Here is a 121,896-nt window from a genome sequence, read left to right as displayed (position 1 = left end):
CCTCCAGTTACCTGATGTTCCTGTTGCCTTCCACCAAGGCAAGCTCAACCCACCAATGCCCACCAACAGAAAATGGCCCCCACAAGACTGGTCTTTGCTTAAAGGAGGAGCTGGTTCTGAACTAGAGTACTCATTTTACCCACCTACATTTCTAGCTTTTAAAGTAATCAAACCTTAAATTTCACAACTGTTTTCATGTAAGATTCATGGATATTTGCAGTATTATTTTTTTAAAAAAACCATTTGACCACAAGGGGGCAAGGAGAAATTTCTCTCAGCCATTCTCAGTACATAATTATTCTCTTAAAGGTTTTTTTCCCTTGCCATTAAGATGAAATATGGGGCAAGTTAAAATCATGAGGAGAACCTTTATACCAACAACTTATCTCCTACCACTGTGCCTTCAGTTCTAATGTGCAGTTGATATTGTCTTATTTTGTTGTCAGCTGCCTTGCAAGTTTTGACAAATTGAAGGGCAACCTACAAATGTCTTAAATAGACCCTAGGAGTAAACCCCATTGAACATACTGGGGTTTCCTTCAGAGCTAATATACAATTGGATTGTCTTGAAAATTATGTTAAGGATTAGAAACTGTGGTCCTCAAGGCATTTTGCACTTATCCCAGTGAGGTGTGTGTGTCATTTCAGAAATGTTCTAGGCTAGAAAAGCCGACTAGAGAAATATGAAATACAACAGGGATAATAAAAAGAAGATACTGCATCAGGAAGTCAATTTTTTCCTGATTCTTGGTTGATCACAAGAAGCATGATCAGTGATAATGCTTCAAAGAAAGAAAATCTGATGTGGAACATTTGATTCTGAATGAAAGCATCTAAAATTCTACTAGCAGCGTGTGTTAACTTCCAATATCCTTTTGCTCCTACCATTATTCATTTCAAGTGCCTTGCTCTCATTTTGTCCAATATGTTACCATAAAATAACATTGCATTGGATGTAGCACCATAGTGACTAAACCATAGTTTAGTGTTACATACAGAAGCCTGCCCTCCTCCCTCCTCTGGCTGCAGATTAGAAGCATCTGTTTCCATTTTAATCTAGTCACACTCAATCGTTTCATCCAAACTAGGAAATGTAGTTAGTTTTAAATATAGTATATATTCAAGCAAGTTAAGATCAGAAACTACAGTTTGAACTTGGCTTGTTTAGACAAACCATCATTTAAACTTACTATAGTTTGTTCCATTTTGGATGAAATAACAAATTGCAGTTAATTTAAACTGGAAGCAAATGTTTCCAGTAATCTCCTCACAGCTATTTCAGATACATAAGCCTGTATCTCATTCATGTAACACTATGGTTTAGTGTTACATCAAAATACATCAATTCGTTTTCCTCCTCCCACAAACCAACTTTCTGTTTCTTTGTGCAGGGTAGATGACTTCTAAGGTCCTTCCATCTCTATGGTTTTATCACTTGCCCGACAGTTCAGTGTGATAGAGAGAATATCTGTCATTATCAAAAAACATACAGTAATAGGGAAATGAAGGAGAAGCTGTCCTACAGACTGCAGCGACTTGCTGGGTATATATAGCATAAGGAATCAGGCCATCTCTCAAGTACACTGATCCTGGGCTGTATAGGATCTCATATGTTAGTAGTAACCACTTCAAACTTGACCCAGTAGCAGATTGCCAGTGCAAATCACACAAGCAAAGTGTTATATACTGTCAGTAGCTTGCCCCCATAGGGAACCTGCTGACTGTGTTCTGCACCACCTACAACCTCCAGACCAGCCTCAAACATAACCCCACATGGAGTGCATTGCAGTCATCCGATGTGAAATTACCAATGCATGGACAATTGTGGTCAAGCAATACCACTGAAACAACTAAAAATAACATTCATAACATAGGATTGTCCTATCTCCCCAAACCTGTGCCAATGGTTTTTGTGTGCTGGTTTTGTGCAACAAACCTTAACTTCATGCCACTACAAAGGAAATTCTGTTAACAGGAGAGTTTTGCTTTGCTGTTTAGGCAGTAAACAAAGATTGTAACTGCAGCACTAATTGTACATTTTGCTCTAATTACAGTCAAGGAACAGTTATGGAAGCAGTTATGGAAAACTCTTGCACTGGCAATCATTCCTGGCAGCTTTGCACTGCAAGAGCCCTTTCTCTCCCCATGAGCCAAAGCCAGGCAGAAGCCATGCCATGCATGATATCATCACATATTGTTAATGTTGTACTTGTCACAAAGCACGTTTTGTCGCTAACGCAAGTTGTACCATGAGTAGCATATGGCACGACAGAAGGATCAATAGCAAAGTGTCAGGCATTGGATAAAATAATTCAGCCAGGATATCACCACTATGGGCCTTTTAGATACAAATTAGGTTACCCATTTGTGAGGTAATGAAAACATCCTAATCTGAGTGAACTAGTAAAAAAAAAAAAAATTGTCTTCCAGGTCTCCCTGTTCAAAACATTATTATAAAACATCGCATAATGTAGACCTCATAATAAATTGTTAGAACCTAACGTTTCAAAATAATTACCTAGACAGGAATGCTGTAGAAAGCCATGAAGATAGTTAAAGGTAAAGGGACCCCTGACCATTAGGTCCAGTCGTGGCCGACTCTGGGGTTGCGGCACTCATCTCGCTTTATTGGCCGAGGGAGCCGGCGTACAGCTTCCAGGTCGTGTGTCCAGTCGTGTGTCCAGCATTACTAAGCTGCTTCTGGTGAACCAGAGCAGCACACAGAAACGCCGTTTACCTTCCCACCAGAATTGTACCTATTTATCTACTTGCACTTTGACGTGCTTTCGAACTGCTAGGTTGGCAGGAACAGGGACCGAGCAATGGGAGCTCACCCTGTTGCAGGGACTCGACCTTCTGATCGGCAAGTCCTAGGCTCTGTGGACCCACAGCGCCACCCACGTCCCATCATGAAGATAGTTACACCGTCAATATACTGCTACACTGTGCTATGCAGATATTCTTACTGTTTCGGCATTTAAGATTCCAATCTGATCAAAATAACTAATGGCACTGGTTATTTAGTTCTCTTATTTTGTTGGTTTTCTCTAAAAAGCAATGCAGGGGATTTTTTTAAAGGGTTCTCACTGTCTTTCCTGTTTATGAGAATCAAGTTATTAATCAACACCTTGTAAACATTGTTCAGATAGAATGTCAACTGGTGGGCCAATACATATACAGTATATGAAAAGGGATCTGCAATTAGGAAAATGGAGGAAATAGGGGAGACACCATTGTATCCACATCTCATAACTTGATGTCCCTAGGGGACAGACAGAAAACCTGTGGACCTCCAGATGCTGTTGCACTCCAGGGCTCTCCCCAGGAAGGCTCACCTGGTGCCATCATGACAGGCCTTTATGCACCAGGCAAAAACATTTCTTTTTCACCAGGCCTCTGAGCTACGTGCTTACAATACTACAGAATTTAGTCCTACAGCTGTCTTACAACACCTTCTTGTTCAGGACTGCAAGGATACATACATCAGTATTTTTGGTAGCTGCGCCTCTCAACTATGGCATTCCTGCAAAACTAACAAAAGCCCAATCTTTTGGCCAAACTACACATTACATACAAGTGTGTGTCTCTGTTGTATTTGTTTTTAAATTAAAAGCAGCCTCAGAGGACTGAAGCAAAGGAATGAGGGTGCTGGCATCCTAAAAATCTTTGCTCTCCTAGTGCACATTTAGTATTTAGAATGCCGACACCAACTACCCAAGGGTAAATTTACAGGGATGAAAACACACCTGTAAATTCGCTGGGGGTGGGAGCATCTTGAGGAAACAAAAAGAGACAAAAAAAACCTTTAAAACGGCAGCTTCCTGATGTGACTTTTTATTTAATTTTTTAAAAACTATTTTGATTTCATTACACACGTTTGCATTAAACTGTGTTTATTTTGCAGTTTTATATCATGCCTTCCTTGTTTGTTTTTTATTTTGAGCTGTACTCCCAATATGTTTTCACCTAAAAGTGTAAGGTGCGAATGTGACAAAGATTAATGTTTTCACACACTTGCATCAAATAAGCAAACCCACTGGGGGACCAGAATTAGCCACAGTTCCCCGCTGAGTGTACACTAGGAGGTAAATCCAGGTTTATGCTGCATAATGTATGAAATAGCGCTCAAATCTTATCTACCACCTTATCTCCTAATCAATAGCACTGATTGCACTGAAACCATGATCATATGTGAAAGCTGAAGCAATTCTGAATTAAGGGCAACACTGTACAATAGAATATGTTTGAAACAAATAATAAAATTCCAAACATATCAATCAGATTGGTCAGGTGTAGGGATGGTGGAGAAATTAAATACAGTTCACATTTAAAGGCAAACCACCCTAATTTAACGCTTTCCAAAGTGATATGCAACAGAAAGACAGATAACATTCAAAATTAACATTTATCTTAATTTTGCAATGCAGTCACTTCAGTCAAGTAAAGTATCCCTCTATTAGTGAAAATTATACACACATACAAACATATGCATATATAAAATATGTTGTATATATTGTAGCTCACTCTATGATCTTTGGATGAAGGGAGATATATAAATTTAACACACACAAAACACTCTAAAATTATTAGAGTAACTTGCTTTTAAAATGTATATATTTTCAAAACAACATGCAAAAATGTGTCTGCTAGGAGAAATTCACAGCAAAATGCTGGTGAATTTCCATGAAGATCTTTTTATTATTATTGCTAATTGCCACAGCATGGAGAACTGAATTTAAGACTGGGGGTGGAATCAGGAACTGGGAGAACCAAACCCGACAGATTCGTCCATCCCTAGTCAGCTGTAAATTCTCCCGCACTCTCCCAGCTGCCTTAAGCCATCCTTCACTCTCATTCTCTCTCTGTCTTGTCACTCACTTTTTCAATCCTGAGCTATTAATCACCCTGAAATGCTCCATAGCATGTTTCAAGCCTGCTTATTTTTGCACTTTTAACAATGTTTCATTTGGAATTATTACACTATACACAAGGTATGCTAAAATAATATTTTCAGAGGGAAAGAGCTTCTCGCATAACTATTTTTATATTTCCTGTTCAGTGTTTCTTTAAGTGGTTAGTAAAAACTTCTGTTATTCGGAGAGGCAAAAAAAGCAAACCAGCTCTACTTTGGAGTTTGCCGCATCTCCCTTTGATGGCATTTTGTTCTAGCTTTTACAGTGAAACATAGTGATGGGCAGTCCTAGTAGTTACAGCTGCTGCTGCTGCTGTTCTTTTAGAAAGAGAGTAGTATTTCAAAACAGCCCTCTAATTACTTGTTTTAATTCCAAGAAGATAGCTGTTTTCAGTTAAGACAAATAGTCTCCATTTTGGAACTTGAAAGCAGAATGTTTGGTGCATTGTTTTGAAAGAAAGTTGCCATTCACTAACCTGCTACCCTCCAGATGTTTCTGGACTGCAGCTGCCATTAGCCCCACTGAGCAGAGCATGCTGGGAGTTGGAGTCCAAAGCATTTGTAAGGGACCCTAGATGCTGAAGGCTGCAAGGGAGCACCCACCTGATTGCTGAATGGCTTGCATTTATGGGTGGACTATGGGTCTGGGACGTGGGTGGCGCTGTGGGTAAAACCTCAGCGCCTAGGACTTGCCGATCGTATGGTCGGCGGTTCGAATCCCCGCGGCGGGGTGAGCTCCCGTCGTTCGGTCCCAGCTCCTGCCCACCTAGCAGTTCGAAAGCACGTCAAAGTGCAAGTAGATAAATAGGGACCGCTTATAGCGGGAAGGTAAACGGCGTTTCCGTGTGCTGCGCTGGTGCTGGCTCGCCAGCTGCAGCTTCGTCACGCTGGCCACATGACCCGGAAGTGTCTTCGGACGGCGCCGGCTCACGGCCTCTAGAGCGAGATGAGCACGCAACCCTAGAGTCGGACACGACTGGCCCGTACGGGCAGGGGTACCTTTACCTTATGGGTCATTTTAGAGTAATTGTTTATTTGAAAAGATCAATACCATAGGGCAGGGCTGAGAAGCTTTCTGTAGTAATGGAAGTTGTAGTTCAGCAACATCTGAGAGGCTGGAGCCTCTCCATCCTGGCCATGGGCAGTGATCCAATCAACCAAATTTGATTTCATCAATCCCACCTGTAACCTAAGATTGCTGCTCCAGGCTTAGCAACCTAGCCCTCCAGCCAATGCAGTTGCCGACCAACAGATCTGAAGAATGAAACAACTGTGGTTTGACCATATTCCAAATGCAAAAAGGCTGGAAAGAAGATTCGTGGAAATTACCACATTGAGAGAACTTGGTCTCTGAGGAACTTTTCGTCACTCAGAATGGTAATGGTATCTGTAATGTGCTCAACACTTTTCACTTAATCCCTCCCCCCTTTTTTGGTGCTATTTTACTTTTCATGGGACTCGAGCTACATGCTGTTTCCTGATAATGCTCATCAAATGCATTAGCACAGAGACACTCATCCTCCCTTCCTCCCTTAAGGGGTTTCTTCAGTCTGTTTCACTCCCTTACTTTGTCCTGTGCTGTTTTATACAAAAGCTTTGAAATTACCCTTCACGACAAAGCGATCTTAGACAGATTAATTTTTGTTCTTCCATAAAATGAAATCACCACCACACTTTGGGCCTGATTGGAATCTGAGTATTGCACAAACATCAGCCATGTTTTGTGGGCAGCAGTACTCGCAGATTTCCCTTCCTTCCTTTTACGAAATAAATATCAGTTTCAGCTGAAGTCCATCTAAGGGCGAGATCTTCAATTGTGCAAAGTTTCGTCTCACAGTTGGTTATATAACTTGTTCCGGGGACATGACCCAAGTGTCAAAATTGTCCATCGCTTCATCTAAAAACTACCCAAGTAAATTGACCAAGTATGTTGATGACTGCAGTCCCATAGGGATCCCTGTACCTTAGAAGGCAGAGGCAAACATTTGTGAGCTATGCGCTGCCCTCGGCATGACTTTGACACAGACATTCAGTAGAGATAAATGAAAGTACTTCTTCACACAGCGCATAGAAAACTATGGAACTTGCTCTCACATAAGGCAGCCTTGGCCATCAGCTTGAATGGCTTTAAAAGAGGATTAGACAAATTCATGGAGGATAAGGCTACCAAAGGCTGTGGCCTGCCTTCACAGCCAGAGGCAGCAATGTAGTTGCTGGAAACCACAGGTAGAGTGAGTGCTCTCATGCTCAAGTCCTGCTTGCAGGTTTCCCACAGGCATCTGGGTGACTATTGTGGCCTAGATAGGCCATTGGCCTGATCTAGCAAGGGCTTCTTCTGTGAACATGGTTCTTCTGTGAACACGCTTGGCCCACCCATGAGGCAAAGTAAGCTTGCCCCAGGGGGGCAGCAGTTCCAGCCGCCAAGGAATGCATCGCTTTCTGCCATCTCCATGACCACAGTAGCAATGATGGCCACAGCACATCCCTCAGAGGCCAGATCTGCTGCCTCCTTGGCAGCTCCCTCATGCCGCCTCTACAGTGGCCTCTCGGCATATAGAAAGTGCTGCTGGTTTCCTCCCATTCCTGAGGAGGACATGGTAATCTCTGGGGTCTCTTGGACTCTGCACCCACCTAGTGTCATTCACAGCACACCCACCCACACCTTTGATTCCCACTTCAACTGTTGGGTAAGGTGTGATTTGATTCTCCTCCCCCTTTTCCCCAATGTAGGTATTTATTCCTTTGTTCCCAATGTAGATCTTCATTCACCCCCTCTTCCCTGGCAGGGGAAGCTCCATTTTGTGGTTTGCCTGAGGTGCCAAAATGTCTTGGGCCAGCCCTGGGTGCAACTGTGGCCTCAGTCTGCTGCCCAAGTGCTAACTGTTGATAAGCAACTTCAGGGCTGCTCCTCCTGCTGCTGCTTAGGGAACTTTTATCTTTCAACTGGACTTGGACCAGGCAGACTTGCAAACAGAGGAGTGTCCTCTTCAAAACTGAACCACTTCTAGGAGGGGTGCATTTTACATCTGAAGCACTGTGGCTCAGTGCTTCTAAAATGCTGTCCAAGTATCAGAATTTTTTCCCCTTACTCTCCTTCAGGCCAAACTAAAATTGAGGCCCGCTTGGCTGTGACATAAACAGTGGCCTGGAGCCAATGAAAAGCAGCATGCACTCAGGCTGCAATATGAGCTGGGTTCCTGGGAGACTGGAAAAGACTTGAGTAACAGCTGTCTCGTTTTAATTGCTTACTATTTCCAGAGTTCTTATAACAACCTCAGTTTCAGTTTCTATCAAAGACCCCAATAAACAATATAAATCTCTCCCTCTCTCTTTGTCAAAACGCTGTACAAATGGTTTTAAGTACTAGTTTTGTAATCACGGAGAACCGTCTGCAAAGTGAAAGCATCTTTTCGATCGCCCTGCTTCCTTTTCGTCTTCCTGATTCCCCTTGCATTCACCCTCCCCCAATCCAGCTTCCTTGCCAAAACACAAAAGGCTGTACACAGCGCAATGCTAGGCTTGCTGCACTCCAAATAAAGTTAAGGAGTTGTGGGTGGCCCCTTTGTCCATGTCAGCCAGCTGGGCACCCTCCAGTGTTTAATCTGTAAACTCAGATGTGCCAAGATTAAAACACAGGTGGAAGCTGTACCTTTGCCCCAGGAGGCTCTGGCCCCATCAAACCACAGGAAGAAGGGATATTCAACTTGGATATATTTTTCTTTGCTCTAGGCAAGTGCCGGGAAAATAATCCCAATTAACCCTTCACATAAGGAGATGCCACCACTAGCTTGGGAAATATGTTCCCAGGGACACTACAGCAGAGGGACCTGATTCACAATCAATGTTTGGGCTGTATAACGTCTTTCTTACTCATACTACACAGGATTTACGTAAGAGACAGATTCAAATAACGAATAGTGGGTGTCCGGTGTGTACCTTCTACACCAGCCTCTCCTTCTCCATCCCCAGTCACACCTACACCCAGGATCTTCTTCCACCTCCCCGTTGTACTGCCAGTTCATGACATCAAGGATATTTTGTTTGTTTGCAAACAAAGTGCTATTTTTCTAGGGGAAAAAGATGCTGGAACTCACCATGTTCTCTTATAATGACAATGGTACCCAACTGAGTTCCAGTGAGTTCCAGCTGGGAAAAAAGCCCTGCAAATACCTATACAGTATATTCAAAGTAATTTCAAAACTTACAATAAACAAGCACCTTTTAGAAAGATCTAAAGGGTCACAATGGTTTACTCCAACCCAATAATGAATAGTAAGATCCTATGCATGTCTACTCAGCCACAAACCCCCTTGGAACTTATTTCTAAAGAGTGTTGTGCATAGCATATTTAGGATTGCTGTCTAAATGTTTCAGCCTCAATTATCATTTGCATTGTTTAAATAGGCTATGGCCAGTAGCCATGCATAGTCATCCTACAAGACAGCAGTTCCACTAATGGCAACCACTGAGATACTGAAGCTGGAATTGATAATTCTAGAAGAAAATGTATGTACGCAGCCTTAGCATCCATACCAATGCTGGCAGGCAGCTTCATGGGGAAAGCACCGGTCACAATGGCAGAACATCCTTCCTATACTGCTAGCTACAATTTCCCCCGAACATATAATAGGTAGTGTCTGAACCTCTTTGATTATGTCCTTGGAAAGGACTGCCCTTGAGGATGATACAATATACCACAATGGCTTCCTTGAAATACAATTGGGATGAGAAATGGCAGTTCCAGTCCCACAGAGCTCAGTGTTGGAAACTCAAAGCGTTCTGCTTATGGATGCTCTGCAATTAAAGTAACGTGCGAACTGTCTTTGAGATGGTGGAAGGCAGGGAAGGGGAGAAAGAAGAAAGAAGAATATACGTGCTTGGTTCCCTTCCCACCAGCCACTTTAAAACTAGTGGTGTAGTTAGACTAAAAAGAGCTTCCTACGTCTGTTCTACAGGCTTCTATTATCCCAGCGGTCTTGGGGGGGAAATATTCAGAGGCTGGAACGAACAAGACTCCTGCTCACTTAGACCTCCAGTGATCTGGAAGCTCCATGACAAGGAGAAGCACACAGTGAGATTCACATAATAAAGGGGTTCCTCTCAGAGTATGGCTGGTGTTAACTGTGTATCTTTGTTAAAATGGTATATTCAGAATCATCTTCTACGTTATTTTGCCATGTGATTCAGGGACATCTTTTTTTTCTTATCCATCCTCTTCAAGAACCCTGTTTTCATTCATACAGTACTCCTCTTTACCTTCAGGACTTATTTTGGGTCTCTTAAGGACTGCTGCCTTTTTCTTCAAATTCCCAGGTATCAGACATCTATGGACCCCTTCTCTGAAAGCTAGGGAGAGCATGAGGGAAGAAAGAGGGGAGGTAGAGCAGTAGGGAGAGAAGGAACTGCCCTTTGCTGCCCACATAGCTATGATCAGTTCCATAGGTACAAACAGAAAATAGCAAATGCACGCAAAAAACTGCTGACCATTGCAATTCCAATTGTAGCTTATAGCAGAAAAGCAGTGATTTAGTACTAGGAGAATTCATTCTGGAATCGCCCACAGATTATCCTTTAGCATTCCATTGCCATTTTATTCCAGCTTTTCCATATTCATTTTATTTTGTGCCCCTACCCTCCTGACAATTGAGCATCACAAGCCATACAGTAGACGAAGCGGACTCTGGTCTACAAAAGCTTTTGCCATACTAAGATTTGCTAGTTTTCAAGGTGCCACAAGACTTTCTGAGGGCTTCCAGGCCTGTTCATTAAGCATTCATCTTGGCTTGCTTGCACTAAATTTGCAAGGCGGTTATGTGACATCAAGTGTTTACTTAGCATCCGTTCTGGGTTATTTGTGGGAAGATTATACAATGTCAAGCAACTGTTATCCCACACTTTCCAGTACATTTCCCCATCACTTTCCTTACTGCTGAAGTCTGGACTTTTTAATGAATCAAGTTTGTTACCAAAGAGTGCCAAATCCACTTTAATTGTGCAACCTGAATTTGCTGGTGAGCTGTTTAATCTCAACCCCCCCCCCCTCCCCATAGAAGCAGACTGGAAGTGTTGCATTTGTACTAGGAAGAATATAGCCCACAGTATATACTGAAGGCTACCAGTGAAACTCTAATGCAGACAAGTAAGAGATGTTGCACTCCACTTTTCCAGCCCTTTAATCTCTCCTTTTATTTACTCTTTAAGATAATTAGCAGAGGCCGTCCAACCAGTTACCCTCAGCCAAGCAAATGCATCTAACTCTGAGGGAGGAGGCAAGTTCAGTGTGATGAATGAAGCTCAGTGTAGCAGCAAATTCCATTCCAAAATAATTTTCAATTCAAAGGCTCCATTTAAGGGATAATGATGGGGGCTCAGGATTAATCAGTGGCTGGGGGAGATGATAGCCCAAGGCAAACCCACAGGCCATTAACCCTTGCGGGTCACATTATACCCACAGGAAATGCACCAGGTCAAGTTCATTGTTCCTATTATAAATTCTCATAGGAAAAGAAAAAGGTGAAACTGAAATGTTTATATATGTTTTCCGTCTTCAGCTCCAAGTGATGTTGGATGGCTTTTGGCAAACCCTGTGTATTTCACCTCAGACAGAGAAAGATTTTGTTAGTCTTGACACCAAAGGCAGCATAAGTGGAATATATATATATATATATATATTTGTTTTCGTAGATTTTCACGGGTACAGGAATGCAGGTTTTGGTGTCCTCGGGTGTCTTCCCGTGTAAAAGTTGGGGTGTCTAGGCGACGTTTCGACGAGGTCTCACTCGTCATCTTCAGGCTGGTGCTGAAGTAACAAGAAGCTGAAAGCACCAGCCTGAAGATGACGAGTGAGACCTCGTCGAAACGTCGCCTAGACACCCCAACTTTTACACGGGAAGACACCCGAGGACACCAAAACCTGCATATATATATATATATATATATATATATATATATATATATATATATATAAACACCTGGGAAGCATTTGAAGTTCTCAACAGTGGAGCGAACAATGCAACAAAGGAAATGGTTGTGCAGGAGATCAGAGAGGGCCATTCCACACTTGGATAAACCAGCTCACCTCTAGCGAAACCTGCATTGTTTTATTCACACAAACAACACCAACATGGATCAAGATGTTTGTTGCTGTTGAGATGCCATTTGAACAGTAGTGGGATTGGCACAAAGCAAGATTTGATCAGACAAAACACCTGGGTTTTTTTTGGGGGGGTTACAAATCATTGTGGTTACTAGCTAAGCAAAAATTAAAATTAAACAGCGTCAAAGGCCTTGGAGAAAACAACTAAGTGTCTGCTCCATCTCTGCTGGAAGAGTGTTGAAGAGCATTGGACCAGCGGTACAAAATGCCCAGCTTCTAGTGAAAGCCAGCTGGGCCTCTGTAACAGCTGATGACTGACAACTAAATATATGTTGTCCTCCCACAGCCATAGCAATTCGAAAATACAGAGTAAAAATAAATAAATTAGATAAAGTGTTTTATTTTATTCCATGAGAGCTGGTCTTTGCTCAGTAATATTGCAGTGCTGTGTATGCTTTCTTGGGATTCAGCTGAACTAATCGCTGCACATGATTGATTTTTTTTTTAGATTCAGGTAGGTAGCCATGTTGGTCTGACGTAGTCGAAATAAAAATTTAAAAAATTGTCCAGTAGCACCTTATGGACCAACTCAGTTTGTTCTGGTATAAGCTTTTGTGTGCATGCGCACTTCTTCAGATGGGTATCTGAAGTGTGCATGCACACGAAAGCTTCTACCCAGAACAAAGTGAGTTGGTCTCTAAGGTGCTACTGAACAATTATTTTTTAAATGTTTGTTTTGTCATACAGCTTCCTCTATGAGTTTAAGAGAAACAGCAGGCATGGTCCAAAGGCTTGCAATCACACCTGTAAATGCCGCAAGTTGCATCCAAGTCCATATATGCATGTGTGCGTGTTTATGATTATGCTTTCCCTTTCTGCTGTGATATAGCCTTCTGCTGCAAAGCTGAGCTCTCTATCCATGCACCCTCACAAACGCCCACCTCCAAAGTGAGGATCAAGAGTTGAGGGTCATCTTTTTATGGAACGGAGGAGGCAGCTGTGAAGTTTAGATTAGAAGCTGGCCTTGGTGGCCCTTGCAACCTGTTGGATCCCTGATTAGAAATATAAAGCAGATTCTCAGCTTTCATGTTAACAAAAACGTGTTTAACTTCCTTTTGAGGAAAGCCTTGGAGATGCAAAGCAGGCGCCAGGGATAAAAAGAACTAACAGCTGGGCCTGTCTTTCCAGATATGGTGGGAAGGGAGGGGGGTGCACTGCAGAGGGTGATCATCTCATTCCTTAAGCACCGTCCTGGGATTCAGAGGCCCCAACTTCCATTTCCAACATACAGAAATTCTGTATGATGGTAACCAAAGAAATAAATGTGTTTTGTCATCGCCTCAGTTCCACTTCCAATGAAATGGGATGCTACTAAGTCTACTAAGGGCTATTTCAAAGAAACTACAGTGGTACCTTGGGTTAAGTACTTAATTCGTTCCGGTGGTCCGTTCTTAACCTGAAACTGTTCTTAACCTGAAGCACCACTTTAGCTAATGGGGCCTCCTGCTGCCGCCGCGCTGCCGGAGCCCGATTTCTGTTCTTATCCTGAAGCAAAGTTCTTAACCTGAAGCACTATTTCTGGGTTAGCGGAGTGTGTAACCTGAAGCATATATACATACATAGCGTATGTAACCCGAGGTACCACTGTATACCTAAACCTTTGATAGGGGCATCTTCATTGCCCCAATGAATAGTTTGATTTTTTGTAAAGTCCCCAAATGACTGCCACAAAATGAAATTGGGAGGGTTGAGAGTCTTCCCCGGTTCTGAATAATGCTATTTTCATGTAAAAGGAACGACAGTAGAGTCAGAAGAACAAATGTCTGTACATTACAGATGCATAGCCCAGTAGATTTGTGTGCTGGGCCAATCTTCAGATTCTAAGGTTGTCGCCAGATTAACGAAATCTTAGCTGAGTATCACTCTTTCATTTTATGAGGGCCTTAAAAACCGATTTGTTTTCCTTGGCTTTTCCTGGAGTGGTTTGTTAGGGTTGTTTTATGACACTGCTGGTGGTTCTGAATTGTATATTCTGTTAGATTTGTGTAGTTTGGGCTGGAGGGGTGTTTTAAAAATAATTGCTGGTTTTTATTATGTACTAGGTATTTTGAAATGGTGATCATATTTTAACTCTTAAGTGGCCTTGCAAGGATTTGTCCTTAAAGGTGGCCTGAATTTGTTTATTTTAAATACATTTATGTGTTTTAGTTATGCAGTCCTATACATATTTATTCATGTATGTGTCGTACAACAAGGATCATCTCAATCATTGCCTCCTCTCTCACATACAAGGAGCAATTCTTTTTTAATCTACCAAGACATTTTAAATCATTGAACAAATCAATGGATGGCATGTTGTGGTTGTCAAAGTTTTCCAGTGGGGGGAAATTTAGAAAGCAGTACATCTATTACTTGCAGGGTTGTTTTGTTCCTCCCCCCCCCAAAAAAAAAACAGAGTCCTTTTTGCTGGGGATAATTCAGACTGAAATTCCCAGGCGTCAAAAAAAAATTGTTTATGTATGCCACTACTGCGGCCCGTGTTTTGTTAGCCCCAAATTGGAAAACGAGCAAGGTCCCAATCAAAGAAGAACGGCAACTTAAGTTGACAGACTATGCGCAGCTTTGCAGACTTAACTTCTAGAATAAGAGAACAAGAAAAACATACATTTGGAGAAGATTGGAAAATGGTTATTGAATATATGGGAAATAACTGTGTACAGCTGGAAACGTTGGCAGCATTAAGATAAATTCAACAGTGTGAAGATGTTTTGATGGACATAATAATGGAATACGGAATGGTAGAGTTTTTATAAAATATGCAGGGATTTATGATATGTAAAATGAACCATGGAAAGAGAAGAAGGGAAGTCATTGATATCTTAAGGATGTAAAAAGGAGTATTTCAAATTGTAAAAAAGAAAATTTAATAAAAAAAATTTACACACACACACACACCCCTGGCAACAACCTTAAGTGGCCTCTGAGAAAAAGTATGGAACCCAGTAAACATCCATGGAAAAACCTGTGTTTTTTGCTGTCAGGGCACAGGGGCTGTTGCATTCAAGGCCAGCATCAGCAGTTAGCTTTGCTGGCACCTGCTACTGAGCAGGACTCCCCAGTGCCTGATCATGAGAGCCTTGTTGCTGCTCCACTTGCCATTACTCCTTGCTTAGCAGCTCTCTCTCTCCCTCTGTCCTTAAGGGATAGCACAATGAATGATGGGAACCAGGCAAAGGGCACTCACTTGCCCTTTCCCCCTAGATAGCAGTGAGAATTGGGCCCAGCAAGAGGGAGAGAGATAAGATGATGGCGGACAGAGAGTGGAGGGAGGCTCCCATTGAAGGCATCTGACACAAGGGCCCCCCCAAAATCTGGAGCTGGCAGCCGTTGGGATCACTAAGAAACATACATGCCATATAAAGACACACAGAATGCATTTCCATTACTAAGAGGAATTAATTACCACTGCTAATTAGCTGCTTAGATTAGCACAGTTATTTCCATCAATGGAAGAGGGAAATAATTCTGTCCGTACATGTATAAACACATCTATAGAAAGCTTTCCAGTAGTGGTCACGAAAAAAATCCATTACATTCACCCATTACAGCAAACACAAAAAACAGTTTTGTTATGTCTTGAGGACTAACAAGATCTATTGTGGCATAAGGTTTCATGGAATAGCTCACTCTATTGGATACATGAAGTTTTGTCCTCAGTTGGAAAGGGTGGGTGGGGGTGGGGGTACACGCACACACATAGGGGTGCAGATAAAACAACAATAACAAGTGGGCCAAAAATTGTCTTGTGAACAACATGAACCATATCCAACCAGCAATTATTCTGCTATTGACTTTTAATCATTTCTGTATTTTTCTTGCTATACTGGGATTAGTGCAGATGAAAATGTATGAGCTGTTCAAAACCTTTCCCAGCAGAAATTCCCTTAGAAATACGTAAGAAAGACAATAAGCAAATATATATATATATATATATATAGTAAGTGAATATATCTGTAAGTGAAGAAAATTGGGCCTTATCATGGTACCCATTTAGTTACATATGTATATTCATTTGCACACAAACACAAACATACATATTTTAAACACACTGTACTAATGTACAAAATAAACATAATTACAGTAGCTCTTGCACGTAATGGAATGCTTTTTGTTCCACTGTTAATTGACTAAAAGGATTTGCAAATGCTGAATGGAAAACCTTTGGCATCAATATTTAATAAAGAACTGTAATAAGATGCTAATCATTTTATAAGATTAAGTAGCTAGATGGTGATAAGATGATTTAGGGCACAACTGCTGGTGCCTGGTGTGCTCTAATTAAATCCTGAACCAACGTTAAACCAAAGTTATGGACCAGGTTTAACCCAAAGGGGAAAACAGCATATAACTCTGGCTTGACCCTTTTTTCTTTATTCACGGTACCACGAGGACAGAAAGGGGGAAGGTTGAAGGACAGTCCTGGATTAACCAATTATGCTAAACAGTCTGTATGTGGCATTAAATCCCGGCACAGAAGAGAATGTTGCTGTGTACACACTTCAGCCTTTTAAGCGCTATGGTTTGGGGTTTTCAAAAAGCACTTCTTGTAGACATTGCTTTGCAAGTGTCCATACACGAACACTCTGCAGACAGCATGAGCAGGTGTTAAATCATTGCCACCTGTACACATGAAGGACATGTCCTCTGTGACCAGCATGCATTAGTTTCTTTGCTCCTTCCCCTTTCAATACCCACCACACTCCTTCTTTGTCCGCATACATTTACTGATACAGTGGTGCCTCGCAAGACGAAATTAATCCATTCCGCGAGTCTCTTCGTCTTGCGGTTTTTTCGTCTTGCGAAGCACGGCTATTAGCGGCTTAGCGGCTATTAACGGCTTAGCGGCTTTAAGAAAAAGGAAACAAACTCGCAAGAACTCGCAAGACGTTTCGTCTTGCGAAGCAAGCCCATAGGGAAATTCGTCTTGCGGAACGACTAAAAAAACGGAAAACTCTTTCGTCTAGCGAGTTTTTCGTCTTGTGAGGCATTCGTCTTGCGGGGCACCACTGTATACCGCAGGTCCAGTAGCACAGGCTGCTAAGGCTCACTTAGTAGGGCAGACCAACTTTTCATACCAAGTATTGTCTTATGATAGCAGCACATTCTAAGTTTATCTGCATGTACAGTTGTAATGGAGAGCACCGTATTTTTCGCTCTATAACACGCACCCGACCATAACACGCACATAGTTTTTAGAGGAGGAAAACAAGAAAAAAAATATTCTAAACGAAACAGTGGATGTATGATTTTTGTGGTTCATGCTGTGGCCACAGACATGTGATCTAACAGTGAGTTTGGAGCAGCCCAATGCAAAAATCCATGTGGATCCATGCTTTGTAACCACGTTTTTGCACCACTGCAGCCCCAGGCAACAGTGGGTGCTCTGATGGTGAATTTGGGGTGACCCAGTGCAAAAATCCAGAGGATCCATGTGCATCCGTGCTTTGTAACCACGTTTTAAGTGGGGAGGGAAGGAAAAGCACTCAAGGGACAAGGAGCACGTGTAGGGTGTGTGGAGAAGGATGCTGCTAATAATGCAGGCGAGGGGTTTAAGGGGAGAAGGAACACGCGTGGGCTGTGTGGAGAAGGATGCAGGAGAGGGGTTTAAGGGGAGAAGGAGCACGCGTGGGGTGGGTGGAGAAGCATGCTGCTAATAAAGAAGAGGGGTATAAGGGGAGAAGGCTCCTCTCCTCTCCCGCTTTGGTCCTTTAAAGCAAGCAGGCTCTGCTTTTCTCCCTCCTCCCCGCTCATCCCTGGCTTAGCGAGCTGAAAAACTTTGCTGCTATGTAGCGAGCTGAGTGGGGAGGAGAGAGGGACACAGAGCCTGCTTGCTTTAAAGGAACCAACCGGACAGGAGCTGCTTACACTCTGCTTACAGGAGCTTGCCACGGAGGAGGGAAGGAAGGGGAACCATGGATCCTCTGCTCACGACTGCAGCAGATCCCCCCCGCCACCCATAGGCATTTCCTCCATAACACGCACAGACATTTCCCCTTACTTTCTAGGAGGAAAAAAGTGAGTGTTGTGGTGCAAAAAAAAACGGTATATTGCAGTGCGCCTGGGCCTACTTTCATGCAGTTGGCAAGTAGGGGAGAAATTGGGCGGGGGGTGAGAGGGTGGAAGAGAGAGAGAAGACAGGTGGTAGAGAACGACCAAGACCAAGACCAAGAGAGAGAGAAGGGGGAGCCAACTCGCAACTCTGGCTTTGGCTTCATTCAACTCTGGCCACACCCACTGCAAGCAGGCAGCACTCGACACATTAGCCCCCTGATAAAATACATCACTTGACAGAAAAAAGGTCCATCTTCTCTGCCTTATAAGCTAGAGTAAGAGATGCGGCACCCTTCCCTTCCCTTCCTCCTGCCTGCCGCAGCATTCAGCTTGCACAATGGGGACTCACGCAGGAGCTAATTAAGCTCCAGGAAAAGGGTGAGGAAACCACTTGTCTGTTTTTCTCTCTTTCTCAGCAAGAGGGAGAAAGCTGCAGCCCCAGATCTTTTGTGAAAGCCCCCCATGCTCTCTCTTTAAAATAATAATAATAATAATAATAATAATAATAATAATAATAATTATTATTATTATTATTATTATTATTATTATTATTATTATTATTTTTCATCTGCTTGCAGGGCATCTGGGCACATTGCAAAGCATGGTGTTTGGGAGGCTCCTCCCACCCACCACCTCTGTTTGCCCAGAGGCATTTGTAAATTAGCATATGCAAATTTGTGTCATGGTTCTGTGCCCAAGTATATAGCAGTGCCCCAAAGGGAGAGGGTGACAGGAGAGGCAGGAGGGGGCCAGAAGGATGGGATTCAAGTCAGCTTTTCCACCAAGACTTCAGCAGGAATTGCTCCCAGTTTGAAACTGACAGGACTTTGCCATTGGATTCAACATCACTTTGAGCCCCGTGCAAACTGCCCTCTTTGCAGACTGGGTTGTTGCATGCACCACAGCACAAATAACCCAACCTTAAAAGATTAAAGGAAGTGGGGCCGACAGCACTGCGGCTCTTAGGACCAGCCCTACCATGACACAGAGTTAGGCAGCTGCCTCAGGCGGTAGATGCCCTGGGGGAGCGGCATCAAGGTGTTAGAGCACGTGGCCCTCCAGATGTTGTTGGGCCCTGACTCCCATCAGCCCCAGCCAGCACAGCCAATGGTCAGGAGGGATGTTGCAGTTCAGCAACATCTGGAGGGTGAGAGCTTGCCCACCCCAATGTTAGAGGACAGGTGTGTGTCTGTGTGTGTTAACTGGCCTGCTCTGTGCTGCCCTGAGCTAGCCTGCTGCTCTTGGTTGTGGTGAAGGACATTGCCTCATTGCCAGAGGTGAAATGAGATCCACCCGCCTGTCTCTAGTTGGCTTCTTCACATGGACTGAAGTGGGGTGCTCTCTTGTGCTTATCTGGTTGGTCCTAGCTTTCTTCTCCACTCAGGAACCCCACAGCAAGACTGCATGGCTTCTGATCATGGCTGGCCTCTGAATATTGCCTTTCAACCAGGACTGGGACCATCACCCAGACTAGAAATGCAGTAGAGCTGCACTTTGCATGGATCTCTGGAGAAGTCAATACATCTTTGAATAAGTGTTGCTAGAAATCGCAGGTAGGCAGAGTACTGTTGCCCTCACCCCCAGCTTTCAGCCTTCCCACTTGCATCTTGTCCGCCACGAGGATCCTGGTTCTTTTGGGTCTCGAAGTGTGCCTTCCATCAACAATGGACTGCCTGCGCCTGCACTTTCTGACACTGATTATCCCTGGCACAGAGGGGATCAACTTCTCCCTCCAATTGCACAGGTGAAGGAGCTGCTACAGTTTTATATCTGTATCCACTTTTTGATTGTAAACCACTTAGAAGCCATTTTGGCAAGTAAGTGGTATGTGCATCATCATCATCATCATCATCATCATCATCATCATCCAGATGAGCCAGGGTCCCTGCCGGTCCTCTGCTGCAGATGAGCCTTTTGTTGCTTCACCAGAGATGCTGGAGGTCTCCAAAGTAGCACTGGAGACAGGGGGCCCCCTTAAGATCTTCAGACTTTGTGTCACTGGGGTCTTCATTAGAGGTTGAGATACCCAGGGTGAAGGGCAGGTAGTAAATTAAAAAGAAATAAAGAAGGAGATCATCCCACATTCTCTTTTGAGTAGCCAGCCATGTGCACACTGTAGAACCCATAAGATCAGGTCTGCCACATGGACAACCAGGAGCCAGCATAGACCACCAGGAGTATCCTGCTGTCACTGGAAGCTGCAAGAGTGTTTCCGCAGTTTATACCACTTAGATGCCATCAGGAATATTCTGTCTCATAATCCTGAGAGCTCAACATCAAAAAAACGAAGATCATGGCCACTGGTCCCATCACCTCCTGGCAAATAGAAGGGGATGAAATGCAGACAGTGAGAGATTTTACTTTCTTGGGCTCCATGATCACTGCAGATGGTGACAGCAGCCACGAAATTAAAAGACGCCTGCTTCTTGGGAGAAAAGCAATGACAAACCTAGACAGCATCTTAAAAAGCAGAGACATCACCTTGCCAACAAAGGTCCGTATAGTTAAAGCTATGGTTTTCCTAGTAGTGATGTACGGAAGTGAGAGCTGGACCATAAAGAAGGCTGATCGCCAAAGAATTGATGCTTTTGAATTATGGTGCTGGAGGAGACTCTTGAGAGTCCCATGGACTGCAAGTAGATCAAACCTATCCATTCTGAAGGAAATCAGCCCTGAGTGCTCACTGGAAGGACAGATCCTGAAGCTGAGGCTCCAATCCTTTGGCCACCTCATGAGAAGAGAAGACTCCCTGGAAAAGACCCTGATGTTGGGAAAGATGGAGGGCACAAGGAGAAGGGGACGACAGAGGATGAGATGGTTGGACAGTGTTCTCGAAGCTACAAGCATGAGTTTGACTAAACTGCGGGAGGCAGTGGAAGACAGAAGTGCCTGGCGTGCTCTGGTCCATGGGGTCACGAAGAGTCGTACACAACTAAACAACAACAATCCTGAGAGAATTTTGAGTTGGAGATGAGTAATAAGAAATGCCCAGGGCAGCTCCATGGCCCCTTTGCTGTCATCTCCAGTGGTCTGTCTGGGTGTGTGCATGAATCAAAGTTAAGATTATGGAGCAATGGAGGATCTAACATGGTGCCGTCTAAATGTTTTGAACTGCAGCTGACATTAGTCCAAGCTACCATAGCCAATGGCCAGGAATGATGGGAGATGTAGTCCAACATCATATAGAAGACCACAGGTGGTGGAAGACTGGTCTAAGGAATTCAAGCATTCAGTGGAACTAAATAGACTTAAATCAAATAGCCTGACTCTCATGTAATTTATAGATTACTGACAGTAACCTCAGACCTAGCCACATTGCCTGTAAGTAAGTCACATTGATTTCAATGGGATTTTCAATTAGTGTGTTTAAGATCTAAGTGCCCATGTTTTAAAAGCATTCGTTAATGTCCAGTGTGACCTGAGTATACATTTTACCTACAAGAACAGCATAAAATCATTATGGAAAATTTAGCAATGTGTGATAGTATCGGGGCATTAATTTTAAATAGCTATTTGTAATACTGTGCTTGCAACATGCCTTGCTTGAGGCAATATGCTCCTATGCACTGCAAAATTATTAATTCTCATTAAACTGTAATGTTCCTCCTTGAAGTAGAGCTAATGATCTCTTCTTCTCCTAAATTAACGTTTAGCTGCTCACAATAAGTCCAGTTAATGCTCCTATATTGTTGAGACAAATAAAATTAAACTTTCTATATATATCAGTAGAATTTATTCTGCTTAACTAGTGCACAAACACTTAAGAATGTCTGAAAGGTTTAAAGATCTAAGATTAAAGATCCAAGCATGTGTTACTAAACACTGCAATCCCAACCACATTCTGTTGAAACAAGAGCCTGAGCAAATGACCCTGTTTGCATGTGGTCACTGTGCTTTTAGGTGCGTCATGTTTGTGCTGCCACATGTGGAGCCAGTTGTATGAATGCTGATGCCATATTCAGAAGCAAGCCAGAACAAGAAATTTTGGGAGAAGGATGAAGCATGTACAGAGCCATATGGCAGCCTCAACACAATTCACTTCAAATATACTTATTCTCCTCCAGGGTTAGGCCCTGGGGCAGCAGGAAGAAGGAAACATCAATTTCACAGCAGAAGCATGGCACTGATTGGCCAGCACCAGTGATGTCGCTAGGACACCTTCTCCAAAACCTTGAAAAAGTTTTGTACTTAAAAAACCCCAAACCCACTTTGTTAATAAAGTAGAAAAGCTATCATTGATTTATTATGCAGCTTAGGTCCAAGCTATCTGAAAGACTGTATTCCCTCATCCGAACCTACCTGGGTTTTGAGATCTCTGGGGGAGGCCCTTCTCTCAGTCCCACCAGCCTCACAGGCACGTTTTGTGGGGACATGGGTGAGGACCTTCTCAGTGGCTGCTCCCAGACTTCAGAACTCCCTCCCTAAAGAAGCTAGATTGGCTCTCTCTTTACTGTCTTTCTTGCTCTATAGGCCTTTGGGACTTGAATAGGATGGTGCCATGATATTCCTATTGTAATTATTGGTATGGTTTAAATAGATTTTATACATGTATATATTTTTAATTCTGTCAATGTCTAATTGTATTTTAATGCCTGATTTTTCTCTGTAGGTTGCCTTGAATCCCGTCAGGGGAAACATCAGGGTATAAATAAATATAGAATAATAATAATAATAAATTGCCTTATAAACCACCATCTCCATATAAATTTACATATAAGATAATTTAAAACAGTTAAAAGCAACAAATATGTTTAAAACAAAACAAAAACACTAACAAGTGGAGATTTGTGGTAAAGACACATTTATCTGGCTGGGAAAGCCTGTTGGAACAAAAATGTATTGGTTATTTCTGAAAAGTACAGATAGTGGGTGCCTGCTGCATTTTAAAAAAAAATTATTTATATATTTCAAAAGAATTTACAACATTTCCAGTTTACAATCACTTGGCTTTAGACTCCCCCCACCTCCATGGTTTCCCCAATTTACCAAATAATGCTGCACATTATGGTTATTCTATGCCTTATCTTCTCCACAATATTTTCAAATTTAAATTTTACTGCTGTTTTTACTCTAAGGCTACTTGCAATTATTTTTTAATAATCTACAAACATTTTCCAATTCTCCTTAAATTTTGCCTCAGCTTGATTTTTAATTTTACTTATTAAACTTGCCAATTTGGCATATTCCATTGATTTCAACTGCCAATCCTCTGGGTGCCTGTTGTACCTTGACAGGAATGTGATTCCACAGAACAGAGGCAGTCACAGGCTTCTGAGATTTTGGGAACTTGCAAGAGAAACTCTCCCGCAAACCAGAGTGATCTGGTCCTGGGCTGTATAGGGATTTATAGGCTAGTGCCGACTTGACCGGGTTGCAGATTTGCAGCCAGTGCAAATCCTGCAAGCAGAGGGTAAAACGCTGGTGGTAGTTTGCCCCCACAAGCAGACTAGCCTCCGCTCTCTGCACTAGCAATTCCCAGCAACTCTTAACTGTACCCAGAATTCTTAGAGGGAAAGAACGTGCTTTGAGTGTGCTCTAAAGGTATATAGTGTGTACACAGTTTAAATGATTCCAGTAGCAAACACAACACTTCATCTTGTTTGCGGTGATAGTTGCATGTGTTTAGCCAGCCACAAAGCAAATGTGCACAGGAAACTCCTTGCCAAACAGTTCAGTGAGGCACAGGGTAGAAAAAGAGGAAAGGGCAGAGGGGGGAAAGTCACGATCAGCTGCATTGTCCTCTACATAGCTGTGCTCTAAGGCAGGGAAAATGTGACAAGTTTGTTCTCTTCAAAGCAGATGTAAAAGCAAGAGGAGTTAGGCATAAAACTAGCCTCTAGAAACAAGTCCATTTGGGGTTCATAAAGAAGGTTACCATGTTGTAGGGGTTACAACTGAACTTCAAAAGTGCTCACCAAATCTATTTAGGTATTAAAGGCAAAGATCATACCACAGGATACTGTTATTCTGCTTTCTAGCCGTGAAAGCTATTTACAAAAGATGCTCAAAATAAAACTACACCCAAATCTAGCACAGGAACAGAAATTACAGGATCCATATATGTCCTTGTCCTTTACTAGTGACATATCAGTCAGCAGCTCCCACTGAGGTCCTCCAAGGATGGAGCTGGACAGCTGGATTTCTCTCGGCCCATGATGGAAACCAGTCTTCCTTTGCTGGCTGTTGCCACCAAGCTCCCACCAAGATCATCAGAGGCAAGGGAGTGGGGTTGAACAGCTGGATCTCACTCAGCCCAGAGTTGCCTGGTGTCACAAATGTGTGTATGGTTCAGCTAGGAGAATGAAGACTTGCTAATCCATGAAGCAGCCTATTAGCTCCCTTTTACAATGAACAAGTAGCTTTACGACACAGGTAGGCTACATCCTATAAAGGCTTGCTCCTTCAGCCTGTGAATTACAGTCAACTACTTGCTGTCCTGGGACGCGGGTGGTGCTGTGGGTTAAACCACAGAGCCTAAGACTTGCCAATCAGAAGGTCGCGGTTCGAATCCCTGTGATGGGATGAGCTCCTGTTGCTCGGTCCCTGCTCCTGCCCACCTAGCAGTTTGAAAGCACATCAAAGTGCAAGTAGATAAATGGGTACCACGCCGGTGGGAAGGTAAACGGCGTTTCCGTGCGCTGCTCTGGTTCGCCAGAAGCGGCTTAGTCATGCTGGCCACATGACCCGGAAGCTGTACGCTGGCTCCCTCGGCCAATAAAGCGAGATGAGCACCGCAACCCCAGAGTCGGCCATGACTGGACCTAATGGTCAAGGGTCCCTTTACCTTTACTTGCTGTCCTCGTGGTCCATACCTTTTAGGAGGAAGAGGGAGAGCTATAGGTAGGCTTAAACTGCCCCACAGATCATAAAGTTTGATTAGTTCAAATGCAATGTCAAGCTATGATTTTGCCCAAAGTATGGTTCGCAAACGAGATTTCAACAAGGTCTTAAATCCTGGCCTGATGGCAAATCATTATTTGTTGGAGGATGAGGTTGGTTCAGATGTTACAATGCATCGTGGGTTAGAACTGCATTACATCTGAAGACGCATCCCACTCTAGTCCTGCTCTGGCAGAGTCTGCATGAGGTTCTCAAATTTCCTCTGATGTGGACATGGCTTCAGTAGCCTTTAGACGTCATTCGTTTCATCCCCAGGAGGGGATGAAACACAAGCATAAAACACAACAAATCTCCCTTCTCTGTGACTAACAACGCAGCCTTTTCAAAATAAGCAAGGTAGGCTTAAGGATTCAGCAAGAATGGGCAACTTTGTGATGGGGCATGATTCCTGTGATTCAGCAGCCAAACTTGGTAGCTGCTTGGAAATCACTAAGGCTGTAAGTATTCCATTTCCTGACATGTTCTAGCAATAGGTGAAATTGCTTCAGCAGCTCTCAGCACCAAGGGGTTTTCAAACAAGCAAGACCAGCTGTGACATCAATTTGTCTCCAGTGGAAATAAACAAGTCTGCGGAGATAAACACACTGATTTAAATACCGAGTGAAAGTTGACAGCTAATTCTCACTCTCAGAAGATCAGGAGACAATGAAAGGAACACAAAAGAATTCATTTGGAGGCATAAAAGTTTAAATTCTCTCTCTTTCCCCCACAAACACACACATACACAGACGCACACTGCAAAATGTACTTGCGCTTCTTACGTTTCCATGCAATCATGAAACCGGAGAGTGCCAATTGACAAGCCTGTCCAATAAAAATGGGCAGTTCAATTCGCGGCCCAATTAAGCCAAAGAACTTGGATTTCGGCCAATGTAGCCCCATTGACTTGGATCAGACTGTAAATCAGACAACATACATCTGAAATATTTATGGCCTGAAAGTCCAATAAATTTAAAGACAACAGGAAAAAAATGAATAAATCTGTGGAAACTGTGGTGTAATGACAAATACTGCACAGGCAGAGAAACAGGCTATTGACATAAATGATTTCCAGATTATTCACTCGGCTCCATTATCAATGAGATCAAGCGGGACAGGGGCTTGGCAAGCCGAACTGCTGCTCCACCTCCATTCAAGAGCATTCATATATAAACAGTGCCCAATAAACCTTCAGTAGAATTTGCAAGAGTGAAGGCCTCTTCATAAGCAATTCTGCATGGGCAGGAGAAAGCATGCAGAATAAATGTGAATGGCTTTATATATTCTGCCGGCAGTTTTCCAGAACGTTCGTCATTACACATGCTGATGCCTGTCATATTCTTTTAGTACATTTTATAACCCACTTTTCCCTCCTCATGGAACTTCTGTGGTATCTAGTGACGGAGGAAGAAATCCAATTCCATTCACATTTAAAGGCAAACCTACCTATTTGGCACTTTCCAATATGATACAAAATACAAAACTGAAATGCAGCCATCCTTTGTGATTTGCACCTCTCCTAATTTTACAGTGCAGTTCTCCAGCCAAGCAATGTGTACAAAAATTACATATACTAGGGATAAGTATGGCTAAAAATACATATATTGGTGAAAATTACAAGAATGCACCATAATAGATTAAATTACTTTGCAAAAAAATGTGTGTATTAAGAGAAATTCACAATAAAATGCTGATGAATTTTCATGAAGACTTTTTTTAAAAAAATTGCAAACTGTTGTGGGAAACTGTGGAACTGAATTTAAGGATGGAAAAATGAGAATCTGAGAGAAATGGAAACGGACAGGTTTGCCTATCCCTAAGGGTCTGCAACTTGTACTACATATGATTTTAAGCAATGGTGCTTTTATTTATATAATCGTGGAGTACAATGGTACCTCTGGATATGAACGGGATCCATTCCGGAGCCCTGTTCGCATCCAGAAGCAAACGTAACTAGCGATGGCACTTCTATGCACGTTGCTTTTCGCCGCTTCTGCATGTGACATCATTTTGAGCGTCTGCGCATGCGCAAGAAGCGAAACCTGGAAGTAACGCACTCCGTTACTTCCGGGTTGCCGCGGAGCGCAACTCGAACGCGCTCAACCCGAGGTATGACTGTAAATGTAAATAGCACCAGGAATTAATGCACACAGAATCCAATCCTATGCATGATCATTCATAAGTAGGTTCCAGACTCTCCCAATATGTCAGCCATAGTTTTGGTTCCAACCCCTTGCACACTTACCTGGGAGTAAATCCCATTGGACTCAGTGGAACTTGCTTGTGAGCAAATATGCATGCCAGTTATATAAAACCTAATGATGTATCTGTATTACACACTGCCACAGAATAATGTACAGGCTTGACACTGTGTATGAATGTTTCCAAATTTGCTCTAGAAGAAAATGGGTGAAACCGAAAGCATAAGATACTATTATAGGTTTGGAGGGGGCAGATTCCCCTAAATTCCTGGGTGCCAGACTCCCCATAATTATTGGAATCAATAAAAGTTATAATTAATCAAGGTTTGATTAAACTGTGCCAAACACGGAAATTCCTGGGTTCAGCTTATGCTAAGAAGAGAGAGGCCTGTTTGAGTGTAAGTCATGAAGGAACAAAGCAAAGTAATGGCCCATCAAGGAAACTATCAGAAGGCAGGATTGCCAAGCAGGGGGGAGTGGGGTGCTAGTGGGAAGAAGCAAAGGCCACGTTTAGGGTTTCAACTTTGAATGATGTAGGCTGGGGGGGGGGAGGTCCTTGGAGTCGTTTGGGGAAGAACTCCATGTGAGATAGGGATGACAGGTGAAACTAAGAGTTGCAGAGGATAGTTTTTTGCTTCCCTTAAGGGCGAAGCCAGATCCTCATAGGATGTGTGAATGTTCTGCCATCCCTCCATCTAGGTGCAGGTTGTATATGTGTGTAAATAAAGCCATATATTATAAAGACGCCACAGTCTCTGCTGTGCCTAATTACTGAAGGAAACACAAACCCTGGGTAAGCACCTGAAACCCCAAGAATTTCACACTGCTTGGCTGTGGTCCTATATATACTTTCCTGGGAGAAACTAGCCCCACTGGGCCTTACTTCTGAGCAGTTACATATAGGTTGCAGTCCCATGCATACTTAAGTAAGACATACTGGGAGTAAGCTTCACTGAACATGGTGGGAGTTACTTCTGAAGAATCATAGGACTACAGTGTAAAAACTCAGCTTTCAAAACCTCCCATCTCTCGGTTTTTGTAGTGACTAATGAGCTTTGAGCCTTCGGCAGCTCTGAAAGAAGCAAACAAATATTCAGCATTTGCAATAGAAGACACACAGGTCTGTTATTAAGAGAATAATTTCTGGACCAGTATGACTCAGTGGATAAGAAATTATTCTCTAGGGAATGGTTCCATTGGTGTGTAAAAAAAGCAGCACAGAAGAGTTAAAGCACATTGCTACATAGAAATCACACTAGACTTTTGTGTGAAACCAGACAGGCAGCAGACACACTTCTCTCACTCAGAGCCACTTCCTGGAGACAGCCATCTTGCCTGTAATGTAACTGGCATTATCCACAAAAGCAACAGTATGGCTTCTGTCAGTCATTCATTCCCCAGAGGATCGTGCCATGTTCTACAATGTTCCAAAAAAAGATAATTTCATGCAGAATAAATTTTAAAAGTAAAACACACACACACATACACACCCAAATTCTTAACAGAAACCCTTCTGAAGCTGTTTTAGAGGTAATTAAAGACAGATTTCTGCTATGCAAATACTCTTTTGATGCAAAACAATGACCATAATCTGTTAGAGAGAAGGAAAAAGGTTGTCACAGCAACATCCAGTGTCTTTTTGTGGGAGTGAGAGGAGAGCCCAGTTCTGTGACAGAATGTCATTCACAGGACTTGGGTTTTTTTTGGCCTCTGCATGTAAATTTGAATAGGAGGATATGCATTTATGTGTTTCTTTCCAAACACTACACAGAAAGAGACCCTGCAAAATATTTCTTTTTCTGGGGGGACAGAACCTCAGTTTGCTATGTATTTTTTTACAAATATATATATTGGGGGGGGGGCAGCTGCCTGTCCCTGCCCCCCCCTTGGCCACGCCCATGCCCACTGTCAGACAAAGGGCTGGGGATCTGGAAAAGATTTTCCTACCACCACTGGGCAGTGTGGCAGGGTTTCTCTCCCTGGTAAAGGAGAGACTCCATAAGGGCTTCTGGGGGGGGGAGCCCTTATGGAGTCTCCTCACTCATTGTGGGGGCGGCAGAGGGATATTTCACCTCAGGTAGCAAAAAAACTCGGGTTGCCCCTGCTAACATCAATTTGTACGTTCACTGCACCAGGACTGATATCCGAAGTTGCAAGGGTTGCAGAATTTCATAATTCCTTTGGTTATTTTCTGTGTCCTAAATAATATTTACTTCCTCTCTTTCAGTAGCACAAACCTCAGATCCACCCTCACATTACAAGAGCAGGGCCCTTCTTAGACCACTTAGCTTGTACAGTGGTACCTCAGGTTACACACTGCGCTAACCCAGAAATAGCACCTCAGGTTAAGAACTTTGCTTCAGGATGAGAACAGAAATTGTGCTCTGGCGGTGCAACACCAGCAGGAGGCCCCATTAGCTAAAGTGGTGCTTCAGGTTAAGAACAGTTTCAGGTTAAGAATGGACCTCCGGAACGAATTAAGTACTTAACCAGAGGTACCACTGTATGCAAGAAGTCCCAGGTTCAGGTTCAGTCCCCAGCATCTCTACATTGGTTCACTTTAGACACTTGTCTAAAATCTGGCAGGACAGCCACTGCCAGTCAGCGTACTGTATACAATACTGAGCTAGGCAGGACCAATGGTCTGACTTGCCATAAGGCAGCATCTTATATTCCATAAAACAACAGCAAATTGCAGACATCTCTGCCATAAAGGAGCCCTGGAAGAATCCATTTGTACTACGGAAGGGAAAGTAACATACTCTCTGCATGTCTCAAATGGACTGCAGAAGCTGCAGCTGTCCCAATAAATCTCACATTATGGTCTGCCTATTTCATAAACGATGGCCATGTCCTCATCTCATCTAAATGAAGAGGTCAGAAACCCCTTTTTATTCAACTGTAAAACATTAACCTAAAGGGGAATGCATTTCACGGGCATAAGAGTTAATTATCCTGCACAGTCTCGAGAGCAAGCTGCAGTTCATATTAGTGTAACGGATCCATGTAAATCAACACACAGTTCACGTAAGAAACACCCCAAAATACATTAAATAATCATTCACATTGCCATAGCCTTCTGCCTGAACTGCTTGGCATGGGATCAGGCCAAAGAGATTGGAGGAACAGACAGATGAACAGCACAGAGCGGAACAGATGCACTACATTGATAAAAAAATGATGCCCAATTAACACACCACCTTTGAGAGTCTCAGCTCTCCGCACCTCACACAGAGAGGAATTATGCATGGGAGACTCCAGCTTAGGGCTTCCCTTCACATGATGCCTCTCCAAAATCTAAGGCAGAGCATCTTTCAGAAGCACTGTAAAGCTTACCTGTATGGGTTGCCTATGGGGAAACAGGTTAAGCTGGCAAAGAAGTAGGGTTTTCAATGCATTTGAAGTGTTATCTGGAATGGGCCAGAAACCTGTTAATTGGAAAATTTATTTATTTCTTGCTTCCCTATGACTGACTTTAAAAAAGAAGAAGAAGAAAAAAGCAGTCCAGTGCATAGTAAGAGCAAGCCCCATGCAACTCAGTTGAACATATTTGACTAAACAGGTATAAGGCAGTGCTGGAGACTGTCCACAGGGAAGCCGCAGAAAGAATGTAGCTGGTCAAGGGAGCTGTGGAATTATAGAATTGTGGGGTTGGGAGGGAACCTGAGGGTCATCTAGTCAAAGCCCCCGCAATGCAGGAAAATGCAGCTGTCCCAGATGGGGATCGAACCCGCAACCTTACCTGTATGGGTTGCCTTTGGGGAAACAGGTTAACGCACTACGCTCTAACCAACTACGCCCCAACCAACTGAGCTGACTCAAAAAGACTGAAAACCTCCAGTATAGTCCGCTCTCCATGGGTGAATCCTTTGCAGCCAAAATAGCAATGGCCACCCACATGAGGGACATACCAGCAGGCTTTGGGGGATCCTGAAGGTTTGCAGGTATACCAAAATATTTTGGGGGTGACTCTAAGGCAGGAATGTCCAAAGTCCATTTCGGGGGCCTAATCCAGCCAGTTGGTTTAATCCGGCCCCTATGGCAGTTTATTTCCTGGGGTAAAATCCTAAAAAAAACCTCAACAACTTCAATAAAAGGTCAACAACTTTGGTTGACCCTCCGGTTGACCCTCACGGCCCTTCACTTCCATCAAATCTTGCCTTCTTTGAAGAAAGTTTGGACACCACTGCTCTAAGGCAATGGTGTGGGGGGAATCCAAGGCAGAACAATGAAGACCAAGCATACTGTACTCTGTAACCACAAAATGCTGACTGAGTGGGGTAGAACAGAAAGCCGGAGGGGAAGAGTAATGGAATGGAGTCATCCAGGAAAGGGCTGACTAATATGATGAACGGGAGTAAGCTACACTGCAACATATAGTTGCAGGCTCCACTTGTATGTATCAGTGGAATATATAAAACAAAACCCCAAAAAGAACAGTTCGGTAAGAACAAAGAGAAGGATGGTACAGTGGTACCTCTGGTTACATATGCTTCAGGTTCCATACGCTTCAGGTTACAGACTCCACTAAACCAGAAATAGTACCTCGGGTTAAGAACTTTGCTTCAGGATGAGAACAGAAATTGTGCTCCGGCGGCGCAGCAGCAGCAGCAGGCCCCATTAGCTAGAGTGGTGCTTCAGGTTAAGAACAGTTTCAGGTTAAGTACAGACCTCCAGAATGAATTAAGTACTTAACCTGAGGTACCACTGTATAGGATACGATTCACTTTTTCCACAGGGGAGCCCTAGGATTGATGGGATTGGGCAAGGTCAACTCAACCAATACCTGCCTGGCAGGCTGGCAAACCAGAGGTATATTTTAACACTCAAGCAGCAGATTCTCAGGACTGTTCTGCCACCTGTGCAAGTTCCTTATACCTTGGAGGGATTTTAATCAAATACAAGAGGGCAATGTTAGTTTGGAAGAAGAGAAATGCTAGGGCTGAAGCCTATATGGAAATAATATATTCTGAACTAAGCCCTGTGGCTTTTAACCTCTGGTGTGTGGGACAAAGCTGCATTGTTCCTATTTATAAAGTGTATTCAACCCATGAGGGAACAATCCCTGCCCCAAGGAGTTTGCAATCTCCCAGCAGTAAACAAAAAGCACCTTACACATGTTCAGAGGCACTTCCCAGCCAGTTCGCAGGTACTGAGAAGAAATGTCCTGGTATATCCCAATGCCCAACATGGAATTTTAGGCTTGATAGAAAAATACACCAAGGAGTCAGTTTTTCAGAACTAAGCTAAGGTTGCTACTCTCCACCTCAGGATGTTTGCTGTCCTTTTATCAGTCTGATGCCAGGCAAACATTCAGCAGGTGCAGTTTCCCGTTGCCAAATCTTCAAGCTCCTACTGAATTGCTGCTTTCATATATCTGTTAGTGAGCAATGTTGGCAAGGGAGACATTCCGAAATGAAAGCCACATCTGCATTCTCTAGAGACCTAGACTTAACCAGGGACTCAACTTCCCAGAAAGATCCAGGTGATCTATGGCGCTGGATCAAGGTCAGAGTCTGCTGCCTGCAGACTAATATAGAACAAGTGGAAGGGATCATAGAAAGCCAGAATAAATAATCCGGGATATGCAATGGCGTCCTTATGACCAGGAATAATTTACTTAACAAGGACTGGCTAATTGTTCTGAGCAGACCAGGATAACGCATAGTGCAAAAAGTGTGCATGCACCACTGATTCCCTGTATTGTATTGTATTGTATTGTATTGTATTGTATTGTATTGTATTGTATTGTATTGTATTGTATTGTATTCTCTTTCTTTCTTAATTATCTCTAACATTCTGTTTGTCTTCCTGGCAAACTCCCTTGACTGCTGGCCAGGTTAGCTAGAGGGCAAGACCCTTGCTCTGACAGCATGCCACCCAGGGAGAGCCTGTGCCCTCAACAAACAGGGCAGTGCAACAACATCACAAGACAAGCAGCATCTCAGGTCCCTTTAGATTATCAGCCTAGGCAGACAGACAAGCACTGTCTCTACTATAGCTTATCTCCTAATAATAATAATTACTAATACTAATAATAATAATAGCTTATACTGTATTTGTCTACTGCTGGGCAGGGGGCATAAATGGGTTTACATCTGGAGTTCTACTGCAGATTTTAGCTAGATTCATGTTTTCATTCATTCTATCATTATTTCATTATATTGTTATCTGCATTTTATAATACATGCTGCTCTGGGTACTTTGAGCAGAGACTCAATTAATAAAATGAAAATCAGAATAATAATTTAGGCCAAATATATTAGAGAGGGAAGTTATTGCATTTTTCTCAAAATTTTCAGGATGCAGATATGCTATATTACACACATTGTGCTCAGCTGGGGATGAGCCACAGAAAGGGGCTGCTGGAATCGAGCAGCAGTCTGACAGGGAGGGAGCGAAGAAGCAAGAGAGGGGGCTGGAGGGGGAGAAGGGGCTTGTCTCAGGCTGGCAAGCTCTCCCTGTTGAATGCAGCTAGGGTGGTCAACTGTGCTGATTAACTCTGCTGGAGAGCTGCTGCCAATCAGAGATGGAAACACTAGGCTACATGGATCTCCATGGGTAGGCAAACTAAGGCCCGGGGGCCACATTCAGCCCAATCGCCTTCTAAATCCAGCCCACAGATGGTTTGGGAATCAGCGTGTTTTTACATGAGTAGAATGTGTCCTTTTATTTAAAATGCATCTCTGGGTTATTTGTGGGGCCTGCCTGGTGTTTTTACATGAGTAGAGTGTGTCCTTTTATTTAAAATGCATCTCTGGGTTAATTGTGGGGCATAGGAATTCATTCATTTCCCCCCCCCCAAAAAAATATAGTATGGCCCCCCACAAGGTCTGAGGGACAGTGGACCGGCCCCCTGCTGAAAAAGTTTGCTGAGGCTTCCTACAGAAAGTGTTATGGGACACAGGGCATGGCTTGAAAATAAAGGAGGCTGTCACCTTACTGAGCCTAAGCACCTAAGCAGGTCTAGGTCTGGTCTACCCCAGCATTGATTGGAGGGGACTTCTCTGGGGCCACATGTATGCCGTCTCGGGATCCTATGATGGAAGAAAAGTGGGGTACAAATGTAAGAAAATAAAAGAAGCATCAAGATTGATAATTTTGCTATGTACAGCCTTTTAGGTTTGGTTTTAATTTTAAGATGAAATGTCTGTTTCTCCTGATTCCTTTTTAAACAATCCACACACACAAAGGCAACGCTATGCAATGTTGTCTAGTGGAGTCTGTAAACAGAGAGAGTGAAACAATAGCTGTCCAAAGTGAGAACTTCCCCTATTCATGTTAATAGACTGTTAATTATGACCACTTAAATGCCCACAATGTTAACTATTTCACTGCTGACTCTCCTGCCAGAAACTGCCTGCATATTAGGACAATGTGGCTCATTAAACATTCCCATTATCTATAGATTATTTTAGCAGTACTGGTGTTTATTAATGTCCTTAATTAAAGATCAGTATAAAATCACCAAGTGCTGAATGTCATGTGGTTTGTGGTATGTGACAGGGCAGTGAAAGATTTTGTGGATTTACTAATAGATTCCCCCCCCCCCAGCAGTGGTGGAGGCAATAAAATTTAATTGCCTAATAAATATTATGTTTCTTACAGTGATATCTGGTATTAAATGGTAAGAGCCAACCTGGGATGAATAAAACAAACACAGAAAAGGGAGGAAATGCAGAATCTGCCCAGAGTTAAACTATAAAATACTTTTCCACATTTTCAGTCAGAAGGGATGCAGTGATGGGCATGAATCCTCAAATGGAGTACTTCCCGCATGTGCTTTGGTTGGGTGGTGTTCAGTGCTAGTCCTTACTCAGAGTAGACCTACTGAAGTTAATGGGCATTACTAAGAGGCTCATTAAGTTCAGTGGATAGACTCTGAATACAACCCTTTGAGCCGGGTTAAGAGGTAAGTGATATTTGAAATCCACCTCTGTCAAATTCACGGTGTGTCCATTTCACTTTAGTCATTGGTTATGGAAATTAATGCTCCAAATGAAATCTAATACACAAGGTCTCCACCTTCCTCTTTATAACAATTAATCTGGGAGAAATGGCAGTCCTGTGGTTTCATACACAAGATTGCTAAAGCAGATTATTATCCTCTCTGCACCCTTATGCATGTACTGTAAGGATTGCGGGGGACATATTAACCACCCTGCTTGTGTCAGGATGACAGGCTGTTCAAGGATTAATTAACCTGTACAACATGATCTTAAGAATGCAAAAAATATATTATTCTTCAAAGCCATATTTTCAGTCTCTTCACCCACAGAGTTGTCTCTTGGAAACAGACCAATGACACAGCATGGCTTACTAGGAAGGTACAGGCAATGTTTAGCAGGTTATGCATCTATTTATTTACTTATTGTAAGGAAACCGATCACTTATAAGCAGCAGCCAAGAAGATTAAAGCAGCAGTGAGAGCAGCTTCAAGTGCTAAGGTAGAACTGATTCACAGGTATTTTAAAAACTATAACTCAAACCACATTTCTGATGAAAAGGCATCCAAACCTCTTAAAGACTTAATCCCCCCACAAGCAATTTAGACTCTGAGCAATTTAGACTCGCTGCTGCTGCTGCTTGTTGCCGAAATATAAACACATGTTGTCCTTTGAATGCAGCCACTCTCTCTAGGATGATAGACGGATGGTACCTATTCGATATAATCCTTTTTTCTTTTTTTTTAAAGCTCTGCCCAGTGAAACACAATTCTGAAGGCAACATATCTTCTATCTGGGGGAAAAGATTTGCATATCACCACCCCTCCCCAAAACCTTGTGGGGGGTTTTCTACCATTAGTGTTCCTTAAAGGTATTGACACAAAGAATGAAAAATAGAACAGCTGTGGTTTTTTTAAAAGAGCGGCCAGGTGATCCGTATGGATGCTCTGCAATGTGAGGAGGGACAAAAATATCTGGGCCTAAGTGCTGGGTCTACACCGCCACTCTTGAGACACTCCCCGCCCCACACCACCACCACCCCTGAACAGTTACCATAGAGATTGTAGGAGCCACAAAGAGCTTTGGTCACATTACTGGCTGGGAGGGGGTCAATTTGTATGCATGAGCCCTGCTGGGAATGAAAGAATACAAAGGAGGGCAGGAGAGATAATAGAAAGGGGGGGAAGAGAGAGAGAAATGAAGAGAGATTATAAGGAGAAAAGAGGGAGAGGACTAAAGCAATTAAAAACAAAGGAGAGGTAGAGAGAGGCTGGTCGAGAAAGGAAGAGAAGAAAGGAGAGAGGGACTGAGAAAGAGAGAATGAATTCATCTTGTCAGATACAGCACCTCTTGTCACTCACTGACAGGAAATGCTGCCTCCCCAAGAGCTAATTCACAGGCAGTGGAAATGGGCAGAAACAGCAGGGGATGCCTCCATCACCTGACCTCACCAGAAAAACTGCATTGGGGAAGGGAAATGGCATGAAAGGGAGAGGCAGGGAAACTAATAAGAGAACCGGAAATGAAAGGGTGTCAATTGGTTTGCTATTAAGATGGTTTGGAGAGAATCAGGAAAATAATAGCATCCAGGGCCCTGTCAGGCTGGTTAACTAACACACACACACACACACACACTTTCAGCATTGGTTTTAGGGAATATGCAAGCTCAGAGCATGTATTAACCATTGTGTCATCTCTGGGTCTCTACAGCTAAGGACTGGGGTTAGTGTCCTACGGCGCTTGAAGATTGACCCAAATCCCAGAGGGATTTGAAACCGATCTATTCCTCATTATCATATTCATCAGCCCCCGTTACTCATTTGCAGAGTATAAATTGAATAAATCATCCTTTCGTTTCCAAGAAGTCATTACTATTTCATGGGAATAAATGCTATTAGCCCTTAGCATTTATATAGCACCTTTTAAATGTTCAAAGCGCTTTGCGTACATTATCACAGCAGCTTAATAAACTCCTGCAATTTGACATTATTTAAACTGCCTATTAAGCCAGCCAACACCATGGTTTGGGAGGTAGTTTGACTGCAGATAGGTTGGGTATAACCATTTTGCTTTGGCAATTAATATAATTACACAACAAAAACCAATTTAAAAATAGAGATGGGTACAACAGATAAAAACTGGCTGAACACGAGAGAAGAAACCACTAATATTTAATAACCAATTTTCTGACATATATTCTATATCAAATTAGATTAAGTTCTCCAGTGACCTGAACTATTCCAACCTCACACACGCAAATCAAGACTTACCAGAAACAAGCTGGTTGGATTTTCTTTTAACTTTTTGTCTTTGTGATCTAATTCTAACCACTTTTGCCAACCACCATTGGAAACTTGTTAGGAGCCTGGAATAATAATAAAAAAATCAGTATAAGAGGTTAAGAACATAAGCCATTAGCCAGTAAATCTTGGGCTCAAATTTGAGTTCTGCATGTGTTTACCGCATCTCCTTAAGCATGCTGTATCTCCCAAGCTCATAATCCTTCATTCATTCAATAGTTTGCCTAAGTGATGCAGAGAGCTGCACTGTAATGAATATAGCGCAAAACAAAATTATTTCTGGTTCCTTACAAAGCTATGAATCTTAATGTTGTTAAAAAGAAGATCAAATAAAGACTCACTGCTCACATAACTCAGTTTATTATATACAAGTGGTACTAATCAGCACAGGTAGTTGCATTATTCTGATAATTGTGCCCATTCTGCAAATATGAATAATAGCAGATATGGCTATTATATGTGGCTAACCATACCACTTACCTCCCTATCAATTAACAAAAGACCTTACAAACTCAGGTGTTGCACTGAGTCATGATAACCAAATGTGCATAGTCATTCTGAAAGAGCAGTGCCTAATACAGTGGTATCTTGGTTCTCAAACTTAATCCGTTCCGGAAGTCCATTCCAAAACCAAAGCGTTCCAGAACCAAGACGCGCTTTCCCATAGAAAGTAGTGCAAAATGGATTCATCCGTTCCAGACTTTTAAAAACAACCTCTAAAACAGCAATTTGACATGAATTTTACTATCTAACAAGACCATCGATCCATAAAATGAAAGCAATAAACAATGTACTGCAGTCACACAATCAATCAATCAGTAGCTGAATTGGGTTCCACGCAGTCACAAAAACAAAAAAAGAGCCACAAAAACGCAAAATAAACAGCAAAAGCAGACAGACTCAAAGCAGAAGTGTGGCACTCAAATCGGAAGTGTAACACTCAAAAAGGAGCGTGTTCGGCTTCTGAGAAAAGCTCACAGGCTGGAACACTTACTTCCAGGTTTGCAGTGTTTGGGTTTCAAGATGTTTGAGTACCAAGGCGTTTGAGAACCAAGGTATCACTGTATAGGCACCCTTGGTACCAATTTTGCAACCACTAAGCCACTATTCTTGCATGGATTTTTCATATCTTATACTATATATATATATATATATATATATATATATATATATATATATATATATTTGCTTTCGTAGATTTTCACGGGTACAGGAATGCAGGTTTTGGTGTCTTCGGGTGTCTTCCCGTGTAAGAGTTGGGGTGTCTAGGCGACGTTTCGACGAGGTCTCACTCGTCATCTTCAGGCTGGTGCTTTCGGCTTCTTGTTACTGGAACAGAGCAGGATCTCAGTGTTTGAGTTCCTATAAATACTGTTGAGGGGGTGTGGTGTATAGCCTCCAACGTTCTGGGCAGAGAGGAAGTTCCCAGGTTAGTGTGCCTTTTCTTCTTTTGTTCCTTAATTACTTGAGGGATATCTTGAGTGATTTCTTGAGTGATATTCTGAGTACCACTTAGGTGGGTCATTAAGTGTGGATTAGTTGCTAAAGCTTTCGTGTCTTGACCTCTTGAGCTTGTGAAGAGTTTTTCTGAGAAGATGGCTGTACTGCACTTAGTTGTGCTCTGGCTTGGCTTCGTGTATAGGGGCGAGCTGTGGTTTTGTGCCCTGTGCCAGCCAGATCTGTGTAGGGATTGCAGGGGGGTGCAGCATCCGGAGGTGCCACTATGGTTTGGCTACTGGATGGTGTCTGTAATTTATCTGTGGAGAGGGTCTGGGTTTGGGTCTGGTGTGGTTGATATCCCTCAAGTAATTAAGGAACAAAAGAAGAAAAGGCACACTAACCTGGGAACTTCCTCTCTGCCCAGAACGTTGGAGGCTATACACCACACCCCCTCAACAGTATTTATAGGAACTCAAACACTGAGATCCTGCTCTGTTCCAGTAACAAGAAGCCGAAAGCACCAGCCTGAAGATGACGAGTGAGACCTCGTCGAAACGTCGCCTAGACACCCCAACTCTTACACGGGAAGACACCCGAAGACACCAAAACCTGCATATATATATATATATATATATATATACACACACACACACACACACACACACACACACACACGATGTATCTCCTGGGGAGAGGGGAATAGGGGGATATGTTTGTGCTCTACACTACAGGAATCCCCTTCCCAAGGGGTTATGCAGGTGCTGTGTTCTACAGACTCCCTTTCCATAGTGCATTATCCTACCAAACTATGGCAGCCTGACAGGCTTCGAATGTCTATCTGTAGGGACTGGTGGCAGCAGTAAGTGACAAGGTCACTGGGGCAGCTGGGGCGGGGTCCCATGGTGTCATCTTGCGTTGTGTGTGTGTGGTGATGAAGGGGTGTGTTCCCGTCACCATCATGTCATTGTCTTCCTATATGTGGGGGGCATGTGGCCATCATCACTGGCCCAGTGCCCAACTGGTGGGCTTTGGTGATGTTTCTAGGGATGCTGTGGGCATGTCTGCTATGTTTACAACATTTTTGTTTCTTTTATTTGTTCATTTCCCCCTTCTGAGTTGACTATGTGTAAGGTACAGTGGCTATTCCACTGGTATAGAAATGGTGTATAAGGCTACCGATAACATTTATGCCTGGTGGACCAGATCTTTTTCTGTCCTCCCTGTCCCTGCAGAACAACTTTGACAAGTGTTTAGCTTGAGCTTTCTCACTAAAGTTAGTACATAGCTACATAGGCGCCGACTCCATGGGGCTTGAGGGGGCCCGAGCCCCCTCAAAAATTCGTTTGGGGGGGCTCAGCCCCCCCAATAATCTCGGGCGGCGGTGGGCGCGTCCGCGGCTTTTATAGGGCGCCCGGCGCGCACCAGCTCGATAACGGGCACCGGCGCGGCGGGGGGCGCCGGGCCGGGGGAGGGGGGCGGCCGGCCTGTCTCCTTGGCAACCCCATTGAGCAGCGCCGGCTCCCCCGGGAGGGCCATCCCCCCGCGCCGCCGATCGCCAACACCGCCGACGCTGTGGCTGCCCGAGCCCGAGCCTGAGCCTGAGCCCGACCCGGAGCCCGAGCCCGAGCCCGAGCCTGAGCCCGAGCCTGAGCCTGAGCCCGAGCCCGACCCGGAGCCCGAGCCCGAGCCCGAGCCCAAGCCCGTCAGTCAGTCAGTCAGGAAGGAAGGAGAAATGGGGAGGGAGACGAGGGAGGAAAATTGCGCGCAGGGTGAAGAAAGGAGAAGGGCGAACGAGACGAGCTTCCAACCCAAAAAAGGGCTGGAAGACTGGGAGGATGCAGGATCGGGAAAGAAAGCGACGCCTTCCCCGCCCGCGACGTCGCCCGCTTGTCATTGGCAGCGCAGCGGGCGCCCAGAGGGGCTGGGCACCGGCGCAGGGCCGCTCCGCAGCCACGGAGGACAGCTGCGCGGCTAGCAAGGTGTGCCGCGTAGAGCGCGGCCCTTGTGTGGCCCGGTGGCCAGGCAAGCTCGGGCGGGGACCCCCATGCGAATCTAAGACGGGAGAAGAGGGCAGAGCAAAGGGGGTCCCTTCCCCAACCTCCGGCTCTGAGACTTCCCTGAGCCCCAGAAAAGCGAAAGGATTTTCTCTTCTTCTTTTTTTATAAATATTTTATTAAGTTTTCAAATACAAAGTTAGAAACATACACTGAAGAAAAAAGTAAAAGAACAAGAAAAAGAAAAAAAGAAAAAGAAGAAAAGAAAACCAACCATTTAACACATTTTTTATATAACTAACTGGACTTCCTCGCATCTCTCTTACCCTGCATTCTTTATAATAAAGATATCAGCAAATTATTACCTTGTTTCGTACCTTATTTTGTACTTTTCAAATACTATACCTCTAAATTTAACATACTTTTCATCAGTTACTTATATCTTAAATTAAACATAGTATTACCTTAGATTTTGACCTTTTCTTACTTAAAATATAATTTCCTGTTTCCCAAATCTAATAGCTGAAGCTATAGTTTCCGAATCGTGTAAATTTTTAACATTCATACAACTTATATTGTTTTTGTAAATAGTCCTTAAATTTTTTCCAGTCCTCTTCCGTTGTTTCTTCTCCCAAATCTCGGATTCTGCCAGTCATTTCAGCCAGTTCCATGTAGTCCATCAATTGCGTCTGCCACTCTTCCAGTGTGGGCAAATCTTGTGTCTTCCAATATTTTGCGATAAGTCTTAGCTGCTGTAGTTGCATACATAAAGAAAGTTCTATCCTTCTTTAACACTTTCTGGCCAACAATGCCCAAGAGGAAGGCCTCTGGTTTCTTGGGAAAGGTATACTTAAATACCTTTTTAAACTCATTATAGATCATTTCCCAGAAGGCCTTCACTTTTGGACAAGTCCACCAGAGGTGAAAGAATGTCCCTTCAGCCTCCTTACATTTCCAACATTTATTATCAGACAGGTGATATATTTTTGCAAGCTTGACTGGGGTCATGTACCACCTATAAATCATTTTCATAATATTTTCCTTCAAGGCATTACATGCCGTGAATTTCATTCCGCTGGTCCATAACCTTTCCCAGTCCTCAAACACGATGTTATACCCAATATCCTGAGCCCATTTTATCATGGCTGATTTGACTGTCTCATCCTGAGTGATTTTCTCTTCAACCTGCCCTCCATCCTCTTGCAGAAAACTCTTTGCCTGCCCTGCCCGTATCTCGTTTTTGCTTTTTAATTCCACACACGCACCCTTCGGACTTCGTGGCAATCGGGCGCGCGGGTGCGTTTCCTAAGAGAGTGAGGATCCCCGCCTCCTCCCCACCTGCTCCCTCGCCAGCCAGCCAGCCGCGCGCCCTAGCCGGAGAGCCCCGGCCGTCCCCGTCGTGCAATCGGCTGGATCTCCCTTCAGCAGGCCGTGCTCACAACTCGGCCCAGGGACCCCCAGCAGCGGATCTCCGGCTCAGCTGAAGAATCCGGCAACAAGCCCCCTCCTCCCCAATCGCTCCGCCGAAATACGCTCCAAAACCCCCCAGATAGGCCGCCGGCCGCCAAGTCTAGTGGCGCCCTGAGCGAGGGTCTCTCCCCAACACCGCCACCTCGAACTGCGTTCTCCCGGCTACCCGAGCGAACCAGCGGCAGGACCCCGGTATGGGCCCCCCCAATATTTTTTATAAGTCGGCGCCCCTGCATAGCTAGTACCTTGATCTGCGAGAGCTCTCCTTTATAATATCCAGGTATAATATTCACTGTGTTAAAGGGCTGCCACAGAGGGGGATACATATAAACATATGTGGTGGGACTGCTCAAAGGCAGCTGAATTTTAGAATAAGGTATTCACTGAGATCTCTTTGCTCAAGAAACAAACTCTTACTCCACGTTTCCATCAGACACATTTGAACCATTATATAGAAACAGAATGGGATGTGAAAAACAAAGAACTTATTTCTCATCTCTTAGCAGCAGCCCAGGGTTCAGTTGCCAAATCCTGGAAAACCTTCCACCTTAATAATTTGGATTACTTAGTCTCCAGGGCTCGGTGAATTGCCCTCCTTGAAAAGATAGCTCATAAACTAAAAATATGTAAAGGTTAGAGCTCAAACGACCTTTTTTAACGTATGGCATGGTCTTATTTCTCATATGAATATTGAGGGATGTTGTTGCTCAGTGGTACCAGGTTACGCAAACCTTTGGCTCAGCTAAGACTTTGTAGAACCTTTGCTCTCAGTGATGATGGAACTCACAGATAGATAATACGTCTGTTTTTACATATCTGTGTTATTTGTAAAAGGAATATTTGTATGAGTTTGTCAGGGAACTGCCATCGGAGCTAGAGGCAGAGGGAAGGCTCCAGAGGGATGCCGGAGAGGGTCCCAGTAGGGAGAGAGGCAGCCCGTCCACTGAGGAAGGAAATCAGCGTAACACCAGGAGAGAAGGGGGGCAGATGGGGGAATCGGAGAGGAGGCTCCAAGACTCCTCGCCGGAGACCAGCGGAGAGAGTACGGGTCCTCCGCTGCCCACACCCTCCCTGCGCAGAAGGCTTCCGCGCAGGGAGACTAGGCGGAGACTAGGAGTCAAAGAGCTTTTGTGCTGGAAAAAGTTTAAGAAACGCCCACTGACGGATTCTGCCAGCGACTGAGACAGTCACGATGCTAGAGGCTGTTCAGTCAGAAAGGGTCCAACCAGGTAACCTAGCCAGGAGTGGCGGCAACTTACGCACGAGCAACCCCTAAACCCATTACAGAGTTAATACTTTTATTGCCCCTTTGGAGCTGTGCTGTATCTTTGTACTTTTGTCCTTATAGGTTTTGACGCTTTATGGTTTATATTTTTTATTCTTTGTTTCTTCCTTCTTTCTTCCTGCTATGCTTGCACTTCTTCTTTTTTGAAAAAAATCAATAAAACTTTAAATATAAAATATAAAAAACAGCCATCTACCTATCAATCATCTGGCATCATGATGACATCAGGTCATCCTTCTCATCAGGGCAGTTCCGCCCACTTGTCAGAGCTGATTCCTGGGTGTTTCACCAGCACATTCCCCACCAGGGTGATTCCTGCAGATTCTGGAGATTTGTTTGTTTGTTTATGTGTTGTTCCAGGCCTGTGGGCAGCAGGAGAGAACAGATAATCAATGGAAAACAAAGCAGGATAATTAAGAGAGCAGAAGACCTTTCGGTAGCCAAGCTGAAGAAAAGGAATAGCCCACTGAATTATCCCTAGATGAGTATACAGCACTACTTTCTTATGTAAAGCTAGATACTGCCTTGAACTTAGGCCTGAGTCCTCATCCTACTATAGTAATTTACAAAACACGTATTGATTTTAAGAACGCTGGATTGTCCTCTCAGCTATAAAGGGGAAAAAAACCTCTGTTTTAAAAAAATGTTCAGGCTGGGCTCAGCTGTTCAGGCAAAGCCTCTTCCTATGTCAACCTCTTAAAATGGCTGACATCCTCCTCAGAGCCCGCAGGGCTCCCTAGGCTGCGGATAGCAGCCTGCTGCCCGGAGCGCGCTGAAGCCGCGGCTGGAGGGGGGAATAATTTTTTTTTCTTTACCCCCCCCCCCAAAAAAACCTAGGTGCGTCCTATGGGCCAGTGCGTCCTATAGGGCAAAAAATGTGGTATTTAAAAATCTCATAATAAACATAATCAAAAAGGAAAACTCCTTCCTTCCCACCTCTCAAGTGCAGTCCCAGTATCATTCAAATACACACAAATGTATCTCATTCAAATAAAAGTACAGTATATTTACATATGTCCCCTTGAGTTGTTGGTCGGCTACAACCATATATATTTTTTGCTGTTGTGTCGGAAATAAAGCTCAACCAAGTTTTATAAAAAAAGGTCTGGTTTTGTGTGTTTCTTTGGTCTCAGGCTTTGTTAGGGTCAGTTTTTCCATTAATATCAAGTCACACCCCTACAGAAACGACATTTCAAACAAAGCATTTAGCAATTTTAAGACTCACTGCCATCGTAAGGCAAGTTATAAGATGAGATGGAAAGTAGTTGGTGTTGTTTTGATAGACTAGAATGCCTCCTACAGAACTCTTTACAGAAAGACTGATGTGATAGAGGGTCAATAATCTGTATTTCTTCACACTTACTCACAGAGACAACTTATACACACAATACATTTAAAATGCATTCAAAACACATGACTTCCCCCAAAGAATCCTGGGAACTATAGTTTGCCCCTCACAGAGCTACAATTCCCAGCGCCCTTAACAAATTACAGTTCTCAATATTCTTTGGGGAGAACTAATGTGCTTTAAATGTAAAGCCACAAACTGTATTTCAACTCCTACAGCTGTCTGAAAGCCCTGAGACACTTCATGAAAAAGATACAGGAATTGCCATCTGGCTGTGCTTGCTTGCCCTCTTCCAACTAAGGTTGTTGAAAAAATTACAGAGGCTATGAACCTATACTAGCCGGCTGCAGTTCCACATTTCTGACAAATTCTTCTAAAAATTTCCAAAGGCAGCCCAGCTGGCCTCACTGGGTTTCTATCCAGCTGTTATGTAACGTTCGCAGCTCCCTTAGCTCATGAAAACTGACCTACTTGTTATCTATCAGTAAAATTTTACTGCAGCAAACCTTATCTTCTTTCCAATTTAAATTCCTAATTACTACATTTTCAGCAGGCCTCAGTCAAATGTAAGATAATATTACCTTAACTACTTTGTGTCTTTTCATTTCTGGAACCAGAATGAGAAAAACATTCTGTCCCAAATTCCTAGCCTATGACGGACAAAAATAAGAAACTATGATTAGGGACTAAAATAATAAAATTCTGGTGAGACGTGAGAGTGGAATAGTATAAAAACATTCATGGTTTGGCTCTGCAGCATCAGCCTCAATAGAGAGACTTCGGGTGCAACTTTTCTCATGGAGGACTTTCAAAAAGCACAAGAAAACATATACCGTATTGGCCCGAATATAAGCCACATCCGAATATAAGCCACACCTTTAAAATGCTTGAGGGGGGGGGAGAGAGAAAAGACAATACCCAAATATAAGCTGCTCCCTTCGCTAGAACCACAGGTTTTCTTTGATCTTATGAGTTTCAATCAAATCGGAATCCAAAAGTGCACATAAAGTATGGTATAGTAAATAAGGAACAATACATAATTTACAATAAAATCTTGGTTATTTTTACACTTAACTGTTTGCTGAGCATGGTATACTGGTGCATTCTGTTATAAGCAAATTTACAATCAATTTCCATAGTAGCAGAGTTCACCTGCTGCTACTACTACAAGCAACAATCCATTTACCTTAGCGCAAATAACATTATGAATACTGTTTCCCAGGTTTATCTAGGTGGGCTAAATTATTTCTATTTAAATACTTAGGTTTATGGTTCTGTGATTGCACTGGAAGAGTGCAATTCTTCCTATGCATGTCTACTAAAAAATAAAGCAAAAAAAAGTAAGTCCCAGTGAGCTCAATGGAACTTCTCACGAGGTACGTGTGCAAGTGTTTAGAGGACTGCAACCTAAAATAAGGTAAATATAGGAAACTCTCAGTTGGTGGTTCATGAAAAAGAGGTCTGCCAACAGCTATCAATCACAATAGCTAAAGCAGAACCTCTCTGTTCAGAGGCACTCTACCTCTTGACTGAGATGTTCAAGGAATACTTACCTATTTCAGTGAAGCCCTGTTTTGTGTGCTTCCCAGGAGTATCTGGATGGCCACTGTTGAAAGAAGGGTACTAGGTTAGATAGATTGATATATCTGTGAAAAAGAAAATGACACAGGAAAATAATCTAAATAGGTGATATCCAACTAAATCATGCTCAGGGTAGACCCAATGAAATTAATAGGCCTACTCTAACATTATCACCCAATATATGGATTGCATGTTTTCATGTATTTATTTGGAAATTTGGCCTGGCCCACATGTACATAATCTACCCACATGTACGTAAATTAAATGGAAAGGATCTGGGCCACTGGACTGGCAAACATTTCGTTAGCCTTTCCAAAATGAAAATAAATGTTTATGAAGATGTAAAGGAAAGTACAGTATTCCTTTAGGCCTGTCTGCATGCCTTTGACCTGAAACATTTTGAACTTTAATTCCAAATTAGTAATTGATATAAATAAGATGCTACATTGGACTCAACACTCAGTGCCGTACTTCATCTCCACGTCTACCACAAGGAGTTTCTTGGAGCTACAATAACAAAGTCTGCCTCAATTTCACTGCCAGAACTTTAAGGCTGCAGTCCTCAAACCATTTACACAGATTAATGTCAATGGAGCTGCTTTTTGAATGGAGTATGGCAAGGAGAATACAATTTCTCCCTAAAGGCTGTGAATCTGCAGCTATTCAGCCCTTACACATGGAGGGGGAACAATAATTCATCTGCACGTATATAAAAGTGGGGCTAGTCTGGAATCTGGATCATAGTTTAAGTGCTTTCACATTTATTCCAAACCAGATGAACATTCCCTGAATTAAAATAGGATTTTTAAAAAATCATATTTTCCTTTACTGCTTGCCCATTGTGCTTCTCAGTCCTTCTTTTCCTGATTACTATATCATGAAAAGAATCTTTCACTAATCTTCCCACCCTGTAATGTTTGCTTCCTAAATACCTTGGACTCTCAGTTACAAACTATTAACTTGGAAACATTTAAAAATCCACGACCTTTGAGTTTCAAGGCCTTCCCCACTGAACCTTAAAGCATTCCTACAGCTCAGCCAAGTCCTCTCCCATCAACTTCATGTTCTCCAAATTACATCATAGGTTTGTTCTCAGTCTACAAAGCACTGCTTGTATCCTTAGAATGAAATGTCACATATCCCTGTAAGAGCAAGGAATCAGTGTTTTCTTTTGCAAATGATGCATTATAACCACCCAATTACTTTGTAGTTCCTGCTCACCCAATCTCATGGTCCATTTACCTAAAATCAAGTTCCACAACTGGTTTCTGAAAAAGCAACATGGTGACAGGATACAAAAACTTCCAGGTAGCACAGAATTCTTCATCAGAAAAAAACTGAATGGAAAAACAGCTGTCCTGCATAACTGGGAGGCTTGCATATACATTCACCAACAGACACTGGGCCTGTTTAAGTTTTTCAAGTTTGCAACGGCAGTATCAGTAACTGAAAGAATTACTGCAGTACTGGTGCACCATATCTAAGGCAGCCTCTAGTTATCTAGTACTGTCTCTTGAGGCTCTCATTTGGATTTTTCTTTAAGTCATTCTGCCAAGTTTATTCAAAGAGGGCACTGATCCAAGGAAAGTAAAACAGTAACTAGCAAAAAGTGGAAAGAATTTGCACTGAGCAAAGCCCTTCTGAGTAATGTAACCTGTGAGCTTGTTGTCTCGGCCCCCACGGAATACTCTGTTGTGGCTCCTATTTAAACAACCTTCCCCCCTACATAAAAGGCCTGTTCTCATATTCTAGATCAAGAGCCTTCAGAAACTATGAAACTCAACTCAACTTCACTTACTTCCTCATTTAATTAAATTCATCCAAACTGCTATTTTTCAGTACAGTGTTAACAGGGAAATAGAAACATTAAGTTTAATTCCAGCCAGGATTTATGTTTAACTGCCCTGGAAAGGGATGGATTAAAATATTCAAGATGGCTATTATCTGCACCCTTTTATTATAGCTGTTTCCCATGTTCCGAAACTTGCAGGCATATGAACCCACTCATATATCCTTATATTAACCTTATATAGCTGAGAGAATGAAATATATATGAGAATGAAAACAGCCAGTGGAGGAACAGTGTGGCTTGCTGGTGTTGGAAGCAGGACAGGTGGACCACCTTACAACTCTGCTTGTTAATACCACCGAATAACAGCAACACAAGCAATAAAAAAGCCATTTTAAAATGGCTGTTTACTGTAATAATTATTGTGATTATATTATTACTACTGATTATCATAAAGCTGAATTCTATCTGCCACACAACTTCTTGGCATGGAACAACGCGAAACTTAAAGAGTTCCTGGAAAGTTCTCCTTCCCCGACCACCAGTTTAACATATCAAAATGATGGAGATGTTGTTTCTTAATCAATTTACACTGCTATCCACCCTCAGCATATTATTCTGCATCTTTAATAGCACCTTTTAAAGGGTCCAAAAAACTTCCAGGCCAATGTGTCAGGAGAAAAGGAAACTCTACTTTCTTTTTTTCCTTTCAATTTTTTGGGGTGAAAAATTAGGGCGCCTTCGAGCAAAACCAAAACTATTTCGACCAGTGCTTTAAAAAAAAAAAGTTTAGGTGTACTTCATTTTGACTCAAGAAAACCACCATTTTACTGTAAAGTTTAAATTGAGGGAAATAATTACACTAAATGGACAAAGTACAAAACGTTTAGGGTGTGCGTACCCCTGCGTACCCCCATAAAGAAGCACTGATTTCGCCTAACCCGGATTTAAGACGAGGCCGGCGTGACCTCGTTACTTTGATCCTTGCTTCCCGCCCTTTTTCAACGGGCCTCGATTAAGAGAAGGAAAGAGACACCATCTTCGAACGGGCTTCTATAGCTCCCTTTCCAGCAGGGTGGGAAGAAGCACTTGCCCCTGCCATTGGCCCTTCCCCGGGCCACGCGGCGTATCCGATCCCTTCCCGGGCTGGTAGCAGCGAATCAACGCGCAGTCACGGGGTTTGCGGCACATAGAACTGCCGGCCTAGCAGAGGCGCTGCTTGGGCCCTGGGCCGCGCTCTTCTTTTTGCTGGCCGAGGGGCGCCACCTGGTCAAGAGGACTTATGGGGAGGCAGAAGACCAGCGCCCCACGCAGTCGGAACGAGCCAGAGAGGGCCCCACAGCGCAGAGACACATGACGCTTTAATAAAGCTACCCAGAGAAAAAATAAAAATAAAATTGGGATTTTCCAGGGACCCGATGACCACACCCAGTTCCTGTGTTCCCGTGCGCCTTTTTGGGTGCCTCCTGAGGGGCTGCCCCCCCCCCCGGAAGCCTGGCTCGCTCCTCGCTGTGTTGGGTCCCTGCACGCATCCCCAGCATATATATACCCATACACAGTCCTGATCGCACATGATCTCTTGCTCTCAATGAACAACACAGCCTTCTGGAGTCTCTTGACCCGAGGCTGAGATGTGGGGCTTGGGGGAGAGGGCTTTTTCCTCGGGGTGTTGCCCGATGTGCATGGGTTCAGTGGAGCCTGTGGGAATCATGACACCTCTGGAGGGCACCAGGTTGGGAGCGGCGGAGGGCGAAAGCTTCCTTCAGCGAATCCTCTCCCTACGAGTTTTCTTCGCGAGCGACTGCCATGCTGGTCCCTGGAAGCAGTTTGGGTTGCTGCTTGGCGATCCAGGACTTGCAAATGCCGTCTGCGTTTGCGGTGACAGCAGAAGATGACTTGCAGCAGGAGAATTCACAGATAACTGGAAGCTGCCGCGTGGGGATAGGATTCCTAGGCAGGTGAAAGAAGAAGGGAGGCGAGAGGGTGGGTGGGTGGGTGGAGGAAAACCACATGGAAGGTGGGTTGCAGTGGAAATGAATGGGGACCCTCGCATCCTGGTCAAATGTCAGGTGGAAAGATGGGCTTTCTTTTGTGTTTTACCTGAAACTTGCTTTTTAAATCACTTTACTTATATAGATATAGATATATCTCAACACCCTTTTCCCAAACGCAATTTTGACATACAGTACAGGTGGAGGGAAATGGCGATTTCATCTGCCAAGTCACAAGTCACACTGTGGTGAGGGAGGTCATATCCCTTTAAAATCCGACAGGCCAGGAGGGAACCGAGAAAGTGGAGATCCATAGCATTTTGCCTTGTAAATGCAATTTTTAAAAGGTTTTGATTAGCATTGAACATATCTGTATGTGTACACATACACACTGCAATGGCACATACATCTTCCATCAACTTGAAATAAACTATGGGCAGATCCTAAACGGAGGTCCACAGTGGTTCAGCGGCAAAATACTTGTTTTCTGTACCGAAGATTCCAGGTTCAAGCCCTGCTGTCTCCAGGTAGATCTGGAGAAAAGACTCTTCTAAAACCCTACAGAGCCAGTGCCGGTCAGTGTAGATAATACAGAATCTAGATGGACCCTGATTTGTATCTGCCTCGGTACAAATCAGTTTCCTGGGTCCCTATGATTCTAAGAAGCATGTTAAAAGTCCGGTTGAAATCAGCTGGATTTAAAACCGCTTATCCCATTATTTTTTATAATGCAGACAATGGGTGTAGAATTTTCCACTTCACAATACCAGCATTACACAGATATTTAAAATGTACTCTTGTTACTGAAGCAGTAAAAGAAAACCTCAAAGGTTTAGAATTTTCATTTTACATTCTTCATTGAGAGTAAAACCCCTTCCATCAAAATCGATGTTTTTATTTTAAAAAAAACCACATTTGATTTGAGAGGGGTGGGGGTTGGGAGATGGAGAATATCCATATGGAAAATAAATTGCTCCTCCGATGCAAGCTCCCAACTACTTTTCTACTCGTCACGAAGAGATTTAGAAGCTAGTTCTAGCTTTCTGTGTTGAGTAATGCACCATAATAACTAAACACGTTATATAATAAAGATACCTTTATTATGGTACTGCACAACTACAAAGGCAAGATCCTGCCAAAGTTCAGCACTTCACAACACAATCCTATACATGTTTACTCGGAAGTAAACCCCGTGTTCAATGAGACTTATTCCTATGTAACTTAATTACCCTTAAGCTACTCTTAAATCCAGCAGGTTTCAGTGGGAGAAGCAACCTATGCTAACATAGGAGTAAATCTCATTGAACACAGAGGTGCTTCGTTTGGGCTGGGTTAAGTCTCATGCGACCTTTATGCGGTGCCAAACACTTGCCCCATTGCTGAAATTAACACGTAAGCGTGATAGGGCGATCTAACTATTCAAAATCCAGAGCTACTCTGTTGCGCCACCAAAAGCCACGAAGAGTCTTGCGGGATCTGAAAGCCTAACCTATTTGTTATGGCATAAACTTCCTTGGACTATATACATTGCAGCTGTCTGTTGGTTAAGAAGACAGCCGTCCATGAAAGCTTGTGTCAAAACTATTCGGTGACTCTCTTGAAATATAAAATGTCTCTGACTGGATGCATGGGTTAATCATTATCCTTCCATTTACTTGGAATTTTATGAAAACAGACACTTTTAAAAACATTTTGTGCGCTGACAGTATAGCTCTTCTCCAAGGTGAAAAAGGCGTATAAAAAGGGAAGGAAGGAATAGAAACAAAACTAACCTCTGCTTTAAAAGGGGAGTTTCCCTTACAAAGACTGTTTTTAGAGAACAAATTTAATATAAAAAATAGGAAGTTGAAACTATGAGAGGTCGAGACTTTTTAAGGCTTGTAACTGTTGTCCTTTCGACTTCCTTTTCAGTGTTATTATTTTAAATAAAACAGGAAGAAAAGTAAAAGGAGGCTGGTAAAGGGAGAAAGTGGATTTGTATTGGGAATTCCGATAATTTTCTTAAATTATGCATTTTTTTCTGAGCGAAATAAGAGCCTTACTTTGCACAGGTTGAAGTTTGAAGAATAAAAACCCCTGGGCGTAAACGGGATGTTAAGCGAATGTGGAACTCAGTTCCGTCTTCATCCCCAGCCAAAAAAACAAAAACCTGGAGTGCAATTTTAAATTGGCCAAAGGAATGGAGAGGACCAGAAAAGACAATACTTTCCGCACACACCCCTTTTTTGCGAAATGAAAGAATATTTGGGGGGGGGGGAGATAAAAGCTTGCAAAATGTAGACGGAGCTCCCTCACTCTTTGCAGGGACACCTACAATTCTCGCAACATTTACAGTCCAACTGAACTTAAGGGGGCTTGCATCAGAGTGGACACGCATAGAATTGTGCTATTACCAACTTTTTGCTAAAGAAGGAAAGAAAAGTGGGGGGAGGGGTGGCCGACTGGCCTGAAAAATAACTGTAGCTTCGTTGTGCAAAGTGCAGTCGGGATCCCAACCTCTCCTGGAGGAGGCAGTCAATAGCAGCAGCAGCAGCAAACCAGAATTGAGGGAGAGGGGGAGAGAGAACGAAACTGAACGCGAATTTGGCTCGGTTTTCCAATCGATCCTGTTATATAAGTGTTCTTCCTCTTGGCACCCACTTCTTGCTCCGCCTCCCTCCCTCCCTCTCCACACACACACACACACACACACACACACGTATCCTGTGACACGCGACGTGCCCCACAGAGCGCTGCAGCTGATTATTTGCACGATCGCTGTAATGAGAATCAATTGCCTGCGTGACGGAGCTGCAGCCGAGCTCGGGCGCAGCGGAGCGACCCTCGCCTAAACGCAGCTCTCTCCACTTCGATCAATATGCCAATAATTATTAACGTCGCCATGCATTCAAAGGGGGATGGGGAGGAGGATTGGGCTGAGGGAGGGCCGGCCGGGGGTTTCCTTTCGTCCTCTAGCCAACATCGAGGAAGGGGGTAAATAAATGCTGGGCGACCAAGACCGCCGCAGCAACCCGGAGGGACCGTTTGCTGCAAAGGGGTTGCTTAGGTCTGCCTAAGAAGCAGCAACAGCAACAGCAGCAGCATCTGCCGGGTAGAGGGTCCCCCTCTCCTCCTGCCTGCGATCGCGGAAGGCGAGCGCAGAGCCGGACGTGGAAGAAAACGTCCCAGATTCCGTGGGGCAGAAAGAGCAGGGCCCGGGAGCGGGAGCCCCCCTTGCGGGGCCCTTCCCCGGGGAGCTGCAAAGGCAAGCGAGCGCCAGCTTCCAGCGCCCAAGGTTTGCTCTGGAGGAAGCCGGCAGTGCAACCGCAGCTTCTCCTCTAGCTCCCTGGGCAGTTGGGGCTCCCTATGCACGCATCCCTTTTGCACACGGGTGTTGCAAGTAAGAGGCACGGGGTGGGGGGGGAAAGCCCCCGGACCTCTGTGGCCCTTAGACCTGCTGCTACAGAGCAGGCCTGCTGCGGTCCAGCTGCCTCTACTCGCCCAGCCCGCCGCATATCGGGGACGCACGTGACGCAGCTGTTGCCCCGTCGCCGCAGACCCCTCCCCTGCTCCTCCTCCTCCTCCTCCCTCTCCGACTCCTTGTACCCAGATAAAACGAAGTATTATAATTGTGACGGCTAGCAGAGTAAAACAGAAACCGTCCCTGGGTGGGCTCGAACCACCAACCTTTCGGTTAACAGCCGAACGCGCTAACCGATTGCGCCACAGAGACACCTGCGAAAAGCTGCTTTGCAAAGTGAGTTGATCTAGCTGTACCTAAACATAGCACCGCAATGTCTTAAGGTCGTTTCCGACAGCGAAGTATTATTTATACATTCAGACCGGAGGATTAGTACACAGCGATGAGGCACAGTCCTTTTTTCATCTTTTCATAAATTGCCTTTCTTTTCTTAAAGAAATTGTTATGCTGCAGCCTGCAGAAAGACTATTAAAAAGCCAAGAGCACATGCGTGGGAACAAGCTATAAGACTGCAATAGACATTTACTGGGAAAGTGAAAACTGCAAAGCGCACCCCATTTAACTCCACAGGAGCAGGCTAATTCTCAAGCCAGCAGGACTTCAGTGGGAGATGCTATTAAAACTCTCTCTGCTGTGCAGGATAACTATTGGTTCTTGCTGTAGTTTGGGTAGGCACAGATGCATCTCCAGCCCCTCTCCCTTGTGTTGTCTTTTGCTTTCTCTGGGATCCTTCTGCATGCCTGCCCTGGGTTACTGTCCGAGTAATCTGCGTTTGCCACTTGGGATGCAGAGTTGATTCACTATTTGCTCGCCTACATCCACACCTTATGTGTAAAAGAACATAGCTCTCCTCAAAGAATTGTGGCAGTTGCAGAGCTACAATTCCCAGCAATCAAGCAAACTACGGATCCCATGATACATTTAAATGTGCTTTAAATTCAGACTTGTAGCCATGGTGTGGCAATGAAGCTGGGCTTTACCCCTGCCTAGGTTGTTTGTTTTTTATTGTCTTTTTAATTTGTGGCATGACAGACAATGGCAGCGTCCATTTAAAGAGTGACAGCTTGTTTTAAGAACAGCAGCCAATTAAAAATAAGACCCTCTGAAAAATTCATTGAATAAGGCAGGGCAAGTGTGCAACAGAAGAATCATCTGCAGGAGTCCCAAAAAACCTGCTCACTCAAGACTTTCGCTGGTGGAGATGCTTTTTTCCTGATTGCAATCACCACATAATTACTTGTGGTCCTGGGAAAAAAAAAGCCTGTATGACCCTTAAAGAGGTAAATATTAGAATGTTGTGCTATGGGCTACAGTTAGACTTCACCTCTTAGATTTTCACTTTCTGTTGTGTTCTCCACTCAGCCAGCAATAAGGAAATAGATAACTTAAAATAGATAACTTAAAGTCTAGAGGTTTTTTCTAGAAAAAGAGGTGCAGGAACTCCCATTTCTTTTAGGGGGAGCACCCACCCAAAGTTGTTGAGCTGAAAAATAAAGCTGTGCTTAAAGTGACCTGAAAAAATAAATTACCCTTTACAGTTTTAAAGTACTCACTATATTCATAGTAATAGTGGCTCTTTTTTCTTCTTTTGGTGGCCAAGGATGAAAAAACCCTTAGAGAAATAGCAATACTTCTGTGCCTACTACAGCTAGCTGACTAGCCACCTAAGCAGTAACTCAGGCCTGATTTTCCCAACGTGAGGCCTTTTCAGAGTATCTGGGCAGAAATGTCAACTCAGCAACCAGAACAAAAAAACCAAGTGCTTTCCACTGTTAGTTCCCAATCATTCTGTTAGTCCTTATTCCCTGCCCCCTTTACTGTGGATTAACCCTTTTGCGTGGGAATCCAATAAGAAAAAACACACAAAACCAAAATGGTTGCGGACAACCTGTTTATGATATCCCAATGACCCACTTGCAAATTAAGTGACCCTCTGGAAATACCCCCGGCTGCCAAAGTCATTCTTCCAGGGCTGTGCATCCTGCTTCAGGCATTGCAAGAAGCTTCAAAACGTAAATGTAAGAGTGACTTGTGCACCTGTTTCCCAGTGCCTCTTGTGACCTGTGAAAAAGGAGCCCATTATTCTCCCTTGTGTGGATGGATAAGTATGTGCTCCACACACATCTGGAGTCTGCCTGCCTCACTCCAGAGTCCCTTTCTGCACACTGCAAGAAGTAACAGGGAGTGCAAGTGCCTTCATGGCTTAACTTTGATGTAAGATGAGATCCAGACCTGTATCAGGTTTGCCTCTGGCCCCTCTGATGCTGTCTTGGATTTATTGAGCCGCGGTCACCATCTGGCAACTAGATACAGCTGCAAAGTAAGAGGGTTGCAGTATGTCATTTGGTGATGGAATTTTGGAGACTGGTTCATGTAAGATGAAGGTCACTCTGGTTAGTGGTCATGGGGCCGTGCCTTTATTCCACCCTTCTCTGGCTGCCTTTTAGTAGTGCAAGCCTATGCATGTTTATTCATATGTTAGCCCCAGCGAGGTCAGTGGGACTTACTCCCAAGGTAAGTGAACTGTAGGACTACAGCATATATTTGTCTGTGCTGGAAGAAGAACATACATAACTAGAAGAAAGCAGGGCAAGGGGAAGATTAACTTGCCTACCCATTGAGATATTTGGTGAGACCTCACTGCCTCATATAACCAGCCTCATATAACCAACATGCATGCATGAAGGAGTTAAGATCATATTAATGCATGAAGAGGTTAAGACCATAGAGTAAGCTGTCCTGCCAGGCTTTACTCACCTTGGGAGGGACTGGGTAATCAAGTTTTTCTTCCCCTCCAGTCTACCTGAGAAGGTCAACATGTGAGGGCATCTGAGCTGGCTGCTCCAGTTCAGATCACATGGCGCACACAAGTTACTCTTGAGTTCCCATACCAATAATTTAGGAACTTTCACCAAGTTTTAATGCCTGTGCAGTTTTTCTGAATGCTATATGGAAAAGAGTTTGTAAGTAAACCCTTTCTTAACTTACCAAACATGTGGTCTTTGCTATGCTAGGGGAAGAGGGAAACATATAATTCACTTTATAAAGGGCATATTTCAAAGGTCTAATAGCCTATATTTCCACACTTTACTTTTCTGCATATTTTGTGATTTTAAATCTCTGCTGGGGTTCTCTCACCAAAAAGTACTTGTCCGAAACCTGGAATTTGGTATCCAGGGAATTCTTCTTTTATATCTGTTTATACCTTGCCATCAACAGCATCTCCCATCACCTTTGAAAAGTTTGGTTGGTTCTATCATGAAAGTCTTCTTGGTACAAGACAGCAGAGTTGCTGTCTGCTAAGAAAGGAGGAAGGTGCAAAAGGCACAATAGGGAGGAGCAGTCTGACACAAAGGCTGCTCCCTCTGCCTTTAGGTCTGGAAAAGGGAGACAGTCCCGTTGGTTCCCTGTTCTGCCCCATTCATGGAGCAGTGAGATTCCCTAGCAAGGGGGGGGGGGAGTTTGGATTTGATATCCCGCTTTATCACTACCCGAAGGAGTCTCAAAGCGGCTAACATTCTCCTTTCCCTTCCTCCCCCACAACAAACACTCTGTGAGGTGAGTGAGGCTGAGAGACTTCAGAGAAGTGTGACTGGCCCAAGGTCACCCAGCAGCTGCATGTGGAGGAGCGGAGACGCGAACCCAGTTCCCCAGATTACGAGTCTATCGCTCTTAACCACTACACCACACTGGCTCTCTGCTGACTGGAGTGTCAGCAAGGTGGGAGGGGAGGCTGGACAACTGGAAAAGATCCACATCAGCTGACCCCCATCCCATTGCTGAGATCTCAACACCACCTCTGCTGTTGCAGCAGACCCACACCCCTTATAGAAGTGTGCACCTACAATTCCCACAGTGGTTTGGCAATCAATCGCTCTTCACAGAGAACGCTGGGAATTGTAGCTCTGTGAGGGGAATAGGGGTCTCCTAACAACTCTCAAGGGACACGGGTGGCACTGTGGGTTAAACCACAGAGCCTAGGACTTGCTGATCAGAAGGTGGCGGTTCTAATCCCTGCGACGGGGTGAGCTCCCGTTGCTCGGTCCCAGCTCCTGCCAACCTAGCAGTTCGAAAGCACATAAAAGTGCAAGTAGATAAATAGGTACCGCTCCAGCGGGAAGGTAAACGGCGTTTCCGTGCGCTGCTCTGGTTTGCCAGAAGCGGCTTAGTCATGCTGGCCACATGACCCGGAAGCTGTACGCCAGCTCCCTCGGCCAATAAAGTGAGATGAGCGCCGCAACCCCAGAGTCGGTCACGACTGGACCTAATAGTCAGGGGTCCCTTTACCTTTAACAACTGTCAGCAGCCTTAACAAACCTCAGATCACAGAAATTCTTTGAGGGGAGCCATGACTGCCAGCTCCGCTTGCCTGAATGCCTTTTTCCCTTATAGCCAGTCTAGGAGGTGGCCCTGGCTGCCAGCTTCCTCCTCCTTAGTCTCATATTAACGAGACTAATAAAGCATACATAATAAAAATACATAATAAAAAAATACAGGTCTTTGGCTGATTAACATTCTATGGCCTTTTAAATGTGTTTGTGGGAGACGGGTTATTGGTTTGTTTTTGCTTTATTATGTATTTTGTGTTCTCATTTTGTATTTTTATGTTTTGAACAGCGCAGTGATCTTCGGACGAAGGGCAGTGTTCAAATTTAATAAATAACAATAAAACAATAATGGTCTTACCTTTGTAGAACCCCACAGGGAATGCAACAGAGACAAACCTAGAATCAATTGGCTCGGCTTGTCATTGGCTCTGACTCTACCTCCTACCTTTGACCCTACCAGACCAATGGACACCAGCCACCACCGCCTTGGCAATTAACTGATCTTGTGGCCTAGGTTTTTATAAGCCAGAGACATGGAACACCATCCCCAGGTGGGCCCTAGTCCACGAAAGCTTATGCCACAATAAATCTGTTAGGTGTTTATGATGCCACAAGACTCTCTTTTCCCCGCTTCCTCTTCTGACTGTCACCGATTAACACGGCTGCCCTTCTGGAATGTGCCTTTATTGAGCTGCTGAGCCTGGAAGGAGAGGAATTAAGAGAGCAAATAGCAAAGGACACTTTTCGGAAAGAAAAATGAAGAAGCAAAGAGATAGAAGGAAGGAAGGGGGGAAAGGAAACCAGTTGAAGGAATTAGAAGACTTTCAGGTGATTAGCTTTCAACAAGCCAACAGACTTGTTTCTTTCACTGTTTTTCTTTCCATGGAAAGGAGCTGACAATTTTCTGTCAAAGTCTCTGTGATGCCTGGCTGAGAGAGAGTGGGGCAGGGGGGAATCTAGCTCCTTGCAATGCCCCAACTGCTTCCTCCTGGATGGTCCACTGAGAGCCTGAGAGCCTTTGCTTCTCTCCCTCGCCGCCCCTTCTTTCCCTCTCAGCCTCTGGCTTCCAAAGGCTTTCTATTAAACTTTTAATACTGGGGACCCCCTTGTTCAGGGCAGCACTGCAGCCATTCATTAGTGTCCACCTAGGGAACAAATAACTCTTTAGCTTCACCCTAGGTGTCCAGCTCACTTTGTGCCTGGAGGCGGATTTGTAATCGAAACAGGGCAGTTGCCGGAGCAAAACAACTTGGGAACTTGCTTTTCCATTCAGGTAATGCCCAGGACACATGTTAATGATTTCAGCTTAAGTATCAGGCAGAGACTCGGCCGTAAATTAACCGTGTAGAAAAACCACCTGCATGTGCCAATGGAGCCAGACCAGGGACAGCCAGGCAAAGGGGCGGCAAGAGAAGGGGCTGCGCGGGTTTTCTTTCAGGGTTTGCATCTGTGCCTTGTAGTGCTTTTTATTATTTTACAAAGAACCCTTTCTGTGTACACACTATACCTTTAAAGCACATTCAAAGCACACCGATTCCCTCAAAGGATTCTGGGCATTATAGTTTGTTAAGGGTTGCTGGGACTTGTAACTCTGTGAGGAGAAAACTACAAGGCCCAGAATTCTTTGAGGGAAACAGTGTGTTTTGAATGTGCTTTAAAAGTATAGTGGGTACACAGCATAATGTTCCATGCTCTCCACTTCCACAATGTGCTGATTATGATTCTTCTTCTTCTTTGGCGGTCACTCCTAGCCAAGTAAGATTGTCTTCCATGAACAAGGTCTTAACAGTGAGTGGGTTTGTAAGCGACTGTGAAGGCCAATTCTGGATCCACGTTATTATTACGACAATAATGATATTGCATTTTTCTCCCTCTTCCCTTTCCTCCAAGCCACTTAAGGTAACACACATGCTTCTTCTTCTATTCCCTCACAACAATCCTGTGAGGTAGATTAGGTTGAGAGTGTGTGACCAGCCCAAGACCAGCCCAGTGAACTTCAAGGCCTAATGGTGGATGTGAATCTTAAATCCTATTCCATTTATACCTCATAATCTATGTAATCTATCTATCTATCCTAGATTACAGCCACACCATACATTTGAAGCACTCTTTTACCACCTTAACAGGCATGGAGAATTATGGGAACTATAGCTGAAGATGCTAGGACTGTGAGGTCACCTCCCTTAACAAGCTACAGTTTCCAGGATTCTTTGGGGGAAGCTACGGCAGTTAAAGTAACACGATATGTAGCGTGCGGATATAACCTTATTCACATTGACTTGAGAATAAGCAGCATAGAACTCAGTGAGATTGTCTGCACATATTCTACACAACGCAGATGCATGATCAGAGATTCCGTGTGCAGTGACAGGAAAACATTTGGTTGTCGTATTCAGGCAGTCCACCTGGCCACAAGGCAGCTGAAACTAGAGGGAAAGGGATCCTTCTTTAAACATATTCAATGGGGTTTTTTGCTTGGTGAAGAAGGCTCTCCAGAGCTATAGAGTCTCAAGATTCAAGGCTCCAGCTTGCCAGCACCTGCCTCTACCTGTCCTATCTACAGGGCCCTGGCACAACTGGCTCAGGAATGCTGTGTGACAATGTCCTTGTATGAACCAAAGTTTGGCAACCCAACTACATTCAATCTTTCCCAGTTCAGGGACTGTTTTTTTTTTTTTTGACAAAAATAAATGAATAAGTGGGAGAAATCTAGATTTCACTGTGCACGTGGGCATTCTGTTGCTAAGGCCAATTTGCTGCTGTCAATGCAAATTAAGCACAGCATTAACGAAACAGCCATGCCTTTGTTTCTCATATGTATGGATCCCCTTTACACCACATATTGGCCCCAATCTAGAGAACCACAGACCCTGAAGAATGCTTCTGAGCTCACATTGATGATCAAGGCTAGGAAGTCGAGACTTCTCCATGCTGATTTTCTGTTTCCTAGGGCAGGAGTGGGAGTGGGGGGGGGGGGAGGCACTTGGAATCAGTGCTTCATTCCACACACACACACACACACACACACACACACACACAACCCTTCCAAAAGCAGATTGGAGAAGTTTCTCATAGGGCTAATCACTTTTTTGGATGAAGGTGGGAGAAGATAGAAGAAATTACCCAGATGAAGTTTGAAATCCTAAATGGACTTAAGTGAAGCCACATCTCATTAAAACCCAGAGGGATTTAAACCTCTAAGTAAATCTGTTCAGGACTTTTATACCAATTTGTAGTTGAGGATATATGTGTTTTTTGAGAACTCTTTGTCCAATTCAGAGTTTACATTTTCAGACATATCTTTTAAAAAAAAGAATGTCTGAGAGACACTGACAGCTGTTTTCCTTAGTCCATCCCAAGCTGTGTCCACATTACCATTTACTCTGGCTCCAACACACTCTCCCTGCTGGCATTTGAATCCATGCACATACAACATTGCCTGCAGTGCAGAGCTATCCAGTAGTTTCTTGAGAAATAATCTGCTGTTTGATGTGTTTCTACTGAAACCAGCTTCAATCCAAAAGGAAAACTTCACTTCATGTTTAAGCTGAGGTGTGCACATTTCATACAGCCATTGCACATGTGCTGACGACCGCTTCCATACACTCCAACATTTCTCCAATAAAAATAGAGACGTCCTAAGGAAAAGTGGGACATTCCGGGATCAAATCAGAAACTGGGATAGCTTCTGTAAATCCGGGGCTGTCCCTGGAAAATAAGGACACTTGGAGGGTCTGCGCTTCAGGAATATGGGTGAGGGTGTTGCAGGGGCAGGGAAACCAAACAGGTAATATGATGTGTGTGATGACATCCTTGCCCCCTTCTGTGGTGTGTACAACAGCATGCAAAGGTGACTTGAAACACGGGAAATGACCTGGCTGTGTTTTAAGCCAGTAATGTGTACACGACCTTAGAATCTCGGCTCTAGACAGTTATTGCAGTGGATAGCTTCAGAATCAAGGCTCTCTCAGGCCACTCTGCATACCTGACCACAATGGCTTTCAAGGCCAGTGCAGAATAAATCTAGCATGTCCGCAAAAGGGTGGCTCAAAATTCACAAGGATCCTCCAAGTATAATGGTAATGAAGCTGCCTATGTCTTAAATTATATTGCCTTTGTCCTCACACATTGCCAATAGTTCATGTGCCTATCACAGAGGAAAGAGCAGGGGAAGGGAGAAAGAGTGGGGGGGGGCGTTTTGAGGAGGAATTATGGTCATGCTGGATAGGGCTGGCAGGAGTCACATTTTTCGCATAGGTATTTATGGACCAAAACCTTGACTGCAGGCATCTGTTATAATTGCAGATCAGCAATGCCCCTTTGGTGGATAGTTTGTTTCTGATGAAGCTTTAAATGTCAAGCAGATTGCCCCCAGCTCTGATTTATGCCCATTGTACTGCCATTAGAAGCGTCGGTGACTATCTCAATGTGACTTATCTCAAACAAAAGGTCACTTTTTAAAATCTGAAGTTAACAAATCAATTCATTATGCACAACCCTAACCATGTCTACTCATAAGTAACTCCTGCAAAATTCAGTGGGGCTTATTCCCAGGTCAGTAGGGTGGGAATTGCAACCTCCATAAGTTTAGGGTACCAGCTCTTGTTTTATCACATACACCCCTAATACTCCCACTCTCACTTTTTAACATTTTGTCACATTCCCTACTACAAAGCATTACAACTTGCTGTTTCTCTCCCCCCCCCCCACCTTCTCCTTCCAGCACATATTGTTAAGAAGTAGACTTTATTCCCTAGTGCCACTGGAAACTTTCGCCTACTGGAACTTCAAAACATTAAAACACACACACATATGACCACATATGGCTTATTTTAAAAATGTTATTGGTCTGCTCTTCTTGCCATTCCACCCTTAACTGGCCTTTAAAATGCTGTAACAACATTACAAAACTTTGAAACAATTGCTTTCTTTATGCATTTAGTACTTCCAGGTTTTCAGAGTTCCCATTTGCTCTTTTTGTAATATTTAAAATCGTTTGGAAGAAGATGATTGTAAGTGGTTTCCCTGCTGACATTTTGTAACTATTTAGATGATTATAAAATAAAATCCACTGCTGGATAAATAAGTAATCAAAAACTTTTTTGATTAGTCCTCATAAAGGTATTTACTTGTCTGTGAACTTTGGCACTCCCCCCCTTAGCTACAAACATGGCTGCCCTTGTTAAATTTTTTAAATCATCCATTAAAATATATAATTGTTAACAGCCAAACACAGAGAGAAAAATCAAACTTATTCTTTTCTGGATCTCAGTTCTGAAAGCATTTATTTGAAGCAAAGTCCTATTAATTTTAATGGGACCTTTTTACTGCATGTCCTAATCCATGTATAGGAACATAGAAAACTCCCTTATACTGAGTCAGAGTATTGATCCATTTAGCTTAGTACTGCCTACACAGACGGGCAGCAGCTCTCCAGGATTCCAGGCAACAGACATTCCCAATCCCTAATTAGAGATGCCAGGGACTGAATCTAGGACCTTCTGCATGCAAAACATGAGATATTCTGCCATGCAGCTATGACCATTCACCATATATCTCTGATTACACATATACTGTACAGGAGAAAATGGAGATTTAGAGTCAAGGTGCTAGAGCATGCTTTAAATGACAGTGAAGCTGCGCCCCCCAGTAACAACAGATTTCCATGTAAGTGTGCTTGGGATCTAATCCTATGGCTGCAATACCTCAGACAATGCAATCAACTGAAGTTATTGCCAAGTGATGGAAGGGAGATGAAGGAAACCAATATATTTTTTTCAGCATCAGATGTTCCCTAACCATTTCCCGAATACAGGTTCTTTAAAAATAAAACCAATGCTTTTTTAAAAAAACAACTCAGTTAAAACATACACAGATATGAACATATGCTAAACCCCTCTTATTATAGAAGCAATACACAGCATAGTAAGTATAGTATTTCTTATCTGCAAAACACACACAAACATTGGCCCAGTTAAACAATAAATACATCTGTTTCTTAGACCCATAAACAGCAATGCAAGGTTGCAGAAGCCCTGCAAAATTAATGTTTTGAGGCTTGCACCACTTTAATGAGACTTTCCTGCCTGGTAGAGAGATGCATTTTTAACGCATCCAGCAGTCATTTTAAAAAGACCCTACATTTCTTTAAATTGTACAACTTGGGGAGGCGTGGAATATGCCGCTTCCTGTTCCCATAGATTGCCTGGATGTGCTATGAATATTATTCTAACTTTAATAGTAAATGTGCTGCACAAAACCAATCTTTTGTATAGATCTGATCTAGCAGAGCACATGCTTAGCTACCAACCAAATGCATCTCATTGTTTAAGGCTGTCTTGGCATGGCATGGCTGAGCTTTGTGTGTGTGGGTGGTGTACACTGAAATAGAACAACAAGACTCACCTGAAGTATCTTCAGCAGCACAGGCTTGCAATCCTTTCCTTTACTGAGTTAGGCATGTTTCAGTGCCACCACTCGCAGACCTTTGCTTCAGATCTGAATCTGTGACGGTTCTCTGTACTGTGTAGAAAGCCTAATCCTGCATATGGTGGTGCGTGCAGCTGGGCAACTTTTCACAATGTGTTTAGCAATTTAAAGCAGATTTCCAACAGTTAATAGAACTCTTCAGTGAGCCATGTAAAAACTGGTTGGGGCAGATGGAAGTTGGAGTGTCCAACTGCTTTAAGTGGTTTCACTATATGGCTTATAACAAAAACTTTCCTGATGTAGTAGTGTTGATTTGTGGCTTGAGGCCGGAAGTCCTGCCATCCTTCCTTTGACTCCAATTTTACTGCACAGAAACTTTAAATCCAGAGTGGGGAAACTGTGCCCTTGTTTGTGCAGCCTGTGTGGTGTAGTGGTTAAGAGCAGTGGAGCTGTAATCTGGTGAACCAGGTTCGCTTCCCTGCTCCTCCACATGCAGCTGCTGGGTGACCTTGGGCTAGTCACACTTCTTTGAAGTCTCTCAGCCCCACTCACCTCACAGAATGTTTGTTGTGGGAAGGAAGGAAAGGAGAATGTTAGCCACTTTGAGACTCCTTAGGGTAGTGATAAAGCGGGATATCAAATCCAAACTCCTCCTCCTCCTCCTCCTCCTCCTCCTCCTCCTCCTCCTCCTCCTCTTCTTCTTTAGAAACCTTTCCCTTGCAAGATAGATGTGTGCTGATGGCACACATCAGGTGTCCTCCATGACACCTGAGGGAAGCAAGTTCAGGCGGTGTAGGGCAGGATAGCTTAGGCAATGAGGCAATGGCAGGGGGGCTGCTGCCACCACACACATACCAGTATCCACTGCCTAAGGCATCCCTCTCACTCTGCCCAATAATGGCAACTGCCCTGATCACAGACTGTACTTTTTGTATTCCATTGCCATGTAACTCCAACCTTTACATTTTCCTTTCCTTTACATCAGTGCGCATGACAGCTGAGAATCCATGCATCTGTTGAAGTGGACTATGGTTCACAAAAGCTTATGTTTGTTCTGCCAAGATCAGGCGTTCTTTTTGGATCCAGACAAGGCAAAGAGCATACCAGGGCTGTTCCTTGATCAACGTGTGTGTGTGTGTGTGTGTGTGTGTGTGTGTGTGCATTTACAGGCAGGATGAGAAAACAGAGCAAAGAGCAAAGAAAAATGCAGCCTACATGGAGGTGAGTCTCCAATCCCTTTTATATTTTTCAAACAAACATTCTTAGAGATTACATGACACCAGGCTCCTTTAACAGGTGGCTGACCTTGAATTCTGCAAAGAGCTCCCTGTGACTAAGCAATAGATAAGAAACTAGCCACTTTATCAGTAGGTGTCTGAACACAAAATAAGAAATAAGCCTGGCTAATTAAAGAGTCCCAGACACACACACCCCAAAAAGAAGGTATGAGCATAAGAGGAACCATTAACTTTCACCAGTAACTCCTCACAAGACAAAGGTCTTCCACATTTCCATTACAATGTACTAACTACATTTGTAAATGTTTAATGCAACATGACTCTTTTTAAAAATACATTTTGTTAATTTGCATAGAACGTGTGCCAAACTGCAACAGTTAAAAAGTACTTTATCTTTTAAAAATATAAAGCCATACACAATAACATAAAAAGCTTCTTATAGCAGGTCAGACAATTCGTCCATCAAGCCAGGCAGGGTTTCCCCCCCTTAAAAAAAGGTTTAGGGGTACTCTAATTTTGACTCAAGAAAATCAATGGGAAAGGAAATGAAGCCACCATTGGAGGTGGTAACAACAAAACTGACCAATCACCATGCTAGATTCCAATTCCTACTTCACACATTAAATGTTCGCTTCCATCTGAGACGCAGAAACACCATGGCAGGAAATGAGGCCGCCATCGGGAGTAGCAAAGGAACTGACAATTCACTATGCTAGAGAAGAAACTAAAATTTTTAGTTTAATTTAGTTAATTTAATTTAGTTTAATTTTTTTAGTTTCTTCTCCCGTTAGATTCACAAAATGTTTAGGGGTATGCGTACCCCTGCGTTCCCCCAGAAAAAAGCACTGAAGCCGAGTATTGTCAGCTCTAACCGGCACTCAGTCTCCAGAGTCTGCGAGAGATATAACTTTGATATGATCAAAATTTCAGGTTAATTGTGTTTACTTTTAGATGGTTAAATTTAATACTTACCCCAATTTAACAAAATTTGTTTCTGTGCTCCCTTTGCCATTCATTCCCTTCTGGCACCGATAATGAATGCTAAGCCACAGGAATTCCAAGTAAGCAAGAGATTTTAAAGCTTCCTACTGCCAGTGGTATTGGGACAATATGCCACTGAGCGTGTAGTTCTGTTTATATGACTTGCCTCAGGTAACATCTTGAGCAATTATTCTTAAAATAATTACCTCCCCAAACTGCATAAACTGAAGGGCCTAATAAAAGGTCTGAATTTCACAGACTTTTTACTTTACTAATAAAAAAAGCACAAATGGACCAAAATGTATGGGTTTCTCTGCCAGAGTACGTCTCCTTTAAAATTAAGAAGAGCCGATCTCATTGCCAATGAATCAGGTAACAAGAGTGCCATTGACTTCCCCCAAACCACACTCATGTGCCACAGTCCCACTAAGATTTCATTCAGTCTCCTCAACCAAACATTGTCCCCACTTCCCACATTCTTACCCACAAATAATTCTGGGCACTGAGGTTTGCTAGGGGTTGCTGGGGACTGTAATTCTCTGAGGGTTGAACTACAGCTTGAGGGAAAGAAATTATTGTGATAACCTTGCTATTCAAAGGTTTTTGGCTTTAGAATGCGGATTGCCAGACCTTTTGAGTCTCAGACTCCAAGAATCTGGAGTGAAACCTTGTTGCTAAAGGATGGGGTCTGAGAGATTAGGAGAGGGAGCCTGATGCAGGAACAAAGGAAGTCACACTATACCCTTGGCTCATCTAGCGGGGCGTACCTAGGGCTTGGCCAGGTTGGCCCATGCCAAAGACACAGGCCAGGAGGGGGAACAAAAATCACGCCTCCCCACTTTACCTCGGAGTGGCTCGGAGTCACAGGACTTGGGGGGGTGGGGCTCCTTGCCAAGGATGCAAGGGAGCTTAGGAATGCCTCTGTTCATCTAGCTCAATGTTGTCTATTCATTTATTTATTAATATTTATTAAATTTGCCTAATGCCATTCAGCCAAAGCTCTCAGGGCGGTTCACAGCATGAAAATATAGTGGCACCTCGGTTTATGAACTTAATCCATTCCGGAAGTCCATTCTTACACCAAAACCGTTCTTAAACTGAGGCGCGCTTTCCCTAATGAGGCCTCCCGCCGCTGGTGCCCTTCCACTGTTCGGCTTCCATTCTTAGACCGAGGTAAAGTTTTCAAACCAAAACACTGTTTCCGGTTTTGCAGAGTTTGTAAACTGAATAGTTCTTAAACAGGGCTGTTCTTAAACTGAGGTACCGCTGTACAGAGTAAAGCCACATAATTAAACCAAGAGCAAAACCAAAGCAAACCAGTAGCCCCCGCCCCTACTTTGACTGGAAGTGGCTCTCCAGGATTTCAGACAGGGGTCTCTCCCAGCCCCGTCTGGAGATGCCAAGGATTGAATGTGATACCTTCTACATGCACGAAAGATGCTCTGTCACTGAGCAATGGCCCTTCCTCATCTGCACCATGGAAGAGGATGGTATCTGGCTTTTTCAGGGAAACAGCCTGGCTGGACCTGTTGCTTTGGGATGGAGCTAATGGATATTTGTGTATGTGTATGTGTGTGTTTGGTATGTGAAGCAATTATCAAAAGCTCTCAAATAAACTGGAAAACAACCCTCTACTCAGATTCCGGCTCCTCACATTTTTATTCCTTCTGAGGAGGTTAAACCAATGACATTTAAAATCAACTCACGGCAACCAAAAGGCCCTCCTACGCACACACACACACCCCTGACTGGCCCTCGCAATTCTAAACGTGAGTTTAGAATAAAACTAGTATCAATACTCTCATTCAGAAGGTTTTTGGGGGGGTGTGCAGAACATTGTTACTGTGATGGCCTGGGATTCCGAGTCTGAAAGCGATCCGGAGGAATCCCAGCCGGCACAGGAGTCCCCGCCTCCAGGGCCGGCTGAACTGGGGCAAGGCCTAGATGCTGAGGAAACTCAAGAGCAGGCACCAGGTGAAACCATTCTGGCCCCAGAGGTGCTGGATGACTCAGTGGCCACAGGTGAGCCTCCTCCAGGGCCCAGTAACCCTTTGGCCTCTCCTGATCTGCAGAGGCTTAGGGCAGAGAGGCGAAGGGAACTGGTTGCCCCCAGGAGGAGTGCTCGCCTTAAGGCCAGAGGAGGCGGGGCTCCTGGGGGTCGGGACCGCCCCTGACCTTAGAAGAGGATAAAAGCCCAGTCAGGCCGGCCCCAGGTTGCGGGAGCAACGTCGTTGTTGGCTTCGGACCTTCCTGTGTTCTTGATCCCTGCTCGGCTTCCTGTTCCTGACTATCCAGTACTCCTGTTCCCTGCTCGGCCTCCTGTTCCCGACCCTCCGGTGTTCCTGTTACCTGCTCAGCCTTCTGTTCCAGAGTTCCTGTTCCCCGCCCGGCTCTCTGCATCGGACCTCACCCCTCTTCGTGTGGACTCTGCGACACTCACGGTACCTTACCCCCGGGACCAGCACAGTTTGCTTCCGCCACACCCGCACTCCCCCTTCGTAGGGGTGCGTTCGGGAAGAGTCAGAGGCCATGGCCGACCAAGCGGCTACACTGTTGGCAATAGCCCAGGAGAACCAGGCTTTGAGGCACACCGTGCAGCAGCTCAGTAACGCGATTACGGCACTGCAGCAGCGTTTGGACGCCCTACCGGCTCCTGGGGCCGATGCCCCGGCTTCTGGCAAGTACCCAGTGGCCTTGCCTGAGAAATTTGATGGGGCCCCGGCCAGCTTTCCCATGTTCCTTGCCCAGGCCAAGCTGTATATTCAGGGGCGCGCCCGGAATTTCCCTGACGACCGCACCAAGGTGCATTTTTTGATTAGTTTGTTAAAGGACCAGGCGGCCAAGTGGGCGTTGCCGCTGCTCAGGCAAGACTCCCCCTTGCTGACAGACTACGGGGGGTTTTGCAATCTGTTGGAGGCAGCGTTCGGCAACCCCCAGAAGGGGAGTCAAGCCAACCGGGCGATTCGGCGGTTGAGGCAGGGCAAGACCACGGTGGCCGCATACACCACAGAATTCCGGCTGCTGGCACAGGACTTGACCTGGAACGACTCGGCTCTCCGGGACCAGTATCTCGAGGGGCTTTCAGATGAGATACTGGACCAGCTGGCCACAATGGAACGCCCCACCACGCTAGACACCCTTATTCAATGGAGTCTACAGATTGACGATCGGCTAGAGGACCGGCGTCAGGCTCGGGACCGCCGGCACCTCCAGTTCTTGGCCCCAGTGTCTACCAGCAGCCCCACGGGCCCAGCTAAGTCATTGGAGGAACCTATGCAGCTTGGGGCAGTGCGGCCACGCCTCTCTCCCGCAGAGAAGTCGCGGCGTCGGGAGGGGAATCTATGTCTCTATTGTGGCGGAAGCGGACACTATGCAAGGTCCTGTCCTGAGAAACGCCAGCCGCAGGGAAACCACCAAACCACAGTAGCTGATGGCCCTGGCTACTTGGGGTCCCAAACAGCACAGAATGGGGCCGCACCAATTGAATTACAACACCTTATGGTTCCGGTACATCTATACCCTCCAGGAGGGCCATGGATTCTTACCCATGCGCTGGTGGATTCGGGCGCAACCCGCTCTTATATGGACGCTGCTTTTGCTGCCCAGCATCGGGTGCCACTTCGGAACAAGCCAGAACCGGTGCAGGTGGAGGCAATCGACGGACGGCCCCTGCGTTCGGGTGCCGTCACTCAGGAGACCCAGCCCCTGGTCCTGTGCCTCCAGCAGCACCGTGAGATGCGAACTCTGGATATTGCCTCCATGCCCCGGTTCCCCCTGGTGCTTGGGATGGACTGGCTGGAGGCTCACAATGTGCGGATTGACTGGGTCAAACGGACTATACACTTCCCAGACCCCAGTTCTCCTGCTGAGACTGAGATGCTAGCAGCTGCGCCCACTGAGGAGGTTGCTGCAACGCTCCCCGCTGAATACCGGGAATATCACGACGTGTTTGAGGAACGGGGGGCAGACCAGCTGCCGCCGCATCGGCCCTTTGACTGTGGCATAGACCTGCAGCCCGGAGCGCCTCTACCGGTGAGTCGCTTATACTCGTTAACAGAGCCAGAGCGCGAGGCTTTACAGGACTTCTTGCGCAAGAACCTGGAGCGTGGGTTCATTAGGCCTTCTACCTCGCCCACTGCTGCGCCAGTGCTCTTTGTTAAAAAGAAATGTGGGGAGCTCCGCCTTTGCCATGATTACCGGGCCCTGAACAAAATTACCATCCCGGACCGGTACCCCTTGCCCCTTATTTCGGAGTTACTGGAGCGGGTGCAAGGGGCGCAGGTGTTCACCAAGCTAGACCTCCGGGGTGCCTACAATTTGATTCGGATCCGCGCCGGGGATGAGTGGAAGACCGCATTTGGGACCCGGTACGGACAGTTCGAATACCTGGTTATGCCCTTTGGTTTGTGCAACGCGCCTGCTGTGTTCCAACGGTACATCAACCACGTGTTCTAGGACTTGCTAGACAAGTACGTGGTGGTGTACTTGGATGACATTCTGGTTTACTCCCGTGACCCGGCGTGCCACGAAGGCCATGTCCGGACCGTGCTGCAGCGCTTGCGCGAGCATCGTCTGTATGCAAAGCTCAGCAAGTGCGAGTTTCATCAGCGGTCAGTGGACTTCCTGGGTCACCGACTCTCACCAGGTGGGGTGCAGATGGATCCTGGGAAGGTGGCAGCGGTTCGAGAATGGGCGGCACCTCGGAACCGCAAGGACCTACAGCGTTTCCTGGGGTTCGCCAACTATTACCGGACCTTCATTGCGGACTATGCTCACCGCACCACCCCGTTGACCCGACTACTGCGCCCCAAGACGCCGTTTTCCTGGGACAAGGAGGCGGAGGAGGCGTTTCAAGGGTTGAAGGCCTGTTTCCAGAGAGCGCCAATCTTGCAACATCCGGATCCTTCTCGACCCTTTGTGGTAGAGACTGACGCCTCCAGTACGGCTCTCGGTGCCGTCTTGTCTCAGCAGCACGGACCGGAAGCGCCACTTTTACCCTGCGCCTTCTATTCCCGCCAGCTCCTCCCAGCGGAGCGTAACTATACCGTGTGGGAGCGGGAACTACTGGCCATCAAGGTGGCCTTTGAGGTTTGGCGCCATCATCTTGAAGGAGCACGACACCCGGTGGAGGTGAGAACCGACCACCGGAACCTGGAATACCTCCAGACCACCCGCAAGCTGAACCAAAGGCAGATCCGGTGGGCGTTGTTCTTTTCCCGGTTCCAGTTCCGGATCCGCTACATCCCTAGCTCCCAAAACCAGAAGGCGGATGCCCTGTCCCGGAAACCCGAAGACAACGTAGACACGGTTCAGCAAGCAGCACCCACCACGATCCTACCACCAGCTGCATTCCTGGCCACCCAGGAGGTTGAGCCACTGCAGGCTCGGGTGCGGGAACAGCAGCGGGTCGACGCTTGGGCCCAGGAACGACTCCGGGAACTGGCCGAAGGATCATGCCCTCAGTATCCAGGGCTGGTCTCGCATCAGGGTCTTCTGCTGCACCATGGGCGCCTGTACATCCCATCAGGGCCGCTGCGGGCTGAGATTCTCCGGATGACCCATGATGCGCCAGCGGCGGGGCACTTTGGGCGGTATCGGACCACCCATCTGGTAAGCCGTGAGTTTTGGTGGCCCCGTTTGAAGGCCGACGTGGCTCGCTACGTCGCTGGTTGTGACGTCTGCAGGCGGGCCAAAGGGCCTACCGGGCGACCCCCCGGCCTTCTTCAGCCGTTGCCGGTTCCACCACGTCCTTGGCACACAGTTTCTTTGGACTTTGTAGTGGAGTTACCCCCGTCTCGTGGCTGCACCTGCCTTCTAGTTTTCTCCGACCACTTCACGAAGATGGTGCACTGTGCCCCCTGCCCATCCGTACCCTCAGCTAAGGAAACCGCGCAGCTGTACCTTCAGCATGTCTTCCGCCTGCATGGCCTACCTGAGCGTGTAGTGTCCGACCGTGGCGTTCAGTTCACGTCCCGGTTTTGGCGTGCTTTGCACCAGGCCCTCGGGACAGAGGTCTGTCTCTCATCTGCTTACCACCCACAGACTGATGGCCAGACGGAACGGGCGAACGCGGTGCTGGAACAGTACCTCCGGTGTTACTGCAGCTACCAGCAGGACGACTGGGTCGACCACCTAGCATTGGCGGAGTTCGCTTATAACAACGCGGTGAATGCGTCCACCCAGCAGACCCCGTTCCAAGCCAGTTATGGTTTTCATCCACGGTTGTTTCCGGATGTGCTGCCGGCATCTGCGGTCCCTGCGGTGACAGAGTGGCTTCAGGAGCTCCAGTCCCAGCAACAGCTGTTGATGGAGCAGCTGCGCCAGGCCAAGGAGGCGTACAAGGTCCAGGCCGACCGCCACCGCCAGGTGGGGCCGGAACTTCACGTCGGTGACCTGGTGTGGCTTTCCACTCGCCACCTCCACCCTTCTCGACCTTCGCGGAAGCTGGACGCCCGGTTCACCGGCCCGTTCCCTATCGTGAACCAGGTCTCGCCTGTGGCATTCCGCCTCCGGTTGCCAGCACACCTGAAGGTTCACCCGGTATTCCACAGGTCCCTTCTGAGTCCGGTGGCCCCACCCGACGAGTTCCACCCGAACCGTCCCCGACCGCAGCCAGTTTTGGTGCAGGGAGAGCCTGAGTACGAGGTGGAACGCATTCTGGACTCCCGATACCGCAGGGGAAGGCTGCAGTATCTCATTGACTGGAAGGGCTATGGGCCAGAGGACCGTTCCTGGGAACCAGCGGCCAACGTCCACGCGCCTGCCTGCATCCGAGAGTTTCATGCGGCGTACCCCAGCAAGCCAGGTCCGGACCCTCAAGTGAGGGGGGGGCCTGGGAGGGGGGATGGTGTGATGGCCTGGGATTCCGAGTCTGAAAGCGATCCGGAGGAATCCCAGCCGGCACAGGAGTCCCCGCCTCCAGGGCCGGCTGAACTGGGGCAAGGCCTAGATGCTGAGGAAACTCAAGAGCAGGCACCAGGTGAAACCATTCTGGCCCCAGAGGTGCTGGATGACTCAATGGCCACAGGTGAGCCTCCTCCAGGGCCCAGTAACCCTTTGGCCTCTCCTGATCTGCAGAGGCTTAGGGCAGAGAGGCGAAGGGAACTGGTTGCCCCCAGGAGGAGTGCTCGCCTTAAGGCCAGAGGAGGCGGGGCTCCTGGGGGTCGGGACCGCCCCTGACCTTAGAAGAGGATAAAAGCCCAGTCAGGCCGGCCCCAGGTTGCGGGAGCAACGTCGTTGTTGGCTTCGGACCTTCCTGTGTTCTTGATCCCTGCTCGGCTTCCTGTTCCTGACTATCCAGTACTCCTGTTCCCTGCTCGGCCTCCTGTTCCCGACCCTCCGGTGTTCCTGTTACCTGCTCAGCCTTCTGTTCCAGAGTTCCTGTTCCCCGCCCGGCTCTCTGCATCGGACCTCGCCCCTCTTCGTGTGGACTCTGCGACACTCACGGTACCTTACCCCCGGGACCAGCACAGTTACCATATTTTTTTTACACTGCAGAATGGAAATAAGTGGAAAGGAAGAGAGAGATTTGTGTTAAATTAATGACAAATGGTTGCTCTGTCTGATTTCTTCCAGTGGAGGTCAACAGTGTAGACTTATTTCAATTATAGACAATTACGGATGGATGAATCTGTCAATTTTAGTTTCCCTCAGTTTCTCATTTTTCCAAACTTAAGTTCAGTTCACCACACTTCCACATCAATGTTCACTTTTTAAACTAATGTCTATAATCTGTGGTCAAGCAAGGTTTTTTTAAAAAAAAACATTGTAATGCTTCAAAGATATCTAGGCGTAATATTAAAAACATGCTGCTTTGGAGATCAGATACTCTACATTTTGATCTTACATTGCTCCTTTTAAAATTATTTATTCTTGCTGATGTTTTAGCAATAAAAGATCCACCCTTTCCATCTTTCCCCTGTTATGCAGCAAACATTACAGAATGATGATGATGATGAAGAAACATTTATAAAGTTCCTGAAATTTCCTAAGTGCTGGACAGATGTGAAAAGCTATGGCAATCCCTGCCCTTTGACTCACAATCCAACAAACATGATGTCAAGGGTGGGGGGGGGAGAATGAGGATGGAAGAGGAAAGCAAGCGTGGTAACAAATCTCAATTTCCTACCATGCTCTTCCAACAGCACTCTGCCCATGCGCAATTCCCAGCAGCTAGTATTCAGAGGCATATCACTTCCGACAGCGAATATAGAATATACCATATTTACTCGAATGTAATGCGCCATCGAATCTAATGTGCACCCTAATTTCCATGACGTAATTTGGCAAAAAAGAGGTGTGCATTACATTCAAGTAAATACAGTAGCCATAACGGCTAGTAGCTGTTGATAGCCTTGTCCTCCATGAATTTGTCCAGCCCTCTTTCAAAACTATCTAAGCTCCTGTCCATCACTGCCTCCAGTGGGAGCAAGTTCCATAGTTCAATAATGTGCTGCCTGGAGAAATTATTTCCTTTATATGTCCTGAATTTTCCTTAGCTTCCACAAGTTCTAGTATTATGAGAAAAAGGGGGGGATTTTCTCTGTCCACCGTCTTCATGCCGTGCATAATTTTATAAAATCTATCATGTCATCTCTTACTCGCTTTTTCTCTAAAATAAAAAGTCTCAAACCCTGCAACCTTTCCTCATCCCCTTGATTATGTTGGTTACCCTTTTTCTGAAGCTTCTGCAGTTCCACAGTATCCTTTCTGAGGTGAGGCGACCAGAACTTCACACAGTATTCCAAATGCAGTCACACCATAGATTTGTGTAATAGCAGTATGATATTGGTAGCATTATTTTCAGTTAAATAAGAGGCATGCATGGAACCCAGTGGTGCTGATTGGTGTTTCAAAAGAAAAGAGGGGTTGGGTCTGCAGAGGAGTTCTGGCTCCTACAATTATGCTCACAATGTGCAGCGCAATTATCATTACCTGAATCTACTCTGCAATAGAGAAAGCGCGCTGAAGACATTCTTAAGTGGCCATTCTGCCTCCCCCCCCCCTTTTTTTTTTTGCATGTATGTGCTCTAAACCTAGGAGAATCTGAGAGGTTGAGCACAAAAGCACAAGAGACTGAAGTTATTATGAATGGCACATTGGACCCAAGCCCAAGTTTTCAAACCCATTAATATCAGGATGTACATGTACAACTAAAGGTCTTTTTTCACCTGCTACAGCAGATCACAATAGCAGATGAAAACATATCCCGTGTGAGGAGAAGAGGGGGGTGGGGGACAGGTTTTATTCAGAGTAAAAGTAATAATAACATTAAAAGCACCTCAGCTGCTTTGGGATTTCAAAAGCAGGGCACAGCCCAGCACTAATACAAATTACTTCACAGGTTCCTCAGATGAAGGATCTGTTTCAGGAATGAAAATTATTTTAAACAGTGATTTGTCAATAAAACTCACAGTTCAGGCTTCCACATAGAAATAACAGAAGCTAGGTTGCCTATCCCCCTAGAAACATTGGTTCTCTCTTCCAACAACATTGTCTGTCCCTAAACTAGGCCAGAACTCAAGCTGGGAATTATGTTGTATATATAGAGATCAATGGGTAGGCTGCTCTTTATCTGTAAAAGATCTATGCATGATCTAAATAATTTGTTTGGAACCACAACCCACACAAATCATAAGTCTTTAGAATAATCATTTCCAACTTTCAAATGACCGAGGGGAAAAAGTAATAAACTAAAGCCCCGGAAAAAATAGCAAAAACAAAACATGCTTTTAAAACCTACTCAAATAACAGAATTGTTGCATGTAATAATAGGCTATAATATACCAATTAACGTGGTACTCTCCTGGCTGTGTGAGAGATGTTGTTGTGCCAAATCCCAAAAAAGATGGAGAGAAAAATCCATTTTAGGTCAGTGAGGAGGGAAAAGGGAAGGGACTGCAGGTCATCCAGACTTTGCATTTGAGGTGACACACCTTACATTTAAAGCACATGGCTTCCCCCCGCTCAGCCGTGAAGTCACAGTCTCTCAGCCTAGCCTGCCTCACAGGGTTGTTGTGAAGGTAAAACGGGGAGGAAGAGAACCATGCACAGTTCCACTTTGAGCTCCTTAGAGGAAAAGTAGGATATCAATGCAATAAAGCTATAAATGAAGTGGGAAGAGAAAGAGAGAGAAATCCTAAGGCAGGCCTTTGAGGTGGCAGGGAAGTGGATGTTTAGATTAAGGTTACCAGATGACCCTGGATTTACAAATCGGTCCCCTGACAAAATCCATCTATTTAGTAGGAAGTTGAAAAGTGTCCCCGGATTCACTGAAAAAAATCTGGTAACCTTAGTTTAGATTCCCAGCCAGGGACTGAGGACTGCTGGTTTGGAAGCAAAGTGTGAAGGCATAGGATCCTTCCCTTTGCAAATGAAGCTCAGGGGTGCAGGCCTCTGTCCCAAGAACAGAGAATGGAGACTGGAATGTGTTAAGTTGTGGGTGAACATATCAGACAACACAGCGATTCTTCAAACAACTCTTGTTTATTCACAGGCCAGAACAGAACTGAACTGAAGGGTTCAGCCAGCCTGCTTATACAGAGCTCCACTAGAACACAACAGTAACCATTTTCTGTAACTATCCAATCACTGAACGTCACTTTCAATCCCTTATTTGCATATGTGGACCTGAGTGAAAACTATCTACAGTATCCCCCTGCTGGCCCAGGGTGAGAACTTCAGTACATACGACTTGGAAACTATTCCTCCTCTGGGGAGAGAAGGGTATCATACTTTAGCCCGAGACGACAGGGTCAGTGAGTTCATCCCAGCAAAACATCTTCTTGTATCACCTAGTCAAGAAGTGTACCGTATTTTTCACTCTATAAGATGCACCAGACCACAAGACGCACCTAGTTTTTGGAGGAGGAAAACAAGAAAAAAAATATTATGAATCTCAGAAGCCAGAACCGCAAGAGGGATCACTGCGCAGTGAAAGCAGCAATCCCTCTTGCGGTTCTGGCTTCTGGGATAGCTGCGCAGCCTGCATTCGCTCCATAAGACGCACACACATTTCCCCTTACTTTTTAGGAGGGAAAAAGTGAGTCTTATAGAGCAAAAAATATGGTAATTGTTGGCACCTGGTCAGGAGTTCCTAGGGCTATAACCATTTACATTTGCTGTCCCACCCTCTTTTGCCTCTTGCTCTACCCAACATTAGCATGTGGCCTTCGAATGGTTGCTCAGAAGAGAATTTGCCTGCTGTCTTGTGTTGTAAGGACCAGGCTTCTCAAGGCTGCCCTGAGATATCCTGCAGTTTCCCAATGATCCCATGAAGCCAGTTCTTCCTAGCAGTGCTGTGCTGCCATTACCTCTGAATAGGCCCACAAAATTCCCTTTCGGTGCATATGATTGAAATTTGGTTATTGAAACAGAGCTTGACACAAGGGGTTTCCTGATACCGATCCTGTATCCCTACCCCAGCCATGAGCTTGTGTCTTAGATGGCAACTTTAACTTAGATCTTCTTTTTTCCATAGAGTATTAAAAAACAAATTAGCTGTCAGTCAAAATGCCAATGATACCTGGAGCAATATGTTTCCACAAAGGGCTGGCACACACAGACCTGTTTATTTGGTTAGCCTTTCCATCATCAGACCCATATTTTTATATCAGCGTGATAATGTCAGAAGCAACTCGAGTTCCATAAACAGATCCTGCTTTGGATAAAAAAATACAGACATATTTTATTTGAAATGTGAAAAAATAACAATGACATTTTAGTGAGACCAAACTGTGCAATAACTCATGAAAATTAATACCATGAACCAATTACCTTCTGTCTCTCCCTCTCTCCCTCTCTCTCATCCTCTTATGCTAACATCCCCCACCAAACATGCAACCCAACAGTAAAAGCGAATAAATGCCTGAAGAGTAATTACCATTTAGAAGCTGTTCTTTTTATATCTGGTGTCAAATGCAATGACAGTAAGCACTCAATAAAAACAAAACGTCTTTGGCATTGCCTTTTTATTTTATTTTTTTAAAAGAAGAAGAAGAAGAAGAAGAAGAAGAAGAAGAAGAAGAAGAAGAAGAAGAAGAATGCATTAGTTTGGAATGTTTATTCAAACCAGCTGTAAGATATTACTGTACAGAGTCAGGAAATTAATATAGTATTTGGAAATACGGTGTTGTAATAAGTTATTCTAGCATGCCTGCAGAATGAGCAGAGATAGACTTGGCAGGCAAAATGCAGCATGCGAAGGATCAGACTGACAATGGAGTACTCTGGGGCAACTTAGACTTCCCTCCCAGCCAGCTTTGCCCTCCAGAAAATGCTTACCCTCATCCATTCTGGAGAAAAGCTAGTTCAGTCAGCTGGGAAATGCATCTTAAGATAGCCTGGTGAGATTTCAGAAACTGAGGCCCAGTTCATATATCTGAAAAGGTGGCATGTTCTTCCTGTAGGACCCAGCAAGCACCATGTTTGCTGTGCAAAAGCAAGCTACAAAAATATAAAAATGAAATATTAAAATAAGTTAAAACACTAATCAGATGAGGAGTTGTTGAACATCTGTTGTGCATCTGTGTTACCAATGCAAATTACCAGAGGTGGGTTGGGTTGGTTGGTTGGTTGGTTTGTAGGTTTGTATAAAGCAGCTCAGGATGGATCAGGTGACAGAAGGAGCCAATAGAACATGATTGGATACAGAAATGTGTCCATTTAGGCCTGTCTGGCTCCTCAGTCTGAGCAACTTGGGTCTCAGACATAAACTCAACTCTCTGAGTGTCTGTCTGTTTCCGGCCTGCTTTAATTGTCTTACAAGTCTGTGGATAAACCGCAGACCACCTATCTTGACACCTAACTGTTCTTAAGCATTTTTCCCATGTGAGAACTTTCCATGCATCCAGTGTAGAACCACATCATGGATTCCAACCAACCAGTTCCATTACAGTTCCATTTGAGATGGTGACTGCCTGTGTGTTTGCTTGGTTTCCAACTTTTCAACCTGATCCTTTGCGCCCATCTACATGTTTACAAAAATGAATGCTGGAGGCTCCAGCACACACCTCCACATCTAAAGTCATGCAACCCTAAAAATCTGCCGGGGAACTTCATTTCTGTTTGCTTGGATACATATCTTGAGACTTGAATTAGGAATCCTAGAAGCTAACCAGGCTCTGGCACAATTCGTACTCTGCCCTGCACCACATTCCTGACACAATTAATATTGACTGTATTGTGTTTTCAAAGGCATCAGCTAAGTTGCAATACAAGCTGATTTGGCATCTAATCTGGCTCCACTAAACTTTATAAAACCTCAGCTTCAGAGCATAATCTTCCATCTGAATGATTCGTCCCACCAATGAGCTTCCTGCATGCCTAAGTGCACGTTCACTCACTACCACCCTTGGAAGTTGACCTTCTGCCTATCCTGAGCTATGTGGGCCTGCCGTTGGTCCTTCTGACTGTTGGTTGCTTCTTAAGGATCTTGATCTTTCTCTCAGATGTTGTTATTCGCCTCTGATCACACGAGCAGAAGGCATGGGCTTTCTGTGAATGTTGAAAATTTACTGCTTTGGGAAAGAGCCCCACTAGACTTTGGCTCTCTATCCATCAGGGAAATGAGGAACACTAATAAGTATTGTCTGAAACACTGAGAATCTATTTACATCATGGCTATCCTGAGAGTTTCTGCATCTAGCAGCAAGCACAGATATTCTTAGAGGAACAAGCCAGCTATAAAGTCTGTTTATATTTTGGTCACAGGCCTTTAAAATTCTTAATGGCGAAGCAGTTCATAGTACTATAATCAATATCTCCAGAGTTCTTAAATAGCTATACAGAAGCAAAGCATGCCTGTGATAAAATGCACTCCCAAGGGAATACAATGTAAAGGTGCAATATAAATATACCCACAGATAACGGGATGGTATTACAGCAGCACTAGTCCAAAGATGGAGATTTAAAGCCCTGTGCAGTTATGCAAACAATGCCATTACCACAGCTCAGCACAGCAAGATGAATGAAGCACAGAATGATAAACTGGAAGCAGAGCCCACTTTGGGCTGGCAGTTCTTCTTTCACCCTGAACTTCTGGCTTTCACCCTGAACTGCCACCACTCATTTGGCTGGGAGAAAAGAGTTGGGGGAATGAGAAGGGGAAGGTGGAAAGCATCTGACTGACACATTTAATCATTGCCGTTCTGAATTCTGTGCGTCCCTGTGGTCAAAGCCCACTTCCTTCTGAAATTACATTAAAGGCCAATGAGACCAGGTAAAAATAGCAACAGTGCAGTCCTGAGTTCAATAGGACTTACTCCCAGGTAAGTGTGGATGGTTGACCAGAACGACATGTAGTACAGTCAGTAGAGCATGAGACTCTCAATCTCAGGCTTGTGGTTTCCAGCCCCACTCTGGGTGAAAGATTCCTGTATTGAAGGTCGGACTGGATGACCCTCATGGTCTCTTCCAACTCTACAGTTCTATTCTATGATTCCAAGTGCAGTCTAACCACAGATTAGCATAGCAGCATTATGATACTGGCAGATTTATTTGTTTAATCCAAAGCTGCTTGAAATAAAAGATTTGACAGCAGTGCTAAGTAGAATAGCATGATAGTTGCATTTTCTTCCCTGTCTTCTTCTTCAATTTGGGCTCATATCTCCAAACTTTCTCTTTTGGGCCTCGTCTGAAATGAATGGGTGGTGGCGGGTAGCAATGAAATAGATATATGTTTGTTTCTGGTCCTTAGGCTATTACAAAACAAAGCTTTACAGTATAAAGCAATACAGTACAAGGTAGCAGGAATTGAAACTGAGCAAGCAGAGGTTTTTTTAGATATTTGTAGATGGGGTGTTCTCAAACAGGACTAGAATACTGACCTTTCCATTTAAAAAAATTGAAGATAAAACTGGATCAGTTTGGAAATTTAGCTAGTCCAGGGCTGTGGTTTATCCAGTGTTTCTGAAGCAAAAATGTTTTATTTTGTATCTACGAGAGCGGGGCAACTCCCACATTTTATGGGATGGATTCAAATGCATGCTGGAACATCAGGTTTGCACAATTAAAGTAGAACAAAGCACTTTGTCACCGTACCACAAAAAATCCACTTTAAAAAAGGAACAGACTTTCAGTGCTTAAGATGATGAGGAAATGCACTGAAAATTGTTGGATTAACAAATGAGGAAGAGGAACATGTAAAAGCAACCCCAGAGGTGAAACAGGAAGAATGCAGGATGAATGCCCATTGTCCTACAACAGCCCCACAAAGAAACGAGAAGGAATCCTTCATAAAGACCAGGTATAATCTAACCTCCAAGTAAGCTTTGTGCAAGCAAATGAGGACCCATGCTCAATAAAGAGGGTTCCTGGAGGAGCCCAAAGATCAGGGGCATCACGTTGTGCGTGGGAGGGGCCCACAGGATAAAGAGAGAGAACCCAAAGCCAGCCGCAGGAACAAAGAGATGGCAGATAAAGGACCACAGGATCTCTCTAAAAGAGAAGTATCCTGAGATTTGTGGCTAAGAAGCAGCTCAGGCTTACCTGCTAGAATAGATCCAGGCACATCTAATAAATATTACCATTTTCTAATACAAATTGTGCTTATTCGGCTTTCTCCCGCTTGTCTCTCATTCGTGTTTTGTGTCTCCTTGCATGTCTATCACCTTTTTTCCCTCACCCCCCCCCCCCGCACCAGCCTCCGTCTCCTCCGCTCCCATATTTCCTGCTTCTTTGTCTCTCCCTTCGGCATTCCTCACTTCTTTGTTCTTTGCTCTTGCTCCCTCTTTTCTGCCTGCCTACCTATTCCCTTTTCTATTCCAGCTGCTGTCGGTCTCCTTCCTTTCTGCTTCTCTGTCCTTGCGCACTGCTGATTTGCGTGCTGCATTCACAGCTTCTTTGGAGGAGACCTGAGTATTTTTAGTATTTCCCCCCCCCTGAATGAGCCTTTCCTACCTTTAGAAAGCCCGAAGCCTTTGCAGGTCTGCTCAGCTATAAGCCTTTCCCTTGCTTCTCTCATAATAGCGCAGCACAAGTAAATGTGAGCAGGTGAGAGACCAATTTCTGAACATCATTTACCACCAGACTGTTGCAGACTGGAGACATCTGCACATTTTTTGTACCTGGAGGGTTGGTAGCAGTCATTTAAGGTGCCCCTGGTTCCAACATCGCGCAACATTGCACCAAGTGTTTCGCTTTGCTCATTTTGCACCTTCTCAGCTGCAGTTCCAAGGGATCTCCTCCAACAATGGTTTGGACCATGAACTGAGTGGGGAAGCAGATGTGGATGAGAATGCAAGAAGAGTCCTACAGGCTCATGGTAGATGTATGTGTCTTCTGGTATCTGAGGCAGTGTGCTGTGGGACAGAGCAGGAGAGTGCTATTATATTATTATATTATATTATATTATATTATATTATATTATATTATATTATATTATATTATATTATATTATATTATATTATATTATATTATATTATATTATATTATATTATATTATATTATATTATATTGCACTCATGTCCTGCTTCTGGACTTCCCATGGGCATCTGACTCTCCATTCTGGGAACAGAAAACTGGACTTGATGGTCCAGCAGGACTCTTCTCATTTGTCAAATTCGCATCCTTTATACAGGTTGCAGAATTCTGTGTTTCATCAATATATTCTAAAGTGTATCCTGCCTTATTGCTTGAGCCTCAAGGTGACCAACCACAGTAAATATGCAAAGGAAAAGTAACCCTACAAAATCTCTTAAAGCTGCAGGGGAAATGCAAATATTTTAAATATATATATGCAGCCCTGTTTTGCTTATTTAAGATTCTTGTGCTAGATATTTGTGAAACAAAAGAGCAGCTCTATGTAGCAAATGGTCTTTGGAGCACAGCCATAGTCTATTCACCACAAGCTCTCCTGCTCTCAGATCCACCCATTGTGTGCAGCCTATTTCTGAAATGTTGCAAACAGTGCTCTAAAATCCAGCCACATTTGTAGCTCATACGCTGAAACAATTGCACAATCAGTCATCGATCTTTAGCTAAATGTAGTCACATTTGCTTAAAGTCACTCTTAGTGTACCTGCTGGGGGACAAAGGAAGAAGAAAAACAGCAACTATTTGAGGTTGCATCAGTTGTGAAATCTGTGGCCTGTAGGTGCCCTGCCAGAGCCATCTAATTTGTTCTGTTTCCAACAGCAAGCAGCCTGCTGCTTCTGGGAAGCTCACAAGCAAGACTTGGATGCAATAGTTCTCCTATGTTGCCCATCCTCAGTGATGGGTTTTTTGAGAGATTCTGCATCCAACATGACTAGCATGAGACATTTTGCCACCTGAGACAGCCAAGATCCCCGCTCCAAATTCTATGTGCAGAAGCCCCGACCAAACAAAACAATTGCATCTTCCTTCAGCGCTGGTGATGGGACAGTGTCCTTGGTCACAGCAAGTAAATTTAGGGTCACAGGGCACACACATAACTCCTTGCCGCAGCTCTGCAACTCCTAGTATCTGCAGCCTGAGATGGCTGCTTCGTGCTGCCTAATGATAGGGCCGGCCTTAGACCTCCATACAAGACAATTTGGCGAACGTGACGAATAGCAAATGACAGCCTAATCTCAACAAATTTGTCTAATTCTTCTTCGAGCCATCTAATGGAGCAATCTAATTGCCACCATCCATCCACTGTGCTGTAGGGGGTTTTTAGGTGTCCCTCTACCCAGCCCTGCCAGGCCCCATCAAGGAGTGCCCCAATGCACCTGCTCAAATGGTGGGTGGAAGCTGAGCTTGGCGGCATTTCTGCTGGCAGTATCTGGTGGGAGCCCATGAAATGAGGCATTTCCGGGAGGGGGCTGGGCCGAGCCAGAGCAGTGTCCACTAGGTCCTGAGCCATCAGTGCTGCTGTCATGAGATGTCAATGGACCTGAGTCAGGCCTCTTCACTGCACCAGCAGATATGCCTCCCTACCTTCCACCCCAACCAACACAAACAGGAGGGCTGGAGATGCAGTGATGGCTACAATGCTCCATCCAGCCCCACTGCTGCTAGCCAGGAGTTGGAGTTGAAGCCTAAGCTTGTAGCCCTTTCAATTCTCCACACCCATTGTTCATGTATTTTTATTATAATTTTGCAAACAACATTAGGATAAAGAAGGAAAGGAAGGCATAAATCAGGCACCCTCAAACTCGGCCCTCCAGATGTTCTGGGATTACAACTTCCATCATCCCTAGCTAACAGGACCAGTGGTCAGGGATGATGGGAATTGTAGTCCCAAAACATCTGGAGGGGCGAGTTTGGGGGTGCCTGGCATAGAGTATTGTATTTCTTAAAAAACCAAACAAAAACAAAACCCTGTTATCTTGGTACAGCAAAAGTTCTATAGAAGGCACCATTACATATTGAAAACGGGTGTTTTCATTGCTGTTCTGCACTAAGCTGGAAATGGAATATAACTCATGAATCCAAACGGCATCTTATAGACACTCCCAGCCACAAATGCTAATGGGGGTAAATTTTCAGTTCTTTGCATTTTAAAAGTTTCCTTAATGTCGACAATAATTTAAGGAGGAAACAGACTCAAAGGCATCATGTTATGAGAGGCAAGAGAGACACATGGAACCGCTTTTTGCATTACATAACTGGGCAGAGATGTGTTGTAACACATCCAGCCATTCAGAAAACTTTCTGGCTGGACTTACTACCTAGGCATCTCCCCGGTTAAGTCATTCCTAACAAGCATCAAAATAGTGATATTGTTTGCATGTGACCCACTAAGCATATAGCTTTTCTTATCTAATCAGACAATCGCTGTGCACTACTATAATGTTATGGTTGTATTGTTATTTTGGTGTTTTCCATGTGTAATATAACACCGAGATCTGTATCTGGAAAAATTACTGCAAATAAACAATAAATATATATTGCGGGTGGGAGGAGACTGAGAAATATAAGCCCAAAGGTCCCTTGGGCACTTGGAACAAGTTTTGCTGCTCCCCGGATCCTGTCCCTATTTAAAAACAGGTGATATTTTAAAAGTTTCTGGAATAAAGATAATAGTTCTCTGGAGTAAAGAACACAGATAATTTATCTTTTAGCAGTTATTTTAAATATGCCTTGCAGATCCAGTGAGAGACACATATATTGTTTGCATTAATGATATCAGTCATCAAGTAGCCTATCATGATGACAAGCACCGATTAAAATATATTGAAAAGTCCACAGTTTTAATCCAAGGAAAGCAAATGATCATGAACGATAATCATAATTCTGAGACGGGGGGAAGACACGAAAAAATTATTAGGCAACAGAAACACGAAAGAATAAAGCAAATAGAATATAATGGAACAAATTTAATGCAACTGAGTAAATTAATCCATAGATCTAATCTTATTTGCAATTGAATCATATGTTTTCCAACAACAATTTGAACAGTTCATGGTCACCAAGAGAAACTATCATTACATACACAGATAGAGGTTGAATATCTGTCTCATGTATTAGAATAACTATGGTCATCATCACCAAGATCAGAAGGGCAAATTCATCAATGCATATATATTTTGAATCGCCCAAGAACAATATTTGGAATCATGGAAATAATGACTATAATAAAGATGCAGAGTTAAATATATATGTGTGTAATAAATTAATTGTTCACCGTGCCCAGTCACGATGTTGTTCAACATTGACTTGAAACAAAATACTTATATTTTAAACATGTGAAGGCATGTTATATTTTAACATGAATCTGATGGGTTCAGCAGGATACCTCAATAACTGTGTGAAATCAGTCAAACCAAAAATACTCATATATTTTACCGAAGGGTAGTTGAGTTAGCCTTTTGCAGCAAAAACAAAAGAGATTCTTGTGGCGCCTTAAACAATAACTGTCTTTATTCTGGCATATAAACCTTTGTGGACTTCTTTCTACTTCATCAGACATTTTAGTAGCACACACCAGAAAAGGTGCTTATTTGCTAATCTTTTACATTGCGGTGCAGTAGATAGGAACAAATATGTGAAAATATATAACAGCAGATGAAGATGTTGCTTTAAGAATCTAGTCTTTTTGCAGCACTGTTAATAGCTAAGTTCACTTCCTAAATCCTTAGAATACTTCTCAAAATGACTGTTTTGCAAAACAGAAAACTAAGGGAAATTGTGCAAATAATAAAGTTTCTACTGTCCTCCAAAATTTTTGCAATATTTCTTTTATATTATTTATGGATTTTTTCCAGTTTTCTCTTTACAGATCATATTTTCATCCTTATACTGTACAATAATTCACCTAGATTTTCCCAGTTCAGATACATCTTGTTTAGCTACATATCCATTAATTTATCCACCCTATTTTTCCCCTTTCCCTATCATAGTTATCAGCTGCTGATCATCAGGTTCCCCCTACTTGAAAGTTAAATTTAACGTCATATCTTTGTAGATGAACCTTTCCCACTCACTCATTACCTGTCTGAGTTCTTGCAATATTTCATCACTATTGTTGAAAGATGTCTTGACCGCTCCGCTTCCAGGAATTATAAATTCTGCAAATCTGTATTTGCCTTATTACCCATTTGCAATGCTTTAGGTACTAAGGAATAGAAGAAGTCAGAATGCATTTTCCTTCAGTGATCATCTTAGGCTGTAATCATTATTTTGACATATTACTGCCAATTCTGCAGCCGCAGCTCAGTCACCAGGCAAGGATATGTTTTGTTTTGATACGGTGTTGGGTTTATGCAAACGTGAATATTCCATACAAAAAAATGAAGTTTATGTGCAGATAAATAATCACAAATAATCAATCTTTTTTTTTTTTTGCAGTATTTAAGGGGAGCAGAGAGAATGTGATGATTAAGTGAAAGCACAATCCACCAGAACATTCTCATCTCTCTCTCTCTCTCTCTCTCTCTCTCTCTCTCTCTCTCTCTCTCTCTCTCACACACACACACACACACACACACACAGTGCCCTTGAACCAATTCCATTCATTTCCATTGAATTTGCACAGCAAAATGTCTTCATAGATTGTGCCTACACACTTTTTAATGCTTAATGCTGTTAATGCTGTTAGGTAGAGCACAATTGTGTTCACATTTCTTCCAGTGTTATTTCTACGAGTTGCAATGGATATTTTGATTTGAGTAATTTCTTAACAGAAATGCATTCTCTCCCCCACTTTGCCTCCATAAATATCTCTGTATGTAGTGTCTTTATCTTATCAGACATCTACTGGAGGTAATCAAGTAAGCCCAGAATAAAATAAAACATGCAAGGGAACTGATATTTTAAGAGGCATAGGCAATTTGCAGTTCAGATTCCACGTGGGTTTTTGTTTAATAATTACCATTTAATAGCAGGCTGAAATGCAAACAGCATTTTGTGCTTGGTGACTTCGACCATGTGAAAACCAGCAATCTAGATCTATGTGAGACTCCTCTCAAGGCTACTTGTACATCTGTTCCCTAATATCTAGTTGCTATTTCACAGATTCTCGCTCTTCACATTTCTGCTGTAGAAACTGGGCTGATGTGAAGCAGATTTCTTCAAACAAATCTATTTATTTTTTGTTGCCTTTAGTGGAAAACATTCGGCTTTAAAATGAATATTAAAAGCATATTTCTTGAGTGGGAAATTGTATCTGTTCACAAAGAATCCTGTATATTGCAGGCAGGACCTGGGTTATGTGATTGCCATTAAAATTAAAGCAGTTCATTTTATAGATAAAAGGTACCTGAGACTTAGGACTTCTTCATGCAGCATTGTTAGCCATCCTATTACTACAGGCTAGCCCAAGGCATTTTGCTGCCTTATACAGAGTTACAAAGGCTGCTCTCCTTCCTAAATCAGGATACATGCTATTCACAAGGCCAACCCGTTTATTCTGGCACCTCAGACAGAAAATCCCATAACCCTCCCTCTCTCCCCTCAGCTCTCTGACAGCAAAATGCAACAATGCTGTGTTAAATAACAAAACATTTGCTGCTGTTTATGATACACAAAATTTGATGCCTGAGGCCACCGCCTCTCTCTGTCTAATGGTAGAGGCGGCCCCTTCTCACTCTTGCTAGGCCATAAAGTGTGGAATTCCCATTTGCATAACCAACAATCAAAAATAAAATAAGTTTTGAGAAAGCATCTATACACTTTTCATCAGGCAAGTGTATTGCACTGAAAAACGTAGCATTTTCCATCAGATTATGCATAATAATTGAGGTTCTGATCTTCCTGTCCCCGTTCGGCCCGGCATTACACACATCTAAATGTTTGGTTAGAATTCTTGTATTGATGCTGCTTTGAAACATAAACCATTTTACATTATACCTCACCTGAGTTAATTCATGTATTCTTTATTTAAAATATATGCAGGCCACCTTTTAGGGTCAAACCTAAATGGTGGCTTCCAACATATAAAAGCAATGCAAGTTTAAAGCCTCAATGCATCATAAAATACAACTGATATAAAAAACCCAATGATGATACAGAATTATTGTTCAGTTACATAGTTCTTTGAAAAGCATCTTAACTGACTGTGCACTCTAGAATATTGACCAAAGAAGACTGGAGAAAGCCTTGCTACATTTCCTGGATCACTCCTTCTGTGACTTGCTAAAAAAGCTGACTAGAACCAGAGTTAAGGAAAACAAGTTTCTGTTTGTTATACAAACACAAACTATTTTACCAGCTTGGCCTTACGCTAAATCACATTTTAGTACCATGGCAAACACTCAGGTCACAAACAGGTTGCTCTGTTCCCTCTAAGATTTGTCTGCTAAATGTTATATTCAAAACCCCCTCCTACATGCACGCTCCTAGTATTTAGGGAAGGATGGCATGGCTGTTTGCCCTAACCCTCAGAATGCAGAAGAGCTCTGCATACCTTTCCAAAGTTTTATCTCAGCAGCAATGAAGTATGAATGCAAAACACCAGATGGTCCTAAAACATTGACAACTGTCAAGTCTTCTCTCAGTAAAACTCAGTAGCCAGAAACCTACTTACAATACAGCAATGTTTCACCACTAATTCAGAAACTTTTATACATGTGGAGAATATTTAGGTAGGGATTATTTTCAGAGTTGCATTCTACTTGCAAATAAAAATGGTCATTGCCCTGACAATATATTCTGTGGATTATTCAATATTTGTCACATTGTGGCAATTGACATGAATGAGGAATGTGCATTAAAGAGATACGGTTAAATGCAGATATAGAAGAGATAGAAATTAAGAGCAAACATTGTGCTTATTAAATCTGGCTTCTCTGCCTGCTGTAAACTTAACTTTTGTATAAAACTTTTGTATAAAACAGTGGTGTTAATGTATTATGCATTTCTCTCCTGTCAATTGAAGTCAGGTGTCATTTACAGGCCTCACCGCTACTGTTCTGTAAATGCAGAAGTGCTTTATATTTTTTTTAATTAAGAAAGTGCTAAATGGGAGCGATAATTTTACATAACCAAGGAAGCAGAGACTCAACAACTGGGGACACTACATAATAAACTTAAGATTGTGCTGATTAGCAGAAAAAATGTATATTTAAAATGTACACACAAAAATTTGATCTATTGTTCTGTGAGCTGCGTTACATCATTCAGTAAATACTATTTGTATTTTTGCATATACCGTACACATAAGTTCCCAAATGTCCCAGCAAGCCCCAGTTCAAAGGAATATATGTGTAAAATGTGTGAAAGGGAAAATCTCAGCACTGCCTTCTATTAGATATTGATTGAATTTCTGGCTGCTATCTTGTGGGAACCACACCTTTTGAATAGTTAAAATGTCCTATTTCAGACCTTTCAAGGAATCTTGGAATCCATCTGTACCTGTTTCAGCTTTCTCTTAACAGAACTACTGTGGCAGTTTCGATGCCTGTGCCAGTGAATGAAGCCCAAATATATTAATGAGATATTGCATTTTAATAGGGTCCAGTACTTCTAATTAAAACTACTTATTTTAAAGACCTCAGCTTTATACTCTTGTCTCTCTGATTTGAACAGATCTCTGTTGCCTGGCATTGATCTTAAAATAAATCTTTAAAATTTGATTCGATATTTTAAGTGAATTGGCAGGGAGCTTGAACTTCCATTGTTATGTTTTAAAAATACCACTGAAGTTTTTAAAGTGCGTCATTTCCCAGTAAAGCATCTTTTTTTAGCATTTCTCGAAAGGATTAAAAACCAAACAGCTAAACAGAATGATTTAAAAGGCCCTAACTCGTTCCGGCATACTTTCACTCTTGTTCAAGCAGATGGACTTCTTCAGAGTAGGAATGTAGAGCAAATAGATCTAGATGGGAACATCATTGATAAAGAGAAATAAAATATGAAGCCATCAAAGTGAAATCTGTTTAAAAAAACAAACTTAAAAGTTAAAAAAGCAATATATCTTGCATGCATTTTCTTCACTGGTATGCCACTTAATTGCAAAATAGTTATATTGTAGGAAATCCCCATTACGTATAGTGGCAGATTTATTTATTTTAATGAACGCTGCATTCTATACTTGATACACATTTCTTATTGCCAACCCTCACCCCATCTAAAAAGAGCAGCAAATAATAATTTTATCCATGGATGTATTTAGTTTCTTAAACTATATGTACAAGTTGTAAAGGAAAGAGTAAATGCAGAACATTTTCTGGGCCATTTTATTTGTTCATAGGCTGTGGCGTTTGGGGTTTTTGTTTTGTTTAGCTATGCTTGAAGTCACTAGGACAGCGGCACACAACAAGGTCTATTTTTCATGCTTTCCTTTTTACAAGTAAAAGAGAGAGAGAAAGGGAATTCCTACCAAAGAGGAGAGGCTATACAATGTTCCATCAGTCAAATTAAACTGCTTTTGACATCACTAAGAGTTTTGCAGAAAATGCAAAATCCTCTCTTTTTCCTCTCCCTTAATTCTGTTCCAGGTTTTGTTTTGTTGTTTAAGTAAATACCCTTTTTAATAGTTTTATTCTAATTCCTGAGCTTTGTTGCAATAAAATTGGGGGGGGGGCATTTGGATTTAATGCAACATGTCCCATGCATTTAGTTATTAAGCTAAGGCTTTTTGTTAGGTTGTGGCAATTAGTCCAACTGATCAAGTAATTTATATTCGAATTGTACAGTATTTCCTTTGTGAGCTTTTGTCCCTCAATATGCCCTTTTCAGAAAACCTACTCAAAAACAAATATGGTTTTTTTAGGCTTCTCTATATGGTAGGAACTGACTTTGATCTTTCAGTTAAAAAGAAAGGATGCTAAACTGAAGTGTTGGGCCTGGTAAGATTTAAAATGTACTTTACACAGGATAATATGAGGTAATTTATACATCAGTTTTGTCCACTCTGTGCTTTGCTTCGTAAACATAACATTTCTAACCACCGGTTTTTTTCCTATGTCCTCCCCCCAATTCTTTAAATACACTGTTTTCCTTCATGCAAACACAAAATAGATACAGTACTTGTTAGAAGGGAGACTGAGCCAGAGATATTTTTATTTTCCTTTCTGATGTCCTTCTCTGTTCTTCTGCTACTTTCTTCTGGCAGAGTAAAAAATAAAGCTGACCGTGATGTGTGGGTTGAGGGCATCAGAGGTCATTACCCTTCGGACTTTCACTTTGATGGCAAGGTATCAAAACAAAAATACTGCTTCAAGACGCATGGCAGATTTTGCTTCTTGAAATCATTATTAGCAAAACACAGTGTTCTCTCTCTCTGTGTGTTTGTACATGCTGCATTTTATGCACGGGGTACTAAGAGACAGATCCTGCAGCTGAGAAGCATGTTTTCTTGTTGATGCTATGGGGAGGAGGCTGGATCTTAATTACAAACACTCCCTTTGGTACATCCAGTCAGTGATCATTAGCAATGGCATAATGGGAAATTAAGAGACACAGAGTAACTTGAATTATATTTTTTGGTGGCCCCATCGGTTCAAAAATAATAGTAAATAGTGAGGTTTGAAAGCAACAGATCCTTCATGGGTGACTGGGAACAATAAAATATTTTGTTACTTAAAATGCTTAACTGGCTGAACTGTCTCTGCTCAGGACAAAGGAGGGGAAAACAGACAGTCCCTGCAGAGCGAGATAATTTGTTTGGCCTTGTCTAGAAAAGTGTTAGGGAAGGAGTGCTCAGGTTTCTTTAAAGAAATGAAAATATAACTTTTCAGTAGGCACTAATCTCATTAACAATTGCTAAGGTGAGCTGCACCTCTGCTGAACATTCATAGCACCTTTATTTCAAACTTCCGGTATCTTTATTTATTATTTTTATTTGCACATATAACCTGCCCTTCATCAAATGATCCCAGGGTAGGTTACAAAAATGGTACAATTAAAATGAGTACATTTTATTTTAAAATCATACGATAACAGCACAGAACAGAATTTGAAAGCACCACAGAACAGCAATGCAGAAGGAGGAAAGAGAACCATTTGACCAAAGGCCTGGATAAACAGGTATCTAATGAATGTGGTCTTTTCAGAGGCGACAGTAATATTGCCATGGTTTAATTACCGTAACTAAAAAGAGCACTATTGTTACAATTCTCAACCAACTAAACCTCTCCCTGATTTCCATCATGAACTGATGATGCTGTACCCGCAGTTGATAATACATTGTGTTTTGAAGAGGAGAAATAATAAGAAGTGCAGTTTCCAGTATATTATACAACTCCATTAGCTGATCACTCTGAGGCTTATAAAGCATTCTTTCACAGTACAGTCCTGTGCATGCTTACTCAGAACAAAGTCCCATTGAGTAAAATAGGGCTTACTCCCCAGTAGGGCTTTTTTGGGTGACAGTATTCACCAGTATGGAATACTGTCACTGCTTTTTTGGCTGCTCGTGGCAGCCATTTTGTGCTGGCAACCACGGCACTTTTATCAATATATGAGTACTGGCACTTCTTTCTCTTAATCAGGAAAGCACTGCTGCCTAGTTAATTATGGCTTTAAGGTTTTGGTGGAAATAATTACTATTAACAGCATCCCAGCTAGAATCTGTTGACAGAAGACCTTAACTTGCCAACAAAAGGTAGCAAGTGAAAAAATAGTAGCAGAATATCACTTGACAAGCAAAATGGCAGCTACTATTTATTTACCAGTTGCTGATTTAAAATCATCACGTTTTAGATTAAAAAGGAAGTGAATGTGTATGAGGCAGTTTTGATTATTACTGGGGAAGATGTGCCAAGGGTTACAGAAATATGAGATAAACATATTTGAGATAAATATGTAACAGGTAAAATAGTCCTAATTTCTACCGTTGTCTGTGTATGTACTCTCTCTAGCAATCCATTTTCCCTCTTCCAACAAATTAAAGTTCCAATAAAGCAAACACAAATATGCTTTACTACCACGGGTGTAGCTTACTACAGTAATAAAGGTGAGCCTAAATGAATACCTTTGCAAGGCTAGCGCTGCTGTACCTTGTCCTATTTGGGTGTGCCTTTTTATAAGAGATCACAAGAGAGAGAAAATGATAGACTGGGAGGCTACTTTGGAAGAAGCACCATTTGTGGCAGACTGCTACAGCAGAAGGTTCCGGCCACAGTGCAGACATTCTGATGCATGATGTTAACAAATGACAGCGAGGACCCAAAAACTCAGGAACCAAAGCTCCACGAGCCCAACAGGGTGTTGGAGCTACTGTTTTTTCCCCTCCAACACCACCTCCTGATGTGACATGGAAATTTCATCTTAGGGTGCTTGTGGCAAGCATCTGCCCAAAGAATAAAATTATAGAAGACCTTGGTGTGAAGACCAAGCGGTTCTTTGGATCCCAGCCCATATGAATAAATATGAGGCCTCTCTCCCCATCACTTCACTTTATGAATGTGCATGATTTGCTATTAAAAGGACAGCATGTGTTAACTGATAAATCAGTGTTGCTGAGAGTTAAGAGCACACATTTGTATGGAGGGGTGTTACAGGCTATTTTGGTAGTTGTGGGAAACAATAGGAAATGAAAAAGATGCAGCAAAGAGTAGTAACACTAGCTTTGTGTATTCAATTGTAAGTAACGCTTATTTCACCATCTCAAAAAGCACCTATGATGACATTTTGGTAATACATACAGGTTAGATATGATTAATTTTTTAATTGTGAATAATTGATTAAAAGAGAGTCGCTCAATCTTTGCAATTCTGCTGCTTTAGACCCTGGAATCCTGCTTTTGCTCCTTCCTCTGTTTAGGAACAAAAAAAGCCTATGGTTCTTTGCGTTCTGAAACACAATTGTGAATAGTTGGAAGTTTTCTCCAGTTAACTTTCAGGTCCTTTTTCAGGCCATTAATCAGTTGCCTAATGATTTTTGATGTACCTTTCCATTTCCTTCATCATTAAAAAAAAAAAACCATAACTGAGAAGAGAGTGCCTAATGAAAGCCAGTTTTGAATAATTAACAATTATTGAATAATTAAGAACTCACCCTCTATCCAAGCACTCAGGTGATGTACACCAGTCATTAAAACAACAAATCTAACTACTGATCAGTTGTAGAAAAACAATAAATAATCTTAAAACACAAGCAGTGTTCATTACAAATTAAGCTGTGAAATTAACAATTATTAAAAGCATGGGCAAATAACCGGGTTTTAACATGGCACCAAACTGAAAATAAAATTGGTGCCAATCTTATTTATGTTTTGAGTATCACTGCCATTCAATTTGTATGCAAAACTATTCATTGGCATGAATAGCTTACACCCCCCCTGAAATTATACAAATGATATATATGTTGTTCCAGCACCATCAGTGTGCATGACATTCTAAACGCAACAATTTCAGTGCATGTAACACTATATTTTTTTTAAAGGGGGGGTTTACATCTTGTTGTGGGGTGCATCCTAGTATGTAAAGGTAAAATCCATTGTCACTTCGAACAAATTGGAGGCTTCTCATGAAGTCAGGGGAAATGTCATTTCCATCCAAAAACCCAACCCTATGTATATTTACTTAGAAGTTCCAGTATATTCAATGGAACTTAATCCCAAAGGCACAGAGCTGCAGTCTTTTGTACACGAGTAATATTAATATGCTAGTGCCATTTGTTTTTACATGTTACTGATGTGAATATAGAAAAAAAAACATATTCACATATGCATAGGAGATGATAAATATGTGCTATGCAACTCCAGTTTGATTTTAAAGATAGATCTTCCAAAAGGCTTTTATCCCAATATTCCTCAGTAGGCTACTAGTGAATGAGTTCAGTTATCTGTAACAAGGAAAGTGACATGTCCGGAAGTAGCCAAGTGACTTGTAATAAATGTAGAAATCATAAATCGCTCACAAAATCCAATTGTAACTTCGCAGAATCAATTTGGCTGGTGTTCAGGCTGTTAATACAATCCATCACCCAATGAGTCAAACTCCAACAAGGAAAAAGAGAGCAAATGTTTTCATTGTGAAGTTAGGTCATGACTTCTTCTTTAACCCATCTATTTTTAATAATATTAATATTATGTTTTCTTAGCAATTTCCCCATAGCGTCAAGAGCAATAAAATGGGGGAGAAGGGACTGTCAACTTAAATGTTTCCCAGAATTTGTCACTTTCTTATGCTGAGTTGGACTTTATGGCTGGATCTTATTGTTGAACTAGTGCTGAGGGTTTTTTGTTTTTTTTACCAAATTCTCTTTAACTTTGTTTATTCTGCTGTTGCCTAGAGAATATCTTGGTTAGGTGACTCATAAATTATATAATAAATAAATAATAAAATCTTATGAAACTTCCCCTTTCCCCTTCCTACTTTAGCAGTAGGCCATCTACAAAAATGCCCTGACCTTTAATTTTAAGAATCTACTCTGCAGAAACTAATGAAACTGCAGTCAGTGTCTTATAAAACACAAAAATGGCATTTTATATCATAAAAATATTAAGAGCAACATTTTTAACATTTACCACTAAAATGCTTTTGCAAATTATACAAATGTATCAGCATAGCTGTAGATGAATAAAGAATACTATTTTTAAAAAAGCAACAACACTGTGTTGTTTTAAAGCTAGAATGCAATGGGGAAATGAAGATTACATTATATAATAAACGATAGAGTTGTCATTATTGCCTTTGCAGCTTCTATGCAATTCCTTAAGAAGTTTTTGTGGTTCTGAATATCCAAAACCCATTTGCCTATAGCTTAAGGAAAACAGCATCCCATGTCGACAAAGCATACGGAAAGGAGAGAGAGAAAGAAACAGAGAAAGAAAGAGAGAGAGGTTTACGTCCAAAGCCACCTTTACAAATAACTACCATGTGGGGCCAGTTTCCTTAGCCATGAAATAAAACCTGAAAACAGTTGGATGTGCGTTAGCAAAATATAACTGAGGTACCCCAACACCCCCAGCCAGAAATGAAAGGAGGAGGAGGAGGCGGCGGCTGGTCCTTTCCTTTACTGTGCATGAAATGCAAAGCGAGCACAAAATAAAATGAAAGGAAGGTGGTAGTGGTGGGTCAAGTACAAGAAAGGGAGTTTATACTCAAGGAATGCCTGGAGAGAGAGAGAGAGAGAGAGAGAGAGAGAGAGAGAGAGAGAGAGAGAGAGGAAGTGGACGTTGAGCTCGCAGCCACCAAAGCAACAACGGCGAGGCGGCGGCAGCAGCGCCGCCTCCTTCCTCGCAGACTCGGGGCTGAAATCCACAGCCGCCACCGCTGCAGCTCCAGCTCCCTTCTCGCCGCGGGATCAGCTGAGCGCGGGGATCACGTGGGCGGCGTGTCGAAGGTCACCGCGCGGCTCACAATGGAGCTGTCGGAGTCTGTGCAGGGCGGGCTGCAGCTCCTGGCCGAGCGCGGCTGCTTCTCCCCCCGAGCCTACGAGGCTCTGCTGCAGGCCGCCTTCGGTGCCTTGCTCGGCGGCCAGGCCGGCCAGGCCGCGCTAGGTAAGTGCTGCTCCGGGAGGAGCTGGAGCTCAGGCGCCGGGGCGGGGGGGAAGCTGCAGGGCGGCTGCTGTTGCTGCTGCCGCCTGGGGAACCGGAGAGGGAGAGAGAAGCAGGCAGGCCAGCCGGGGGAGGTGGCTCTTCCCCCGCTTCGCTCGGCTTGTCTCCCCGCAGCCCCGGCGCATTGTCAGGGCTGCTTGCTGCCCGCAGCTCCAGCACCAGCCTCGGCCGCTTCCCCTGAAACTCAGGAAGTGCTTTCTGCCTCGCCGAGAAAGGCAGCCGCCCACGTCCTGCAGCCAGTCTCGCTCTTTGTTTCTGTCTGTTATTGTTGCTGCTCTCCTCCATTTCCCGGCGGCTGTCATTTCCTTGCAGAAAATCAGCAGCGCTCCTCTCGCTCGCTCCTGGCCTAAAAGCCTCTTTGGCGAGGCAGCTTTGTGCTGGGTGTCGGTTCCCCTCCGCCGTCGCGTTGGTGTCGGTTTATTTTCACTTCCCTTCCCCCCCCCGCCCCCGCGAGTTATTTACTGCAGTCCCTGGGATTAGCGGCGTCATTATTATTATTATTGTTATTGTTATTTGCAAAGGTCAGGCTTCTAAACGGGTTGATTTATTTTAGGAAGGCTCCGTGCTGCAACCTCACGATCAAGGCTCTCTGGGCTGTGCATGAATAGTGCTTTCTTTTCACGTCATTGTTCCTTAATGCCGCTCTGAAACTGCATTCCATTATTATGATGATCATTATGAGGATGATTATTATTATTATTATTTTCCCGGCCTGTTTCCGTGCGGGAAACCCTGGATCGGTGACCGGCAGTCGCCTGCTGGCCAAGGGGGAGCTGGTTGTTGACGTTGGGCCGGCCGCTTTCGCTTAGCCGATGAAGGAAGGCGTTTGTTTGAGCCGCTCTGCTCGCTGCCATGTAGTCGCTCGCCTTCAAAACGCGCGGCCTCCGGTAGGAACTAGCTTGAACTGCAATTGCCGAATAGCAGCTCTGTTTACTCAGACGGGGCTCGGCGAGGAGGAGAAGGAGAAGGAAAAGTTAGAAATGTTGTGGCCAGAAGGGTTTGTAGTTACGGTACATCTGAAGGGAGCGCGGTATTCGGAGTAGGATAGTTAGAAAGGCATATGGCTTGGTTGTGTGTATGTTTTGTTTTGTTTTAAACTGACCTTGATTTAGAACTCAACCCTATGAAATGTTTTCTCCATCTCTTCCACGGGTGCATTTGGCAGTTTATAGGGGGGCAGGTGCTCCCCCTCATTGTATGAATGCAACATCCAAAAGCATGGCGATTTTTTCTTTGTAGAAATAAATTCTGCAATTTACATTTGTTTTATAACTCGATGCTTGCCAAGAAATTCCAGTAATGGATTGCATATTGAAACAAAAACAAAAAACGCTGGGAAGGAGGAAAACCAGGACACTGTGTTTAGAAAATGCACTAAATCCGTTTGTTTCTTCTGGATAACGTGCCAAATTCTGAGCCTGATGGGATAATTCCAGAGAAACTTATGCTGGAAACAACTTAGGCCAGGTTTGGGTCTTGGGAAAAGGCATTTTAAAGGAGAGCTGAGATTGCCTCTTCATTTGTTGTTGCTCCTTATGAATGAGGGAAACCTTATGAATGAGTCAATATCTTTATAGCTGTGCTTTAAGTATTGCCAATATGAAATGCATTATACTTTCCCAACTGTTAAAACTGGGCTATGCTAAGTATGGCTGCATGGAAAGTTTTTAGTCTCTCTCTGTTTGAAAGAACATTCCCCTGAAGTTATACCATCTTTGAAATTTCATTTATTTTTAGATCATCCAGACTTGGAACATATTGATCCAGCCGTATTAAAATATTGCCATGCAGCAGCTGCAACTTGTATAGTAGAAGCTGGAAAGCAAAAAGCTGACAAATCTGCCATAAGGTACTCCCATTTTAAAGCCCTTCACAGGGTTTGAGGTGTTTTAGTTTGTTTTTTAACACCAGCCATTGCTGTAAATCTTCCTGCTTGAGTTGTACTGGCATTTAGGCTAACACATCCTTTTGGTTTCCCTTTTAGTACTTGTTTAGAAGACTGTAAGTTTGACAAAGAAAGAATTGAACAATTTTGCACCGAATACCAGGTTTTCAAGCCTATTTTATTATTATTTTATTCCCATATTCATATTTTATTTGTTCTGTAGAAGATGGCAAACTTTTTTCTCTTCTTTGCAGAAAAATAAAGATACCTTGGAAATCCTATTGGGAAGGTATGTCAAAGGAAGCTGTTTTATTACTTTAAGGTTACAAACTGAAACAAACTTACTAGGGAGTAAGCCCCATTGAATACATCAGAACTATATGGCTAGAGTTTTGCTATTAATTTCAAATGCACCTTTAAAGTTAATATAAGAGGCTGCTGAAATGGATACAGTGGCGAAAACATAGGCACAAGTTGTCAAGTTGAGATAATTTGCACCCTTAACCCACTTTTGAAATACACTATTGATCTATGGAACAGTCACCTTTTTATGCCTGAAATGTGTGCAACCGCTTTTTCATTTAGCATAATATAACCTAATAAGAAAATGATGATTGTGTTCTTCAGTATAGGCAGATGTCCGCTGCATATAACTGATGTTTGTTGGCGTTTGGAATATCAGATCAAGGTAATTTAATAAGGGTACTGCTTTATTCTGGTTTCTTTATCTGCTAAACTCTGATACATTTTTTTCCTCTTCCCTTATTACTTTAGACAAATCAACTTCATAAAAATTATCGCCCTGCTTACCTGATGACCTTAAATGTTGAGGTACTGCACCCATTCTTATGTTTTTCCTCACCATCACTGAATTAAATATTACTTCAGGTTTTGCCAGATGTTAAACTTCTAACATTTGGGATTTTTGTTCCTTTAGAACAGTGACTCAAGATCTCAACCGGACATTAATTTTAGTTGTTCTATGGAGCAATTACAGGTATTTCTTCATATGTTTGTGCGGGTGTGACCATTTCAGGTGTCAGAATGAAATTTTCTATCAGGAATCCACCCAAACTAAAGTTTGCAAAAAAGTGTGTTGATTAAATATGTTACTGTATAATGGTTTGATTATGTACCTCACCAAATTGAGATTTCAGATTAACCCACATAGTAGCTATGATCTTGGAATCACATTTTAAGGGGGTTGGGGGGAACTGTTTCAATTGTAATACCTGAGAGGAAATTCACTTTCTGTAACTATATACTGTACATTAATATAAAGAGTGCAGCTTGCATTGACTTTGGCTAAATTGGGTTTGTGTAAATTGTTCAAGGATGGTAAACTGAGCTCTTTATACAAAGAAGTTCATTGACTACAGCAAGCAATAAACAAAACCTAACCCAAGCATTAAAAAGTGTAAAATTAGGTAAAGATTGAGAAGTTGAGCAAAAGAAAAGGGTTACAGGTTAATCCTGGGAATTATTTTAAAATAAAAATTAGTTTTACTTTCCATATTAAATTGAAATTTTAATCCATTGCAAATAAGTAAATATATTTAGGACTGCAACTTGAAAAGTTGATGAATTAATTTAATTGTTATATTAAACAGCAAGAAAGATAGCGAAGTTGTCTCTGTCTTTTGATACTTTTTATTTAATTTATTACAGTCATTTATATTCTGCTCTATATTAATTCAAGCACTTTCATTAAAAAAATTCTGTTATTAACACATCATTTCTGTTAAGAATGTTCAGTATCTACCCTTAACTAAAATATGACAGAAAGGCTGAATGTTTCTTAAAGATATAAAATAGCTGACCTGTAGGCATTCTTCTCAAAGTGTTAGACACCAAGTTTTCCAGATGTAAACTTGATCACCTTTGAAGACAACATTCACAGAACTAATATGTTCAAGTAACCCCACTATGTACAACAAATTACTTCTTTTCTAAAGTTCTTATTTCATGTTTTAGGATTTAGTTGGGAAACTAAAAGATGCAGCTAAAAGCCTAGAGAGAACAACTCAGCTGTAACTGCAGACCTTGGCAGACTATTGGATCCAAGAAGAAAAAGAAATTGTTTCCTAACAGTTTCATCTTTGAACATTAATATGATTACTCCTTGTTCTTACTTCATTTGATGGGATTTTGATAAAGCATTGGCTGTACTGAAATGGAATACCTACTTTCTAGCCAATGTTTCATGTTTTGTATGTATGTACAGTCAAGACTGTAGCATTTTTAGTATCATGTCTAATGGGAAAATGTTTATTTGTTAGATAACCAGATAATTGTCTTCTTCTTTTTTTTTCCTGTCCCCTTGTTAAATACCTGCTCCCTGCTCAGTCTTGTCCTGTCTTTAAAAACAAGGCTTTATTTCCCATTTCTAACCTCTAATAAAAACAGAGAGCAAAAGCAATAGAGAGATGATCTATTTTGTGTGCCACATCTATCAATAATAATGTGTGTTGATTGGGGGACTGGCGGAATGGTTGGGTTCTTCTGGGGGTCCCCACTATGGAGTCAACATTCCAAGAGTAACCTTCTCACCAGCAAAGATCACTTCGAAGGGCTGTGAGGCTCTGAACCTAAGGAGGCCTTCATTGTGTTGTAATTAAGTAGTCAGTCGTCTTGAGTCTCATTTTGGTGAAGTCACGTTGCAGCTTTTTGAAAAATAAATAAATAAATTGGCGATTCACACGCGAAACGAAACTGTCATGCCTTCATCTGTTTTGACCCGGATTTACTTGCTTAAATATTCAGTAGTTTATGTAGATAGACAATAGCTGGAGTGCCCTTAATTGCACCAGTGGGTTTCTTTTCACTTCAATGCAGTTGAATGGCTATAGATGGAATGTGACCAGCATTGTCTCCACAACTTTAAAACAAACAAAAAACAACTCCACCCTCGCCCCCATCTTACAACGTGGGCAGAAGCTGCTTTCCCAGTTGGTAATTATACACCCCCGGCTGGGAAATGGGTAGCGAGACAGCTCTGGTTTACAGCGAGATCCATGATCCGAATTCCCGTTTTTCCTTTCATCTTCCTTGGGCTCTTTATACCATCGTGGAAAGGGCAAGAGGAAACTGCCCACCTGAGAGGGAAAACACCCGTTTGCTACTCTTTGTTGGGGAGTGACAAAGAAATAGACCAGCGTTTTCTGTACCAAGCCCATAAGAACCTGGAGTGTTCAGTTTAGGATATCGAAATCTTCTGGAGCTAGACGTGGTGAGTCCACCTGAAAGGATCCCTCCCCATAAGTAGAACCATGTCCGCGTTCACGGTGGCAAAGGAACGGATGAAAGGCAGAGAAGCAAAGTGCCGAAGACGCTGCCATCGCCTCCTGGCTTAGACTCTTCCACATTTCTTATTCCGGGGAGGGTCGCACGCGGAAGCGGGTCCTTTTATCAGCCTTCAGCCGGCTTGGAGAGAAGAGATTTTGGTAAACCAAACAAACATCCTCCCATCCCTTTCGGTTCACACCATTTATCGTTGAGATATTATGATTATTATGATTATTATTATGATTAGCGCGAGGTGGGGTGGAAGCGAGCTTGCAATGGGAGGCACCCCATCCGCGACCGAGTGAAGCCGGCGCCCCCCTTTTCCCAGCCTGTTTTGCACCCCGATCCTCAACTTCCAAGCTCTGGGTTTGGCACTGGGAAGAGAATCCGCGCGTGGGTCAAGTTCCTCGGTGCTGCGGTTACGCCAGGGTCAGTCTCTCCATCCCTGGTGGAATCGGAGAGCTATTTTTAATTATAATTTATTTATTTTAAAAAATGAATGAATGAATGCCTCTATGCCGGTTACTATTCGCTTCCCATTATAATCCCGGCGCGGAGGAGAATCCGATATGCTCTCTAACCTTCCATTTCCCTGCGTCCTGTTGAGAGGGAGACAGGGTTGGCAACAAGGCATCAGAAATAACACACGCGAACGGGTCAAATTGTGACGAGGAGGGCGCTGCCCCAGGTTTGTCTGTCCCGTGTGTGTGTGTGTGTGTGTGTGTGTGTGTTTGTGTGTGTGTGTGTGTGTTGGACGTTTGTGTTCCCAATCGATGGCTGAGGAGGACCAGAGTGTGGCTCTTTCCCAGGCGTGGCAAGCAGCACAAGCCACGAACCCGGGTTAGGAACGTCCCTTCCGACGTCTCTCGGGTGTGCCAGTCTCCGCACGACCCCCGCCCTTCTCTCTTTGGGAAGTGGGGGGCGAAGTGGGGGGCGGGCGGGCTTTTCCCAGCTCCTTTTCGATGGTTGCGTTTCTTCTGAACGCTTGCCGAGAAAGGGACGGCGTCCAACAGCGTCCAGCCTTAAAAGGATCGCCTGTGGAATGGAAGGATCCCCACACGCCGCGACCGACCGACCGACCTCGGGGCAAGGAGCGCCTTGTGCTGCGTTTTGTTCTCAAGCGACGTTCAGTGTTGCGAAGAGCGCAATTGTTCCTTGCCCAGAAGACGCGGCTGAGGCGCGGGGTGCCTATTTTCGAGTTGGTTCCCTGGGGAGCCTCTTCTTCTCCTCCCCACCCCACCCCACCCGCCCACGCACCCACCCGCAGCGCCGGGCTGCCTGCCCCCGGGGCGCGCCATTAGGTGGGATTCTGCCGCCGCGATCTGTGGAAGGAAATCGTGCGAGGTGCGCGCGAGACAGCGAGGGAAGCGGGGAAAGTGCGGCGAGGAATGCCTGCGAGGCAGCGACAGGGTGGGGGAGGGGAGGCAAAATTGTGGTAGGGAAGGGGTGGGGTGGGGGTGTTCGCGGAAGACATTTGTTGCCTCAATGCGATCATATTTATCGCCCGTGACGAAACGTGAGGTGGCAGAGCTGGTGTGGAGAAGGGAACTGATACGACGAAGAAAGGCGGGAAACGAGACGGCGTGTTCAAGGCCAGGAAGACCGTTCGCCAGTCAAGGGGAAATGGGTGGTTTCGCGGGGCTGGGGGGTCAGGAACGCTCTTGTGTTTAAACACGTTAAAGAAAATAAGAGATGAAGGGACGGGAGGGGGGGGGAAACCTCGTGTGTCTGAGGAATCTCAATTGGGGTTGTGGAGGGAGAAAAGCCCAGGACGAAGGATGAGGGCACTTTGGGTGGGCAAAAAAAGGCGCGAGGGATGGCGAAGTCAAAGCCGCGTGAGAGGGAACCGAAATAAAGGAAGGAAATCGGGATCGGGTCCTTAGAAGGAAAGGAAGAGAGAGAGACAGGCGTGGAGAAGGGGGGAGGGGGTCAGTTTTCAAACATTTCTAGGGTGTATATAAATCGTGAGACGAGAATGGTAAAAGTGGAAGGCGAAAGGAGGCAAAGACTGGGGGCGCTGGATAGGAAATACCAGGCGGAGGAAACGGGGGTCGCGTGGGGATGTGCAGGGCGGGAAGAGTGTTGGGACGCACTGAGGAGAAGCAGCTCGTCTACAGACGACGCGTGGATCGGATGCCAAGGCGGGAAAATATAAGGAAACGAGGGGCGGAGGTGGAAGCGCAGAGACGCAGCTGCGGGTTAGTTCGCCTTGGCCGCACGTTGCACTTCCGACACCCACGACACCTGAAACGCCTTTGCTGCGCAAGTCTCCTGTCGCGTCGCCAAAGGTCTTGCCCACAGCAGCTTGGGAGCGGCAGGGGGCAATTTTGGGCGCGGGCACCCAAGGAAGGCTGTGGGGCAACGACGGCGGAGGAGCGCCGCGTCTCGTGCGCGCGGGAGGGAAGCCACCAGACGAGACGCTTCGAGGACAAGGGGACCTTTGGGTGCCACCTCCAGATATTAAAATGGTGGGTTGCGGAGTTGGGGCCACCGTCGTGTGAGGAGGGAGAGGTGGCAGCAGGCGCAAAGAGCGGAGTAGACAGGTTTAGATGAGGGGAATGGACTAAGCCAAAAGGTGGCAAGCTTCAGTTTATTGTGCCCTGGGGCGGGGGGCGGGGTGGGGGAGACACACACACACACAGAGAGACATATTTAAGGAATAGATAGGTGTCGGTCAGAGAAGGAGCAAATATAGAAAAGAAAGAGGCGATAGCGGGGGGAGGGGAAGCAGAGAAAAAGAGGTTTGTGTGTGTTGCAGTTAAGCCAGAAGAAAAGAGAGAGGGATTGTGCGCGTGAAGTGACAGGGTGTACAAAATGTGGGGAAACGAGAAGGAACGGGCAAAGCGACTCTACAAGCGTGGAGTGGGTGTGTTCGGGGGGAAGAAAATGAATAATACATTTTGTGTGTGTGTGAGAGAGAGAGAGAGAGAGAAGGGGGGGAGGTGGAACAAGCGGCAGCGGCAGCTCAGCAGCAGCAGCAGCAGCGTGAGCGCGGTGGAGAAAAGGAGGACTCGGCGAAGTGTGTGTGGAGCGGAGGGAGGCGGAGGACCAGGCGGAGTGCGGGGAGGGGGGGAGGGGAGGGGAGGGTGGCGCGCGGGGAGGGGGAGGCGGCCGAGCCGCGGGATTGGGTCACAGGGAGGCTGACGGGCTCCGACTACACCGACACTAATTCCCAGGCCACCCTTAAGGAATGAGGAGCCCCACGTGATCCTGGCGGGGCGGGCGAACTCTGAGCCATTTTGGGGACGGTGTCAGTTTCCACTGTGTGCCTTTCAGCGTTGCATTTTCCACCACCAGCAGCAGCAGCGGCAGCAGCCAGCAGCCCCCTCCTCGCCCGCCACTCTCCCTCCTCTCCCCTGGCTCCCTCCACAACTATGAAATAATCACAATTATTTTTTTTCCCTCGTAAAGGGAAAAAAAAAGAGGAGGAGGAGGAGGAGTGGGAAGGAGGGAGGGAGGAAGAGCCTCCCTCTCCGAGGGGCCGAAAAAAGGAAAGAAAAAGCAGAGCAGAGGGGGAAAGAGATTGCGAGGCGAGTGGGTGAAGGGGTGGGGGGGAAGCCGAGGAAGAAAAGAAAGAGCGCAAGAGACAATGGGCTGGCGGAGGAGGAGAGGCAAACCATCCGGATTAGAAAGATTTTGAGATCCCAGCACTGGAGCTGCGCATTGAGAAGGAGGTGGGGAGAGGCAGAGAGAGGAGGCGAGGGAGAGCGAGGGCTGCGGGGGGGGGGGAGGCAGAGCCAACTCCTGGGGCGGCGCAGGGATCCGAGGGAGGGGGCTCGGTGGCGGAGAGGAGCCCGGCTGCGGGGGAGCGAGCATGAGCTGAGCTGAGCGCGGCGGCGGCGGCAGCCCTGCGCTCATTGCAATTGACAGCGTCTGCAGTTCATTTCAAGATGGCCGCTTGGCTCACATTCATTTTCTGCTGAGCGACTTTTAACTTTCATTGTCTTTCGGGGCGGTTCGGATCGTCGCCCGCCGGCTCCTTCTCGCGGGTACGTATCCCCGGGCGCGGCTGCCCTCCGGGGGCCGGGGGGCGGCGGGGCCTGGGAGGCGGTTTCGGGGGGCTGCGAAGGGGCGCCAGCCTTGCTAGGTGTCCCCGGGCTCTCCGGGTGGGGAAAGCGCTGACAGGCTGCTCCATCTCCGCGCTGCCTCCGCGCCCTCGCCCTCCGCGCAGGGACCCCGGGAGGCGCGGCGGCGGCGGCGGCGGCCCGTGCACTGGCTGGGGCGACGCCCCCCCTCCGGCGGATTTCGGTTCCTTTCCTCCCTCGGCTCGCCGCTAGCCCCTTCCTGGGCACATGGCCCCGCAGGAGGATATTTCTATTTTCAGCCCCTGCTCGCCGATCTCTCTGGGGCTCCTTTGTTTAAATGCAGATTTCGATTGAACGCGGGCGGTGCATGAAACCTGGCGCTGCCTGGGTCAGGGGACGGCGGCTGCCTGGCCAAGAAGCGCCTCGCAGGGGGTTTCAGGATCCCCGCAGAGCCCCCATCTTATAGGGATGGGTCCCCCCCGAGGGGGCGATCCCGCTGGGGGGCTGGTCGCGCTCAGGAGGGCTCTCCCAGGAATTTTATTAACTTAAGTTTGGCGGACCCCGGTGTGGGACTGGATGGCTCGTAAGATGGCGGTTCTCGCTCAGCTTGCAGCTGGGCGCTTTTTCTCGTGTGTGCGTAAATTGTTAAAGTTTCTGCGCTTTGGGGACGGGAGGGCAAAGCTGGGAAATTAACTTCGGGGGCACAGGGGTTTCTGCGTTAATGCGAGTTTGCCCTGTGCAGACGGAAGAGATTTGGGGAAGCTGAGATGATGGGACTTGCAGGATCTTCCAGCGCGGTTTTCTTTTTCTCTAACTGGTTTTCTAGCCCCTTGTCCCGCAGTCCTTCCAAGCTGGGTCAAGGCAAGTTTAGTGGCAACGACTTGCTAGTATGCGAGGTGTGATGGGTTTGCTCCTGGCGCGAGAAACGGAGCACACGTCCACCTAACCTAGCTTGGCCTAACCTCGCTTGACAGGGTAGTCCTGGCAAAAGGAGTTCAGGAAATAAGTCGGTGCCATCAAAATCCTACGGGTAAAATCCCCCTTTGCCCCCAAACCTGGGAGAGACAGACATGTGGTCAGAACACCTCCATGGCGTTCGTTAAAGCTCTAACATTTTTCTTGCCTCCAGAACTCAGGAGCACAAGACGCAGCTAAGTATTGGGGGAGAGTTTGTTTGGAAATGAGCCTCCAAGGAGGAGGAACACTCTCTGAAAATATAATATGGGGCGGGAGGAGAATGGGATGCGTCCGTATGTGTAAGGGAAGACTTTTGCTGGAAGTTGGCGGATTCTGTGTGTAGCCTCTTAACCTTTAATAAGTTTGGACACCGCGCTGGCTGGGAAGGAACCAGATTTTGTGGTAGCAGGAGACCAGCTGGAGAGTCCCATTTGCTACTTTTAGGAGCTTGGCTCTAAAGGAGGAGGATTTCTGCCACTGAGCACATTAATTTCTTCTCTGGAAGCCGCTTCCCTCCCGCACTTAAAGATGGATTTCAGCCAGATATTGGGAAGAAGGAGCACGTATCTTATTGGCAACACATGTGGGCATACATGCCTTCCAGAATCGGTTTTCAATCGATTGATTGATCGCCATCAGGATTTAGGTCTGCTGTAAGAATTCTAAGGTCTCAAATACATGGCAGGTGAAGGAAGGGCTATCTGCCTGTGTGGCTGTTGGTGCAAAGGGTGAAGCTCTGCTCCATCGAGGCTTACCTGGTCTTCGGGTCGACTTCGCTCCCTTTTCAGCTGCCGGCGCAGATGCTTTGTGCTCATTCACGGGGTACCGTGAGCCTTCATAACTAGAGCTTGCCCCTGTATTTTGAAGTAACCCGCGCATGGCCTCCAGGCTGGCTGTCATAGCAAACTTCACCCTCCCCTTGTTTGCACGGTTGAAGACTTGCCTGGCGAGCGAGAGAGCGCCTGGAATAAAATATATTCGCTCGTGTTAAAGGTCAGCGTTTCTTGACTGTATGCACGCCGATCTTAACATAAGGAGGGGGCGGGGAATGAGAAGTTGAGCTCCCCTCCAGGAGGAGGAGTTGGCGCGTTTGGGAGTGAAATGCTCTTTATGTTTACGCGCAGTGCAAACTGTGTGTGAACAGAAAGGGGGGTGCGTGTGCACACGTGTGTGCTGGCTGGCGTCTTTCACTGTTGTTCTTCGGTTCAGTTTGCTGGTTTTCAGACCCCGGATTTCAGAGATAGCTTCGACCATGCCCTGGGGAAGAAGGCTAACTTGGGTCATAAATAATATGCGGTTAAGGGAAAGAGCTTCGACCAGGGAAGCTTCACGGCTGTTGGGAGTTTTCTTTCAGTTAGGAAGTCCTTTGTGAAATAAAACATGTTCGTCTCTTCCGAAAGACTGGGCTGCTTCGGTGAGTCTCAGCGCTGGAGAAGAATTGTAAGGCGGCCGATTAAAAGAGCCATCTACTTGCCCCAGTTGTGAGATATTTAGGGTTTCCTTCACGAATAAAAGGAGGGCAGGAGAGACTGGTTCAGGTCAGCTAAAGAAGGAGTCTTCCTCCTGGCTGAGGGCATGGAGGGAAATCGCGGGCAAGAAGCCAAGAGCCGAGACTGGCGAGATCCAAAAACTCCAGGCTGCTCCTTTGTTGATACTGTTGGAGAGATCTTGGAAAATCCGCACACAATGCATGGGAGCGCCCAGCCTCGCTGCCACCCTCGAGTTTAAGGCCAAGGCTAGCGCCTCTGCCCCGGGCCTTCTTCCCTTTGGGGAATTTGTGTGTGTGTGTATGTAAGAGAAACATTTCCCCCTGGTGCAGCGTTTGCTTCCCTCTCCCCAGAGAAGCAGCTGCTGGCTTGCTCAGGTTGTCTCTGCTGCTGCCAGTCCCATCTCCTCCTTCCTCCGCGCAACGCGAGGGCTTTTGCTCTTTCCTTGGCCAAGTTCGGCCGGGATTGCGGGCTCTTTGCAGGGAAGGTTTTCGCCTTGGTTGCGAGGGCATCTGCTGAGATCAGGGACCTTAACCTGGGCTCCGGGGCGGCAGGCGCCTTCCCTCCTGCCCGGCTGCCTCTGGAGCTGGTGGCACCGTCAATTGCTCTGGTTCAGCAACCTCTGGAAATGACACTCGGGCCGCTGTGCTGGTCTGGGACGAGGTGCGGATTCAGATCCGCGACTGGGCTGAGACGGGCCAACTTGGAGCCCCGTCCCGGCGCAGACACGGCTCGTTGGAGAGGGCAGGAAACCGGAGGCTGAGCTGCTGCCGCTTCCTTGCCCGGACTGAGTCGACGTGGATGGAGGCCCCTGCGAGGAGCTGCCGAAAGGGCCGGGAGGAGCCTCTCTGCTCGGCCTGGCGCACACCCCGGCGCTGGCTCAGGCCGCCCCCGAGGCCTCCCCCTCCAGCGCCGCTCTTGGCCTCCTGCCCGGCCCCTTGGCGGCGGAGGGGAAGGAGAGGAAAGGACCCCCTTTCCCGGCCCCCGCCACGCCCCCTGCGCCTTTCCTGAGGCTGCACCCGCCCCCCATGCGCACACCCGTGTCCTCTTCTGCCCACCCACCTCCCCTCCCGGGGGCGGCACACCTAGACCCTCGCTGCTCGCAGGACTCTCCCGGGCCACCTTCCTGGGCGCACTTTCTCTCTCCCTCTTTCCTTTCTCCGCCACCCCCCTCCACTCCCTCTTTCTCTCCCCCCTCCCCTCCCCCTCCTCCTGGTGCTGCGCTCCGGGCGGTGGCAGGATGCCAAGTGTAAGTGTAAGTTGCTATAGCAACCCCCTCCAGAGCGCGGTTCCGAAGGCGCCGCCGTCCCGAGCCTGTTGGGCTGGCGGCAGCGAGGCAAGCGGAGCCAGGCGACGCGGGAGAAGAAGCCCAGTTCCGCCGCGGCCCGATCCTCTCCTGCCCAGCCTCGCCGGTGCCAAGGTGCAAGGCGAGCCCCCGGGCGAGCAGCTCCCTCCCTCCCTCCCTCTCCCCCCTTCTTCTTTCTTCCTCCTCCTCCTCCTCCGCCCCCTCCCCTCCTCCCCCCTCGCCGGAAATGCCCAGGGCAGCGTCCGCAGCTGCACCGGGATCCGGCGCCTCCTCCTCCTCGTCCTCCTCGCCTCTCCCCCGGCCGCGATCCTCTGCTCCGGCAAGCGCCACCGGGGTGCCCTGCCCGCCGCGGGAGAAGGCCCCCGAGAAGCCCCGCACCCGCCGCCGCCGCGCCAGGCCAGGCGGGCAGGTGGGCACTGGGCAGAGCAGCAGCCCCTTCCCTGCGCCCGGGCCTCCCGCTTTGCATTACAGTTCCTGCCTCGCCAGCTTCCCGCCGCCGCCGCCTTCCGAGTTACATTTCCGAGGTTTCCTCTCCTCCTTGAGGAGGGGCGAGCGGGAGGCCGGGGGCTGCCTTGCAAGCCAGAAGGGGTCCGGAGGGGGAGTGGAGGTTGCGTGCGCCTCGGAGACGCTTCCCTCCCGCACTTAAACGGCCCTCCTGTGTGCCTTTCAGAGCTGCAAAAATGCATCGCACCACCCGCATCAAAATCACCGAGCTAAACCCCCACCTCATGTGCGTGCTCTGCGGGGGGTACTTCATCGATGCGACCACCATCATCGAGTGTCTGCACTCCTGTAAGTACCGTACGGCTTCACACGTGCCCTTAGCCCTCCAGGGACGCAGATAAAGGCTCTGGGCCAGCAATCGCACACCCCCGCCAGCCTCTGATCCCTCGCAATAAAGGTCTGCTCCCATTTACGTGCGGTTGCCAGTGGCTCCATAGTCTTGTAAACATGCCCTATATATCTTTAAGGGACTCCCTCCGGCTCTTTGCAGCTCCTTCGAGATTTGGCCCCCTATCCAAATAATGGTTACCTTTGCTTGGTGGCTCCGGGTTTAGAAAAGTCTCGTTACTTCTTTTAATAGCTGGAAACCTCGCCTTGACCAAAATCTTGCCTCTTCTTTTCTCTCTCTCTCTCTCTCTCTCTCTCTCTCTCTCTCTCTCTCTCTCTCTATTTTCTTATAGTTTGTAAGACGTGCATCGTGCGCTACTTGGAGACCAGCAAGTATTGCCCTATTTGCGATGTCCAAGTTCACAAAACCAGACCCCTTTTAAATATAAGGTAGGCGAGAGACAACTGAACTGCTGTGTTTCATTTCAGGTGATAAGTTCAGAGGGTAGCGTCGCTTGCGCGCTTCTTTGGATTGCCACCTCTTCATCACACGTTGGGATCTGGCTGGAGATGTCAGTTTGCAAACTGAAGTTCATGTGTGAAGGGGGAGCAGGCATTTAAGTCCTGTCGCTCCTTGAATTCCCTCCAAACCCAAACCCCAGCTTCTTATATGTTTATGGATACGTACTTTATTCTTGCCTTGCCTGACCAAACTGCTAATTATTGTCAGTTCCAGCTAACCCATCCCACTCATATATTGTGCTGGTGGAGAAAGGCAAAAGTTAGATTCATTTCAGAAGTCCTCCTTACTTAGCTGCATCGCCCTTTGCTGTTTAGGGATGGCGTCTCTTGATTAGCTGCATGCATTTTAGACAGTAACACTGTGGCAAGTAGGTTTCCGTAGACAGAATTGTTTCCCACCTAGGCAGATAAGTATCTGGTGTAAAAGACTTCTGTCTAAACTATTTTTAAATGTTGCGGGACTTTGGGCTGACCATTTGAATCTGTTAGAAAATACTCTTTCTTTGCTTTGGAAAGTGAGGTGCAGTTTGGATTTTAATACTGGCACCCTTCTAAATTTGAGTGTCCTGGGATTTTATATTTCAGATCTGATAAAACTCTCCAAGACATTGTCTACAAGTTAGTGCCAGGCCTTTTCAAAAGTAAGTAAGCCCTTCTTAGATTAAGTGACCACCACGAGCACTATCTTGTATGAAAGCCAGAGTATACTAAATGACAAATGTGTGTTCTCACTCAGATGAAATGAAAAGAAGAAGAGACTTTTACGCTGCTCATCCGTCTGCTGATGGTAAAAGCTTCAATATCTTTCTTTTGTAGACATAAAACTGTCCTCTTACTCAAAAGCTTAGGTTGTTAAAACATTTCCCCATCTATTATTCCCCTAACATTTCAGTGACAAAATACGGCATAATTAATTTAAAGGTTTTTAATACATGCTACAGAGAGTTATCTCAGTATTTGCAGAAATAATCTTAGCTGTGAGAGAGATTCCCCTCTTGATGAGGTTTGTTCTCATTCGAATTTAAAGATGTAAATGACTGTGGAAATTTCTGTGCAGCTGCCAATGGCTCTAATGAAGACAGGGGTGAAGTTGCAGATGAAGACAAAAGGATTATAACAGATGATGAGATAATAAGCTTATCCATAGAGTTCTTCGACCAAAATAGGCAAGTTGTGAACACAATAATTTACTTTTATCTGCACATTCTTAGATAGCTCTTCTTTGTTATAATTGTATCACTCTTCTTCCCAGACTGGAACGGAAAGGAAATAAAGAGAAAGAGAAACCCAAAGAGGAGGTAAATAACTTTTACTTTCTTTGGAATTTAACAGATCCCTTCTTTAGAAAGTAGTTTAGATTATTTGTTTGCCCCAGCTAGATTAATAGTTATTTTTATCCCCCTAAAGAAATTAACACTGCAGGCAGCTATTGTACAGACATTTATTGTTTCTTCTTGGCAACTAAAATTAAAAGGGAACTGATTGATGGTCCAAAAACTTTTGTTTCCTTCTAGTTTTCTTTACCCAAATTTTTTTTGAGAAGGAAACTTGTCATATATTGCAAACAAACCCTGGAAAATGTGTGCTACTACATTTTGACTCTCCTTATTAACTGTTCTGCATTTTTGTTATTTTGATTTAGCAATTAGCTTCTAGTTTCCAGCTATGCTTATGTATCTCTACTACATTTACACTGAATTCTTAACTATATGCCTTATTTTTTTCCCCTAATCAAACACCCTTCCCAGGTGAATGACAAAAGATATTTGCGCTGCCCTGCAGCTATGACTGTAATGCATCTGAGAAAGTTTCTCAGGAGCAAAATGGACATACCCAATACTTTTCAGGTACATCTTTTGTTTATTAAAGGGGTGATAGTGGTAGAAGTTCCAGTAAAATCTGGGCTCCTGGCATTTAATTTAAATGAATGCTTTTTACTTAAAAATGTATTGCCACAAACTTACTAAGCAACACAGTGTACCATGTTAGCTAGTGGTTTGCTTTGGTTTATATACATAAAACAAGTTGTTAATGTAGTCCTCTATTTTCAGAAACCGGAGAATCAGATAAGTATCCCCCAGTGTTTTGCTCTGTGCTGTCAGATCACAGGTTGCTTTGTCCTTGAAAGATCAGAGCCTGAGCAGCATTTAGACAGTCGTTTTCATGCTAAGGTTGCTCAATAAGCCTTTGCCTAATGGCTTTTGCGTCTGGGTTATAAAAAAACAACACAGCAATCACCAAAACCCTTAAATAAAATACTTGAAGTATTGGCTCCTTAAGGGCCGATCAGCAATCCCATTAAAGCCTAGGACTCAGGAAAGATAAATTCCTCCTTCCCAACAAATGTAAGTCTAAGTACCTGGATTTAAATCTTTGATTAATTTAGGTCAATGGGCTTAACTCATTTAAATTTGGAGCCAGGTGGATATTTCTTTGGCGTGCACGTTGATGCCGTCGCTTCCTCCCCACCCGTGTAAAACGAAGCTCAATTGCATCTCTCCCCCTAGATCGACGTCATGTATGAAGAGGAGCCCTTGAAGGACTACTACACGCTCATGGATATTGCCTATATTTACACCTGGAGAAGGGTAAATAGTGCAGGGGGGAAGGCTTGGAAGCCCCTGCCTGGAGCGAGGTGGCGGACCGATGGGAAAGAAGCGCCTAGTCTGAGGACGTCCTCCTCTTATTTTATTTATTTTTCCTTGCAGAACGGCCCCCTCCCTTTGAAGTACCGGGTGCGACCAACTTGCAAGAGGATGAAGATCGGCTGCCACCAGCAGGATGGGCTGAACCACAGCGGCGAGCTGGAAAGTGACTCTGGGAGCGAGAAGGCGAGCAGTCCCGCGGGAGGCGGCCCGCCCTCCACCTCCTCCTGTTTGCTCAGCCCCGGCACCCCGGTGCAGTCCCCGCACCCCCAGTTCCCGCACATCTCTAGTACTATGAACGGAACCAGCGGCGGCAGCAGCAACCACCACCCCTCCTTCAGCAACAGAGCCCGGAAAGCCTCGGTCAACGGCTCTTCTGCCACGTCTTCGGGCTGATGCGCCGAGCGCCTCTGGGACTCCAAAATCTCCACCGTCTCTTTTAGACCTGCTCTGTCCTGTCCCGTCTCCTTCTCTCCGTGCCACTCAGCTTTCTAGATGCTATCCCGCCGTGTGACTGTCCTCCGAATTGCTTTAAGAAGGGAGAGGGACGATCAGCGGAACCTCCCACACGAACCTTAGATATGGGAACTTTTGGATATTAAAACGAACCTCGGGCTGTTGTGAAAACGGGGGGATTTGAGCTATGAGCGTCTCCGTGGATTTAGAAAGAGGAGAAGGAGGAGAGGAGTTTCTTAAGGACTAGCAACGCTATAAACCCGGATAAACTATAGAGGAAGAGGAATGCTTTTTGGTTTTTGCCACATCCTTCGTGGTTTGGACGGGATTCTCTGGAAAATGGATGCATATCAATAATGGGATCTAGTTTTTTGCTAATCCAGACTAACTTCTACGTTTAAGATCTCCGTTGTTAATCGTTATTTCACTGTTTTGTAAAACTGCGGAAAGCAAGTGGATTTCCCCGCCACCCCACATCTTCATAATCTTCAACAAAACCGGATTGGAGAAAAAAAAAACGCATAGAAGAACTATGCATCTATGTAGCCATGTCACTGTGAACAACAATTTCCTGCTTTATTAGCCAGTTTTATTTTCTTTGATTTTCTTTTTTTTAAAGTGTTTCACCCATAACTTGCCTACTGCAGCACAGAAAGGATTTAATAACTGGGGGAAGGAGGGGGGCGAGAAAAGAAAAACCACAGAACAAGAAAAAAATATACTATTTCACTTTTTACAACCTGTATGCCTGAAGGCGGGTATTGCCGTTTATTTTACTGGCTTGTTTAAAGAATGAAAAACAAACGAGGGGGGTGGGAATCACATTTTTTTGGAGGGTAAGAATCAGGTGGCATTTTGCATTTGTGCAACATTGCCACGTTCTTATTTGACAAAACAGGAAGCAGTATTGTATGATATATTTATAAATATTATAAAGAGAATATTGTGTTTCTCGCCCTCTCGACGCGGTGGTTCCGTTTCCCTGGCTAGCTCGGCCCTTGGTGACGCCTCTTCTTAGCTCCTTGCTGACGACGCAGATACCAGCTTTCCCCCCTAGTGACGCCTGAAGGCTGCGGGGTCGCAGGGAGCAAGCTCAAGCCGCGGTTAACCCGGAAGCAATTGGCCATCTCGAAAGGGTTTTACGGGCTTTGTCTTGGTTCCAAGTAGTATTTCCTTTCATTTCTTACTTTTTACAGAATGTGATTCATTGTTCCAACGGTGCAGTGGGAAAGGATTCAGGAGAGCAGGAGGCGACGCCAGGAACACTAGGGCGCATTAAATATTTCATTAAATTTTATTATTTGGTGTGATGGGTTTGTGTTTCCACCCTTAAAATATAAAAAAGCACAGGAAATCACACAAGAAGCCATAAAATATGCGGGAATCTATTTGATTAAGTTGTTCTTTCTTAAGAAATCAGCAAGTTGCTGGATGAAGGCTTTTAGTCTAAATTTGTTTTAATATATATATATCTGTATGTATGTATATGGTACAGTACTAATTTGGTTAAAAATGAACAGGTACTCTGATATTTCCAATAAGCTGCGGGGAATCCCTTCTTCAAGGCGGGCCTCTGAAGGCGTTGCGTTTGGGAAAAGAAGGACTGTTTTAAAAGTTAAGCGTTGTGAAGAGCCCCCAAATACTCTTCAGTTTGTGCTTTGCTTTTGGTCAAACGTTGTGTGTGTGTGTGTGTGCGTGCGTGTGTGTTCTTCACTCACCAGTTACGCATTCGTGAGGGTGGTTATCCTATATGACTATTGTTTTCATGTTTGTACGGGGAAATTGTAGCTAAACATTTCATTGTCTCCAGTCTGCGAAAGAAGCACAAATTCTATTGCTTTGTCTTGCTTACGGTCATTAAATCATTACTTTTGCATATACCCCGTTGCTACTTCTTGTGACGTTATATAGTCAATGTTTAAGGGTATTATTAACTTTCGAATGCCTCCAAAAAGAGATCCGGAGATCATGTTCACCGGATTTAACACTTAAAGTTTAACATTCAGCTTAACTAAATGGAACTTGCAACCTATGAAGCTTGCAGTCCTATATACACGCTTTCCTGGGAGATAGCGCCAAAGATCAATGGAAAGCAAAGATATTTCCTTCCTTCCTGGTAAAAGTAGTTTGGATTGTAGTCCTTCAGCTGCTAATGTAAATGTGAGATATATACTTTGAAGTAATGTCTCTTTCAGACTAATTCTTTTTTCGTGATAGACGTAGTCACAAGCACAAAATCAGTTTTAGGTAGCCGAATAAATTTTTAGTTGGGCAGATCAAACCAATCCAAAAAGAGATTCTAAAAGGGGGAAGTGCGTGTTTCCAATGATGATATAAAATACAGTTTGAGAGAATAAGGTTCCTCTCATGAATCAGAACAGCTTCCAGGGAAAACACATAGACACACACATCCCTGTTCCCTTATTGTTTCACAATAAAGTATCTTAGAGAGGTAAATTAGGTCTAAATTCATGCACATTAATTAACTCACATACAGTCAATAGACTGTATTAGTCGCTTCTGTCAGAATTCCATCTCACTAACAGTGAAAGGAATTAAAGTAGCTGTGTTATAACAAATCTTTTTCCTGCTTTGGATTAGTTCTGAGAAAATCCTCAACTGACTGTTTTTCAAAGGAGAAAAAAAAGGTAAAAAAATAACTTCAACCAACTATAAGAAGATCGAATAATTATCACAAAGGCCAATGTTGAACCCAAAGTTCTGAACTGCAGATAAATCAAACCAAGTTTGCGCAATTTGGTTCCAGTTCAATCACGGCAAACGCTGCTATATTTTGAAACTGAACTGATACTGTATTGGTATTGCTAATTCTACGAAAATAAGTGACAAGCACGTTTAACTGGGAGCGAGTCCCATTCATTTCAATGAAACCTGCTTCCATCGCAGTGCTTTGAGGGTCACTGCCTGAACCTGCCCTCTCGCCGGGTTACTGGAGTCATGGTGAACATTTTATCTTCCTTTTATACCGTGAGTACACCTTAAGAAAAAGAACACGGTTTTGAAAGGATTTCCAGATGGGTGCCTGGTCATGGTGGTTGCTGAAACACCGACGGAGAGTCTAAGAAGAAGACTTCAGAGTTTTATTATGACATAATAAGCTATGAACTTTCGTGGAGTAACGTCGGTTTCATCAGAAGCAAGTGGATGACGTGGATTCTGTTCCACACAAGCTCATTGTGGCACAATAAATGTGCTAGCCTTTCAAGTCGTCACAAACCTCATAGTTGTTCTTCCTTTTAATAATGTTCGAGGTGGCTGTAAAAGCGGGTGATTACTGCTGCCTCCCGGATCCTAAGAGCGATCACGCGGAACTCCCATTTGATATTGTAATCCGCCTTGTGATCCTCGGATGAAGGGCGGTATAATAATAATAATAATAATAATAATACAAACAGGATGGGATTAACTGTATTAGTAGCGGTTAGGATCGCGCTACTTTCCATCAAAGTCTATTATTAATATTGGATTTCCCAAGGTTTTCTCAGGACGCCCCAACACGCAGGTGATGGGCGGGGGGGGGGGGACTTGTTTATAGCTGGTGAGGTGCAGTATAACTTTACCCTTGTGCAAGACTGCAGTCCTATCCTCACTTACCTCAGAGTAATCCCCATTGAACTCAGTGGGACTTACTTCTGAGCAGACATGCACCTGGTGGCCCTGTAAGCCTGTTTCTCAGAATACAAACTCCAATGCTGTGTTAAACTGTTGGGAGTAATAATAATTTAAAAGGGAATCCAAGAAGCAAAGAGAATTCCACGCTGCATCGCTCACTGACTTGCCCTACATACAAAAGGTTTCCAAGCCGAGGGAGCTCTAAAAGCGAACAGCGGCTGCGCAATTCATTGCTGGCTTTACCAAAACGGAGGGCTGGTTTTACTTTGAGTAAACCTACGAACTGAAGCACAGTAACGCATGTTAGCTTGGAAGGCATCAGTGCTGCACAATATTCAGAGAGGGAAAGGAAGCCAGTCCTGAACCGTGTGTCTTATCTAAGTGTTTCTGAACATGTGCAGAGTGTATTTCACTTCACTAATGAGTAAAGCCCCACACCTCCGAGTTCAGTGGGGGCCGCAGGCCATACTGCTCAGAACTTAGGACTTGCAGGCCTGGCGCCTCTGGCCTCTTTTTTGGACCTTAAGCTTCAACCTTGACTGTTCTTGGCGACGTCTTATTTTTCTCCGTAAAATAGGCGCAGCAAAGATCTGGTCGTTTGAAAAACCGGCGTGGTTGTTTCAAGAACTATGAAGACCGCACATTAAACGCGCTTTATAAACTAGGAAGAAAAATCTGTCCTACGAACTACAAATAGGTTCCCCTTGCGAAAGAGAGTTTGCTTCCTCCGATATTGGGCTGCAGTGTTGCAAGGCTCTATTAGCACCACCACCCTTCGGATTGGGACTCAGCCGTCGCGCCATCGCACCGGCCAGGCTTTTAGCTGGCGTCCCACTTGGACAGTAACGCGGAGCTTTCCCGACAGATCCGGAAAAGCGAGGAGAGAGCTGCTTATTAATCATCGGACCGGCGGGAGAACTAACGACCAGAGAATGCGCGCAACGTTCCCCCTTCCCTCGCGGATGCTTCTGCTTCGTTCTGTTCTTTCGGGGATTCGTGCGGCTGCCCAGTCCGACTTGTCCAGACGTTTCCCCACCCCCACCCCACCCACTCCGTTTACACGCAGGAGATTCTCTGCGGCGAGGATTTACAATTCACTTTAGAAGGTGGATCTGTGAAAGAGATCCTGTATCTGTAGCTCGCCACTGGGATCCTTGAATCTTGTTGATCCACGTACACGAGTTCTCTCCTTCGTGCGTTATTTGCGTTCCTTCCCCAAATTCCAACCACCACCTCTGCGCTCGCTTTCCGCACGGAAGAATGGAAGAAAGAGCTCACTTTGCTTGCAGTTCCGAGTTCAGCCACCAGCCGAACCCGGGCAGGAATTCGGCTGTCTGAGTCTGGTGCCAGCATCCAGGGCAAGCTGAGCAAGGCGCAGCTCGGCCACTTAGCTGCTTCTTCTGCCAACCTTGGGACGGTTTCACTCTTTCGACGTGAGCTTCAAGCGTCTGCTCCGCGAAGACTGTTGATCTCTCTCGTTTGCGCTGTCAATTCGCAACGCAAACTCGCTCCTACGCTGGATGCCTTCAGGCTGCTTACCTGGGAGTTAAGCCCTGCTTGAATTCGACAGGAGTTACTTCCCAGCTGTTTATTTTATTACAGTATTACCTTCCCTCTGTCTCTTTTCAGTTCCCCGCGCGGATTGCCTCTGAAACCGAGCAGGAGGCGGCTTCAAGCCGTGTGCTTCCAAGAGGCACTTAATCCAGCAAGCAAGAACTGTGCGTCCTCCCTCCTCATCTCGGGATGCTTCTGGGCTTACCAGTCGCATCCTCCGACCTCGCTGGACCTTGAGGTGCCAACACTCAGCCGCTATCCTCCAGCAAAAGGCTGGGACCAGGGAGAGCAAAGGAGGGCGCAACCGCCTGCGCTGCAAACAAGCCCAAGAGAGGAGAACGGGATCCGGGCTCTATTTATTATTTTTCTTGAGAGAGAGAGAAGAAAAGGCGAATATGGCCAAAGAAAGGAAGGAGACATCAAAGGAACGGGAAGGAATCAAGAACGAACAGAATAAAAAGACAAGAAGGCTGTTTGCTCCGCTCACCAAGGAGTAAACCCCATTGAATTAAGCAGCGTTTCCTTCTGAGTAGGCATGGTTAAGGGTTGCGCTGCAACTGAACCATAGCGCTGTGCTTCGGAGAGTGCGCCCCATCCAAGTGTGCATAGGATTGCAAGCCTAGTCGCCCTTTCTTTCCCCGCTGGATGAAGCAGCAGCTGGAGGAGGAGGAACAAGAGGCGTTTCCACCGAATGGGAAAGAAACGGATTCTCTCCAGGGATCCCCTTCCTGTTGCTGCTCCCCAGTTCGCTTTGCAAAAGAGCCCCGCTTTGGAGAGGCTCCCCGGGGCTCCTGGGCGTAGCCAGGATCTTGGGGGGGAGGCAGAACCTCAATTTGCTATGTATTTTTATTTATTTTTATTGATTTAGCGGGGGGCAGCTGCCCCTCTCTGCCCGCCCCCCCTTGGCTGCGCCCATGTCGGGTCTCCCCAGGTCCTTGGCTCGTCTTTTCGCTTTTCCAGGCGTGCGAAGAAGGGAGCTCGAGGCAGAAATGCCCGCGGCCTCTCGCTCCCCTTCCCCGCCTCCCTCCCTCGGGTCGGAGAAGGCAGCTCAGCCGCTCTACCTCCGCGCCTCTGAGAAGCAGGAGCCATCTTGCGCCTGCGCACTCGGCCGCAGCCCAGCTCCCCGCCCCCATTGGGCGCCCTCCCGCCGCCAAATTTCGAAACTGGGTCGACGCGCTGCTGCCTGGCGGGAAGCGGACCCGGGGTGGGGTGGGGGGAGGCCTGAGAGGTGCCCCGGGGAGATATTAGAGAGGGCGGACAGCGGAGTGGATTCTGGTTTTCTGGCAGCTGTATCATCCCACCAGGCTTCCCCCCCCACCACCTTAGAAATGAAGCCAACTCCAGCTGATACAAGACAAGAGGAGATGGGGCCAAGTCAGAATTCTCAGGTGTAAAGAGAAGGGGGTAAGGTTAAACCCAGTCCGGGTTTGAATTCGAAGTATAGACTAGGGCCTGGCCAAATAATAATAATAATAATAATAATAATAATAATAATAATAATAATAATAATTTCTACCATTCCAAATAATTTTACTAAGGAGCAAGGCCTCTGTGTCCAATGGAATTTACTTCTGAGTAACTGTCTTTAGCACTGCGGTGTAAGCCTCACTTAGGAAAGAGGGCCAGGGAGCGATCCTGTGCGCGGCTCCTTGCGAGTTGCCCTGCTAGAGCTGCCCTGCTAAAG

At 44.7% G+C, this 121,896-nt stretch overlaps 1 protein-coding gene and 2 long non-coding RNA genes across 3 annotated transcripts; 1 reads left to right on the top strand and 2 right to left on the bottom strand.

Moving 5' to 3' along the window:
- Positions 1 to 9,191: 9,191 nt before the first annotated feature.
- LOC310689699 lies at positions 9,192 to 49,492 on the bottom strand. Its single transcript, XR_014517587.1, has 7 exons — positions 49,294 to 49,492; positions 46,536 to 46,588; positions 43,831 to 43,996; positions 37,416 to 37,510; positions 34,138 to 34,236; positions 30,536 to 30,627; positions 9,192 to 9,959 (listed from the first exon to the last, which is right to left on the bottom strand). It is a non-coding gene; the product is annotated as an uncharacterized lncRNA (long non-coding RNA).
- Positions 49,493 to 94,776: 45,284 nt separating this feature from the next.
- On the bottom strand, positions 94,777 to 96,729 carry LOC310690266. The gene is made up of 2 exons (XR_014518014.1): positions 95,789 to 96,729; positions 94,777 to 94,916 (listed from the first exon to the last, which is right to left on the bottom strand). It is a non-coding gene; the product is annotated as an uncharacterized lncRNA (long non-coding RNA).
- A 182-nt stretch (positions 96,730 to 96,911) lies between these two features.
- LOC310690348 (polycomb complex protein BMI-1) lies at positions 96,912 to 116,905 on the top strand. The gene is made up of 18 exons (XM_083469107.1): positions 96,912 to 97,569; positions 99,364 to 99,475; positions 99,611 to 99,674; positions 99,766 to 99,800; positions 100,139 to 100,199; positions 100,286 to 100,342; positions 100,449 to 100,508; positions 101,486 to 101,541; positions 106,177 to 106,470; positions 111,242 to 111,363; positions 111,756 to 111,852; positions 112,510 to 112,565; positions 112,661 to 112,711; positions 112,982 to 113,090; positions 113,177 to 113,222; positions 113,673 to 113,771; positions 114,432 to 114,512; positions 114,633 to 116,905. Exons 1-18 carry the CDS (start codon positions 97,431 to 97,433, stop codon positions 114,963 to 114,965), a joined length of 1,872 nt encoding a protein of 623 aa, XP_083325233.1. The 5' UTR covers positions 96,912 to 97,430; the 3' UTR covers positions 114,966 to 116,905.
- The last annotated feature ends 4,991 nt before the right edge of the window (positions 116,906 to 121,896 follow it).

The sequence above is a fragment of the Podarcis liolepis genome (genome assembly GCF_965112155.1).
Source record: "Podarcis liolepis genome assembly, chromosome: 12".
In the NCBI taxonomy this organism is placed as follows: domain Eukaryota; kingdom Metazoa; phylum Chordata; class Lepidosauria; order Squamata; family Lacertidae; genus Podarcis; species Podarcis liolepis.
This window is presented reverse-complemented; position numbering and strand designations above follow the sequence as displayed.

Bases quoted from the DNA above. Each gene is read 5' to 3' on its own strand.
- LOC310690348 (XM_083469107.1), top strand. From the start codon at position 97,431: ATGGAGCTGTCGGAGTCTGTGCAGGGCGGGCTGCAGCTCCTGGCCGAG. The intron at 100,200-100,285 runs GTAATTTAATAA...TTATTACTTTAG, and splicing joins GTTTGGAATATCAGATCAAG to ACAAATCAACTTCATAAAAA. The intron at 112,712-112,981 runs GTAAAAGCTTCA...ATTTCTGTGCAG, and splicing joins TGCTCATCCGTCTGCTGATG to CTGCCAATGGCTCTAATGAA.